Source organism: Colletotrichum jinshuiense, chromosome 11 (genome assembly GCF_051148585.1).
Source record: "Colletotrichum jinshuiense chromosome 11, complete sequence".
NCBI lineage: Eukaryota > Fungi > Ascomycota > Sordariomycetes > Glomerellales > Glomerellaceae > Colletotrichum > Colletotrichum jinshuiense.
The window spans coordinates 345,623-477,858 of NC_139304.1; the positions used below are offsets into that span (position 1 = coordinate 345,623).

The following is a 132,236-nucleotide window of genomic DNA, read 5'->3' on the forward strand; positions in this document are numbered from 1 at the left end:
GTATATATAAATAGATATATATAGCTTAGTATTCTAAGTTAAATTAAGTAATATTTTATATATACTTTAGTTCTTATATCTATATATTCTTATTTATTAAATAAATATATAGCTTAGTATTCTAAGTTAAATTAAGTAATATTTTATATATACTTTAGTTCTTATATCTATATATTCTTATTTATTAAATAAAACTATCTTTTTAAAACTAAAGTAATAAAACTAACTAAATACTATAGATTTACACTAAATAAATTATATAAGATACTAATAATTTAAATCTCCTACTATACTTCTAATATCTATAATATTTAAATGCTGTTTAGTTATTTAGTATAATACTTAGTTACATTTAAATCCTCTATTAACAAGAAGTATATAGAACACTAAATTGTTAGTAAAGAACTTTATTAAAATGTAATTAATTAAATCTTAAAATACTAATTAATCTATGTACTATATTTATATATAGAAATATAAAACTATTGTATTTGCTAAATCTATATAGTAATATAGAGATATAAGATAACTAAACTATAGTTTACTAACCTTATAACTAATTTGGATTTAATAAGAGCTTAAAGGAAAGATTACTATATATAAAAAGTTAAATAGAAGTTCTAATAATAGTGTATTAAAATATATAGTGTTAGATAGAGTATATATTTTTTAGTAAAAGACAGTAATATATACTAAATATAAATACTATACTATATAAATATAAATTTTATTTCCTAACATTAAGACTATATAATATATATATAACTAAAATTATATAGTATAAAGAATAATATTATAGTAATATTGTTTACAGCAATTTAATATTAATATAAATAATAATAACTTAAAATTTTATTAGCATATAATTATTTAGTACTTTATAATATAAATATAAATAAAGTATTTAGTATATGTAATAGACTCTATAAATTTTAAACCTCTTATATAAAAGATTATAATTTATATTAAAAATACTTCTAATAGTATATATAAATCTAAAACATAATATAATAAATATAGCATGAGATTTTAAAATAATTGAATATTTCTTTTAAGAAATTATTTATAAAATATAAAATATAATAGCGTTGTAGCTTTTTACTAACACTATTAATATAATAGATATATTATACTATATAAATCTTCTAGCTTTAATTTTCTATGTATTATTATATTAATATAAAATAAATATAATAATCTTTAGAGAGTTAATTAGAAATATAGTATATTACTAAAATAAATACTTAACGCTCTATATTATATAAAGCTCTATTTAATATATATACTATATTTATAAAAAAATCAGGTAGTATACTAATTTAGTTGATTAGATAATTTTCTTATAATATTAATCTAGTTAAAAAACATTAATAATAAATTTATTAATTTTCTATCCTATAATTAGTAATGTTTAAAAGAGTTTATAACTTATATATATAATCTTAAACTAATTAAAATCTAGATGTAATATATTATTCTAACTTAACTAATAGTCATAAAGTAGAGTAACTAGACTTTATCTATATTTACTATATATATATTTATATTAATAATTATAATTTATATTACTTCCATTTTAAGTATATATAGACTTAATCGAATTTAAAATGCTAGTAGAACTATATTACAAAAAATATATACTTATAATTAATATATTTATATAATAAAGAAAGTAAACAAGTACCATTATAAAGTCTATAGTTACTAGATAAAGTAGCTAAACATAATATACTTATAATTACAGTATAATATATATATAAGATAAACGTATATAGACTATAGAGGTAAAGATATAATTATAAAGCTATTTATAAAAAGGTAAATATATAAAGCTTATAGAGTATATATTTAGTAAATTTAAGATTTTTAAATTTAAAATAATTATAATTTCTAACGTTAATAAATACTATTTTAAACCATTATAGAACTTAAATACTATGTTTTCCTATTGTCTTTCTTACTTATGTTATCTTTAGTATAGAAAAGAAATTCTGGTATTTATATTTAATAAAATTAGTAATTAATATTAAATTATTAAGATTAAACTAGATATAGAATTTATATTTCTTTTCTTCTGATGTATCTAGATACTAGCTTTTAGAACTAATTAAATAAAGATATACCTATTTCAAGATAATTAATAATATTAGTAATAATCTTATAAAATAGAAACCCTTGTTATATATAAGAAATAGTTAAATAATATATTCAGCCTTTATTTATTTATTACTACCTGTAATTAATATAATAGAGTTTATTATTATTTTCAGTTTACTATAAAGATAATTCTTATATTCAACTTAGAAACTTAATAGTAAAGCGTATAAATTAATATTATTTATAATTACTACTAAAATAGACTTTTAGTTATAAAACCATTTGAAAATCTATTCTCTTAATTTGGATTTATAGTAAAATATATTAATTTTACTTCATATTAAATAGTTATAACTATACCTTTTAAACATTTATAAAAGATATACTACTTTAAGAAGATATAAATTTCTATATTAGTTAATATTACCTTAAAATTAATTTAAGATGTATTTAAAAATATTGTTTCAAGTTTACTAAAGTATTTTTAATAAATATTTATATATTTAATGTCTTAACAACTCTATATAGTATATAAACGTATTTAAACTAAAATGCTAGTTTGTTTTTAAAAAGAATTATTTATATATTTTATTTATATATTTATAAATTAGTCTTTTATATTATAATTATTTAAGTTTTAATTATAATAATAAGATTATATATTCTAAAGATGCTATTATAATATAAGAAATAATATTGTTTATTAATATATAGCTATATATATATTTAATATATAGAATTAAGTTTAAGTGCTACAACTTATCTTGCTAGTTAATTATCTTGTTGCTAAATAATGTTGAAGTATATATACTAAATATGTTAATTTTATTTAACTGTTAAAATCTATTTATTTAATATAAATCTAGTTTATATAGCGTACTTAATAAACTAGTAATCAAGAGTAATCAACTTTAGCTTTAAAGATAATAAATATTTTTAATATAATGTTAAACATCTTTAAACTTTCTACCATAAATAAAAATAAATGTTTTTTTATTAATAGAACTAAGATAAACCTATTTATTAGTTAGAAAAGAAAAGACCTAAAACCATTGGTTTTTAATTTATAATCTAATAAAGTTACTATAAGCATTTAGATAGTTTAGAAAGTAGAATTTATTTAATAATAAATAGATAGATAAAAGATAAGCTACATTTCAATAGATTAGTAGAATTTCACTAAATCAATAGTAAAGTTTCTAACTAATTAAGTGGTATATATTATACTGCTAAAGGGTTTTAGAAGTATAGCAAGATAATACACCTCTATATTAATAATTTAAATATACTAAATCTTATTTTGTTATAAATTAGAAAATATATAAAGAGTTCTAAAAGCTTAGCTTTCTCTATTTTATTAAGTATAATAATATTAAAAGGAATCTTTAATGTCAATACAATTCAAACGCCTACTTTAAATTACAACTATTTTAAAAATAGTTTCAAAGTAAGTATAATAGTATAATTTAACTACTTCTTATAATACAACTTTAATAAAGTAACATGCAGCTATATAATATATAAAATTTATTTAATAATGCTATATAAATATCTATATATTATAGCTAAAACATTTTCTATTTCTGTTTATTAAAATTAAATATTATATAAACCTATAATATAAATAAATATTAAAACAGGTCTAGAAAAATATTATATAGTTTATATTTATCTAAATAATATGTAGTGTAACATGTTAAACTAAAGCTATATATTTCACTTTATATATATTCTATTTTAAAACTAAAAATAAAAATTTAAATCTTTCTATCTATTAAAAAGCAATAGTATAAAGATAATATATTAATATATTTAAAACTTAAGAAATAGACTAATGTATTATATATAACAATATATACTCCTAAAATATATATCTTCTATTAATAATATCTATATATATATCTATATATATTTCTTACTATACTAATATTCTTTTAGCTTTTTATTATAAAATAAATAAAGCCACTTTAAATTTAATAACTAACCTAGTAAATCATTATATATATAAATAGTTTTAAAATGTGATTTAATAAAATAAAACATTTATTATATAGAAGCCTTTTATTGTATTCTTTTATATAGAAACCCCTATATTTATTTTACCTACTATTAATTAATAAATAAAGATGTATACTACTTTATTTTATTTTATATAGCTACTATATATTAAACTTTTTAACTATATTATAGCCTCTTTTTAGTATATTATTGTATTAAAGTAACTATATTTAGTTATCTTTTTTAAAAGTATATTTATTTTCGCTAAGCTATAATAAATATAGTTTTATTTAAATTATATTTAAAATTATCACTTAGGTTTAATTTTATAATATATAGAAAGCATTAATTAGATATTTATATTATATTGAAAAATTAATAATTATTGTTTTAATCTATATACTCTATATGAAATTATATACTTACTTTATATTTATTATGTTATATGCTATGTATTATTAAAGGTAAATATAAATAAACATTTACAGGGTGATTAAATTATATTTTATATTAACTATATATTTAAAGTAAAATATTAATATTTCTTTAAATAAAAGCAATAAATATATAGATATAAGAATATACTATATAAATATAAATTATATTTAAGTTTAGCTTTTACTTTAATATAATAAGCTGGAAATATAACTGTTAGTCTATTTAGATTTTACTACTACTTTAAAAATACTTTATTTAAAATAGTAATATAATCTTTTTCTTTATAATATAATACGTTAATTATTTATTAAGATTAATAATGCTTTTTATAATTAATATATATTCTTTATTAGTAGAAGGTCTATATATAAATGTAATATATAACGTTAACTAATAAGCTGGAGCCTATATAATAACTATTTTTATTATAATTATAATAATATATTAAATTTAATTACGTTTCTAGTTCTATTTTAAAAGCGCTGCTATAAGTACCAGTAAACACTAGAAATAAAGATAATTAGGCTTTTAAAACTCTCTTTATAGTATTTCTATAGAGGTTTATAAATATATTATAGCCTTTAGGAATATAAACTTTTAATATTCTAGCTATTATAATATAAGATAAATCTAAAACATATATAAATAAAACTTACTATTTTTAATATTAATCACTTAAAGAAATTATTATATTAATGTCTTACTATAAATAAAGTTTAATACCTTTCTATTCTATTTATTAAATTTAAATAAATATAAAACAGTTTATTAGTTATGTTAAAACTACTAGTAAATTAACCTAAACTTATATAGTTATTAAAGAAAATTAAAAATTAGGATTTAAGTTTTTATACTTATATTAATAAATTTCTTAACAGTAAAAAAGATAAAGCGATTTATTATTCTATTTTAAAATCTTTATATAACCTCTCTCTCTATCATACTCTCCTTTTATTTAAATTAATCTTTAAAACTTATGTTACTTACCTAATTCTTTTGTAATTTATATTATAGATTAATTAATGCTTTAGTATCCTCTTTATTTAACTATTTAAAAGTAAACCTTTTAAATTAGTCTTATATATATTAAGTTTATATAACTAGAGGCTATTTTGTAATTATTTTTTACATTAAACTAGAAATAAAATAAATAGGTATAAATATAATATTACTTAGAAGTATAAATATAGTTATAACACCTATAAAATCAAGCATTTAATTTAAGTTTATAAACTTAAAGCCTTATATTTTTAAAACATATAAAGCTATAAAATAAAAGATTATAAGTCTAACTATTAATAAGTAATTACGCTAAACATTTAAAATAAAGATAAATAGTTTTTATATATTAATAAAACATCTATAATTTTAAGGTATCTTTAAACTACATTATTAGTCTTGTTTAAACTTTATTTTAGTTTAAAATATAATTTTTTTGAAGTTATTTAATATAGTAGTAAATATTATAATAATTATTTTAAAGCTTCTCTTTTTAAAATAGCTAAATAAATATGCTTTATTTTAGCTAATAATATAAATTAGTTTTATTAATAATAAAACGTTTAATAAGTTCTAATTCTTTTTTCTTATTATCTTTTTTCTTATTTACTAACATTTAGTTTATTATGTTATTACTATTATTATTAACAATAATAAATATATAGATTTATATTAAATAACTCTTATATATATTTAAATAAGATATATACTTACTATAGTGACTTTAGTACTATATTAAAAAGCTAAATAGAAATAAATAAACAATACTTTTAATTATAATTTAAGTAATATATATAATAAAAAAGAAGGTAAACTATTTATATAAACTATATTTAAATTTAATTAAATATATTAAATATATATTAATACTATAACATTTAATTTTTAATGTTTTTTAATTATAAAATCTTTTTATTATTATTAAATAAATAATATTAAGTAATCTTAATAAAGACTTTAACAATAAACATTTAATTCTTTAGTATCTTTATATACTATATTTAATTTTTAAATACTTACTAGATTTACTTTTTTTATAAATATTTAAATATTAAAATATACACTAGAGTTAAACAAAGGATAGTTTTAATAATTAGTAGTGTTACTTGTTAATTAACTTAAAGGATTTAAACAAATATATTATTAAAAGTTTATTAAAGTATTTTAAATAGATATCTATAAGTTAATTATTAATAAAAACTTTATTTATTATATAAATACAAATGAAGTTTAGGTTCTAATTATTTAACATAGTCTATATAATATTAAATAGCGAATATAAGGTATTTAAACTATTAAAAAAGTAGCTTTTATTATTATTATTATTATTATTATTTTTTAGATAAAGATTATTACTATATTGTTTTAAAAATAAGATAAAAATAGTTTATACTACTTAAACTTAATACTTTCTACTTTTATAAAATCTACTAAAATACAATTAACTTAATAACATCTAGAATATAGAAATTCCACTTTTACTGTTAATTATATAAAATATCTTCTTATAGGTAATACCACTAGTTTTAGAGTTTAAACTCTCTTATAACTGCTTAAATACAGCTACTTATATTGAATAATTAATAAATAGCTAGTTAGATTAATAGGTGGTATAATAATTAAATATCAAGTAGCTAAAAATAAAATTAGCTACTTAAGACGTAAATAAACATTAATAATAGTTATATTTATATAACAGATAAATAATTTAAACTAGTTTAATTCAAGTTAAACTTTAACATTTTTATAATAATATATATAACCCAGTTTAACACTCTAATTAAAAGATAATAATAAAGTCTTGTTTTATATTTTAAGTATTACTAAGTTGATAAGTTGAGACGGCAGACGACTATAAAACAATAACCTTAAGAGTGGAATTATATATATTAATAAAGATGCCCTTATGTAAAGACTACTTAAAGCAGCCTTTATCTATTCTAGAGTTAATTTATCTATTTCTATAATAAGTATTATATCTATTTTATTATAAACTATAGCTAGGAAGCATTCTTTTAGTTTTTTAGTAGAGTTGCTAAAGGCTTTCTTAATAATACTTTTAAAGTTTAAAGAAAGCTCAATTAGTAAGGGTCTTTAAGATGTTCTAATAGTTTAATAGCGTTTAAGTAATTTAATATTATATTTTAGCTTATAGTTTAAACCTTTTTAGAATCTTTTAGGTGTTAAAGTCTATCTTCTTAATAGTTTAATATCCTTCTATAATTTATTTTTAGCTTACCTATTAACTTCTTTTTCCTTAAGAGATAAATATCTCTTATAAAAGCTAGCTTTTTATATCTCTAGAAGGTGGATAGATATATACTATTTAGTTAACTACTTCTAGAAGACTTTAATTAGTTAATCTAGATATTAGTTAAAAAGGTCTAAATGCTTTTAATATACTTTTTATACTTTAAAGGTAAACTCTAGCTAATCTAAATAAAGTAGAACCCTTTTTAATACCTTTACTTTTTAAGATTAACTTAAGGCTGCTATATTATCTAAATAGTTTTAATAAAGGAATTAGACTTATTAGTTTGTTTTATTCTTTTTAAAACCTTAGTTTTAATTAGGAACCAGTCTCTTATTAAGAGATTTTCCTTTAGTTAAAAGGAAGTTAATATAGTAATAATCTTAAGGTTATACTATTATTTAATAAGCTAGAATAATAGGTAACTATAAAATAGTAATCTTAAGGGTGGAATTATATATATTTATAAAGATGTCTTTCTCTAAAGGCTACTTAAAGCAGCCTTATATATTAAGATACATAAGTAGTTGGCTAAATAAATAGCTACATGATTAGCTAATAGTATAGCTGTAAGGTTAGCTAATAAGATGGCTATATAATTAGCTAATTAGATAGCTAAAAAGATAACTATAAGGTAAGCTAGTTATATACTATTAGGTAGTATATATTTATCTTACGTTATAGTATAGCTAGTCTTTTTAGCTAGCTAACTTGACACCTATTATAAGTAGTAAGGAGGTAGGTTTAAAAGGTGATATTAAGATATATTTATAAATATTTTTAGTTTTAAATTAAAAAAGGATTTAATTCTTTATAATCCTTTAATATAGTTTATAATATATAAAATTTTATTTATATCGCTATATAAAGTAGAGATTTAGTTGCTAAAGATTAAATAAATATGAAGTTAATTTTTAAACCTCTATTTTTCTCTGCCTCTAATTACTATATATATATAGTTATATAAAACTAATATTTAACTTCTTTAAATACTTAATGACTATTAATACTATAAAGTTAAGTTTTACATTACTACAACTACGTCTATTTATATATTAGCATTAAATAATAATAATCTTTACTTTAATTTAAGTAATATCTTAAATTGTTAATATAACTTATTATTATATATTTTACTTACTACTATACTGATTTTTGTATTATTTTTAATGTTAGTTCTATTATATATAACTTAACATTAATTGTTTTTATATTTATACTCTATAAAGTAAATAAAGTAATAAGATAAAGAAATAATATAAATATAAATATATAATTATATTTTAAATGTTTACTAGAACTTTTATATAAAACTGAATATCTTATAGAAATACTTACGGTAGATTAAGTATATATATATATATAAACCTAGTATTATAGATAGTATATATAATATATATATATTATAAATATGTTTTACTAAAGTAAAGATATTTATCTAAGTAGACATATATAATAAAATTCTAGAGTATATAAGTCTTTAATATATATAATTATATCTAAATATATAGCTAAATACTTAGCTTTATTTCTATTATTATAGTATATAATATTACTTTTTATTATATTAATTTATTATTAACTATAACGTGTATAATAAATTGGTAGGCTAGATAATCAAGTAGGGTATACATCTAAAGCCACGTAATAAATATAATAATAAATTGACATTAATAATAGTAAATTAATTAAAACTACTTTTTAATTTAAGCCTCTTTTATTTATTATGTATTTATTTTTATATATTATAATAATTAAGTTATATAAAAGATTTAATTTAGTATATTAAGTTAAAAAATAATATTCGCTTATAATAATAATACATAATAGGATGTTATAGCTAAATAAACTAATAACCTAAATAATTATAACCTATTTATAATTACTAGGTTATAATATTTTTATATTTAACTACCTTTTAGTATTTATTATAATTATTTTCAATATAATTTAGCTTATTATAAAGCTAGTCTTATTAAAGTATTAGATATTTTATTTCTAGATATTATATTTATTATTATATTTTACTTTATTATTATATTCTTTACAAGTATAAACTAGCTATAAATAACATCTAGATCTTTATATTATGCTTTTTTATAGTTATACTTATAAAAGAAATATATCCATAGTTATAGTTGTTATTTAATAAAGTTTAAAGCCTAATACTTCCTAACTAGAGATATATTATAGTTGGAAAACAGTTAATTGGCTATTTCTTTTATACTACTTAGCTGGAAAGGAAATTATTAGGCATCTAGATAGATAATCTAATAAACTAGAGTAATCTCTTCTAATAGCGTTAAATTCTACAACTTTAGTGTAGAATTATAATATAATAGTATACTATAAATTTAATACGTTAATATAATATAAGTAATTTAGTATATTTTTACTACTACCTAGATATTAAGTTTTAGATCTCTTGTATAAGCTTAGATAGCTAGCTGTAATTAAGCCTTATTACTACTTAATTACAACTATCTTTATAGAGGAATAAATAGACGAGTTTAGACGGTTGAGTTAGAATAGTTTTATAGCATACTTGCTTATCTAGCCTACTTACTTACTATATACGTTATTAGTGTTATTATTAATATATTATATTTCGATTAAATTATAACTTTAAAATAGAATAAACACTAATATAGTTTCGTATTCTAACTATAGATCTAAAGTAAATATAACTTTAAGATACTAAATAATTATATATATATTAACTTAAGTTTAAATTTAATTTTATAAATATTTCGTGATTTAAATGCCTTTGTTCTATATTAGAACTAGTTTAAGTAACATAGTAAGTATAAGAAGTTTAAATATTATATTATATAGATGTTTATTAGTTATTTAATTAACTAATAATATTTAAATTATATACTAGTTTATTATATTACCTTTAAAATATATAAATAGATTTATACTATTATTCTAGATCTAAAAAAAAACTTTTAAATATAAGCTTGAATAAATAATATAAACTAAATAAACTAAATAAGCTTCGTATTTATATATAATGTCTATCTAAACTTAAATCTTTAAATAACTTAAGATATTATAATAAAACATTATATAAGTATTTAATTAAATAGAAAATATATTTATTTACCTATAGGTAGTATTATATAATATAAATAATACTTAAGTATTAACTGACTTAAAATTAATTTGTTTATTATATACCTGAAATAAGTAATTAAGTATTAGATGTATATTAATAAGATTTTAATTAAATTTATACTTTAATATAAATTTACTTTCAAGGCAAGTAGAAGGCGAAAGCAGTTTTTTAATATAAAGAAGAAAATATACCTAATAAACATTTATTATATAAACGTATAAAAATATAAAAACATAATTAGATACATAGTTAATTTTATTTTATATTTTATAATAGTAATTGTAATTATCTAGCTGCTTACTTTAAATAAACACTCTTAAATAGCGCTTTATTATAAGTGTATTTAATAATATTACTATAATGCCTTATAGTTTAAATATTAAATTGCTTCTCTAACTAAAGAGAAAATTTAAGTTAAAGCCTTAATAGCGTTACCTTTTAAACCTTTTTTACAACTAAAATAACTATAGTTAACATAGATCTTTTAATATAACTAGTTAAGTAAGTTTTGTTTTATAACACTATTATAAAAACTAAAGAGCAACTTGTCTAGTATAGTAATATAATAGCTAACAGATAAAAAAGACTATTTAAATAGAATTTATAGTACCTAGATTAGTTAGGTTATATAAATCTTAAAGTAATGTAAAACATATATAGTAGGTAGAAAATTAGGTAATTAGAGAATTAGGAAATTATTAAGTAATCTACTTTTATTGTCTCTATATATATATATATATATATTAATTAATATATAGAAAACATTTCTAGTTAATTAATATATAGAAAACATTTCTAGTTAATTAAATCATATTTATATTACACCGCTATACCGATTTAACTACTAGATTATTTCATTATGTCTCTATATTGTTTTAATAATTATAGTATATTTATAAGTAAAGTTTACTTTAACTTAGAATACATTACTGTTGTAAGTATATTAATAACTAGTAAGGGATTAATGTTTTAACTAAGTAATGTATTATTTAAATGTTTTCAAGCCTATAAATTATTTATATATTCCAGACAGTTTAATAGTATTTCTAGTAACATTATATTTCTTAAAGTTTACAATACAGTATGATATATATAAACGTTATATTTAATCTAAATTTTATTTAACTTTAAACTTAATTCTAAATGAATTCATACTAATAACTACTCTAAAGAATAGACTAGAAAGATATTACCTTGTAGATAAAGAGAATATTTAAATTTGTTAATAGGTTGTATAAAAGTAAATTACTTACATATATTAATAGTTTTCTAGATACAGTTAATATTTTAAATATAATACTACTAATGTAATATTTTAAATTAACGTAAATTCTTTAAGAGCTATATTTAGTATTTATCTATTTATAGTTATTAGTTTAATAAACTTTACTATTATAAATTGCTTTATATATTGTTAACTCTTTATTATAGTTTACTTTATCTCTTTTAATTTTATAATATATTCTTTTTAAAGCTACTAGGGTAGAATAGTTGTATTAGTCTTTTTAATATAAAGAATGTAATATTTGATACATGAAATAAAATAAACTATAGAGTAAGCTTTTTAAATAATAGTCTAGTTAATTTAATACTTCAAAACTACATTTCTATTGCTATTACTATTGATATAAACTTTAATAAGATTTTTAGATTTCTTTAAAAAAAGTCTTACTTTATGTTATATATGTTGTTTAACTTAATTGTTAGACTTAAGCTAGAAGTTTAAGTTAGATAGAAAACATAGATGTAGCTAAATTAATATCGTTATAATAAAAGATAACACCTTTAAGATTATAAACCTTATAGGTAAAGATCTTTCTTTTCACTATATATAAGTAAGTAATAAACCTCTCTATGTAACATTACTAGTTATAAATAGTCTATCTATAGTTTAATACTAATATAATATATATAATTAAGAACTAAATAATACATACTATATTAAATATTTTTAGATTATACTTATATATCTATATAATAAAGATTATAATAATAATAATAATGTTAATATTAATATATAGTGCTAGAGAAATTATATTCTTTATATTTACTTGGTAGGTATTTAAAATAATATTTACTATTGTTTTAATATTTATAACAACCCTAGAATAAATAACGAATATCTATAGAGTTACAATATATAGTATACTATATAATATACTATAAGGTATATATTAAGATATTTAAATTAGTTTTCTTTCTATACTCTGATTTAACCTTAACTTGTTCATCTTATTTTTAAATAAACCTTTAATCCTCTAGAAATTTAAAGCATTAAATTTCACTAATCTTTAAAAGTATTAATATTTATATATTTAAGACTTTTATATATACTTCCTTATATAAAGCATATAAAAAAATGTTATTTAGCACTATTGTATTTTAATAATATATTCTCCTATATTTCAGTAGATATAATAAACTAGTATCTAGAATTCTCTTTAATAAATAATAACTATAATATACTTTATATATAAAATAAATATATTCTTTTCAGTTTTAATTAAGGTATCTATAGTAAATTTCTAATTAAATATTTATATATAAGCTGGTAAACATTATAATTTCAATAAACCTAGAAGTATCTTTTACTAATAAATAGTTAAACTCCATTATATATAATTAGGTTAAAGTATACTATAGATATGTATTTTACTTTATAATATTAGAGATGATATAATACTTTTATTATATTTACAATATAAGTAAAGTTTAAAACAAAATAAATAGAGTAGTAAATAGGGTTTATTAATAAATGTTAACTAGTTTAAAATAAACTTTACTTTATATATATAGAAAGTAAATTACTCTGTATATATATTTATATTTATATATAAATATAGAGAATTAGTACTAAAAACGTTTATTTCTTTTATAATGTAAATTAAAGAATAATAAGGTATTACTAAATTGAAATATAAATAGGTATATAATTTTACTAGTTTATATTATATATATACTAGATTAACATCTTTTATATTCGTCTTAATATATATAATTTATAATGTAGGACTTAGCTAATATTTACTATCTTTCACATTATTTTAAAGAACTATTACTAGAAATCGTAATAGTAATTAAAACAATCTCTATAATAAGTATGGTTTTTAATATAATAAATAATAGTTAATATTAGTAATTACATTAACTATAAATAGAAATAAAATATAAATAAAGATAGGTCTCTAAAGACATTAAATTTAATATTATATTTAGAACTTAATAGTATATACTAGTAGTGCCTATAGGTACTCTATATATATACAACAGAATTTACTAATAGTGGTACTTAAGTCGATAATTATAAATAATTTATAACTCTTCTATAGTTTTCAACTAACTATGTAGTATAGTAGAGATATTGATTTATTTATATAATTTATACTTTCTAAAAACTATATAAGTACTATAATAAGTCTTTATATATTTTCATTATATTTTATAGAATATAAAACCTAAACTTTAATAAAAGTATATAAAGTAAATATTATTAATAAAAATACTAACTTGTTTATATATATACTCTTTTAGTTCAAATTATTATAGTAGGTCTATTAAGTAATATTAAAAAAAGGAATATTTAGTATATTTATAAAAGTTTATAATTTATTATATATTATATATTTATTATAAAAGTAAATATAAATATTATTTAATGTTTATTATATTACTATTACCACTATATTTTAGCTTAGTAAGTAAACAGTATACTATAGGTTTAGGTAAAAACTAAGTATAAGAGATTTAATAGTGTTTCTTTACTTTTTACTTATATTAAAAGTAACTTTAGGAAATTACTTATTATAATATTATAACTTTAGTAACTTAACTAGTTATACTTAAACTTTAATTTAAACTATTTACCTAAATATTTTATATACTCTTAATGTTTAAAATCATACTTTTTTAGGTTTTTAGTATATTTTAAAAGCAAATTATAGTTTTATTTTTATATAGATTACATTTTAATTTTAAAATAGCATTATTATATAATACTTTATATTCTTAAGAAGCGTTAAACGCTTATACTATAAACTTAACTATAGTATAGTTACTTAATATACTAAATTAATCTTAAATAATACTTAACAAAATCAACTTATTAATATAGTTGCTAAGTAAATAAATAAACAGTTTATTAACAACAACTAATACTAAGTTATAAATATACTTTATAAAAATGTTTATATTTATTTCTTGATATTTATATACTGCATTATTTTAGTATAAATCTTAATCTTACTGTTGTCTATTTAATTTATACTTTAGTTTTAATTATTTATACTCTATTTACTAATTGATTAGGATTACATTATAGTTTCTCTATTAAACATAAACACTTACTTATAAATTATTTTCATCTATCTATATATAAAAGTGCTATAAAATCTATTACAATATAAAACAATATATTACTAAGTAAATATATTAATGTTATATAGAGTAATAGATATAAAGATATATTAATTCTATGCTATTAACGTTTTAAAAACCTACGTCATTATAATATAAAGAAATTTATTTTCCTAAATTAACACTACCTATTAAAGTAAGTATAAAACATAAGAAATAACTAAAGTATATTTAGAATATTAGAACTATATATATAATATAGTTTATATTATTAATCCTTTTTAGTAGACTTAATAAATTATATTTATAAACTATTATCTTGTTTTAATAAATAGTTTCTTTCTATTTTAAATATCTAGAAATAGTATAATATTATTTTAAATCTTGAAAAAAGTTCTTATTTTTATATAATAATAGGTATAATATAATATAAACTGTCTTTAAATTTCTTTTAAATATCTTAATATTTAAAACTAAATACCCTTTTTATTTAACTTAGGTTACATTTTAAGTATATATAGTATAATTTTAAAATCTAATTACTAATATATTACCTTATTAACTTAATTTAATAGATAGGTAGTACTTAGATATTTCTTTATTATTTACTTAAACTTAAAGCTTAATAAGCTTCTATTTCTAAGAAATTGTTTTTCTAACTTTATTATTATTTAACCTACAATGTAATAGATATTTTAGAAGGTATAAATATACTTTTAATACTACAGCATTAATCTATATTATTTTATTTTAACCTTACTAGTAGTTAAAAAAAGCTTATATTTAATATTAGTTATTTAGATATATAATAATAAGTATATTAACTATAAACACTTAGATTTAAGTTCTACTTCTAAGTATAGTAAGCTTACACTAACTAGTTATAAATTTATTATTTAATTTTAAACATTTAGTATATATATATAGAGTTTATAGATATATTTTAAGTATAGTAAATATATAATGTAAGTATTAACTGTAAGTAAGATAAAGTAATTATATATATAACTTTAGTTTAATATAACTTATTTTAGTTTAAGATTATTTTTATAATTTAATAATAGTTAAACTATATATTTATAGTGATAGTAATATACTATAAAAGTTACATCTATACTATAGAATATAAAACTAATATTATATTATTTCAATAGAATAAAAACATTATTCTAACAGTTACTATTCTATATTTAGATATATTAATTATATTAATTATACTAATATTTAAAAATACTATACTAAAAGTATAAAAAATACAATTTATAGTTAAAGTAACTAAAATCAAATCTAATAATAGATATATAATTAGGTATATACATTTTAGCTTTAATAGTTATTTAACTAGTATATAGAGACTTTTATATATTTAGAGAAATACTCTTAAAGATTAGAAATAAAGTACTATCTTTAAGTATACTTCTTTTTATAAAGCAAGATGCTTTATACATCTAAGTATTAAACGAATTAAATAAATAATATAGAGATTTAGAATATATATAAGTTTATATAAATATAAATTTCTAGTTTTAATATATAATAAGTAATTATATTTAGTATAAAATTTTTGTAATATACTCTAAATATTAAAACACTTTAATAAAGATCAATTTAAATATAATTTAGAATTCTACTATATAGTAAAAATACTACTAATACTATATTGTTAATTCTTATTATATTTAGTTAATTTATATATTTACTAAATAGTATTATCCTGTTTTATACTAGTTAAATATACTACTATTTAAATAATAGAAATATAAAAACAGTATAGTTAAATAGATATTTCTAGTTTTAAAACTCTAAACAGTAGAATATAGTCTTATATGTAAGGTAAATTAGTACTTTATTACTATTTTAAAGGTAGATTAATATTATTTTTAATATTATTTTATTTTTACTCCGTTGTCTTCTTAGTAGAGTATTTAAAATATATATAGTTTATATAACTTACTACTTAAATATAATTAAATAAATAACTTTATACTCTTTAATCTAAATATACTGGTTTTTAATTATATTTAAGTTAATTAAACTTATACTATATTACATCTAGAATAATATATTTATAAAGTTTATTATAGAGATTTAACTATAAAATTCCACTTTCTAGTATTTAGAACTATAGTAGTATTAAATTATGTAGTAATATTATATAATTATATATTATAAGGATTTAAATATTCTATAAGATGAAGTTAAATAATTTAATTATATATCACTATAATATTCCAACATTTTAATCTATTATATTAATATAGTTTAATATAGATAATACTTATTGTTAATAAGTAGGTTTATAGATTTTAAATTAATAAAATTTTAATAGATTACTTTAATAATATATATTACAACTATATATTTTATTAAAGTAATATATATATAATCTTGATTCTATTAAATTATTTAGAAGCTAAAGATAGTTAAAAAAAGGCTAAACCAATCGAAATGTTAAATAGCATATATATAATTGTTCTTAAAATACTATTTAGAAACATATTTATTATTATTTATATTTTATTTAAATATAAAACTTAGTAAAGTCTTTTTAAAAATAGTTCTTTAAACTATCTAGTAATTTCTCTATATTTCTATAGCCTATCGTAAATAAATAAGTAAATATAACATATATTTAGTAAGTTAAATATTTTTCCTAAATACCTACTATTTATACACGTTAATTAATAATTAAAATTCTTTTTAAGTTTATAATACTAGTAATATAAAATATTAATATATTATTAAAATATACTTAATAGGTGTATTAAAATATATTAAGTTAAATAATTTTTAGTATTTATTAAAAGTAGCGTTTCAAGTTTTTTAGTAATTAATTACTAAATATATTATATATACATTATACTAAAAGAACTATAAAACTATTCTTTATTAAAATAACATTATTAAAACATTATACTTTTTACTTACTAGCTTTATAGTATTTAGTTGTATTAAAGTAATAACTAAAAAGAAAAAAAGATGTAAAAAAGTAATAACTTTAATAATACTAGCGTTAAATAGTACAACTTATAAAGACGGTAATTCTAGGTAAATATTAGAAACGAAAATGTTAATTTCTTAAATATAGCTTGCTTAAAAGTAACAATATTATAAAATAATTATAAATAATTAAAAGAAGCAGTAAAACTTATATACTTATTATAATTTACTTTAGCTAAAAAGAAACATATAGAAGTACTATTATAAACTAGCTATTATAAATTTTAAAATAGAGAATAATAGTAAATATATCTATTAAAAAAATTAGTTTCTTAAATAGTTATTATATTTTTAAGTTTAAAAATAAATTTTTAATAGTATATAAATAAAGCTTATTATTTTTATATCTTAAGAATTATTTTAAATTAATAACGATAATACTTTAAGCTAGATAACAAGTAGTATATAAGTTATATTATTATTATATTACTTTATAAAGTATTAATTAACAAACTTAATATAATACTTATAGTAATAAGTTTTATAAAATATTTACTTACTTAATTTAAAGAACATATAAACTTTTTTAAATAGGTTTTAAATTATATAAATATATCTTTAAATTTCATTTTATAACGTAATTACTATTATTAATATAGTAATTATATACTTTATCTATTAGTTAGTATCTTTCTTGTAATTATTTAATAATCTAACGTAAGTAGGTTTCTAAAGATAATATCACTTTAATATAATATAATATTTTAAAGTATTAAAGAATTATTTATTTATTTATATATATAACCTAAACCACTTAAGAAAATCAGTATAAACTATACTTTATATATAACCTTTTAAATTATATAAATATTTTTAAACCTACTATTTAGTTTAAACTATTATAATTATTTAGTTTCTATTTATATATAATAATTAAGGAAAATATTTTTACTAATATGCTTTTATATTATTTAGTTATATACTAGGTGCTAATTTATAAATATACTAAAGAAAACTAAAACCAGTATATATAGTAAAATAATATATTAAAGATTATTTATAGTAATAATATAAGCCTTTTTTAATATACTTCTCTACTAGATTTATATATAATTATATATATATTATTATTATTGTCTTTTTATTCTATTTATTATAATAATTAAGTAGTTAACTAGTTTATTTAAAAAAAGAATAATATCTTTAATATTAAATTGTAAAAAAGGCTAACACTAGTTTAAAAATATTTAGTTAAAAATTAGTTAATTATATTTAAATTAAAATCTTATAGCAATAATGCTTAGAAACTTTAATCTTTAATATTTAAAATAATAATACTTATTTTCTCTATATTTATTCTTTCTAGCTAATTAGAAGTTTATAGGTATACTTTTATAATTATTTTATACTATAAATAATTAATAATCTATCTTTCTACTTCTTTTACTATTATTTTAGTCTTATTAATATTACTTAGTTAACACTTAATATAAACAGTTTATATTAACTAATTAATATATTAATATAGGCTAATATATTTAAAAGTATAAATAAGTAAATAAGTAAATATATTTATAAAGTCAAGTTATATAAAGTATTTAATATATCTAGTTTAAAAAGGTAAAGTCTTTAAAATATTTTAATATTTAAAAGTATAAGTTTTAAGTATAGCTGTTAGTAGTAACTAGTATTATAATTTTAATTTAAAGTATTTAGATTTATTAATACTATAAGACTTAACTTATTTCTATTTACTTATTAATATTTAATACTATGCTAATTAATAGTAACTTAGTAAGCTAACTTCTATTATAAAGTATATTATAAGAAAATAATATTTCTAAGAAAAATAAACTAATATTTTAAAAAATAATTATAATAGTAATTTTTATAATAAAGCTAATTAAATTTTACTATAATTATAAACTAATTACTATATTATAAATTTATTTTTATATTATACTTTTACTTTATTATTATATAAATATATTTAATATATTTTATATATATTATATAAATATAACATAGTTAGAAACTAAATTAACTAGATAAGCCAGTTAATTACTAAACTATAATTATACTATCTTCTTACTTTTAATATATATCTATTAGCTATAAAGAATATTATTATTAGATAAAGAAGCGTAATTAATTCTAGTAGTCTAAGTAATAAAAAACACTTTAAATCTTAGTATTTAAGCTGTAGTATAGATCTATTTAGTACTCTTTACTAAATTATATAACTAACTTAATAGAAAACCTTTATAATATAACATTATACTAAATTATAGAATTTAACGCTACTTAAAGAGGAGAAGCTAGTTAAGTATATTCTTAATCTAGATATATAATTATTTCCTTTCTAGATTAATAGTGTTAGAGAAATAGCTAATTACCTGCTTACTAACTATAGTATATAACTAGTTAGAAAGCACTAGGCGTTAAACTTTATTAAATAATAACTAGAGCTTTAAATATATTTTCTTTATAAGTATAACTCTAAAAAAGCCTAATATAAAGATCTAAAGGCTATTTATTATTAGTTTACTTTTAAAAAGAGTATAACGTATATATATAGTAAGCGACGCATTATAGTAAGCGATACACCCTCTAATACCCTCCCACTATTTATATAAGTTAATTAAGCTATATTATACGAAATTAATTAAAACTACTTATCAACCTCTTCTTTAGAGGTCTCCTAAACTACCTGGCAAGTTTATACGTTATATCTAGTCTTTCTATAATTACTATATTACCGCCTGCTTAATTCCCCTACCTCTATATAAGTACCCCCCTAAGGTATATTTTCACCTTTAGTATTAATAATTCCCTTTTCTACCTAAATCGCCTCTACTTCAGCTATATTAAGTAACCCTCTAAGACGTAGTTGGTTTTTTTTTACCCTCTAGCGCTTACTTAATACCTTATTTACTATATAAAGCCTATAATTCTTAGCTTTAAGAAGAGCTAACCTATATACTAACTTGCTAATACCTTTAGCTTATAAGTTAACTACTTTATATAGAGGTGTTAGTAAGCTACCTTAATGTTAATAAATCCTTTTTTTAAGTAAAGTAGAGCTTTATACAGCCTTACGTATTATAATTAGTATCTTTAGGTTCTAAAAGCTTTAGCTACTTAGCTGTAAGTTAGATGGTGTTAACATCTTTAGCTTAAAATCTAGATAAGAAATAATAATTTTAGAATTAAAAGGTATAAGGCTAGCCTATTAGAAACCTGCTTATACGTTTATTTCGCCTATTAAAGTAAAGAAAGCTGTATTAAATATAAAAAAGAAATTATCTTTAGTAATATATAAAATCTACATCTATATTATCTTTTTAATTTCCTTACTATATAAAGCCTTTAGTAGACTAAAACAACTAACATCAAGAGGTTAAAGCTTATATAATAAATAGAGAGGTATATAGAAAGTAATAATATTTTATTCCTTATAGTAATTATTAAAGTTAGTAGATTTATAGCTATTATAGCTATTAAGAATTAAAAGCTAGAAAACACCTTTTATATAAGACTTTATATACTTATTAAAATACTTTAACTAATCTAGATTAATCTTATTTATAGTTTATCTATTTTCGTTAGGGTGGATATACTATTTAATAGGGAATTAGCTATTTATATACTAAGAGAGGAGGTAGTATTTACCCTTTATAATAATATATAGAGGTAGCACCTAGCTATTTATATATATACTTTAAATAATAGAAACCTATTTATAATTATTAAGCTGCTTTATATAAGGCTTTTTATAGCGGTTAAAGGTTGTAATAACCTTTATATATAATAGTATTTCTATTAAGAATCTAGTCTTATTAAAATTATAGATATTATAATCTTATATTCTATATTTTATAATTATATTTTATATAAGCGTAAACCAGGCCTATATAATTATAAGATCCTTAGCTAATACCTTCTAATAGTTGATTCTATATCAAAAACGCGTTTTTAATTATAGTTAGCGTTATATAAAGTTCTCTACCTATTATAGTCTAATATACGTCGTATTACATTCGTCAAGAAGGTAATCAGCTATATCTTATACGTCGTTAAGTTGTAGTAGAAATCCTTAATTAATTAGGTTGATAATTCGTTTAAGAATTATAGTTTCTTCTATTATAGTCATCTTTATTAATTTTAATTACGTTTCTTGTTGTAGTAGTCATCTAACACGTTAGTAGCAGAGTATCGCTTTAGGGATATTATAAATAGAGGAAGCTTTTCGTATAGATAGTTTTAGGTCTTTTTTAATAGCTTTAATTATAAGGATAATACGACTTTTATTTAAATAAGAATCTATAGTCGTATATAGAGGAAAGATGTTGTAAAGATAAAGAGTATAAAATTAGGTGGATATACGTCGCTTACTATAATACGTTACTTACTATATATATACGTTAATTATAAAGTATTATATCTAAAAGTCTAATATATACAACTTAAATAAGACTAGTTTTATAATAGGCTAGATTATATTTAGAATAGTTATAATAAGTATTAAAAGGTAATTAAATATAAAAATAATATAACCTAGAAATTAGAATTAAGTTATAGTTATTTAAACTATAAGCTTATTAAGCTATAGTATTTTACTATATATTATTATTATAGGCTAATATTACCTTTTAATCTATTATATTAAAGTAAATCTTTTATATAACTAAATAATTATAATACCTAAAATTAAGTATATAATAAATAAAATAAACCTAAATTAGGTTAAATACTTTAATTATTATTTAAAGCTATATATAAGAGGTCTTTATTACCTCTTTATTATTAAAAGATATAAAAGCTACTACTTTATCGGTTTTAAGCTATATTATTAAAAAGGAATACTATTATACTTTATATACTAGCTTATTTATTTTATCTACTTTAGCCTTTAAATATAAAATGTTTAAAACCACTTAAGATAATATATAACTAACAAACTAAAGATAAAATATAATAAAGTATAACTTATATTATAAAGAAAGACTTCTTTCTAGCGTTTTATAAAGCCTTTATATAAATACTTATAGAAAAGAATATCTAAAGAGGTTTTAAAGGCTTTAAGTTTATCTCTTTAAGTATAAAAAGTATATTATTAAAGCTAGACGTTAAGTTATATACTCTAACGCCTCTAGAATTACTTTTAATAATACTACTCCTTTAGGTTTTTAAAACACTAAATAATATAATAAAAGCAACTTTTTAGTTAATATTAATTAAGGATTAAATTACCTATTATTAAAATAGCTTTCTAACACCTATTAATAATAACCTTAACTATATTACTTAAAGGAATACTTAAAATAATATAAAAAAAATATTCTTAAGGGTAGAAAATAAAACTCTTTAAGAGGAAAATAGTATATTAAGCCGTTATTAGAGAGCTAATAAAATACATCTCTAGTAAGAAGTAAGTCTTACTATAGCTAATATAGAGGATATATAGTTGTAGAGGGATGTAATAGTATAGGTTTATAAGGAACTATATTAGAGGAGTAGTTATAAGCTAATAACTAAATTAGGTTAATAACAATATAGTATATATAGAAACACAGGATATAGTATATAAACGTATTAGTTTGATATAGAAACGTCTAAAGAAGAGAATTCTAAGTAGCGTTAATTAATTTAGTGTTGTTAATATTAATATCTTCTTAGAATTATAGTGTAGTTGTAGTTAGGTGATCAACTTTCTTATCTAATTAACTTGCTTATTAACTATATTACTCTATATATATTATATTAATATACTCTATTTATATTATATTTATATTATAATAACGTCTTTTAATCTTTCTTTAGTTTTATTTTATTTATAGAACGTTACTAAAGATTATAAGTTTAATATATAAAGTATTTATTAAAACAGCACTTAGTATAACTATATATAGTAAGGTAGTTAACTATAAGTAATTCAAAATAGGTATTAATATATTAACCTAGTACTTAGTTAATTTCTAGCTGTTAGATTTAAACTACATATAATAATATAGTTAGATTTCTCTATATAGTAAATCTAGCTTAGATATTATAACTTTTTAAACTATATTAATAAGCTAAAATAGTAGATACCTATAAAATAGTAATCTTAGAGGTGAAATTATATATATTAATAAAGATACCCTTCTCTTAAGACCACTAAAGGCAGCCTTATATATTAAGATAGGTAAGTAGTTAGCTAAGTAAATAGCTATAAAATTAGCTAGTAAGATAGCCTTAAGGTTAGCTAATAGGATGGCTATATAATTAGCTTACTAGATAGCTAGTAAGATAGCTATAAGGTTGGCTAATTATATACTATTAGGTGGTATATATTTATTTTATATTATAGTATAGTTAGTCTTTCTAGTTAGCTAGCTTTATATCTATTACCTATTATATTATAACACTTATAGTATATATATATATATATATACTAAAGCCTATTTACAGTATTTAGTAATAAATATTTAGTTTTATACTATTTTTATTATTATTTTTACTAAAATATAATAGAGTTATAATTTATATTTATAAAAAAGCTTTAATAAACTATAAGTAAGTATTCTTTAAATACTTTTATAAGGTTTAAATAGGATTTTATATTTTATTATAAGTATTTTAATTAATTATAATATATTATTAATTAATATAAGTATTAGCTTTTTTATAAAAGCTACTAAGAATTTATAGCTTAGTATTATATTTATTAAACTCTTGTTTATAAAAGGTTTTATTTTAAATTATTACTATATTTAGTTGTAGCTATTTAGCTATATAATTTACTAATTTACACTTTCGTAATTAAATACAGCTTTTAGACTATTTACTTTTAAAATAAATCTAAATACTATTTAATAAATATTATATTAACCTAATTTAATCTTTATATATCTCTATTAGCAATAGACCTCTTTATTTAAACTAGTATAATATATTTATTTTTAATAACTTATTTAGAAACCTAACTTAATAGCATTTATCTATTTAACAACCTATATACTAGCATTTATAACGTCTTTAAAGTAATTAAAATCGCTAGTGTTATTTAAAACATTAAGTATATAAATTTATTTTTCTTTAAATTAGAAATGTAGATAAAGATTAGTTGCCTTGTTTTCGTATTATTATCTTTAGCTAGAAGCTTAGAGCTAAAATAGCAACATTAAGCTTTACAGTTTTTAAATCCCTAAGAAATAATATCTCCTTATTAACCGCTTGAAGTTTAAGACTTTAGTAATTGCGCCTGTTTGTAGTGATCTATATAGGCGGCATATATAGTGTAGTGAATAACCCGCCTTGGGTTGGGAAGGGTGAGGGTGGAACTAGCTTAGTGCTGTTGCCAACTAGATGGAAGCACTAGGAGGTGTAGAACCTATCAACATTTCCAGAAAGATGGGTTGCAGCTGAGCTGAATCGACAAGCAGAATAATATTTTAAGAGGTTCAAGTCCAGCCTCAGCACTTCTTGAGCCCACACTCTACGCACAGATGCACGGATGCAAAGCACAACTGCCCGGCACAGTTTCGCCTGCAGAAGAAGTGCAACTTCAGTGCACACCACCGCAGCCTTTGAGCCTCTTTATACTCTTGCTAGTCTGAGCATGAAATAGTTGGTAAAGTTCAATGTGAAGTCATATAGTCGTCACAAGCTTCTCAGCTACATTAAGACGTTGCCATTATTTTCTTGGCAACTCTAACACGAAGCAGCCAGAGCCAAGCTTCTCTTGCACTTCCCACGCTCAAAGCCCCAAGGCGGACCCAATCTAGATACTCTTTGACAATTTGCCAAGTTCTAGTCTTGAATGAATGGTGGTTTGGCTGGCTAGATGATTGTACTGACAGCCTTGATGATTGTTTCTACCCTGAGTTGATTGGTTGATGTTGCATTTAGTGAGTGTAGCATTTATTGGTTGCACTCGCAAAGACTTTAATGGAGTGCCCACCTACGGGGAGCCCTTGTTAGGCAACTTTACAGGATCATGCAAGCACATACGACCATACCCACTGGAGAACTCGGGATCCCGTCCGCTCTCCCATAGATAAGCCAGTGAGGGCCGGATTAGTAGTTGGGTCGGTGACGACCAGCGAATACCTGGTGTTGTATGTTTTTTATTTTTAGCCGTCTTTGTTTGTTCAAGTCTCAATGCCGGGAATGTCTGTATTCAACAACAAAGGGGACGCGTCGTTGATCGCATCAATCCTTGAGTTCTACAATAGTTTGAACCCTGGCCCCGCAATTAGACTCTCTCGTCTTTCGTCTCGAACTTTTAGACAGATGGGTTTATTTGTAGTGGCACGCAGTGGGTGTTTTCTTGGTATGTTGTCGTCTCCACGAGCAACTAGGACTGAGTTCATGAATCCTAGGTGGTTGCTCACGAATTGATGAGGCCGGAGTGGATGTCCTCCGATTTGGTCAGGTCAGCTGCGTAGTTGGTCGAAGCCTGTGTGACGGCGCTGGAGCCTTTGGGCGCCGTTGAGATGGCTGACGGGGCTCGGCTTCCGGTCTGTAGATTATCCCAGCCAAGGCCTCGCAGCCGAACCAGGAGCTAACCTGCAAACTCGATTTGCCGTACAATCCGGCAACAAAGTGTCGGGCGCAGCCTCCTGAAGTCGCTTCTGCTTCTTCCAGCCTGAACATGGTCCAGAGGGGAGAAGGCGACGGCTCGCGCCGTAATGGCTGAGGAAGGTATCAGCGAGACCAGAGTGTGGAGTCATTCGTGACAGGCATAACATGTATAAAGAAAACGACAACAAGGCAGAGATAATGAGTGTGTGTGTTTTTCCATGTAACGAATAATGTTGGGAGATAGACAGCCGTCTGGCTAATAAAATATCTAGGAACACCGATCGTCGGTAAATGTCGATGACTCCAAAACCAAGTAAGTATAACCCACAAGAGTAGACTGCTGAAGCGGCCAAAACCAAGGCTCGAAAAAGAGCTTCAAAAGCGGCCTGCAAGACACGTCTATAGGAGACTATAGAACAGAGACACTGTTTCTAGTTCTTGACGCACTGGACGAGTGCTCAGTCGGCGAAGATATCGAAACATTCGTTCCGTTGCTCTCCAAGCTTGCAACGTCTCTGACCTACAACTTTAAGGTCTCTATAATTAGCAGGCTGGCGGTGGCTATACGCTATACGCTCAGCTCCATTGAAGGGGGTTTTCAAACCAAGCTCCACTAAATAGAGCTACAAATTGTCTCTAGAGACATTATGATCTCTCTTAAAGACCAATCATTGGTGACTAGGGAGCGATGGAACACCTGGAAATCCAACGATCCCTCCTAGCAACTTGACGTCATATGGCTGGGTAACTTAAGATTGATAGCACTAGCCGATATAGCTGATCGTCTGTTTATTTTTGCGGCCACCACTTGCCGTTTAATTGCTGATCCCCTCTATAATCCAGAAGAGCAACTATCCTGCGTCCTTAAAGCTGTAGTAGAAAGTGGTATCAACGATAGATTAGTTTCAATATATCTTCCGGTTCTATAGTAAATTAAGGCAGGTAGAACTAAACGAGAAGTAGGTGTTTTTACTAGAAAGGTCTTAGCGAGTAGTCGGTACGCTCGTTCTTCTTCAGCAACCATTACCGGCCGCCTCAATAGCGGGCTTAATATCAACTAACGAAATGGATATCGATTAAGTGTTGGATTTTCTCAGCTTGGTAACCGACATTCCCCAGGATAAGATATGTGTAGTAAAGCCTTTTCATCTTTCTTTTCGTGATATTTTACTTGGTCTAGAAGCTGGAGTGTTCTCAATAGACTTTATGTAAACACACCAAAAGATCGCATTTAGCTGCCTAGACTTGCTTCTTATGTCGCCTGGATTACTGCCAACTCGAAAACGCTAAACATACTAGCTTTCTAAAAGGATTTAGACGCTGGGGTACTTCAGGCAAGGCAAGGTTAGATTGACAATCTAGAAGTTCTTTCCTAGGCATCGACCAGCCGTACAAGTCTTAGCTAACCGCGCTGGATGGAGTTAACTGTTGTCCCATCTTCTGCGGCATAACAAACATGTGAGAAGCTCCATAATCGTCCATTTTGCTTCAACACATCAGGATCAACAATCCTGATTTGCCCATCACGAATACCTGACTGGTTGGCCCTTCTCCTGAGACATACTTTTGTGTTGCCATACTCGACGTGATAAATCCCAAATTAAGCAAAATTGTGTGTACTTTCTGCCTTGCTGCCTCTTTCTCAGCCCTCGAGTTTTGCGCCTTGAACAATGCCTCATCAAGTACTATGTAGTTGTGGTCGATCAGCCACATTCACCTCCAACCGCGATTCGCCAATGCCGGCTGCAACACAGAGTGATGGTTTCCAGTCCAGCACCTCCGTAGCATCAAACTGCGTCTCGGAATTGGGTCCTTTATGGCGCTGGTAGACGAGGTGCAGCCTCGTCAGCAGACCCGGAAAATAGGCTCTTGGATCCGAAGTTTCTTCGGCGATTGTAGAAGCCCATTTATTCCCGGATATGTCCATTCGCAACCTCCATTCACTTCCTTGTGTCGTAAGCGTAAGCGTAAGCAAGACCCCCGGGTGCGACCGGCACAAAACCGGGCAGCGGACTCCCGGCCAGCCCCGACCGCCGAATCCTTCAACCTCCGACCCGTCCCGCTCCGGTCCCAGCTTCCTAACACAGCAAGCCCCGTGACACTAAGTCCCGGGACAAGTCGGACAGTCGGAACCGGGCCTAGAATCTACAGCATTTGTCGCCCACGCATGTTCTGCATCTTCCTGCAATCCTTACCCGTTCAAAGCGGTTTAAATCGTGCTCCGAAGCCCCAAAATTTGCACCGTTCAGATCTATCCGTGAACCATCACACCTTCGCAAACTAAATCGTCTTACCCATCATGCCCGAAATGAAAATCCTCGTCCTCGGCCTTCCCCGGACAGGAACCCAATGTACGCATCCCGCAAGTCCTCTTCGTCGCACTCTCCTCTCCATGAACTGATCTCCCCCTCCCTTCCCTCCCAGCCCTCGCCGACGCCTTGGCACACCTCTCCATCGCCCCCGTCTACCACATGCGGGAAGTCTCCAAGAATTTCCACCAAGAGCCTTGGATCTCCGCAATCGCCGATAACATCCCCCACTCCTCGCCCCCCGATCCCTGGTCCCGGGCGCAATGGGACGCCCTGCTGTCCGAGTTCTCCGCCGTCTCCGACTTCCCCGCCTCTCTTTTCCCCACCGCCCTTGCCGAGGCATACCCCGAAAGCCTCATCATCCACACGACCCGCTCTCTTGAGTCCTGGGAGGCGTCGATGAGGGATACTCTCATCCACGCGCATCTGCACCGCGACCCCGAGAGGAAGTCACCCATGGAAGGGCTGGCGAATGCCTACCACGCCGCGTGCTGGGACAACGACTTTGAGAAAAACGGGAAGGCGTATTACGAGCGGTACCATGAGGAGGTGCGCGCTTTGAAGAAGGGCGGAAGGCCATTTTTGGAGCTTCATCCAGGGGACGGGTGGGGGCCGCTGTGCGAGTTTCTTGGAGTCGCGGTGCCGGACATTCCGTTTCCGAGGAGTGACGACTGGGTTGAGTACAAGAAGCAAGCGGAGAGGGAAAGGAACGAAAAGAAGGCACAGGAGGCTGTCGAAAGTATCTAAATAGAAGGAACAGCATGGGCGGCAAAGGAGGAAGCGCGCGAGAAGTCTAGGCTGAGCTCCCTTTTGCGACCTCGATTGATTGTCGACTTGGCCAGATAATGTAACCGACAGTTGAAGTCCGATCAAAAAGATTTCAAACGAGTATGAAGAACACGCATACTACTAAAGCCTGCTCTCCGAGACGCTTCAAACGAACAAAAAAATGGGCGAAGGTTAAGGTGAGGGGCAGTAGTTAATAGACAGGTATCTTCCTCGCAACAATTTCTAACGTCTTGGAGGGCGCATTGACATTCTATCAATAGTTTCAAGCGATCTGCTATCTACTCTCCTAGGTTGTCCTGCTAACCCTGTTTGGGATGTGTCCCTGCTTCTAAGGTGATGTATTTTAAACTTGATACATGGCTTGCGCCCATCATGTCTCCTCTGGTTGTGGGCAAACAGTTCCTGTTGGCGCCCATAAGAATCTCCACGGCTGAGGAGACAGTCTCAGAACTGGAAGAATGTGGCTGACGGACTCAGCACGGCTATCGTCATCCTTGCTTGCGTCGGCGTGGATTAGTCCTACCTCATCCACCCACTGATCGCCGGACCCGTTTATGCCCTTCATCATCACACTGCCCCTCACTCCGGTAACTTCCATGACATTTTCTGGGCCTTTAAATCCAGGCGAAGTGATCTTCGTTGCTGGAATCCCATTGAGACTGCGAGCCTCGCCTAGGTGCGTAAGCAATGCCTCTGTGATTGCTCTTTGACAGTTCTTGTGCGTGGGACCGGCGGTGGCTATTTGCGACGCCGGGTGGAAGGGGGCTGCCGCCTACTCTAGAACGAGGAACTCGAAGAGCATTGAATGTGATGATGTGACCGGGGACGCTGTCGTTTAGAGAACTGGAGGGGGCTGGCGAGGAGTTTGGACAAGCCTCGACCGCTCGACTCGACACAGTTGCGCTAGCGAGTGACCAGAAGCACGTTAGCTTCGTTGAGGAAGTTGAGACAATGGATATCCGAAACGATGCATCGCTCATTAGAAACGATAAGGGTTCTTTTTCGCCTGCCTACAAGAAGGCGCCATCACATAATTAGATCCTATAGGAACACGACGCAGTCAACGCCAGTGATACCAAACAGGCTCGCCTGTTGAGTGAAATGAACATGGCTGACGGCATGTTCATTGCCTCTAGAGCTAGCGTGGAGTCTTTGAGCCGGACCAAGACAGAACTGCATAATCACCACCAAGTCCCGGTCAACCGGCATAGCAAGCGGTTGATAGAGGATATACGATACACCGTCTCATCCTTAACACATCTATTGGGGTCTAATGGAAGTTAGCCTTGAAGCTTAAACTGTTCTATTTTTAAGCTTATAAACCCTTGACGCCAATCTTCAAGTAGTTTGCATCCTCAAGAAGCTTTCGGAACTCTTTAGACTGTAGTTCGTCGACATCCCAAGCAGCCCAGACAAAGCGACCATGTAAAAATCCAGCTTCAGGAGTCGCAGCCCATAGAGCAAACTGTCCACCTAAATCCCCTGTGCGTAATGTTAATTTTTCTCCTTTATATAACACGCCTGTATAAAGCTAATTTTCGATCAAAACGCGAAATAGGTGTGTCTTACCGTCGTACCACTCAATGATATCTTCGCTAAATCCCTGCCTTCTTGCCGACTCGGTGAAAACTTCACCAGGATGAAAGTTTATAACCTGCATTGTCTCCGGCTTTACATCTTTGGCGATCTGTTGGATTAGGAGCGTGCCAGAGTTCTTGGTAAGACCATAGGATGGCCTGGCTCCTTCTGCATCCCAGACGTAGATACCTTGTGTAGAAACATTAACTAGGAACTATAGGGCCCCAATTTGTTAGCCAATTCATTTTTATTCTAGATGGGTATTAACGGCGTCGAAGCAGTCTTATCTGCAAGCATACCTTCTGTTTGTTGTGATTTTCTTGCTTATAGAACCGCTCAGTATGGTCTAGTAGCGCCCTGACGTTTGTAATAAAGCTTGACCAAATCTTGTCCCGACCGCTGTTTAGAATCGGTTCTCCCGGTCCGTAGCATGCAGCGCTCAATACGAGGACGTCGACTGCGATTCCTTCTGTAAAAAGATTCAACCACAAGGTTTCAGTTTCGTCAAGATTGGCGACATCGCAGACACGGGCGTCAATAACCGTCTTCGGACTGATCTCTTTGATCTCCTCCCTCAGTTTGGCCGCTGCGGCTGCGAGAGCATCGGGGCGTATGTCCAAGATAATAATCCTTGAGGCTGAAGCTTGAGCAAAAGCCTTGGCAATGAAGAAACCGACACCCTCTGCCGCGCCTGTAATTAATATAGTCTTGGTGACCTGACTTAGCTCGTTTCGAAAGGGCGAAAGAGCTTGATACGGTTTTTTGTGGACTTTCGATACAACCTTGGGAATAGCAATAAGTCGCTCCAAATCTTGGTTGACCATTTTGATGCGATTCAATAACCTTTCTGACGTGTGAAATACAGATCCAAAGACAACAGTGTATTGTAGAGATAGTGACTTCTTTGAATTTTAAACTTGGAGAGGAAGAGACCTTTTATAATGATGCTTAGTAGCTGTTCTGGCAGTATGATCACCTGTTTGTCCACAAAATATAAGTCCGAGATTTTGAAAGTCCGCCCTTAGAGTTTTGCCCCTTGCTTACATGGTTACCTCTATCGGAGTTTGTATATGTAGAAAACACTGTGCGTAAGCTCTCTGTCTAAGTGGGGTAGGCTGCGTTGACAAAACCGAGGCATGCGGCAATTGAAAATAAGGTCCGCCGCACTTGTAAGAACACTTTTATCTGTACCTCCGCCCCAAACTATCACACCTTTCGCATATTAGAGCGACTTATCTAACTGCACACAAACTAGATAGTAGCTTTTAAACAAAGTTAAAAGCAGGGCTAAGCGTAGGTAATAAATTTTGGGATGTATTTCTCAACCTATTCTGCTAACAGGGTGCAAGACTAGGCCGACATACGCAAGGCAGTTTGCCTGGGTTAATTTACCGAATCATCCTCAAAATCTTGAGGAGGCGGTCTTACACGGTGCCTTGTCTGCGGACCTGCGCATTCCGGTGGGCGCGCATAAAATAGGACGTCAGCAAAATACATATTGCAAGACGTCCGAACTCCGAACAACGCGGAATTTCATTAGGATTACTGTATAGTGCATGCCGCCCGGTTAATTGCGGAGTTATAGGCCCCGCCCCGAACCCCGAGAAACTCGGATACAGTCCGTGCGGTTTAGTGTGCGTCTGACACATGTCGGGCCTTTAAAGGTACTAGATGTCGAGTGCCGAAGCCCGACAACAGTCTGACGTATCATTATTTACACTGTATCCTTGAGTGGCTGGGCCTTGTTTTTGTCTAAATGAAGATCTTGTACTATAGTGGTATCTAATGAGATGTATTAAAGACACCCTAGAGTGGGACGAATGTCAACACGATAGGTGTAAAAAGCACTACATTCTTAAGGCAGCCGCTTGGCGGTAGTTTAAGATATCCGCAGAATACATCTCGGTGTTTTGGTTGCCAACTTAGTGAGTGTGGAGGCCGCTTATTGGTGGTGAATGCATGCACGGTACGATCCTTGAGGCACTGTGCCTGAAATTATGTAATCACCAGCAGGCCGTTCCAAGAAAAGGATGAGGGGCGGAGGCCGGAGGAAGGAGGTGTCACGCGCAGTGTGGCGTGCTGTACGTACTGAACATCAGAGCAGTAGTATCTGGAGATGCTGACAAGGGAAGGGGTTTCTCCGTGCTAGCCCGAGCAGCGCAGCGCAGCCAAGGTAGGTAGGTACGGCAGAGGCCGAGGTAGCTGACCTGAACATGACGGTGACTAAGGAACCTCAGGGGCTTCGTTCTACGCACAGTAATCACTACTACACTGCTGTCCTTTTACCACGACAGCGGGAACAATCAAATGCAAAATGCTGGCCCCGATTCTGCACGCGTGTGGTGGTCGCAAACACGATCCCATCCCATCCCATCCCATCGAATCGAATGAATCGATCCAACCGGCCCGCCCAAACCACCCGCCTCAGCGCATGCCGCCAAGACGCTCCAGCTCCATGTATGCCTTCTGCTGACTGATGCGGAATTGCAGGCCCATCATCTCAGTCTCCAGCTCGAATGCCCGAGCTACGTACGGCATGGCCCTCTGAAACTCATCGTGCAGCTCGCCGAACCTCTTCATATCTTTCTGCAGCTGCGCTCTGGCTTGGGAGACCCAGCTCGACTCAGCATCATCACCGCCACCGCTACCTCCACCGCCACCATCTCCTCCCCCCTCGGCATTTGCTTGTTGCCGCTGTTTCCTCGCCGTCAGTCGCGATCCGGCTCGTCTTGTTCGCCCCGCCTGGCCCGTCTCTGCCGCAACAATCCTTGTCGGAGACGCTGGCAGTGAACGCGGCTGCTTGGTGGGTGGCCGAGGAACCGAATGCGGCAACGGCAAGCCTCCCCATGACAAGCCCGTTGCAGTGGACGGGATGTCTTCGTTGCCCCCGTCTCCACCTCCATCGTACTGGAACGCTGTATGCATCGGCGGTTGCCGTCTTCCCGAAGTGTCTGGGGGAGGCGGGAACGAGCAGAGGGTTCCGGCCTGTTGATGGCCCTGGGAGAGAGCCGTCAAACTTGGGTTAGCCCATCTGGTTCTTAAGTGGTCGAGATACGAGACTCACCCTCGATGTCGAGACACCACCTGCTGCCGCGTCGGAGGACCTCCCTTCATTCACCGCCGTGTTTCCTAGCCGAGGCTGGTGCTGCTGCTGTGCCTCTTGTTCCACTCCAAACGGAACCGACGCCGCCTGCTTGCCTTTTGGCTGTCGGCCGTGCTGCCCCGCTGGCGGCTGCTGCGTCAATAGCCGAGCCTGCAGCAGAAAGTCTCGCCGCAACGTGTTGGCGATCCGTACGCCGTCTTGCCCGTCGCCGATCCTCCCAGGGTCCGTCGGAAGACTCAGCTCGCTCACGGCTGTCCTCGCCGTCGTCGTCAACCCCGCAACTAGCTCGGGAATCTCGTGCTGCGCAACGCAGAACCACGCTTCCTCGTCAAATGAGAGGCTGCTGCCGCCGGCGGTGCCGATTTTGTCAAGAATGTCGATGGCGTAAGCCTGCTTCCGCGCGCGGGCGTCGTGTTACGTCTTCGATGACGACAACGCTGCGGCCCCGGCTGCCGAGGGTATCTCAAAGGCCTGGGGGAGCATGGCGCGGATCTGGTTGAGCCATGAGTACTCTTCGGGGGAGATGTGTTTGTCCTCGTGGAGGTCGCGGAGAAGCTCCCCCGCGCGCTTGAGAACGCTGCGCGTTTCTTCGGGGAGCATGGCCTTTGGGGTTTGCTAGCAATTGATGGCGATGCCGGGTGGTATTGGAAATTGCGGCAAAGAAGAGGAAAAAGCTTGAAGTTAGTCCGACAACAAAGAACACGCGTCGTATGTGGATGTGCAATGGCGATAGATACGGCCATGTCTTGGGGTAGTCATCAATGTGTGTTGTCGAGCGACAGCGACGCAGGGGACTGACTGACTGCTCGCTCGCCCGCCCGCTCCTCAGACACCCTTTGCCGCCTCATCTCATGTCATGTCAGCTCCGCACACCGCTCATCATCAACTCCAGCAAATACTGGATGCTCTCTGGCCGACCGCTAGTTGCGCTCGGGCGTTCGATTTGTTGCCATGCGAAGACAACTGACTAGGCTCCTTGCAGGGTCTCACTTACGTGTTCCGTTTATGCGCAGAGACCATGGCCAGCGTGGAGCTGTCATACAAAGCCAGATATCCCGCAAGCTTGCATCGTGTTCATGCAGGCCGGCGAACAGCATGAACTGCGACAGCTGTACCGCGGCACCAGGCAGAAATCTCGTCCCCCCGTTGTTCTTCGTCTTCTGCCAGCAAAGGCATGAAGCGGAGATGGTTCGCAGATATACCAACCCGTCCCCGCCGGCCATGCCCTGGTTTACTTCCCCCAACTACATCCACCTGTGATTCTCGTCTCCGTCAACACCAGGGACGGACATTTGTGATTTTGTGATACAGGCCGTCAATTCCATCTGAGCCGAACAGCCTAGTGACGCCCAGCCACCCAACCACGCGGAGCAACTGACTGCCGGGGACGTTGTCATGCGCCATCGCACAGCCATCACCTTGGACTTGATCTCAAACTCTCCAGGAGACCTGCCGAGTAACATACAAACACACACACACACACACACACACACACATACACACTTGCCTTGAAAAAGCTAGTTAATCTTCATGAGCAAGTTTTCACGCGTTAGTTGCCATTGATTGGGTTCGCACAACCTTAAATTATGACGCCTGCTAACGGATCATTGCAGTTCATGAAATGGTCATGAGGCATTGCAAGCCACGCCGTTTGGGTGCATGTCCTCCCGCATTTCGTCAATAATCCTGACACGAGGCAATCTCTACTTGTCTCCGACCTCCTACACCCCCACCAATGACCAACCTATTCCATTGAACCCATGCCTTGCCTCGTCTGCCAAGGAGACTCTGGTCACGAGCGGAAGGGAACATGGGGAACTCGAGGACTGGGGACGGAAGGGACGTCATGGCAACGGCGGATGGGGTTGGGCACCCATTTCGCTTGCGTCATGTACGGATTCTCCCTCACCACTTCTCACGGGTTTCCCGTGGCTCCTCTTTCCTTGGTCGTCGATCGGACGTTTCCGTCGGGAAGGGCATGTGCATGGGTGTGTGGATGGGTTTGTGGTCGGGCGGCATGTGTAAAATTGCAGGATGCCTCAGTCGGCTTGTTTGTCAAACAATAAGACATGAGAGGTTGTCAAACCGCCAACAAACAATATCACACGATTGAGAAGGGAAAGAAGGGAGGGGAAAAAAAATGGAGAAAACAGAGATGATTGAGCAGCCAAGCTTGGGAACCAAATAACCAAAAAAGAACCTAGCAAAGCCCTCATCCTCCTCTCTTTCCATTTTCTGGATTTTGCTCTGCGGCTGGCCCGGTCGCATTGAGCAGCTCCGTGAAGAAGAAAGAGTGGAGAAGGACGGACGCACGGTCGGTCGGTTGGTTGGTAATGGCTTGCGTCGCTCTCGTTTCTAGCATTTTGTATGCAGCTGCTGCCGCAAGTTTGATAGACGTGTCTCCGGCCTTAAAGTATGGACGTGAGCAGCTCAAGCTAGGCGTGTGCAAGATTCGGGCTTGTCGCTCTGCAGCTTGAATGAATCTCATCTTGGCTATTGTTTGTTAGAAGTGTCGTTTCGGGGGCGGGGGGCGACGGGTTCGGCTCGGGGTCGGTGCAAGTGGCGCATCCACAATCCCCACGGCACGTATCTACCTACCTTACCGGTACCTCGGCGGGGTGCAAGGAGTGAGTGGGACCCGGGGCATGGACCATGCCATGCCATGCCATACCGCACTGTCTGTCATACCATGGCATAGCAATGCGAGAGAAAATGGCACAAAGTACCTTGTATTTAATCAGCCAAGAGATAGCACATGGGAAGATGCGCCTCATCCCAAGGGAAGGGTGGATCGGTTGCTGGTACCAACATCTTCCCGTTCCGGGCCTGGGCTCCGTACCTACCGATCCTTGTTGATTACCTAAGCAGATATGAACGGCATGGTACGACCCAATCCGTATCCTACCCGTATCCTACCCGTGTCCGTACCCTACTGTGCTGTATCTAGACATCAATGGCTTCCCTACCCTCCTATTTGTTCTTCTTGTTGTTTGTTCACCAACTCAACTCGTCAATGTCAACGTCAATGTCAATCGTAACCCTTTCCCTCCTAAAAATAAAGAAGAGCAAACAAAAACATGCTCCCCAAACCCCTTCGCTAAATGCTAAGAAGGATCCTCTACGCCACTGATGCTCGTCGTCCATCATAGCACCGTCTTCCGTCACCTCGCCCACCTTCTCGCCTTCACCATGCCCTTGTCCACTCTCAGCGGCCGCTACAACCGCCTTGCTTTTGCCGTCGTCTTACATCCCCTCACGCAAAAAGTGCTCCAACAAGATGCCGATGCAGAGCCTCGTACGGACTCGGATGACATCAAAAAATTCAGCAGCCTCGACGACATCAACCTCTCCAATACCGAAGTCAATTATGGCCCCCAAGACGCTCGCTTCGACAGCCTGCGGCAGGCAATTGTGCTGTACTTCCATGCCGGTTTCCGCCCACGTCAGTCTCCGCTACATATACACGTCTCTGAATGCCAAGCCCACCTCTCATGGACGCCTCCTGATGTCGAGGACGACCCGCGTCCTCCGTATTTTGCCCTCTACAACACTGATCCTATCCCCTTCTTCCCACACCGTCTCATGCCTAGAGAGAAGACAAGAGCAGCATCGACGGCAACGCAAACCACAGCCACCCCGAAGCTGCGGCGGCACTTCGTCCGCTACCGTCGCCTCGTCTTCTGCCTAATAACCATCGTCATCCATGCTCTGGTCGCCTGTCTTGGACTTTACAACCTGAGTCTCGACCGGAGCTGCCCGGATGACGTCTCCCAGTGGCCACCCCCCGATATTCTTCTCTACTTTGCGCCGCTCTCTCTTCCCAGAGAAATCACTCGCGTCATTGCCCTCCACGCCGCTGCCCCGTTTCACTTTGTCACACAAGTTCCCCAAGCTCTTGCCTCGTACCAAAAACAGCACTCCCAAACACAGCAAGGCGACGAGCTCAAAGAACGGCGGGCCCACGAGGGGTGGGAGAAAGAGCCGGAGCCGGAAGATGGCACACAATCTCTCCATTTCACCATCGTCCTCGCACGTATTCACAGCTTGTACCTGTGTAACCAACTAGAAACCATCGGCGCACGGATCCAACAAACTCCCGACACGGCCGTCCGCGATGTCTGTCGCGACGTCGACGACGCCCTCGATAACCTCTCCAACGCATGGACTACCGCCTACGCGTACATGGCCGTAACATGGCCCGATAGTTCCCTCCGAATCTTCCTCTTCCTCAGCATACACCTCCGCGAGCTTGCTGTGACTGACCCTCGAGCCCCCCCTTTTCCACATGCCGCTACGGTAATGCAATCGCCGCCGCCTGCCTTTCACAACAAGACGACCGTTGCCTTCTTCGACATTCTTCGGCCACATATCGTTCCCGACTCGGAAACCTCGCTGCTCAACCACATCTACACCGGCCACGCCCACATCCACACGTTGCTCGCCGAGTTTCGCAACCTTCTGATCCATGCTGAAGCCCTTTTCGCCCTCGCCAAGAACGTGGGTGTTGTCAGGTCGTCCTCAGTCCCGTTGTCATACTGGCAGCGATCGGCGTCCCCGTTGCGCCGGCTCTGGTTTATGGTGTCGAAAGACGGCGAAGATGACGAACGTGGTGACGACAACGATGGCCAGACTATGCAACACACCAGGGCACAGCAACATCTGGATCGCCTTGCCCATTTGATCAACATGATGCAAGACGCGCAGCCGCCCATCGCCGACGCGCAGCGCGTCGTCCATAAAACACTCTCTAGCGTACATCAGCTGGGCAATCTCACTGCTGCGCTGGCGTCGGTCCCTCTCGCTGATACGGTCATGGAGGGTTCCGATGCTGATGAGGCAGGTGGCGAGTGGCGCTGGCCAACCTGGCCCCGGAAGCGGCAGCCGGACAAGGAACGCCCTGACTGGTGGCGAGGGTCGCCCTGGGTCAGCGAGGAGAACCTCATCGGTACCGGCGGCCTCGGCGGCCTCGACCTGCCCGGGGGCATAGGAAGAGCGGTACGGAGGACCATGTACTACCTACCCGACCTGCGAGGCATAGCGAGCAATATTGAGGTGCAGTTGAGAGTGTACCTGAGCCAGAGCAAGGAATTGCATGCTGCCTACTCGGCTTCTCGAGTCAAGGATACGCAGCTGATCCAGGAACTTTTTGCTTCTTCTTCATCATCTCATAGCCACGACACATGACGAATAAATCTCTATGAGTATTTGCCTGGGAAACGGCGCGTGCATCGCATCAGCATTGACGACCTTTGGGGCTGCCAAACATCTATCTAGCTAGCTTTGCTCTGGTTTTGGTTTGCCATAGGGCCTTCTGTCTTCACACCGCCCGAACATTCAGCTTCGTTTGCCAATGCAGCTCGCCCCAGCTCTTTTGGCTATAACTGCCCTTTTACCACTTGTCAGCAACCCCAACCAAAACGTTCTCTTCAAAGTGTTTGTCTTTAGTTCATGTCGGCTGCACGGTCTCCATAAGCGCCAGCAGCAATCCCCTCGCGCCCACAACTTCGCCCAACATGGTGCGAGCGGGCAGAACAGATGAGCATGTGGGTTCTCCCCCCCCTTCCTGTCCGTTTGGCTTTGACCCTGGCCTATATCACAACAAGCTGACAGCTCTCCTGCCCGAAGTACTTCAACGGCCTCCGCCTTGGCCCCAAGATGTCAAAAATGAGATACTCCACGCGAGACCGTGTCCTCGTTGACCGGCACATTGTACGCCATGGCATCGTACCGCAGCTGGCCCATATCAACGTCGACGAGCTGCTGAAGGACATGGGTTGTGTAGGACCGCTGCACGAGAAATATACCAGCCGCAAGATCGAAGACTACGTTAGGCGCCGCGCCGCCGAGTTCGGCCAGCCGCCATACGCCCCGCGGTTTCTCCCCGATGCTGCTCCAGCCGGGGGCATAGGAACGAACGAGCAAGACCAAGTCATCTGGCGGTAAGTCGTCCCCCCGCCTTTATTTAGCCCACGTGAACTGGAAAAACAATGCGGGAAAGAAAGGCGTGTGGCACCTGCTATTTCGGAATCAACAATCCAACATTTACATTCTCCATAGATACCCCGACTGGATGCAGGCGTGGCTCCAGCCCGGCTGGTTTGGCGACGACAGACCTCCCGCAGATACCGGCGTTTGTAGCGTTGGATTCGACGACGCTGATAGGAACGACTTAGTCCAAGAAGACAGCCCTAGAAGCACAGTCACTCACCATTACGAAGGTGGTTCCGGAAACGACGTCACCGTGAACCCGCGAGAACCCAAAGTCATAACCAGAGACCCATTGCCAGACCGGCCTGCTCTGCAACGAGCCGAAAGCCAGCAGCAACAGCAACAACGACTATCCGAGCCAACCACACCTGGAAAAGACACCCCGAGGGTTATAGGCTAACAAGTGGAGATGTCTTCTCCCCAGCATCGTACACTGCAAAGTCCGGTTGACCTACATCTCGGACCAACGCTGCGAGCCATGACACCATCCCGTCCGCTGACGAGGACTATGGGGGGCCCGCCAACCGCCTCGATATTGGAAGACGATCCAGTGGGTTTGTTGCGGAAGCTGGCAACACAGCGTACCGAGGTAGTCCACCTCCGCTTTCAGTTTGGCAGCCTCAGGGCCGCCGCAATGAGGGGAGACGACTCCGAGTCGGAGAAGGAGGCAGTCTGCGCAAGATACGACCAGATGCGCCGAGACCTAAGAAAGACGGAGGAAGAGGTCAAGGGAATGCTGGTGACAACGTTTCCTCCAGAGCAGCGCATCAAAGGGGCGACGGGAACATCGCTCATGCTCTCAATGTTTCTACAACGGCGCCTGGTGTTTTGATTGGACAACATTGGCACACAATATTGACAGTCCGGGCGGTCTTCCAAGCCCGGGGGTACAAGAAAACAAATGAAGATAATTGAATCTGGCGAATTTGCCCTATTGCTTTCCATTGCCGTCGCTTTCAAACCTTAAGCAGAAAAAGTTTGTCGAAGAAATCCCTCTACTTCATCGTAAATCCGCACCAGCTTGGCGTCAATCTCGTCAATGACAACCTCCAGGCTTTGTTGGGTCTTCGGAACCACTTCGTCATCGAGAAGCGCCTCAAGACCGTGCGTCCGCTTGAGCCAGTCGCCCAGACGCTCCTTGTATTTCCGCAGCCTCCTCTTCCTCTCATCAAATCGGGCAGCCGTGTCCCCCTTGAGCAGCGCACAGAGGTAATCAGCCTCGTTTTGAGAGCTCTGCACGCATTGCAGGGCGATGCGCGCCGTACGACGCTCCTCATCGCTGAGAACAGCACCGGCACCGCCCTCGTCCCCGTCTCCGTCCCAAAAAGCCGACGGGGCATCGGCGGCGGCGGAAGCGTCAGCCTCGGGACGACCAGTGGCGGGCAGTGAGACGAACCTCTTGAACAGCGCCGCGATGGGTCGGAACCGTGATGCCCACTGGCATACATCCCGGGCCATCTCGCCTTCCAACGGCCCAGACGTCAAAGCGGCCGTGACCCTGACGATATCCTGCCGCGCCGCGTCGAGCACTGAGCCAGCGGCGGCCACCCGGGCCCGGGAACGCAGTATCCCCAGGTGGCGAGGCGCGCGACGCCGGAGCACCCGGTCCAGCGCGTTTCGCGGCAGGCACGCCAGAAAGGCCACGGCGCCCGAGCGGGACCACAAGGCGGGAGGCAAGAAGAGCTTTGTCGGGAAGGTCTTGAGCTCGTCGGCGTGGGTGGCGACCTGTCTCAGTGTCGAGGATAGCGAGGTCAAGAAGTATGAGTTAGCCATCAGCTCCAGGTCGACAATGGCGTCGTAGATGGCACCGTCGGAGAAGAAGTCGACGTCGGCCAACGAGAGGCCCGCGAGAGTGACGGGGCCCAGGTCGTGGTCGGCGAAGCCCCTGAGCCACTCGCCTGTCGACAACAGATCCCCCATGACACTCTTGACCGCGTCGGCGCTGAGGAACGTCAGTTCAGGCATGAAAGACGTCGGCGTCGACCCGTCGCCGGCCGTGGACGCGACCGCGGAGCCACGTGGAGGGCTTGGGCTTTCGAAAAAGGTAGGGAACATGCCGACGAGGGAGAGCAGCGCGAGGCCAGCGGTAAAAGGCCGAGAGATGGCCGTTACCAATCTCGTCACCCAGGGCCAGGCGTTGGCCATCCACGAAACAAAGACGGCGAAAGCGACACATAAGAGTGTAAGTCTGGCGCCAAGGGACCAGAGAACGGACCAGGCCAGAGAGGCGAGCAGGCAGCAAGCGGCCGTGACGGCTGAGCATGTCGATTCGATGAGATGCCGAGCCCAAGAAGAGCGTTGGACGATGGAAGGACTAGAACACATGTCGGAGGGGGGATGATGATGTCCGCTGTGGTGGGGCCTGGCGGCGTCGGCCAGGCCATGGGCATTGTTGGTGATGTTGATGGTTGTGTCGTTGTTTGTCTGGTTAACCTGGATCGGTGCGTGATATGTCTGGCGATTCGACGGCCGGTTCAGGGGAGCCACCGTTCCGTATGTTTCTGCTGCTCCCGTTGCAGCGCCAGCGGCGACAACAGCAGCTCGCCTGGACCCTCCGAGGACTGAGTCTGAGCCTGTCTGTGGGCCATGAAGAGGTCGTTGGTTCTGGGCTTGGATCGGCTGCTGCGATGTCGACACAGAGGCTGCTGTCCGTATCTCTGCCAGGCGTTGCCTAATTATCTTCTGCGATATGCGCGTGATATCAACATCGTTGTCCTTCTGACGGCGGCGGTGCTGGTGGTGCCGATCGTGGCTGTTACTTGTGTCGGCGCCTGCGGTCTTCGCCGTGTTGTTGTTGTTGTTGTTGTTGTTATTGTTCATGTCTGTTTTCGTTCTTGCCTGCGATCGAGATTTGTATGTATGTGTGTGTGTGTGTGTGTGTGTGTGTAAATCCAGAGCTCTGCAGAACCTGATGCGTGAACTTCCTATTTAAACTGAACCTAGGGGTGTTATTAGTCACTTATTCCTCTTCCCACTCCATCAAAAGCCGCTCTTATTGTTGACAGTAGGCAGGTTTGTATTCCACCAGGCGAGGCCTCTTCTTCTTTCAGTTTTTACGTCTACATCCATCCATGGAAAGGAGGACGGTATATTACCAAGCCATAGTTGCCTTTGACGAGGCGGGGAAGCAGTCTCGTCGGTGCGGGCCAAGTCCATGGGTGTCACATCTCGAGGCGATACCTTCAAACACCAGGATTTAGACAAAAGATAGGCCCAAGCCCAGGCCCAGGGATGGTAGTTGATCTTTGGTTGTCAGGTTTCCACAGATGGGTTACTAGGTTGGCTGGCCGGCGACCCGGCCACGCAATGGCCCTAATGTGATTGATGCTTTCGCTCATGTCGACTGCTCTCCTTGTTCCACCTTCCCCCCTGGACCATGTAGAGCGAAACCAGCCTCTTGAATCCAGCTTTGACGGAACGCAATGACATACATGATTTAGTGGCGTATGGTATGGCGGTATATCAACCCGTCTATCCACCCACCTATGACACCTATCAACCATTCCCGGTCCTCAATAACTCTGCCCAAGCCTGCTAGACGGAGTGTGTCTTCCAATCCGACAGCTCGGCATGTTAACAACCCAGCTTCGATATCAAAAAGATGCCGCACCGAAGGAGAAGCCCGAGCGCGACATGTCAGCATCATCAGCCACCTCGGGTTATCGATACGGGGCGCGTCACACCGTCTTCAGGCGACTCAGGAATGAACACCGATGGGACTCTGTCCAGACTGCTCTTGGGGTTGATCGGAGGTGGGCTGAACCCGGCTCTTTTCGCAGCGGGAACCTTGGCGGTGCTCGTATTCATAGCAGTCTTCTTCTCTCTCAGCATCACCAAAGATGGTCACCCTCAATACCAAACCAGGCCCCTCGGTGGCGGCGGGGGTGGCAAACAACCCGCAGCGGCGTCATCACGAGATCAGACTAGGGAGGATATATGCCTCCTCGAGCATCGCATCTACGACCATAACACGCATGGCGGCGCCGTGGACCTCTTCTCCTTCCTAGGCCTGGACCCGAGCGTGGCGCCCCTCGGCATCTGGTTGAGTAGCGACGGCGGCGGCGGGGGACAATTGCATCGAGACAAGCTGGTCCGGGACGCCGTACGCGACGCGACGACACGGTTCATTGACGAAATTTCCGCCTCGGAACGACCAAAAGGCGACCCCGAGAGGGCCAGGCTTTTGGGGAGCCTCGGGCAGACGCTTGAGGGCGGCAATGAAGCCGAGCGGGCAGGCGGGCTGGATGTTGCTGTTGACGAGAACATGGCTATGAGGAGGCTTGCCATCGATGTCGGAATGTTTCTTGCAGACGCCGGAATGCGCGCGAGGTACGTGGCGGAGGTGATGCCGGCGATAAGGGGCCGCAAGAGCGCGCCTCAGAGGACGAAGTGGATGAGCAAGTTTTGCGGCGAGTTATGGGCGGGTTGAGGTTTGAGGCCCGGATGCGCCCTTTTTTTGTTCATGTTTGTTGCTAATGTTGAAGCCTGTGCCCTTGCTCAATATTTGAACCATGTGCTGCATTTGCTTCCGTATACCGCGTTGGCAGTGTTGTCTGTCGTGCCCTGTCTCGCGCCAGTTTTAGTCAAATCCACTCACCTGCGGCCTCTCAGCCTGGTCGCATAAACGTCAATGTGATGCATCATCCCTTTGCCAGGATAAAATGATAAACGTAAATGTCCAGTGATCTGTGCAGCTACCCGAGACAGTGAAATTTCGAACATCAGTTGCGACTCGTCATGTTCCTTTACCGTGAAAGTTCCAGCAGGTTCTGATCCAACCATTAAGATCGAACCACCATCAGGGAGGGCATTGGCTCCAAAGGTTACACGAATGGTTGGCTGAGACAAAATATCAACAAGAGAGCTGGGGGAACAATCTGTTGGCTGCAGATAATCAACTCATCAGATGGCCAAGGTTTACTTGATGCCAACCACTCGGTCCGCAACCTCGCCTTGCCAACCTTCTCCCCTCTCAACTCAACGCCACCCAGCAGCAGGTTCGACCAGCTCAGCCGCAAACAGCACAACGGCGCCTGCGGCTCGCCTTACGCTCCTGGACGTTGCAGAGCAAGACCGTAGCTCTCCCAATGAAGACGAGAGGCAATTTCTTCAGGAACCTCGAACGCTCGGTAGGTCTCGTCAGTCCGGGAGAAGCCACCTCTCAGGCTTTGCAGAGGACCACTGAAGAAAGCCTGATCAAAGCACAGCTCCCGGCCATCATGTCAAGGAAAGACAAGGCAAAGCTGGACAACTGGGCGTTGAGATCGCGACAGGTCCTCCGATTCCGGGACTACTTGGAGGAAAACGAACCGGATAGTGCGAAGCTTGGGCTCTTGACGAAAGACCTCTTGCGCAAGGCCACCAAGCTCGCTAGCTTGACCGAGGCCGTGGACGACGAAGAAGACTTCTGCCCAGGTTGGGCTACCAACAACAGAGACTTCGCTTCGTGGTTCAACCGCAACTTTATCAACTGGGATGTAAGCGACGCTGCACGCATAAAAGGCGCGACCCAACGGGAGACGCAGGGCGACCAAGCCATCGCCGCCGGCCAGTCTCCCGAACCGGCGGCAACGACAGCCCCGCCCGAATGCATCGTCTCGACGCCGCCTCCACTGTTGGTGACTGCCGATGATGTGGAACGGCTTGCACCACCCGCCGGGGTCGGCACTGTCGGGGCCGGCGAGAGGGAGGAGCAGGCGTCGAGTGCCGCGGCACAAAAGCCAACGGGCCATCCACCGCAGTCGTCGGACGAAGTCTACAACGACATAATGAAGGTCCTTGATGGCTGTGTCGTTGAAAACGACGTGGCCAAAGCGCTCAGCGCGATGCAGCCATTCTCAACCAAATTCAGGAAGCCGGCACTGCCCGCACACTGCGGCGCAGCGTCAGCATTTCGGTCTGAGCGATGCAACCCCCCGACGAGAAGCGAGGAATACGAGTCGGCACGGCAGACACCGACAAACGTGCCGGCCACGATGGCGCAGAGAACAGCGGCAGCGGCAGCATCGGTGACGGACGAGGAACAGCGATTGCCATGCAGCCCCACAGTCGGTGCCGTCTCCGCCCTCGGGGTCCCGCCCGAGTACTACTCCTTCGCGCTAGCGCGGAGCCGGAGGGGCCGGGCCGCCAGGGAGGTGGAGGCAGCGCAGAGAGACCTTGACAGGGCGCTGGGGGAGGTGTCTCATGCAGCGTCGGCCGGGGCCGATTCGAATCTGGCTAGGCTTCAGAAGAGGCTCTGGATTGCCGAGGGGGCCATGAACGACGCCGAGGTGGCAGTTCTCAAGGGGCACGAGGCCTTTGCCGAACATGTAGACGAGGCGCGGCGGCGGGGTAAGTAGTAGTGTGCGTAGATGGGTCAGACAGAGTGCGCAGTACCTAGGAGGCCCGCTGAAACCATAAACTTGTCGAGATCGACGAGATTTGGAGCGACATAGGCGAAGGTGATGCGAGATATGCCAGCACTTGTCTTCATTAAGACATGCTAAATAAGCAAAGGTGGACGGATGTGTTGCCTGAGTTGTAAGTGTTACGACTTCGATACGCCCCAAGAGACAAGGGAACAAGCAGCTACGTCAGAAAATGTCACAACAACGACGCCGTTAATTGCGGGCGATGTTGGAAAATAATTAGGATGGTTGCGAGCCCAAGAATGGGTGCCAAATAGTGTATTGGGTGTAGTTGTCGTTGGGAGAATTAAAACGGCAGTCAGCCCCATTCGGGTCCAATCATTGGGCCCCAATTGATCACGTAATCCACACACATGCGGTTGGTACCTACCGGTAGTAGGTTTCTAGGTACCGGTACCGGTAGGTCTGTGTGAGATAAGCGAGTCGATAAGATTTGCCTTAGCGCCAGAATGCCCAAGCAGCCAGGGTACGTACCTATCCCACGAGGTACAGCGGGTGCTTAGGGACCTAACTTCCACCTCTTCCTTCTATTTCTCCTTTTCTCGCCAACTTCTTGAACTTGATCCTTCGTTCACACTTGCACGTCTCTGCAGGTTGTGACTCGGAAATCAATAGTGGCTAAATTCTTTTCCCAGACTATTCAATCATCGCATATTTTTTCTGCTTGCATTTGAAGCTCAGACTGCGGCGGTTGTAGTAGTGGTTGATCTTGGCCGGGGCGGATATTCACTGTGACGGACGATGTGTGGCTGTTAGTAGGGGAGACGGACGAACGTTTGTGATGTAATAAAAATGCTAAAGATGGCAGATGCGGTCCGTGGGTGGACTGGACGTCGAGACGCGCGGCTACCGTGTTGCTTGTCGGTACTGATGCTCACCACCGTATTAACGTAGGGTTGTTGTAGAAGTTTGCTTTGGATGAGTGTGCAACTGACTGTAACTGCCGCCAAATGATTGGCCAAGTGTATCGCCTCGGGTCGGCTTGGATAAGACGCCATGCCCAAAGTGCCCAGAACCCCTGCGGACTTCCTGCTCTGTGTCTTTTGTAATTACACACTCCACCTCCCTCATCTGCAAGGTAAGGAGGTACTTGGGAAATGACTCCGGCGAACCCCCGCAGAGCCATCACGCCTAATGCTGCTGGCGGCCCACTGCCTCCCTCAGCACACTTACACGGGAGAGAGGGCGAAGATGGATGGCGATGGCCCATCTCCCGTCGTCAAACACCGCAGTGAGTGGTTGGCAGAACATCACAAGAGGTGGGGATTCCTTTCTTAGCATATTGAATGGGCGAGGACATCGGAGAGCCAGTGTAGATGTTGTAGCGAAAATCTGCCAGTCGGCCCGCCCAAGCTTTGCCCGCCCCAAATCTTGCCCGCCTGAATCTAACCCGCCCGGAATTTTGCCCGCCCCGAATCTAGCACGCCCAAACTTAGCCCTCCCAAACTTAGCCCTCCCAAACTTAGCCCGCCCAAACTTAGCCCGCCCAATGCCGCCAGTCCTGCGCCCCTCAATCCTCGCATGCATCCAAGCCCCCAGTTCTTTCCTGCTTAACAATGGACATCGACGCACGAAAAGACATCCAGCCCAGGATTAGAAAGGAATTGAAAGCATACGTGCCTGTAAAGATTGCATCTTCGCAATACCTCCGAGGTATGCATCTGTACTCTCCACTGAAGCGATCCCAACATCACGTACCCCTCCTAAACCAAGCCACGCTCGTTTCCCGCCGCTTTCACCAGCGAGGCCAGTTTTCAGAAAGATGAGCGAGTCATTTTGAGGACCTCCAGCTCTAAGCAACTTGGCCGGTCAATTGTAAAGCAACAAATCAGCAAAGCAATGGCGCCCAGCAGCACTGAAGAAAAGCGATGCCAGCGACCTGATGCATCTTTACATAACTTCGCCCACCCGCCATAATTCACCCGCTTGCCGAACCCAAATACCCGTAGCTAGCTAGGTGTGAATCTGTCAGTACCAGCAGGTGGCAGTTATTGTAAGGAAGAAGAGTACGTTGAGTCTGAGCTGCGTCGGGAATCTCTCTAGTGAAGGAGTTAAAGGGAAAAGGAGGCTCTGCTCTGCTTTTCTGGGGAAGGGGAGGAGCTTGGCTAGACTTATCACTACCTACCCAGCTTATCTCAGCATCTGACTTTATCTGCCTAAGGTAGCACGAAACTTGAAGATCCAGCCTCGGTTGCATCACCAGCCGACAGCTGGTTGGATGCATTCTTCAGTGTCAGTTGGGGCAGGCACCTCCTAAACGCACAGTTCCTTCCTACGCACCGCACCACACCTTGAGTTTTCCGCTTTTTTTCAATTCTTTTTTTCAAACCTTCTTTCCTCCGATTACCATTCAACTCGACTTACAAAAACAAGCTCCGTGAGCTTTTCAATTACTAGACAGATGTAGGTCATCTTTTGTTTCCCTTGTGTATCCCAGCTCAAAAAGAAAAATGTAAACGGAATTTCGCTAATTATTGTGCCATCGCTCTTTTCAGATACCTACGCGACAAGTTACCAACCCCGTCCCCATCTGCCACGTCGAAACCAATCGAGCCTGTACGTCATCTCCCCTCCGCAGGAGACCGGTTGAGTGTACATCGACGTGTCTCGGCGCACCCATTTCCGTTTCCTCGCCCTCCCCCGTCGCGGACACAGCCAAGTCAGCCTGCCTGCAACGTCGGCCTATGAACCAGCATCTCCGAGACATTCCTTCCGGACTGCCGAGTCAAACTACAAACGACCGTCCAGCTCTCGAGACCGCTGAGGCGCCTCCACGGAATAGCTTCATCACATCAGGATCCGCGTGCGCCCGCCTCGGCAACTCTCTGGCGATGACCTGCCACCAACCACTAGTACCACGCCTTCAGATTCTCGACCTGGGCGCACATGTCTCCGTCCCGGCCTTGTTCTCCCCCGTCCTCCCACCCGCTTCCTACTCCTCCTTGCTGGCTGCGCGACACCTCTTCAACCTCATGCTCCTCGTCAAAGGTACATGGAATAGTCGCTACACGTATGCGTGGGAGTAACACCAAGGCTGGAGGGGCTGGTGGTGATGCTGGCGGTGCTGACGCTGATAGCTGTGATGCTCCTCCAATTACCACGTCATACAGATGCGCCACAATGTTTCGTGCTAAGCGACTTGCCTGAATAGGATGGCTTTAGGGATGTGATTTGCTGGCTGCTGGCGCCATGACTCGCGCGGGTTTCTTTTTTCTTTTTTCTTTCCCCCCCACCCCAGTTTGACGAGGTTTAATATTCCTGCAGCCAATTGGCACGGCTCAATTTTGAATCTACTAGTTATACATTCCTCGACCTTACCCTTTTCAATGGTTTGCATTCAAGACATGATGAGTACTTCCTTGACACATACTCTGTACACGCAATGGCACTTCGGTCGGCTCTTGGGAAGAGGCCATGGGAAAGGTACGTGCTCAAGCTCACATGCTGGCCGGCTCGGACAGGCTTCTAGAGGGTCCCTTCCGGGATGCCCATGAAGCCGGAGGATCATGTTCGTTAGAAGAGCCTCGCCCCAACATCATCTTGGAACCCTCGACCGCATTTGTATGGAACTGGGATACGACGTGGGCTTTCCAACCAAACCCCCCGCTCGGCTCGTCGCAATGGGTGCTGCCAACTCTGCACCGCCAGTCACGTCCAGCCAGTCACGTCCAGCACCGTCAGGCAGCGCAACGTCTATCCCAAGTTGTAGCAAGGCAGCAGAAAACATGTGCGACTAGTCGATGCCGGAAGAACTGGCAGAAGCGTCTCGGGATTTACCGTCGTCTCCCTCCCACAGTGTCGAGACCCTCACGAACCACGTGCCCGATACGGGTGAGCAAGCCACATCCGCCTTGAATCATCATCAGCAGGTTGGTCACACTCACTTCACTACCTAGAAGCCACCAAAAACTTCATCACAAGCAGCCACAAGCAGCCACTAGTCTCGTCCAAGTCGTTGACGTTGAGTAAACCTTTTCGCGAATTACATAGCCCCATACTCTAGTAACAGTCCACTGTGGACCAAGAATACCTATAAAAACGTGGCATGCCCCAGTCCCTCTCTGTAAACACGAGCTTCACGTACCTTCGGTGATGTGTGGTAATCGACATGGGCCTTATACGAGACCCTGCTCGATCGTCTTGAACTCCTCTTCCACCGCACGAAAGCCCAGCTCTGTCCGCGCACGCTCGTCTTGCTTGGAAGCGAGCCAGGACCTCCGTTGCTCCAAGACTTTCCTCAGCTCTGCATCAGCCGTAGGAGACACCGCCATGACCAAAACCTTCTTCAGGGACGCGATCTCCTCGATATCGTGGGGCACCTTCTTTGCCCAGAGACTGGCCAGCACCTCGCCAACCTCCGCCTTGGCTGTCCGCGTCATGTCATGTTTCTCACGGGCGTTTTCTTCCGTGGACGTAATGAACCTCTGAAGGTCTCCCAAAAACTTTGTGAGACTGCCGGCGAGGCTTTTTGCGTTTTCCAGAGTGATGGAGCCAGGCCTGAAAACGAGAGCGCCCCCTGTCGCCACTGAGGGCGAAGAACACCGTAGCGCCTCTGGTGGGGTTCTGTGCGGCTACTTCCAGAGTTGGCGGCGGCTTGACACCGGCAGAATTTGAGTTTTCAGGAGACGGAGAAAACAGCTCGTTGCTTTGATCTGAGAACGAGCTGAGTCTCAAAAGATGCAGTTTACTGGCACCCTCCGGGGTCGCCGTGTTGTCTGGCGAACGCGGCCATATGTCCTGCAGATTGCGGCTGGCTGGACTAAAATCCTCAGGGTGCCAGGATACAATTTCAAGTCTTGGGTTTAAGAAAGTGTCATTTATCGAAAGTCGCGTCGACCTGGAAACTTCCGGGATAGGCGTGTCGTGTCGTGGATGTCGCCTCCTGTAGTTTAAACTGCCGTCACCATCACAGCGTGGTGAGAGTGTTTCAATCACCTTGCGCTTCTTGCTGGCGCCTGTCTCTGCTCTTGTCGCCACGGGCAGGCGATAATTCCCGACTGTCATGTGACCCTCGGCAACGAACCCGGGGTCGTGGATATTGGAGAGAGCCTTGTCGTCGCTGCTATCGATAATAGGCAAGCCTTCCACGCTAGCATGAGACGGACTGGAGGGCGATGTGGTAAGAACAGACTGCTTATGGAGTGCCGTTTTGTCCTCTTCTTCGAGAATGTATAGATTCGACCTTTTAACGTTGGCAGTCGCGCGTTGCAGGCGATGTCTGTCTCATTCGGGTCGTCTGAATCGACAAAGCCAGAAAGATGGTCTGACACTGTGTTGAGAACCTCCGGACCTGCCAAGAACGGACTCTTTAGGGAGGCTGTGATTTCGTGCCAGGGGTACCCAACGAGGATTTAGCTTTGGTGTTTGGAAATTTCATGTCATGACTGTCTTGGAGGTCGTTGTTGGAGAGGGACAGGTGATGGGGCTGTCTGAAGACGCCGTCTTTGGTGGATCGCTGAGAGTGTACTCCGTTGCCAGATATTCGTGTTTTGTCGGCAGCAGCTGTTGAATCAACCGTCTGATTGACCTCTTCCTCGTGAGGAGAATTTATCGACAGAATTGTGGTTTTGAGGAGGTTGGTGTTCGGCCTGTTCGTCAAAGGACTCATCGCTCAAGGATCTCTCGCGGTGCTCCCTTTGTGGAGGTTCTGTTTGCGTGTTTGTTCTTCTTCGATGGCCGTATGGACCAGGCGCCCTCACAGACTCGGCCCTAGACACAGATGTCGGCGTCCAGGTTAGACTCGTCGGTTCGGGCAGACGAGATACCAGCGGCATGCAACGAGAACGGCATTGACTTACGGGATCCAACGGCCTCTTTGAGGCGGTCTACCGGCTTCTTGGGTTTGGATGCGGTCGCTCCACGCGTGACCGTTTCGAGAGGGGCATGCTGGAAGGACTGGCAAAGAACGATAATGTCGAGATCCGGGCGCCGTAGATGAAGGATTTTGAGGGCGTCTAGGGGATTGTGGCTGGCTGCAACATCGGTTCCAAAGAGGAAAACGAAGACGCTACGCGACACAGACAAGCGGTCCACAGCGACGTGGAAGCGGTACCGCCTTTCCGGGGCCAAGCTTCCTTCGATACGTAGAATGCAAGACGGTCATGTCGTCCGGACAAAGTCTCTATACCTTCTGATGACGGGCGCCAGCAGCGACACGCAACGGGATTCCCGTGGCGCACACTATTCCAAACAGGCCCTTGCCACCCAGCTTGCCGCGCTTATAGGTTAAAAGCAGGACATGAAGAGGCGAGTTTGCAGAGATATTAAGGAACACAGGGACCCTAGGTGAGGGTGTCGAATGCGAGTGGGAAGCCTACTTTTTGGAAGAGTTCCAAGAAAGTCACAAATTCAAACGCCTACCCTATGCTGGATCCCGACAACCTTAGTTTGAGAAGGCCCATCGTTGCAACAAATTCCTCTGACAGGGTGGTCAACACACACGAACGGGCAAGCACAAGACGGCGGGCGAGGCTTTGATGGGGTGCGCAACATGTCAAAGCCCTGGTCATTGGGGAGGCGGCTTGGTCTTTTATTTTGTCCAGATGCCTGGCTGACCAGCGCAGCAGCTGTTGCATGCGTGTAAAGAGTACCAAAACACCCCGGGAAACAATCCTTGTAGGAACGCCGACACAAGAAAAGAGAAATACCCTCGTTCCGCGAGAGTAATGAAAAAAGTGCCTCTTGGCTAACCGATACTCGTAATGTTTACAAAACCAATTCCCCCGGCACGCCATCCAGGCCATCTCAGCAGCTTTCCAGGACCAGTCGACACAACACCCCGGCACCACACTCCAATTAAACCTCAAAAGCTTGTTGCGTGACCGCCACGATGCCAGAAACGTTGCGCATGATCTGTAGGCGATCTGTTGCGTCCCTGAAGTCGAACCAACGTGTGTGTTGGACATTGATGAACTCTTGGAAGGGGGCTTTCTCGTGAATGTGTTTCTTGAGACTGTTGAGGTATTGGTCCGAAATTTCAATCTCGAGAAACCGTACAAAGTAACGTGCGGCAACAATGACAATGATACTGAACAGTCGAGGAGTTAGCGAGATGATAGGCGATGCGCCGTCGACAGCGGTCAGCTGCCGACTTACCTTTCCTTTGGCCCTAACCATAGATCTTTCCCCAGTCGCACGGCCAAAGACTCCCCGACAACCTGCGCCAGCAGCGCGTCGGAGAAGTCAGGCTTGCCGTTGACAATGCGAGTGATGAATCGCTTCGTCTCGAGGATAGCCACGCGGGCGCGCGACACCTTCGACAGGGGCTTGATCCATAGGCCCCCGTCGTCCACGGACGTAAAGACGACCCGAGAAGAGATGACGGAGCGGAGAGGAAGTTTGAGGGCGTCAAAGTCGAGTGGCGCAGTGTCGCCTTCTTCTGGTTTGTACGCGTGTTGGGGCGGCACGTGGAGCAGCAGGTGACGGAGAACGGCAGCAATGAAGTCAAATGTTAGATCCTCAGCGCTGCTGCGGCCGGAGGTGGCTTCGTAATCAGGTGTAAAGGCGGAGTGCGGTGAGGACGTGGCGGGCGCTGTTCCAGGGCTGGTGTCAGCCATCGCGACCATACCGGGGTAGGCCGGGGGCGCCCTGCGGGTCCTCTTCGAGGGCGGTAGGTTCGGCGTGGGAGGGGTGGCCGGGGCGTTATTCTGTTCGCCGTGGCTCGGACTGCTGTTGTCACCGCTGTCGTCACTGTCGTCATGGTTGTGGTCATTAGCAGCGTGGTTGCCGCTAAAGTGCGTAATGGAGTACTCGTCGACATCCGGCGCGACCAGGCTGCCCAATGGTGCTTCAAGACGGTTCAAGGCCGCCCAGATTCGGCCGAGAGATGGATCCTCACCGTTTTTGGAGAGTTCGTATTCGCTCAAGGTGCTCTGGTCGCCGATTCTGTCCCGGCCCCGAAGCCTGTCGCTCAGCGCCGTTCTCGTTGCTGGATATTGACTCCAAAAAGGGCTTACATCGGTCGACATGGTGGAGGTCAGGATGGCGATGCAGCCCATGGCCGTGGCGTTGGCGGAAATGAGAGGCAGTAACATATTGTCCCTCTTGCCTCTCACCAGCACGTGAAGTGCGACGAGGTGGGAGCGGTCCCATTTGCTTGCGCTTGTCTTGTCCAGGATTTCAGACACACTTTTGTCGTCGTCTACAGAATGGGCTTCACGCCGGTAGGCAGTAGGGGTGGAGATTGAGTCAAAATATGACTTGTCGGGGGCCATGGTTGGTGTGTTTCTGCTTTTTCTGCTGCCGGTAGTGGCAGCAGTATCTGGTTTGATAAGGCCATATTTTGAGAGAAGAGGATTGAGAGGACGAGAGGAAGAAGTGGGTAGATGAGAGCGCGAGTGAGTGATCGGAGCATGGGTCTGAGAGTCGGCAGTCGCGATGGTGGGGGCGGGGTGGGTGGACACTTATCTAATCATATTCTTATCTAATCATATCTAATCAGTAAAACGCAGTGACATATTGCTTGTCACGTGCCACGCATCGCGCGTTGCAAAGGAAGGCAGCGCGACAAAGGGCGTTAGCTGCTGCTGCCGGCAGTCAACGGCACCCGTGTTTTTTTGTTGTACCGCGCTGTCGCTGTCGCTGCTGGACAACCGCCGACTTTCCATTCAACCCAGAACATCCCCTCATCCGCCATGCGCTCGTTTTTGCCAATAGTCACGACACCCGATCCAAACCTTTCACGGCTCTCGGTGCATCAGACACTCTTGCAGTACCCTCTTGTTCAGCTGCAGGTGCACCCTTTGCGACTGTCATCTGCCCATCTCCGTCTCCTCGGCTGCGCCTTTGTTGATACCTCCCCTCCTGACCGAAAGCTCCATCACACGCCACCTCAAGCACCGCCAGCACCGCCAGCGACGGAGGCCACGGAAGTGCCTCAAAGCCCCTCTCCAGTGGCCATACCGAGTCCCAGAGAGCCGTCTTCTCCCACTGCTTCAACCGAAAGTGGCGGCGACCATGCGGACAACAACACCAGCGCGGGGACGTGCACCCCGTCGCTGGGCTTCCTGCTGATGGCCAAGCCTCCTGCGCGGGAAAGGTGGGCTAGGAGAATTGCCTTGTGCGAGGTGCTTGCCGGCAAGCAGGCTGCCATGATGAGTCTGTTGGAGGCAAGCCCCCTGGCAGCAAAACAAAGCAGGTGCGCCACCCCCTCCACCTCTCCTCCACCGCGCTTGATCCGTAAAGGCCAGGATGGCTGACATGATCTGCTGCAACAGGACGGCCGTCCCCTTCCGCTACAGAAATTTCAAAGAACAAGTCCTCGGCATTGCCTTCGAAACGCCCTCCGGATACTCCACGGTCCCCGGCCCCTCCATCATCTACCTTGACGCCAGTGCCATTAAGGCGTCCCGCGACGAACATCTTCGAAACCTCTACCTGCAATACTTTAGCCAGGAGAAGAAGCGTCTCTACCAACACCATATTGCCCAACTGGCTTCCGATATTGCTCCTCGTCGAGATCCTTATGTGGCAGTCATGCTCATTGCATTGGCCCAGACCCAGCGCAGGTCCGTCCAGTCTCGAGACCGTTCGCCGCCACCCACCGAACAAGCCTTTTGCGTACGTCTTGCTCGACTCTCTTCCTTGTTTCCCAGTGGGCGATGCTGACCAACGTCTAGGCCCATGCTCTCATCAGCTGCGTTGAGGATAAGTCTTGTCTGGGAGTCTATACAACCGAAATATCAGACGCCTTCCTCGACAAGCTCGCATATCCCCGATTACCTCCTCTACGAGACACCTCGTTTCAGATTTACCATACCGCCATCCCCTACGAGCCATACTCCTCATTCCAGCATCGCCTTACACATGCCATGTCCACGCGTGACAAGAAGCGGGCAATGGGTTATGACGAAGACGAGAACACATTGCACGAGGGAGCAAGATGCCAGACAGGGAAGCCGGAGGGCTGCGAAGGGCCGTACGGCCACAAGCGACTCCGAGCAGGTTGATGCAGTGTACCATGACTTTTGGTGTTGTGCTTTCTCACCAATTGCTTGATGTTGATAATGATTTGTTTTTTGTGTGGCGTTTGGTCATGGTCAGGCAGGATGATAGATACCCATTTTCATAGCAATCAATGCTTTTTTCAAGATAATTCATGGATGGCGGACATGGACTGACTGTCCACTGATGGTCCTCGTCGGCTACCCGACTGCGTTCCGGCGAAGTGAGTATGTTGTCTCCCATCACTGCCCCCTGAGCAACACGGCGGCCCGGGCTGCCTTGGTTTACCTCACACGTCTCCTCTCGTTCGCAACCGGCCGAGACTCCAATCTCTTTTATCCTTGCGCCCATCGCTTCATATTACCGTATTCCCTCCACATCTCAAGCGATCATACTGAACCTGCTGCGCGCTCCCACCCGCATCCATTCCTTCAAGCGTGCCGCAGCAAACACCTCTATCTATCCAGGCTGGATCCTAAACGACTGTCTGGTGAAGCATAGCTGCCACAATAGCAACTTTGAGCGCCAAGATACCGGCCAACGACGCACGTTGTCGTTTGGCTGATGATGCCGAGCCGTCACGGCGCCTCATCCCTGGCTCCGTGATTCCATACTTTGGCTGAAAGAGGCAGTGTGCACAAACCAGAGCCAGCCAATTTCTGTCGCAAAAGTTTCTCAGAGACAGACGCATTCCGCAAGCTTGGCCTTCGAATCGCAGCCAAGGCATTTGCTTAGAGGTTTCCACGCTATATGCTCCTCCGCCTTGTCCTCTCGGAGGCGAAATCAAGTAGTGGCTACCGGGTGGGCGATAACTTAATGAGAAGCCGAAAGTAGAACTTCAAACTTCAATGCTTGAAGTTGATGCTATGTCGAAGAAAGAACGCTAGCGTTAGGGTTAGTATCTCAAGCTGTCATTATTGTCTTCAGTGCTGAATAACCTGATTCCGAGTCCCTTGACCCGAGAACTAGGTTTTCTAGACAAGCACCCGCAGCCCTCGGTGCTCTCATCAAGGCCATGTCCAATCATGTCGCCAACTACACCTCACTGCACCTCACTGCACCCAAGAACTTCCTCTTTTCCTGCCCCTCTATTGCGTGGGTATGTGGTGGCTTGACTTAGATACCTGTGCTGTTTGGGCGATCCGGTCTGACCGGGCGGCTTGGGCAGGGTGGGTCCCAGTCTCGGTCCGGTCCTGACGACTTGGTTCAGACTGGACGGGCGACAAATGGGCGAACTTCATCTTACTCACCCGTCCAGAACGATATCTTGCGACGTGATGCGTTACCAATTTGAACGTTGAGGGAATTGGTCCATGCGACCAAACTTGATAGTTTTTCACTTTTATAGAAAACGAGTAGGCATGTGGGCGCCATTCGATTTTCTTCTGAATGGGATATGTGCGGCCACCTCTTATTCGCCGTGAAATTTACTTGGAAACATGCCAGTACCTTTCAACTTCTCACCGGCTTCTATGTTGCCCTGCGTCTGGAAGCAGATGCTGTCGTTCCCACGCCCCGACAGCGAGATACACCAGTCTAAAGAAAATCGGGCGGATAGATAGTATCGAGAGGAGGCTGAGTCATATTGCTAATGGATTGCGCTGGAACGAAGCACATTTGTGGCGGGGAATGTCGACACCCGCCACCACGAACCCAATATTCAACCGCCCGAACCGCCACAACTCCGCTTGCGGGCCTACGCATGCTGACACAGCGCTGGGAGCCCCACGAGCCACTGTTTTTCAATGTTAGTGGCTAGTTATCATTAGACATTAGGCATCTCCAGACTGCTGCGTCACGTCAAGGTCCGCAAAGACGCGGCAAAATTATATGTGGGGCAGGTCTATTGCTTGCCGTTGTATTGAGTACGGAGGTTAGGGTTAGGGTTGGTTTTTGAGCGAGCAAGTTCCAATCACAATCATCCCCGATCCACCGAAATACTTGTTATGGGGTGATGCATTCTTATTCTTACCAAGCTCAACGAGAGATGACACCCGCAGGTTCAGCAGCTGAAAACCCATCGTGCCTATACTCTAGCTTGCCCTACAAGTCATAATCTCCCTACCGTTCCTCCCCTGATCTCTTGACTGCTGATACGGTCAGGAGCTTGGTGAGACTGGAGCTTAATGGGCTTTGAAAGGTGGTTTAGAGCAACCACAAAAGAAGACGCCAGCAATTTAGCCCGTACGTCAGGCTACTTCTCCAGAAACCTCAGATACCCGTTGTTTCATTTCTATGTCCAGAGTACTGGAATATCAACGTTCACCGGCCATCAATGCAGGCAGCCACTTACTAACGGGTAATCTCTACATGTCCCGGACACGGATGGGGAATCCTGATCCTAACATGGCAATGAATCTATCAAGAGCCATCACAAGCGCAGTGATCCCTTCCTTCTTAGTACAACGTAGCCAGCGTGAAAGATCGTGCAATAATCTCAAATCCAAGTCCAAAGTTATTAAACTGACTACTATTAATACGACTAGCGCAAATTTCAAACCCACGTTCATCCAGTCAGCCCCTCTCAGCGGCCACTTCAAAGTTGGGCATTCTAAGACCAACCAAAATCACCCTCAAGGTGGATGGCTTAATCAACAACATAGCCAAACTGGCATTTCAACATACGAACAGCTGGGTTTGCATTGTCGATATTTAACAAAGCAGGAGTCTCTGACTCACGGTAAAGAATCGCGCGGACGAAGACACCGCACAGGTCAGGATGCAGGCCTTCATGCCACAGACTGGACAGCGGGAGTTGCGGCTGGTGCCGGAGCCAGAGTCTGGTTGCCACCACTGACTGCTTCAAAACGTCTCTGCTAATGCTTTGTGTCCGCTGGTATCGCCATTTACAGGGTAGCCAGTCGTTGTCACCCCATGTACTGGTTGGGAAGTTCTCGAGGTGGTCGCTGGTAGGGTTTTCGGTATTGATGTCGTACGATGCTTCTATTGGAGCGTGGATAGCGACTTGAGGCTGGTCTTGAACCAAGACTGTGTCCAACCAAGATGACATGGAGCTTGAAGATGGAGATAGCTTATAGAAAATATCCCTACAGCAGCGGAGAGGACGTCTTAGATTTAATAGTACTTGCATGTGTAGTTTTGGTATTATGAGAGGTAGGAAAAAAGTATTAGTGTTTAGTTCCAAGAATTTAGGATTATCGCTTTAGAAGTTGGTGTTCTTATATCTACTTACTAGCCCCCTTACTATTAACGTCTGTCAGGTCATCAACTAGTCGACTACAGTGCAGGTTTAGAGCCTCCGATCCAATGTCTCACGTGTATCTCTGAAAGAGAAAAGAGAGACTGACGTAGCTAAAGACGTGGACCTGTCTTTCTCTCCCTTGCCAACCTCGCCGGCTTTTGAGGCCTAGAGTGGAGGTAGGCTTTGATGATGAAACCATTTCATCGCTTCCTTGCATCCTCAAGTTCCAAAGGTGAGATTTTCTACCCGTACTTCTTTTATAACTGGGGAGACATTCCACGATGTCCTCTAAATTTTATGTAAGCAGAGTAGAACTAAAAGGCGAAAAGGAGACACGCAGAGGCAGGTCAACGCGTATTTTTCCTTCTTCCTCAACTGAAATAGGCAAACATTGCGAGACGGATTATTAATCACTATCGTCAATTATGCTACGTCCTTCTACCAGTGGTAGGAAGTTGTCTGACTATTAATCTCGGCGCGCTCACCCAGATGTTGAGAGGAATCAAGCGGGGTAACACAGCATAACACAAGTCCGCAGATGATGTCTCGCCTTGTTCCGTCGCCAAGTCTAGAGCGTGAGGACTTCCCGGGAATGCCTGAAAACAGGTGCGAAAACAAATTTCAAACCCCTTGTCTCGTTTGAGACCATTCGCCCGGAGGGTGCCGCATTTCATGTTAATCAAGTGCTAGCGATATCGTTGTCCCTTACAGAAAGCTACTCCCTTGGACTTAGACCTGTGTAACTCCGGCAAAGAATTCGCCTCCTTGCCATATTCAACGATTCGCGCTCATTAGTCTTCGTTTGAATGCTAAGAAGTTCAGGTGTACTTCAGCTTGCACATGCCCGCCAGTGACTACCGTAACATACCAGGCAAATAAAATTAGAGTCAAGGAGAGCCGTTAACGTCGTTGGAGTTTTCAATCCGGAGCAAAAAGAAGTTCCCATCATGTTTTTGGGGGGCTGCTCTTGCTGCCACTTTCATTTGTCATCCCTAGTCAAGTTTGATATCTGCTTCGTTCTGGGAACAGACTAACGCTCACATTTGGCTAGTGCACCTTCTTCACCCAATATGCCATAGTGAAAAAGTTAGGCCTAGGCTAGAGTAAAGAATTCAATTTCAGTGGAGTGAAAGAGCAGCATGTTTTGCCTCGGCGACGTAGCTTTATACCTTTATTTCAACTACCGTCCACGGAACTAGCAATAATAGGGGCGTTAAAGAATTTATACCACAGGATTTCACAGCGTAGAATGGAGATTCTAGAGGAAAAAGGAGCTTGTGTTCTCCTAACTTTAATGTGGAGGAAGAGCTCGCATGGTCTGGCTTTTGGCAGCTAGTAATGTGCTACTGCCAGGGACGAGCCCAACGCCTAGAGCTCCGAGCTCACAAAGAGCTCACTGAATGAAGCTCTCGCAACAATATAGTAACTAACCAACGATGACAGAAGTTGTGAGGAAGACATGCCTGTTTTTCGTATGCATAAGGAAGCAGAAGATACCATCTAGACGCTTCACCTTGGCTATTCCGACCCCCTGTTACCCAGCGGCGGAGAAGTGGAGGACAGAGTAAAAGGAAGCAAGACCGTGCATTGTAACACTCGAGGGAGATGACACCGACAGCTGGCTTTGTTACCCCAGACTCAACCTCCACTACGGTCGTTCCACGACTCCTCGGAAGCCCCAAAGAGTCTCGATATTGGTGAAAAGAACTAGCCAAGTGGATTCTGACACTTGCCGGCGGCATACCAATACTTCTTAGATAGTTTCGTCCTTGTGTGGTGGGCTTGGAATGCGGGACCGGGTTGCATGGAAACAACGAGGTAGTTACTCGTGAGTTCGCGTGTCTCCCCATCATCTGCCGGAACGAGCGCGCCAAGTCGACCCGGTACCTCGTCGAGATCGATCATGTGGCGCCAACCACTGATGTTGAATTTCGTGCCCATGAGTCGGAAACTGTACCTCTGCATCGCCCTCCTCATCCCGTCCGACGTCCACTTGGCCCCTACGCTCCTTGTGCCTTCTTTCGCTGCAGCCTGTTTGCCTCCTCGCTGGTTGCCGAACCTACCTATACCATCGTATTCTTCGTGGCTGTCGCCGCTGTCGCCGTGGTCTGTCTCGTCGTCGGTGTCTTCGCATGCCCTGGACGGCCCCAGTACGCTCGCGTCCTCCTTTGACGTGCTTACGATGTCGTCCGCCCATAAGTATGGGCTGAAATGGTGGGATGCTCGCTTGTATACGTCAAGCGCGCTGTTCCGGAATCGCACACTCTCACCCCTAACCTCTGCGATTCATGGCCACGCCAGTGCGGTGCCCGGCTGGCTGATGCGATCCACGAGCCACCGGACCGGTCGCCGTTGACCGCCCCACCAGCCGACCCGGTCCTCGCTAGCACGTCCCACTCGATGCTGGGGAAAGTCCTCAGTGGGCTTCAGTGGACTCTGCTCTTCCAGCCTTAAGGGGGGTGGGCTGGCAGTGCTGTAATCAAGATGTGGGCCGTACTTTTCAGGGCCAAACCATGACATGCACCTTCAATACAGTGGATCCTAAGGTTAAGGTCATGGTTTTGACCCTAAAAAGTATGACCTTGACCTTCATCACAGGGACCTGCCCCGCTGAGTGATGGCGGACCATGGCCGTGGCCATCTTCAACCCCGTCATCGCACCTCGCCTTGCCCATCACTTTTTGCATCGCACATGACACAAAGTTCGCGTAGTCGAGTCGCAATTCCCCGCGCTCCGCGGTGGTGCCTAAAACGGTGCCATACTCACAAGGGAAGCATGTCGATCTCTGCGGAAGTGATCGAACAGCACAGCTCAAATTCACATGAGATGAACGATCTGAGCAGCCCACGCGTCATGTGCTTTTTCCAGCTGGACGAGGACATGAGGAACTTCTGGGCCAGACTGAACGCAACGACGTTGACAGACAACCACCGGCCCTAGTCAAGGCCATGTTCCTCGTTCATATTTCCTTCGCCCTGTCAACAGGTCCTCTATCTCGCTTCATTTTTGTGCAACTATTTTGACAGCCCTGTTTTGTAGCGAGGGGAAGCGAGGGGCATCTTGTTTAAGTGTTTGTATGTGGCTTAAATCTCGCAACGGACGATGCTCTCCCCGCCTTCTGGGCAAGATTCGGTGCTCCCTGTTGCTGCTTGTTACGCCCCATGCTCTATCCTACTGGTAGCCTGTTTGCAGAATTGCTAAACCTTCCTTATAAAGGTCAAAATGTCGGTTCGCTTTTGTCAGCCTCGCCCGCCATGCCGACTGACTGACAGCTTCTTCTTAATCCGCCTGCTGCCTAGTAACTTCCAGCTGCAAACGGTATAAACGAGCGGCTCATCTTATTCGCCCGAGCATCGATTGACGACCGGCTAGGACTATGGCTTCTGCTGTTCGACAGTCCTGCTAGCCAACTACAACACCTCATTTTCCCTAAAAAAGATCTACAGACCTAATATTGCTCCATCTTTTATGAGCTTCGTATGCGCGCGTATCTCCGCCTACACCCACCAACCAACGAACAACCCTTTTTAGTTACCCACCTTGAGTTGAAAGTCCCGCCAACCGATTCGCATAGAGGGAAGAAAGAGGTCTAGCCTTACATCTAGGTTTTAGGGTGTCAACATTAGGGTTGCTGCATAGCGCGGTTGTCAATGCGAACAGATTTGTCAGCAGAGACGGACGCTGCGCTGTCTTGAAGATGGCAAGGCGTGCAATTCTCTCTTTGAGACCTTGGGGTGAACCTGGCATGTAAGACGTGCCATGATGATCCGCGAGGATGGGGGTTGGGAGAAGGCAGAGGGGTTTACCGGGGCGTACTCGGCCATCGTCACAGTGGCGCGGATGATGGTCATACAGCAATTGTTTCTCAAGAGGGAGGAGCAGTTGGCCGAGCTGTACAAGCAGGGTGAAGTGGACAGGGAGACGGCATATTCGACATAATCCGGCCCAATATGTGGAGGTTCATTCCTAGATGAGGACGCTGCTGATGGTGAACGAGGACGAGAACGATGCCGGCCATGGCGCGGCAGGGGGGGGGTCAGAGTTCGCGGCATCTATAGGGTCAAATACCGTCTCTGTCCCCTTGTCGCTACGCCGCCATTTGCCCTCTCACCATCACACTCACCAACCATCGCACTCGCCATTACATTCACTATCACACTCACCATCACGCTCACGCTCACCTTCAAACTCACACCCACACTTACACTCATCCTCGCCCTCACTACAACTCTTACCAACACCCACGCCTACCACCCTCTCCTCCCACTACCGCTGCTTCACATCCACAATCGCCTTTGAGCCGCGCTTAGCAACCAACCCGGCATAGGTAGATCCACTCCCGGCTCCGGCCGCCGCCTCCTTTAGTACATGCAACTGCCTAAGCAGGCTGGCTCCACTTGCAGTTCTCTTTTGGCTGCTAATGTAAGAAAAATCCACTTGTGCAGAAGATCCGCTGTAATGCACATAATGCAGGGGGTTATGATTCATAGATACTGGTCTGGAAAGGGTGGGACCTAGCTAAGCACTGATATATTACGGCTCTACTGTACTGTAGCAACTATGAGGAATAGTCTGAAGCGGGTCTACGTCCCCTTCAAGTGTCCCGTCAATCTCTTCCATCTAGCTTTCAGTCCTCGTCCTGGCTTCTCTACGCTAGGCGAAATATCCACCTCTTGTGTACAAGGCTGTAATAAGCTGATTTTGTCAGATATACATGGGTACCGCTTGTTTTGGGGCCCTAATACGGATAAAAAGCCGTTCTGTGCCCGTTGGTAGAACGAGATAGCTTTACTATTCTCGCCAAGCTTCTTAAATAACGAGCCGAGGTTCTCAAGCGTGTTCAAGGCGGGAATGTATGTCTTTATGGCGTCTGGTCCCAGTGCCTTCTCCTTGCCTTGAAGAGCCTGCTGGTACATCGCTTCGGCCTCCTTGAGTCGGCCCTGGTCCTTGTAGATGTTGCCTAGATTGTTGACCGTGTCGAGTGTTGACGTGTGGTCTGGTCCCCATGCCTTCTCGTAGCCTTGAAGAGCCCGCTCGTACATCGCCTCGGCCTCCTTGAGTCGGCCTTGGTCCGAGTAGAGGAGGCCTAGATTGTTGACCGTGTTGAGTGTTGACGTGTGGTCTGGTCCCTATGCCTTCTCCTTGCCTTGAAGAGCCCGCTGGTACATCGCCTCGGCCTCCTTGAGTCGGCCCTGGTCTGCGTAGAGGTTGCCTAGATTGTTGACCGTGTCGAGTGTTGACGTGTGGTCTGGTCCTAGTGCCTTCTCGTAGCCTTGAAGAGCCTGCTTGCACATCGCCTCGGCTTCCTTAAGTCGGCCCTGTTTGTAGTAGAGAATACCTAGATTATCGACCGTGTCGAGTGTTGACGTGTGGTCTGGTCCCCATGCCTTCTCGTAGCCTTAAAGAGCCCGCTTGTATATCGCCTCGGCCTCCTTAAGTCGGCCTTGGTCCAAGTAGAGGAGGCCTAGATTGTTGACCGTGTTGAGTGTTGACGTGTGGTCTGGTCCCCATGCCTTCTCGTAGCCTTAAAGAGCCCGCTCGTACATCGCCTCGGCCTCCTTAAGTCGGCCCTAGTCCTTGTAGATGTTGCCTAGATTGTTGACCGTGTCGAGTGTTGACGTGTGGTCTGGTCCCTATGCCTTCTCGTAGCCTTGAAGAGCCTGCTTGCACATCGCCTCGGCCTCCTTAAGTCGGCTATGGTATACGTAGAGGAGGCCTAGCTTGTGAAACATCCATGCATCTTCTTCCTCTGCTGCATCTGTCGCTGTCCTTGTGATGCATCGGTCTGCATGTTGTAAAAGTCGTCTTTACACCGTCCAATACTCTTGCTCCTCATTGCTTGGGACATGCGATGCTACGCATCTCATCGCTATTAAAGACATCTCCTCATCGACTCCTGTGTTCAGTACGTGTATCATCCACGCATGAACACATCCATACACACTATATCCTAGTGACTCTCCCCCAGTCTTATTTATAGTAAGGTCCGCCTCTACTAGTCCATGTTCGCAAAGAAGTCTTATTGTTGCGTTGAAGCTGAGCGTGTCTTCCGTTATGTCTTGTAGCCAAACCGGCCCCTTAGACCCCCCCTCCTGCAGCAGTTCGTACCATAGGTCCTCGTTGTCGAGATATGCCCAAAGTCGAAGGAGCATAGCTGCACCTCTGCTTTGCTGCTGAACATGGTTAAATGAGACTTCCCACGTCGAGTATAACGCCTGGTCGTATTCTAGTAGCTGCGGACTCTCTCTCTGTAATCGCAGCCATGATTCGTCGTACAGCCGGAGATACTCGGCGCAAGTCGTCGATACTTGGTTGAGGTACGCTCCGGCCGTTGAGAGGGCAAGCGGAAGGCCGTCAAGTCGCTGCGCAAGCGTATAAGCATCGGGATCTATTTTAATGAATCAGCCCCACCCACACTGCTCGTTCGAACCACTTACTCTGGCTTAGATGAGCACGATTGGATGTTGACTCCAGTATAGCTAAGCTGTCTTTAACGTCGCCTAGCTTACTCAGCCGGATCAACTGCCCTAGTTTCACTGTTGAGGATCGGGTTGTAATGACGATGGCGCCGTGGTCGGTTTCGGGGAAGTATCGACGGATGTCGTACGCCTTTAAGTCTGCTGCCTCAGTTTAACTTGTCTTGCTAGAGACAGCCCCACTCTCCTCCGCAATACGTAGGGCACTTTGATCCGCACCACCGTGGCCATCAAATTTGACATCATCGTAGTTATCGTAGACAAGAAGCCAGCGGTCGTTTCTCGCTTCATCTAGCCATCGCTTCACGGCTTCCATCGTCTCGTCGAGGTCCTGATTAACCATGGCATTCTGTACATACGCCACAGTCGGGTGCTCCCGTAAGATTCGCCGGGCCGCTAGTTGGAAGCTTTGCCTGAGTGATGTCTCATCTCTTGCGTTGAGCCAAAGCATGGCCGAGTAGTCGCCGCGATGCCGCTTCATGTACTCTATCGATAACTGAGTCTTTCCCATGCCGCCTAGACCCTGCAGCACGGCGGTGCGGCGCTCGCCCGTCCATTTCAGCGCCTCATGCAGACGTCTGAGTTCGTCGCCTCTACCAACAAAGCGACTCGTCCCTACAACGCCTGATAGAACAGGGGCAAGCGTAAACATAGTAGGAGTGGGGTCGGCTGAATTGACATCAGCCATCGTTTGTTAGCAGCAGTTGAGGGCTTAGGTTTAGTCACATACAGCTTGTCCTGGGAGTCCTGCAAACATAGCGCTCCATAAGCGCCTTTGTCGCTGAGGCCGCCATTGCAGCGGCGAAGTCCTGCCACAACTTGTTTTTATGACTGTCGGCGTAGTCACACACCCCTTTAACAATAATGCATGGGATCTCTTCCCACACACCCGCCCCCTCCATCTCAAAGGCGATAATGTCATGTTCTTGAGCAACCCTATCCCGATGTTCGCCTGATTTCATCACTGTATCACCCGACCCAATGCGCCCAACATGTGTTTGCAACTCAAACCTCTTATACTCCAGTCGTTTCCTCAACACTTGATGTGTGACATCGCATTTAAGCTCCTCGCACGACGCTTTGATGGCTCCGTCACACATAGTGGATTCACTACAGCTACAGCCTGGCTGATCTCGGTGTCTGTGAAGATAGGTCGGCTCGAAAAGCGAGTCCTCTTCGACTGCAGGGCGATCGTAGCAGCTTCGGTTATATGCATCGATGGTCATCTGTTGGATTTGCTCAAGGACCTTGGTGATCCGGCGCTGTAATTCGTCCCGGCCATGTTGCGTCTCGTAGGTGGCGAGAAAAGAACGGACATCTTTGTTGAGTCGGCCCAGGCTGTCTTCAACACCGTCTTTCCTGCGAAACTTGCCAGGGTATTGTCGGCCCAGGTCATACTGCACAATGCTTTTGCCGATCACCACATCCCCAAGCAGCACCTCATGATCGGTCCCCGGGCTAGGCACTCCCCCACAGATCCCAGTTAAGAAGGCTATCTCCACCCCAACATAGATGGACCGGAGCCGAACTACCTCGTTGGCTGCGCTGACCTTTCCCATGTTGGGGAGAAGGACCAAAACAACATTATGAACTCCAATCCGCCCCAGCGTGTGATTGTTGTGTTGCCTGGGCGCAGGCCCGCGCCCATCTCCATCATCGTTCCATATCTCGTCGAAAGCCAGGATGACGGCATCGTATTCGCGGGCCAGTGCGCATATTACGGCAATACGGAAGTCCTCGAAACGGCGTGGTTGAGGGTAGCTGGTCATCGCAAGTTGTTGAATGCAAGTGAATGTCGCGCCTCGTCGGGGTCGGGGTGCACCATATCATGTCGTCGTCAAATCTTGTTTTGTGTTGCGACAACGTGTTCATGCTCTGCTGTCGAGAGCTGGAAGTTGTAAGGCCGGAGATCGTCGTTCTCCTTGCTGGCGGAGAGGAGGAGTCGGCATCCTAATCGACAGCCTTGTGCGGCGCAGCACCACGGCGTGTCGCTGACAAATCAACCCCATAACTTGTGACTGCCAAGTGTGCAGAAGACTTCATCGCGTGTAATGAGCTTAAGCAACAACAATACTCAGAAAGCGGCATTGGTTTGCATCCTTTCCTCGGTGGTTCTATAGACTTGAATTGCAGCAGTGATAAGAAAAAAATCCCCTAATTGTTGCGCTTGTGATGCGCGGCTGCTGCTAGTTGAGGCCATGAGAGTGCATCCTCTAATTGCGGATTTGGATTGCGGATTGCGGGTTACGGATTGCGGCGGGGCGGGACGAGGACATGAGTGTTTGGATACTTTTAAGAAAAAAAAACCCCCAGATTCAGGTTCCTCAGCGTCCCAAAGTCACAGCGGGTCGAGGAGGAGAGAGTTCGTACTTTTGGCCCACCGTGACTTCGCTGTATTGAAGATTAAGGTCATACATATTAGGGCCAAAACCATGACATTCATCCTTATTGCAGTGGGCCTCCCTCACCTGCATGGTTTACAGTGGGTTGCAGTGGTTCGCCCACACTCTCAGGCTAGAGGTGCGGGCATGACCCACTACAACTGCTGTGATGAAGATCAAGGTCATACATTTTAGGGCCGAAACCATGACCTGCGATACGGTCGGTGTCTTGGGTGTGCTTCCCCATCAGCGGACCTGTTTTGCGGGAGCAACACTTGACTACCTTGGACCATCCACGGCCAGCCACGGCCCTCTTTGGCCCGTCATCGCACCCTCTCCCGTCCCTCTTCTTGCACATTACACAAATCACAACCAACACGACGCAACATAGTGTAATGCAACGGCAATCGGTAATCACTGTACTTTAGTTCGCAGCTATCGAAGGGTATTCCCTGCACTATGTACTCTGCATCCTGCATCCTGCGACACCAAAAGAAGAGAGGAAATCTTTTTGTTGGCCTGACGCCTCCATGCCCTGGCGTGTGTGTCCTGGACCAATTGAAACCAATGCATCGTGATGAAGTCGACGGCAATAGATACACATCCGGGTCTGCCTCGCCGGGACTTTAGCCGTCCAGCATCTCGAGCTCCTGCTCAATGTCCTCGCCCGAGCCCGCAAGCCGCCCGTCGAGTGATACAACCCCCTCCAATGCCGCCGTCATTCGGGCGCGTGTCCGCTGGACCTTTTCAAGTGTGTTGGATAGTTTGGCACTCAGCTGGCTCGCATGTGCCTCGCCAACCAACCCTTCCAGATCGGTCGCTTTCTCAACCTCCTTAGCCAACCTCGATTCTTCACCTTCCGCCCTCTGTAGCAGCACCTTAAAGACCGCAACGGCGAAGGCGACATTGGAAATTAGTCCATCTGAGGCCCTTGCATCCTCCTCCAGCTGCTGTCGCAGCCGCTGTCTCGTCTCTTGCTGCCACTTGCCCAACGTTTGTGACATCTTGTGGAACCGCTTGAGCGTGCTCTGCTCAGCGATCGCGTCGGGAAGTGTATTGATGTCGGGAGGGTCTAATGATTGCTTCTGGCGCCGAGGGATCAGCGTCTCCCAGTCCGCCACCCCGTGGCTGAGACAAGTGGCCATTACGCGCCGCCAGAGGTCGCCGCGTAGCTCCCGGGGCATTGGTCGACGCGCCAGCATGGCGAGCCCAGAGGCAAATGTGAAGACGCCGCAGTCGTAGTGATTGGGCTGGATTGGGCTCGCGTATTGGACGGCTCTGCGGCGTTGGATCGGGGTCTTTGGGAGATAGTTGCGCACAAAGGCGTCGGCTAGACGCCGGGCTTCTTTGATTGTGTTCCTTGCCGGGAGCGAGTCGCACAGGTCAACAGCAGTGGCCATCCCGCCGCTGTGATGAACGGCGACGAGCACCCAGTGATTCTCGTTGATGTTAAGCGGGAGCAGCCCCATCTCCCCTTCGATGACCTGCTTGGCGACGCGGCGGGATGGGACGTAGCTATCCTGCAGCATCTTTGGCGTCTCCAAAGTGTCGATGCAATAGACGCTCGGTCCTTGGCTCTCGCAGACGGTGCCCATTGCCTCGTTTAACCATCCTCCCTTCACCCATGCGGTTGGGTCCAGAAGCTCGCCGACTTCATCGGGCGAGATGAGCATGAAGAGCTGTGAGTCGCGACGTGGCCTCTTGCGTTCCGGCGAATGGGACATGCCTTTTGGTTGCGATCTCGATATGGCAACTAGTTTTGGGAAGGGTGCTTCTGAGGGCGCTGGTGTCGACCTGCTGGAACTGCCAGGGGTGAAAACGGGGAAGAGTCCTTTGAAGGACGGTTCAACTGGCGTGGAGGGTGATTCTCGGCGATGGCACGTCTCTAGCGTTTCGGAGTATTCACAGTGGCCCTCTGAGGATGGCCAAATACAGTACTCTTGGTCGGGGGAAGGCAGTGACGGAGGAGTTGGAGTTACGGGAGGCGGCGTAGCGGGAAGCGGCAAATCTTCGCCCTTAGGTGAGGAGGCCCCGAACACGTTGGACCTTGGTTGTTCAGGCTGTTTGTGAGTTGTGTTTTCCTGCCCAACACCGTCTTGGGGGTTGTCGTCGTCTTGGGGGTTGTCGTCGTCTTGGGGGTTGTCGTCGTCTTGGGGGTTGTCGTCGTCTTGGGGGTTGTCGCCGTCTTGGGGGTTGTCGCCGTCTTGGGGGTCGTTGCTATCTTGCTCGACTGCTGCGTCAGGTAGTCTGGAGATGGCGGTGCCGACGTCGATCAGGCTGATGCCCGGCTGCCTTTTTTGGCCGCGACGAGGGATGTAGGCGGCGCGGCGTTCCGAGGCGCAGAGGTGGAGGAGGTCGAGGGAGCGCGCCCAGTCTGGCGATTGCTTGGCCAAGTCGTGCAGGGCCGTGAAGAACTTCTGTCCTTGGTTGCAGTGGTCGTAGGCGACCGAGAAGAGGATTTGCCTCGGCTCAACACGCCAGATTTCGGCCGCCTTCTTCAGCTTCGGGGCAATCAGACGGCTCGGCACGGCGAAGGAGTCAGGCGGCAACGCGGGCAGCAGGGCGATGACGGTGTGGTTGGGCAGAAGACGACGCAGCTGGCTTGGGTCGATGCAGTGCGGCGGGTGTCGGGAGGCGAGCTCGGTCTCGATCTGCCGCAGGCGGGGGTAGATCCTTGCCTGTGAAAGGGCAGGCTGGGTGATGGCAGCGACAAGCTCGGCAATGTAAGGCCGTAGGGACGCGTCGAGGTTGGGGTCGAGATGGCGAGTGGCAGCAGGGGTTGCCATGGACTCTGGGGAACAAAGACTGACACTGAGAGTGGATTGAGTGTCGGGATAGGATGAAGATGCGATTTATACCAGGTGCGGCGACGAAATCAATGGAGCCGGGAAGTAAGCCAAAGAACAGACGGGCACAAAAGTGAGGATTAGCGACGGTTCATTCCATGGATTGTGTGTGTGTGTGTGTGTGTGAACTGTCGCGATGTTGACTGACTGTCTATGTTGGGTGGTTGCGGAGAGCCGGGACTGGGGGAAGAATGGAGGCAGGAGGGACGAAGAAGGGGGGGGGTTGTTGTGTTATGCACCACGTTGCTGGGAGACTCGGTGCGGTTATCATCATGGCGAGAGAGGAAGGAGGTATAAAGAAGAGAAGAGAAGCCGGGTGAAAGGCAGGCACGGCGGACTGGACTGGATGGGATGTCTTATTGCAACCTTCCGGTTCGTGCGATGCTCCAAGAGAAGCGGAAGGGGCAGCGCTCGCTCTAACTGCCCGCCTTGCCTTGTACCCGAGTCCGGATGCACCTCGGCCCCGAATGCTCCGGGTTGAGGCAGGAAAAAGGTGTAAGTATCGGTATGCCGTGCGGTTGCCCCAAGGCCTGGGGGTGTGTCACAAAATTAGTGGGTAAGACACTGCACCGTTGCAACGGCCCGGGCCGCCGCGCTAGAGAAGAGACCCAACCCGGACAAGTGAACGAGTGCACAAGTGTGAAGCACAACACTCTGTACGTATTAGTACCGGTATTAGTAAGAAGGGGGGAGGCCGTCTTGGCCATACTGCACAAGTCCCAGCTCTGCGTTCCACCAAAATCGGTGCCATGGTATCAGTGCGATTCTGGCTGCTGGCAGAGATTTAAACGCCTTACAGTCGGCTCGGTTCAAAGTGAGCAACGTGGCTAATTTCGTGTCCCGTGCTTCGAGGTCCGGTGAGCGTGGCTTCATTAGTTGCGGTGGGTAGACTGACTCGGTGTAGCATGGGTGGCGTAGGTATGTGGCTGGCTGTGCCTTACTTAGTAAGTAGTGTTGTGGCTGGAGGTTGTGTTGTGGCGAGGTTGGGCGAAGGATGGATTGCTTCGTGGCTTGAAAGAGGGCGGAGAGGGATATTGCGTTATGTGTATTTTGTTGCCATTCGGGTTGCCGCCCACAGCATCTAGCACAAGTTCATAGGAATGCATCGGACCTAATAATTCAGACTGATATGTACTTGATGATGAAGTATACATGCCAAGTGCCTTACAATAAAGCTCTAGGTCTTGAAGCCCTTTGACAAGCCGGAGGTGGCCATCATTATATCCGACGACTTCACCATTCTTGGACACGTCATCCTCAAATGTAGTTTCTTAGCCACACGTCCGCTTCAATTCCATTTATCCCGTTCTCCTGTACCTGTTATAGCTATATAGATCCGTGCAACCACCCTATTTTATATGTCTGCGCCACGGATGCAACAATATTCCAATCCGCGGTCTGATACCATGCTCAGCCACATCTTGGGAGCTCTTTCTTGCTGCCGCCACAGCACACGGCGACAAAGAACACCGACCTTACTTCGTGGCACATTCCCTTGATGCCGTTGTGGGCACCTGAAACTGATAAGATTTCTTTTCCGCCCAGTGTCACGAATCCAGAGGCCGGGTAGCAAGCGTGGCATGACGTTGAGGAAGTAGGAATGTTCTGGCTCTGAGCGACCACATTTATTAACGCATACAAGACTTGTCACTTGAGACATGAACTACAGGAGGGTGACAACCATGTTTCCAGTGGGTAGGGCAGTCACAAACCATGCTGCCGGAGTTTTGCGAAATAGATAGTCTTGTACAGATAGGACAGAAACGTCTAGAAGGTGCTAAAGTCGTACTAGTGAACTCTGAACAACCGACTCCTCTTGCGCCCTACCCATGGCACGCTATAGTGAAGGAAAAAAGGATCAGTTGTTAGAGCAGAAGAAAAACTCGAGAAGAAAGAACGAAATTTTTTTGAGAGAGTGAGAGATTCCTAAACACCTAGCTCGTTCTGTGAGAACCGCAAAATCAATAATTGGCCTGAAGCACAGCCAATGGCAACTGTAGACCCTACTACAGTCGATACCGCCTGCCGGTACTCTGGCGGCAGCCACAGGAGGTTCACAGAGTCCCGCGTAATCCACACTCCGTTAGGACTAATTGCGTAGCCGTGAAAATGAGGCGTTTCTATTGCATTTGTCGGCAGTGGTGGCCCTGTTGTACTTATAGTAGATGTCCTTTCCAGGTCGATAGCACCTATTTTCGTATAGAGCTGCAAGCCGTCTTTTGAAAAAGAGATATAATCGAGCGATCGACCTATATCAATAGTCTGGAGACACTGGCCTGTGGCCCCATTCCAGACATTAACAATGCCGTCGTACGACGCTGATGCCAGCCGCATGCAATCGCCTGAGAAGGCTACCGGGATGATACCAACGCGGTGCTTAAGAGTCTGGATACACTGGCCAGATGCATCGTCCCAGATCTTGACGGTGCAGTCCTGCGATGATGAGGCCAGCTGCATGCCATCGCCCGAGAAGGCCACTGAGTAAACAATACCGCTATGGCCACTGAGAGTATGGAGACACTGGCCTGTAGTGCAGTCCCAGATCTTGACGGTGCCGTCATTCGATGTTGATGCCAGCTGCGTCCTATTGTTAGAGAAGGCCACTGAGGTGATAATCATATTATGGCCCTTAAGCGTCCACAGACATTGGCCCCCCACAGCGTCCCAGACCTTGAAAGTGTAGTCCTCTGACGCTGAGGCCAGCTGAGTGCCATCACTTGAATAGGCTACTAAGGTAACGCCATCGCTATGACCCTCAAGAGTATAAAGACACTGGCCTGTAGCGCTGTCCCAGATCTTGACAGTGCGGTCCCACGATGCTGATGCCAGCTGCATGCCATCCCCTGTAAAGGCTACTGACATAACAGTATCGCTATGGCCCTCAAGTGTTTGTAGACACTGGCCTGTTGCTATGTCCCAAACCTTAGTACAATAGCCTGATGCTGATGCCAGCTGCATGCCATCATTTGAGAAGGTCACCAAGCGTATGCTGTCGCCATGGCTCTTAGTAGTCTGGAGGCTCTGGACTGTAGCCCTGTCCCAGATCTTAACGGTGCAGTCATATGATGCTGACGCTAGCTGCATGCCATCGCCTGAGAAGGCTACCGACTTGACCCAGCTGCTATGGCCCTTAAGCGTCTGTTGACACTGGCCTGTATCCCTGTTCCAAACCTTGACGGTGCAGTCGCCTGATGCTGATGCTAGCTGCGTGTTATCATCTGAGAAGGCTACCGACCAGACATTATCGCTATGGCCTTCTAGCGTCCACAGACACCAGCCTGTAGCCCTGTCCCAGACCTTAACAGTGTAGTCAGCTGATGCTGATGCTAGCTGCATATTATCGTTTGAAAAGGCTACTGACCAGACAATATTGCTGTGGCCTTTCAGCGTCCACAGACACAAGCCTTTGGCGCTGTCCCAGATCTTAACGGTGTGGTCCCGCGACGCTGATGCTAGCTGGGTGCTGTCGCCTGAGAAGGCCACTAAGGTGACTTCATCACTATGGCCCTCTAGCGTCTGGAGACAATGGCCTGTAACCCTATCCCAGACCTTGACACATTTGCCTGATGCCGACGCCAGCTGCGCGTTATCGCCTGAGAAGGCCACCGAGTCGACCCAGATTCTATGGCCCTCAAACGTCTGCTGACACTGGCCTGTGGCAGTGTCCCAGATCTTAATAGTGCGGTCCTGCGACGCTGATGCCAGCTGCGTGCTGTCGCCTGAGAAGGCCACTGAGGTGACTTCAGCACTATGGCCCTCCAGGGTCTGGAGACAATGGCCTGTAGCCTTGTCCCAGACCTTGACGGTGCAGTCGCCTGATGCTGACGCTAGCTGCATACTATCGCCTGAGAATGCCACTGAGCTGACCCAGTCGCTATGGCCCTCAAACGTCTGTAGGCATGCGTTCCACTCATCTTCCATACAAGGCTTCATGACTATCCAGGAAGGCTCTTGCTGATGAAATAGCTCTCTTATAATGCTACGCATTGGGCTAAACATGAGTGCTGAAGCATACGTCTGAAGTGGACTGCTCTCTATACTCGTTCTATGCGTCCGAATGAACCGTAGTCCATCACAAGCTAGCTTCGTCAGCTTAGAGGTTTCCATAGACACCTATACAATGTTAGTACTAATATACAGCCTGGAATATATCGACTGAGACGAACCTGAGCTAGATGTACTAACTTAGACATTTGGAGAATACCTTCTGACATGCTCTGTACAAGGCTCAGCGCCTCCAGCCAGTGAAGGTAGTGCTGTTTCAAGAATCTATAAACCGATCCGCCGTCCTGAAGGTCTTGGTTGTGCAGTTCTTGTCCCGCAGGATTCCCGTCCGCCAGATGGTTGACCCAGTACACGCAGGAATACCGGGCCGGTGCGAGTGGGTTGGGTTCGGGCGGCCTGACTTGGTTAATAGGAAATCCCGGCGCGCGCAGGTTATATACGTCGCGTCGGAGTGTTCTCGACATGACCTGGATCGATTTCGAGGCGATGGTGTTGTGTCTTGCTGCCAAGCCAGATGGAAAAAGATAGCTATCCAGCATTAAAAAGTCCTTAGCTGACTGGTGAACAAGGTAAACAACACTGTCTCGTACTGTAAGAAATGGCCCGCATAAAGCCACTATTTTGACGACGTGCTGTCGCATGTTAGATATGTTTAGCGGCAAGTCGGCAAGGGCCCGCAACTCATCCAGGTGAAGTGGGCGATACGCGGTGGTGATTGTTGAAAGAAGGCTGTGGCAGAATACAGAATTATTCCGCCGTAGCTGTTGTATTTGGCGCACCATCCGTCTGTATAGCTCATCCAACCCGGCTGGGACGTCATCTAAAATATCTAGAACCTCCCAGCTCTGCGCCTGACGAAGCTCTTGAACGACTAGGGCTACCCAAAGGAAAGTCCCATCGGCCTTTACCTGCATTTTTTGTCGGACTTGATCTTGGAGTAATATATCTCCTTGTAATTGCGAAAGCTCTGAAACACGCTGGGTGATGTATACATTTACAGCCCAGGATACATGCCGTGCGTTTTCCTTTAGTTCTAAGACTAGTCGTGTCTGGGTCTCAGTTGGCCATATATTGTCCTCAATGTCGTGTCTGTTGCGGCTGGAGACGATCAGTTTTGCGCGGGATGATGAGGATATGTGGACAATAAGGTGAAGAAGCAGGTCGAGATTCGTCTCGCACTCGTCGAGCGCATCAATGACTAGATAGGTGTTCTGCAAGCTTGGCTCCTCTAAGATGTCCAAGAGCATCTTGGACAGGGCGTCCCAGCTGTTGGCATCCTCAAATAGCTTCTTGCCTGTATGGTCGTATTTCTTTCGCACACGCCTAATAAGGGTGGGCTCTTGATCAAGGAGCCGATAAATAAGGCCGCGAAGCACGGCTGTTACGTTGTTCAGGCGTATGTCGGTAGCTTGGCAAAAGAAGTAGGACAGCGTAGGAGGACCTCCAGGCAGCTTCTCCAGCTCATCAACAATACCACAGAGCAGCATTGTTTTGCCCTTGCCGGGATCGCCCTTGATCCAAAGCAGCCGGCTCTGCTCGTCGTCGCGCCATCGCTGGAAGTCGTCATGGTCGAGGATCCAGCGGTATGAATCTCGCAGCAGGCCGCCCTTTGTGCGCTCGATGCGCGTCTTATCGTCGCGGGGATCGGTTACATGCAGGTCCTTAAGAAAGTCGCTGTCGCCGTCGGATGTTGCTCCTTCATTGATGGTCAGTCAGGTCGGATAACGCCTAGAAAAGGAAAAGAGGGCCTACCAAAGTAGATATCGCGAGCACTGAAACTACCGGAGCCCGAGTGTTGAATGCCGGCGCCATGCAACTCCGACCGGGTGCTCGGCTCCATCGCTCTATGAAATGCCCCGCTGCCGTCATTTCGAGGCACTACGTCTGGTGCGGCCTGCCGCTTTCTTGGTCTGTCATCCAGATCAGAGAACTGTTGAGGTCGCGGCCTTTTGAGATTGCCCCCCATTGCATAGGCTGTCTGGACTGTGTAGAATGGCAAGAGCTGGGGCGGCCGTTTTCGTTGAAGTTGCGCTCGTCTGACCAGGCGGAGCGAACGACGGCTGACAGTTGAGAGGATTTCGCCAACGTGCGCCTGCGTCATTGGCTGGATTACGGACCCCCCTGAGCTATTAACGTACGGCGCAGTAATCAAGTGACGATTAGGCAATCGGAACGCGCAGCTTGGTTTGCCGTATTCGAATCCGGGTAAAATCAGTTGAGATAAGGATAATCGGGCGACAACAGCCCTTGGCCATGTTTATCCCATCAAGTATAGCATGGCTACAGTACATCGACATGAGAGGGCCTAAGCAAAGAGGCTGATTTATGCTTGTGTTCCCTATGAATAGTACTGGACTGTTAACTGAATTCCATACTTTGGTAGCTGGGTGCTTGATGCCTGACGTACCCTCACCTTCGTGGCCTCGCCTTAGCCACACCAGGTACCTATTTAGATAGATCCAGCCAGGCGTGGCATTGAGGATAGATTTCTTCCTCCAAGGTCAATCCATCACGACCGTTGCCCTTGACCTGTCCCACACTTATCGCAACCTGAAAGGAGGGGAGAAGCACATTCTAAATGAAGCATTATTATGTACTACGATTGTGACGGGGCAAGTGGACGCGATAAGAGGCGGATGCCTGTCAAAACGGTACCACAATGTACAAAACGGCGTACAAGAGATAAGGTCGCACCTAATCGGGGTCCCGCAACATGTGCCACTTTGACAATGTCGCACACGATGGGATACCAGTGCTGCTGATAGTAGGGGGAGAACAGGTGCTTGGGCATAGGGTCATGGTCAGGAAGAGGGGAGGGGGGATTGAACGCGGGGTCAAAGGAGGGGCAGAAGAGGCGGGACGCTACTTAGAAGCAAAGTAGTAAAAGAGAGAAATCAAGCAGTAGGCGAAGGAGCTTCAAGTTGAAATGATGCATGTGGCGCGTACTCAGCCAATGGCTAGATCGCAACATGTTCAACTCTAGGGTTTAATTTTGGTTCACCAGGCGTCTAAATGCTATCTGCAGGTCCAATGCATCGTCTAGAAAACCCAGTGAACTGACTGTCAAGATGGTGAGGAATATTAAAGCACTTGGGCCAATGAATCAGGGGAGCGTCGCACAGTGGTATACTAGCGTAGTCGCCAGAAGAGGACTCGTAGGAAGCATAGATAACCCACAGAACCACAAACCATCCCAAGTTCGGACCCTGCGTGAAGTCATCGTAAAAATCAGAGACCCTACCACTATCGCTGGCATCCGAGCCATGAACCCTCGTAACCTCAAGGCGCACATATACCGCGCCATTCAACAGAGCAACAATGAACATAGACCATGTTCGAAAACCAACTGAAGAGCGGAGACCTGCGACGCAGGTGGTGGAGGTGGAGGAAGACGTCGTCAAGGATGAGAAAGCCGGCTTCGAGAAGGAGATTCAAGATCGATAGGATGACGGAGTGGAGATGGAAGAAGGACACTGACCGGGCCGGGGGCGAGGTGGAAATCGAAGGGGCAGGCGGTGTGCGCACGGGCAATCATGGGGATAGACGGAAAATGGCCGGTGGGTGATCGGGGTGCTTAGGGGCGAGCAAGAGCATACTATTCGTGCTGACATCATGTGGTTTATGATGTCAAGATTTGAACTTATTCGATAGGTCTAGATTCTTGTCCGGCAGGTAAACTCAAGTTTGGTAGTACCCTCGATTTCTCGTCTAGTTCGTCGTTGGAAAGGCCATGAGATGTCTTGGCTCGCGACAGATCAGGGTTCATGTTGAGGGTGGCGTGGGGTATTCGCTGGTGCCTTTTCTACCGACCTTCATGTTCCAGCTGCCTGGTGCTGATGCCAGAGAGGCTTGAGAGGGTAAGACGCAACCAATGTGTCAGGATATATGAGATGTTTCTTTGCCGCCGTCTGGATCTCACAAGTAGCTACTGACGAACAGACGCAGAAAGAGCTGAAGGCAAGAAGAGAAAGTCCTCGATCAGATTGCACGGCGTTGTAGCTATGGAATCAAACATTGCTTCCACATCTGCTACACCTCATTACCACAACCATCAGCGTCACTGCTGTCTTATTCTTGGTCATTGACATACGATCTTTAAGTCTATCTCAAGGTATTTTCAGCGAGCGCTGGCTACCCCGGGCGCTCGCTGGTTTTGGCCCGCGCGGCTACTGCCGCCACGTTGAAGGGCTCCGGAAACCCGTTTTCTTCTGCAAGATTCTAGGGCCTTTAGTCACGTTTGTGCGGCAGGTTTGGGCACAGGTATCAAGTGCTTCATGATAATAAGTTTATGCTGCTTGTGAGAAGCAGCATTAGTTGCGTCATGAGAAAATGCTTGCCCGTGGCCGCGTTTCTTTCAGATTTCCTTCGCCTGAAATGCTGACCCCAGCTCCTTCCTGATCTAGGGTGTCCAAACCAGGCCCGCAACAACAGCGATTCAGCTGGAGATATCAGCCGGAGATATGCAATTGTTTGTTGGAAGCTGGTCAATTGAGCAAGTTGAATGTGGGCAGCTGGGCTGGTTTTGTGGTTGTAGATGTGTTGCACATGTGTTGCACATGTGTTGCACATGTGTTGTGGATGTGTTGTGGTTGTGCTGTGGTTGCAGATGTGGCTGCAGATGCGGCATCAAACACGCTTTTACATCACTATCTCTTCCCGCTCTGTCAATACCGCAATCCATCTCTGAGCCGCGCAATCCAAGTCCTTTTCCGAAACAGCTAATGTTTTCTTCAAGAATTCCAAAATCCCTCGCATCTCCCACTGGTCCACTGCGAGCGAACGAACGTCAACCCGCCGTCGTTTAATTTTAGTGGCGTTGTATTGGTGCTGCTCTCCTCGTTTGCCTGCTCTTCGGATGCATATCTCATTAGGAAATGGTACTCCTCAGAGATGCAGCGAAGCGATTGCGACGATTTAAGGGCCTGCAGCTACGTCCCCATGGCAGAGCGCTGAGCCCCTCTTGACCCCTAATTCCGCATCGCATGGGGGTAACTAGTGCTTGATGTGTGATCGCGCCGAGCCGTCTGGGTTGGGCTGTCGAATGTTTATATCGGGTGTAATATGACTTGTAACTTGATAGTTGGGCCTAACATTGGCTTTGAAATAAAGACGCCGGCATCGTAAAGACACGGGAGAGGTTTGTGGACTAAGAGTTTAATGTGAGAGTCCGGCTGGGTGATGTAGAAGACGCCCAGCCGTAATCCTCGAGAAGAACAAGTGAGGGCGGCTAGAGTCTCATGCACCTCTCTTTAGACGCACTCTTCCTGCATGATAATACAATCCTCGCCCGGTCCCTATGCTATTGCGCCACCACGTCCCATCTTTGTATGCGTGAGACCCGTAGGGCTTGATTGATTTGTGGAATCGGTGCCATGACGCCTGTGCGGCCTACGGCAGCAATTCCCTATACGACTACTTCCCTTTCTTCCTAATGTTTTTCTTTCCATGTCAATAACCGCAAGCATGGCATGCAACTAGCTCGGCCATGTCTACATTATCGGCGACTTGGCGCATAGCGAGGAGCAACCATTGGGGTCAAGACCACGGGGGCTTTTCTGGGAGTAGGGCATATGATACCCCTGCGTTTGAGGGACAACAAGTATGGAGGGGTTTCTCAGAAGTGAGTTGCAGACTAGGCCATGTAACTGTACTCACAGAAGTTCAATAAGAACGAAAGAATGTTTGGAAAATTCATTGATGGATTTTAACTTGTTCCAAGAACTTTTTAGACACTAAATGAGCAGCGACTTGTGGCTTGCAGTCCGTTCCAGCCACAGGTGGCCAACCCACAGCTATCAGATCGGCGGAAAGACTCCCCACCCATTGGTTGTGGTGGAGCCCCACACACATACATACACAGCAGAGGTCACGTGAGGGTGTAGACGAGTGCGGGACGGATGGCCGGTGCGCCACAGCTGCCGTTACTCCGCGCAACGCGCTCTGTGGCGCGACAAACAACACAACAGAACCCTTTTCCATTTCACCTGCAACGCGAACCGATGACGCCACAGGTTGGCTGACTTTCAGCACGTTAGGAACATGTGCGCAATTCGCATTCAACCCACCCACCTGACAGCGTCCAGATGAGAGAGGACGCTGCGCCGATACCGAAACGAATGCTGCTGCTCCACAAGCATGACTATGCCAACGCTTGAAGCAACAATCTATTCATGGCTACACAATCTTGACGACCAGCCGTCTGATGCCGTCGCCGCCGTTGCCTCGACAAAACCTATCCCCGAACAGCGCCAGAGCTCCCAAAGTCGCAAGCGCCGCTGGCCTCTGACCCCGGTCTCGATTTCCGATATGGAGGCACCGTCGGAAAGACGACGAGCGGATCCCGCCTCCTCGGCTACTTCGGCCTCTGCCTCTGCCTCCGCCTCCGCCTCCGCCTCCGCCTCCGCCTCCGCTTCGGTCTCGGGCTCCGAAATGGACATCGAAGCGAGCTCGTCCAGAAGATCTACAAAACCTGATTTCCTCGGAGTGTAATCCGATGATCGTCATTTTTAATCCTTTGTGAACGCTCATAGTTTCTTTTCTTGAGGGATTACAAGTCCTTCTCTTACATACTACCCCCAGCACCTCTCGATCAAAAGGAGCGGTTGGTAGACACGTCTATTTTAGTCCCCTACATGCAAGTTGAGTCTATAGGCCGTTCGAATCAAGAGTTATTGATTAATCCCCAACTTCGGCCGGACATGTAGTTTGACTTCGGAATCAACGCCAAGCCAGAGCAAATCAGGACGACTATAGTGACCGCACAGGTCGACAAAGCTCTTTGCCCTGAGAATATCTTCCAAATCAATGTCTGCGTATAGAATCCCCTCATCTGTTTCGTCTAGATCTTCAGTCAGTTGAACGCCGTCAGGCCCATAGATGGCCGAACTGCCTCCCCCAGGCATTGCGAAAAGCACCCCGTCAGCAGTTCGCATCTGACTAATACCCTTGTCAGTGAGAACGGAGGTGGCATGGATGACAAATGCCTGAGCCTCCATCGCGTATGTTCTCGAAAGAGTACGACCGCCTAGACATGAGCTTGTTAGCAATATAGCCATGCAGGGTAAATAGTAAACGGTGTGTAGCGCGAGGACATATGGAAAACCCAGCCCTGTGTTTGTGAGGAGAATAGGTAGCTCAAACTTACCATCTTTGCTCAAGGACCACAACTCGTGGCCGCGGTGAGCATGTAGCGGTGGCCAAGCCGCGACGTGGATCTGTTCTCGTTGGCTGTACATATGGTATTTAAGGAGAGGTTGAATGTGTTCCCAGCAAGATAGGGCACCGACTCGGCCTGCAGATGTGTCCACAATGCCGTTCAAGGTCTCGCCTGAGGCGTCTCCAAATATCGTTCTCTCCATATGAGTTGGCTTGATTTTCCGGCGGAGAGATAAGATGCGGCCCTGCTGCTGTCCATCGATTACGGCCTGCGAAATATAGAGGGAGTCACCATCTCTCTCCGAAAATCCGAGCACCACGACAACTCCGTGTTGTGCTGCTGAATTGCAAATTTGAGTCATCTCTGGCGAGTCAACACGAAGCGAATTCTTGAGATAGTCTTTGGCCATTTCGACATCCATAGATCGTGCCCTGTATCGCCACAAACAGATTAGACATGATATTGGGGAAACTTGAGATTCTTGCTCAAAAGTACAAGTTGAGGAGCATGATGAAATTGGCCAAGCATTTACCAGATCCATCCCGGATACCCTGTGATCCAGCATTCGGGGAATGCTAATATGCATGCTCCTTGCTCAGCAGCCTTCGCTATTAGGGAGCATGTTTTGTCGACAGATGCCTGCAGATTCAGCCAGGCTGGCTCGTATTGGGTGACAGCGACTCGAATCCGGGCCGGTTGCTGAATAGATGTCGGCGCAGGACTGGTCTCCGCGCCGCCACCCACTGGAGGGGTTTCGGGAGAAATATCAATCGTCATTTTGACAGGTCGATATTTGACTAAAAGGAAGTACACGGAATATCAACAAGTCGAAGTGGTTTGTAAACGGTTTAGACTGATCTGTCCCTGTTATGATGAAGGCTGTCAACCATCCTATATACTCTTGAACAACTAGGGAGCAAAGTCGACCCCTGACACATGATTACGAGCTATTATAAATCAGACCTTGAGCAGAATTCTTTCCCTCAAATGATACACATATCGGATTCCACCTGCAGTAGAAGCAGATGAGATACCTGGTAGGTCAACACGGATACTGACCACAGGTACGAGCACGGTTAGATCTGATGCCTATCTTGGCGGCGACTCTAACATCCGCCGCCTATCAGCAAAAAAATGGGTCCCCGGTGACAGCAAAGGCGGGCCCGGGGTCCATAAGCTTATCTAAACGATGGGGTTGTTATCCAACACATCTTATCAAGGCGGCTTTTCACTTCCGCGCTGTCGTTATCGTTATCGCAGATGCTCGATCAAATGCCGGTTGCTAGCATGTCGATAAGTCCAATGCTTCATGCCTGAGAACACACCCGAAAAGCAGGATATCGCATGTCTGTAGGTGGTTTTTACAATGATAACAGAAATGGGTGAAAATGATATTAAATTCACGTTTCCTCACATCAAGTTTGCAGGTGCTTTTAGTTTTCTCGTCTATTAAGCCAGGTTTGTGGTAACACCCAACGTCCAACACCAAAACACAAATAGATCGACGAGTCGTAACTTTCTGTTTGCCACTTCAATCGACTGTAGAACATGACTTTCGGTATCCTAGAGGCCATCAGAGCCGATGGATCTCTTGTTCCCGGAACTGTTCTCCTCCGACATGATGCTCAGAATGCTTCCGACAGCGGCGGGGCTACCATATCAGCTCCGAGGCAATTCGACTCCACTACATCTCCTCTCACACTATCAACGGCACGCAAAGAGATGTACTTTTTCACTCTCGTCTTTGGTGCTTGTGTTACTGGCGCTACTGGGCCCCTCATCGTACCGGCTTTCTCCTTGGTTGCAGCTGAATTCGACACCACGCTGCAGCATGTGACAATGCTCAACGGCGTACTCGTCATGGCCTTGGGCGTCAGCTCTTACGTCCTTGCGGCGTTTGCAGAAATCATTGGTCGCCGCTTGGTCTTCCTAGGCACGTCCGCCCTCCTTGTCATCGCGTGTACCTGGGCGGCGGTTTCCAATTCTTATGGCGCATTGCTCGGAGCACGTGTGTTACAGGGCCTTGCCATGGCCTCTTTCTTCGCCCTGGGCGGCACGATGTCCATCAACGACGTTTTTCCCATCCATGAACGCGGTCGTAGGGCGGGGTTGTGGAATTTTGCCGTCATGTTCGCCAACAACATCACGCCAATCATCAGCGGCTATTTAATTGTGGCACTGAGTTGGCGTTGGGCGTTTTGGATCCTTGCCATCAGCTCCGGCGCCTGCTTTGTGCTCGTATGGCTTTTCTATCCAGAAACAAAGGTTGACCCCTCCTACAATTACGGAGGACAAAATGGGATTAGGCAAGGGGGGTCAACTAGCGACATAGAGACGCCAGTGACAAAACCGAAAGACGGCAGGCCGGTCGAAGGAAATCTTAACACTCTCCAAGGCGCGTCGGACAAAGAGGTGAATCACAACCCAGTCGAGACGCAGTCAACGTGGACAACGGAAAAGGTGCCGCCTTTCTGGAAGAAGGTCATGCGCGTCGAGAACCTATGCTTTGGGAGTTTTAGCGACCTCGGCCCAGGCCTCTTCGGGTCACTTGCTCTCTTAGGGCATCCGGCCGTTATCTGGAGCTGCGTCATGTGGTCAATCATCTTCACTTGGGTCATTGTCCTCGGTGCAGTAGCCGATCAGATCTTCGCCGCACCTCCATATAATCTGAGTCCTTCCGACGTGGGTATCCTAATCGGCGTCTATCCTCTAGTCGGCTCGGTAGTCGGGACTATATTTGCCGGCTGGGCAGCTGACCTGGCTGCAACATTCTTGTCTAGTAGAAATTACGGGCTCTACGAGCCCGAGTTCCGACTTCTGGTCATGTTGCCATCCGTCATTGGCTTCGCTGTCGGTGCTTTTGGGTTGGGTATTGCCATCCGTGATGGCCTTTCTACTGCTATTTGCGGAGCGTTCCTGGCTTTCATCAGCTTCGGAGTCGGTACTGGCTGTACTTGTATCGTCTCATACACCAACGACGTGTGCATGGAGAAATCCGGCAACGTTTTCGGCCTGGCTATGGTAAGTAATCCCGAAACGAAATCTGTTCCTGATACCACTCAAACCCCCGCAACCTCCCTTATTGTTACCAGGTTGTATCTTATATTCCAGTCCATAGGGAAATCAAGCTAACGCCGTGGGAAAGCTAACGAAGAGTGCCTTTGCGTTTGGTCTTACTTTCATGCTTAACAACTACTATGCGTCGAATGGGCCTGTTATTTTCTTCAGTACGTGGGGAGGGTTGTCAGTCGCCGGGTGCGTGGCTACGATACCCATGTATGTTTTTGGAAAGCGCATACGTGCTTTTTGGGGTCGTATGTAGATAAGCAGCTAGTCTATCTCCACGCTGAAATTGCATTGAACGATATCGTGCGCAACTTTCAATTATATGCTCAAGACAGATAACGTAAGAGGACGCTACCCGGGATCTCCACATGAGAATTAGTTGTATGCAACAATCAGTCCGCTAAACGGCTGATGGATGGTTCAGACGGCGACTTCAGCGGGACATCCTCGATACCAACATGGCAGCTGTAGTCCCAAGGCGTCCAGGCGGCATTTTGATCAGATAGGTCTATACCCACATCTAGATCTGAAAAGAATTCCAAGTTAAGAAATTCGCTTGTCCAATCCACGGGAATTTGACCTCTAGTGCCCATAGTATAGTCTGTCGATGACAGCAGTGGGCTCATGACTCCGGTCCTCTCTTCCTCCCAAGCCAATGGTTCAATCTTACTCACTTCTCGACGTAGCTGTGCAGTGTCGCATGTTTCGCTGACGCTTGTGCCCTCCGCATTGAGCGGGAAGCTATGTCGCATAGGAAGTGCCGCCACTATGTTCCACCGATACGCAAGCTGCCGCAAGAGAACCAAGGCTCGTCTCGCTCTCAGCCACCTCGGCCCCATGGCATCCAGAGCGGCGACACAGGCACGAAACTTGCTAACGGACTGGTTTCGGGTTCCTTGACCAGTGGTTGGGGACGTGGCGTTCAGAAGCATACTGATGGCGGCAGTGAGGACGCAGTGGATGACGAGAAATGGGGCCTTGTCCCAACTTGCTTCTTGCCCAGGTGGTTGGTCGCCATGCAATAATGCGGAATGAGAGATACTGGCTTTGGGGTATCTCTTGACCAACATAATGAGCATACTAGCAGCTACCTCATTGGTCTTATATGCAAGACGGCGTGCGACGCTGGCTGATGCCTCTTTGAGATATGGTCGATGTATACTAAGGCAGGACATGTGATAAATCATGTGCAGGACCATGACGTTCTGGTTATTTGTTTGTCGTTTTAAGGAGGCCTCCGGTGGCAGCGTGCGGTAGAAGACCTGCAGCTCGTCCCTCGCATTTAAAAGCAGCTGAAGGCGTTGCGAAGGCTCGATTTTGCTGAACTCAAAAGAGTATCTACCAAAAAGAACCACGTGAGCCCAGTCTTGTGTGAAAACGCTAAAAAGAATTGGAGTGAAGACGGAGGTGCCAAGGATTTCAGAGCAACGGTACTTACATTTTGTCCATCCAGCGGTCGTGCAGGAGCCAAAGTCGGCATTGGCAGTGAAACACTATTTCATCAGTAGAGGGCTGAGAACCGAAACTTTCAATCACCGGAATTACACAGACTCTGGACAATGGGATTATACAATTTCGCCCTAAGAGAGAAGTGGCCATCCTTCATTACAAAAAGAACGATGGCAAGGGTTAGTCTCAACAACATCTTGGCTCGTCATAGCTTTTCAGATCTCGACAACGACAAGCCAAACTTGGCATGTCCGTAAGGAAAACACAAAGAAGCTATCGGTTCTTGTCCCAAACCCCCACGGATCGTCAGCAAAGGAGTACTTACCTGTCCATGGCGAAACTGGCCCAGAAAGCTCGATTTCCATAATGAAGTTGGTCAAGCTGCGGTGCGCCGGCTTCTTGGCCGGACCTTTGGCCAGAGCTGCGTCCTTCGTGGACGCTCTCAAGTGCGCTGATGTGTAGTCCGAGGTGAACGCACAGGCTTCCACACATAGCTGGATATCATGAAATAAATACGTCAGTCAGGGTTAGAGAGAATTGAAGCAGAGAGCGATTTTGAATGGTTTGAATAGCCGCGCACCGTTATAAAGCCACGCTTCGTTCTCATGCTCTAGACCAAGCTCCCTCCAGCACAGAATAGCCAGCCCTTGAACAACTTCAGGGCTGGGAAATTTCTGGCAGCAACGTAATGCTGCAGTTTCAGCAGCCGCCGCATAGATAGAACCTCCTTGTTCTCTAATATGCGCATCATCCGAATACAGCGCGGCAGCGGCAAGGACAGAATTTCGAAGGAGTGCCATGCCAGGGTCTGGTTGCATGGGACTCTTTAAGGCCAAGATGGTGTCGTCATCGAGAAAGCGGTGGACAGAATTGATATACGTAGAGAAGAAAGCTAGGAGTGCTGTAATTGACGCCGGGTTCTCTTGCAATGACAGGGGTTGTGGGTTGATGATATGGGAATCTGATCCGGTAGGGTTTGGTTGAGCATTGAGATCGGCGGACGTGGGAATATTTAAAATCAGCTGACTTGCCGTGGGGGTGCTGTTTATTTGATGCTTGGGATTGTGGTTGTAGATAGACGTGGGTAAATAACCAGGCTTCTCGAAGGGAAAGCAGAAGTTCCCCGAGGGGCCAATAAAGGAAGATTTACCGTCGTCGCTAATGCTCATATTCCAGATGATAGAGCTCACGTCGTCGATGGCAGCCTGCTGCTCCATCGTCCCCGTCTTGTCGGCTTCGGCGAGTTCTGAGGCTTGATGACCACTCTCTTCATCAGTCCCGATATGTTGGTCCTGGAGAAGATCTGATATGTGTTCCGGACGAGAAGTGGCACCTACAATGGCCTCGAGTCGACGAACGTAGTCATTCAGCAGGGCATTCTGTTCCTCCAATCCAGCAACATAATTGTGGTCTATTCTCCTCCTGTATATAGATGAGTATCACGTGCCGTTCAAAATGTGATAAAGAAATGAATCACGTACTTTCTGTATCTTTCTGTAACAAACACACATTCAACATGATTCTTGGAGCACCATACGCATGGAAAGCATCCGTCACACTACAGGTGGGCGAGGCGTCCGACACATCAGCACAGAACACCGCTACAATGTAGGATAAAGGTGCACTTACCTTTCGTTTCCTTTTGCGGCAAGTCTCGCAGGCCATTGAAGCCCTTTCACTTTTCTGACCGGTAGCAGTCAACTCCATGGATGGTGAGGCGATGACAGTATCGGTTACGCGCATGCCTAGACAAGTTCAGGACGATAATAAGCACTTCTCCATTCCGTCAACAGTTCCAGGATTATGTAAGCATCTACATACCCTAGACTCGTGACTAGTAGCGAAACTACACACACACACACAAACACACATATAGAGGTTACTACCTCCCTAGTAAGCTATAAAGGGGCTCTTGTATCTATCTTATATAGATTCCTTGTTAAGGGCGTTACTGGACCCACAATCGGGATTTGGTCGTTATCTAAGAACTGAGCTACAGGCCGTCTCCCAATAAGTGCGGGGAGGCCCCAGTTCCGTCAGGACCAAAAAAATACCCCATCTTTACTCTAAAAATGCCGATATCCAAACTTTTAATTGGGTAAATATTCCAAGGCACTTGTTGACAATACATCTAATTGGCTCTAACCCGCGTGGTAAAAATAGGGCCTTCCCACACCCACCCAATAGGATTTGTTAGATAACAGGAGGGGAATTAGAGATAAGAGTAGCTTTTAGAGATAAGAGCCCACGTCAGTAAGTAGCTGATGCGTAATGCACCTCAACAGGCGTCAGGCGTCGCTCTTGCGAGTGCGCCGCCTATCGATAATTAGAACCACAACGCGACTCCAGTCGGTTGGTACGCCAAACCCACGCGTTCCAACGAAATAACCGTCCGACGCTCGCTCGCTCACGTTTGGTTTTACACCTGCAAGTAATGTTGGTATATAAACAGAGAACTGCCGGGTTGAACAACATGGTGGCGGAAAAGAACTGTCGTAGGTAAGTAATTAGCGGGAGACAGTTAAAGGTGCCAAGCGGCAGCATGAAAACCGGCTGTAGCCACACTTGCAAAGACATCGAACCCGCTGTACTCAAGACTGCATCATGGTCGCCGCGCCTGAAGCCACGCCCTTAGAGGAGACGGAAGCGCGCGCCCACCCTTCCCTTCTGTTGGATTACGTGACCAGAATACAGGCAGGCGGTCAGCAGCCAAGCTGCCGGCCGCCGGCCGCGGCAGCGGCCGCAGTAGCGGAGCCCGGAGATTACGTCTCCGGGCTGCCAACAGCTATATCTACACTTCCGCTGCTGCCGCTGCCAACCTTCTACTTTCCCTTCTACATACCGATTTACAGCTTCCGAATATACCATATTGATATTCGGCGAGCTCCAGCCCATACGGGCAGTCCTGTTGTATACAACAGATACCCTGTGATTCCAACACCTTCACAGGCATGAACGGCGGCCGTCCTCCATCCCATGACTGTAAAGGGTTGCCCCCCCCTTTTTAACAGTTAGGCCCCTTTACAGCATGAATCCTGGATTTTTATTATTCTAGAATCCGCCAGTAAACACAAGTGAAGGCGGGAGGAGGCACCTATATAAAGCAACTAACATTGATAATAAGATAGCAACTATTCATTCTGTGTGAAAATAATAACGCGACAAAGAAAAACCACCCTTATTAGATGGAAAGCTTTATTTCAGTCGTCCTGGGGGCCAAATTTGAGTTTATCCCCCTTTTCCACAAGTAAATTGACAAACTCTTTTGCCCTTGAATGCTCAGCCAGATGACGTGATATACAATCAGTCCTTTTGATCACATATTCCGGTATAACGACATCTCCCTTTTTCCACACATAAACGTGTTTCTTTGCATTCTTTTTCGATCTTATGAAGCCATTCAGAGCCTCCGGACGGTATGTTTTATGCTCAGCCTGCCGATAGGCAACGGAAGGGTGAATGTGTTCGTTTGTTTTACCCACTCCTTCCTTGGCATTCAGCGGTTTATATTCGCCTGGAGTTCTGTAACTACGCAGAAAAGGTATATGTTTCAAGAAGAGCACAAATAGGTGAAGGATGGGGATTACGCTGAGAATTTCGAAGATCTCCAAGATTCTCCCTGTAGCCCAGGCATCATCTGTCTCGTCGAAGTGTGTCGTGGCCGGAGCATTATAGAAGCCAGTTTTATCTAGTAGCCGCCAAAGAAACCGTAGGGGCCAGAATAAGCCGAAGTTTTTGGCTTGTCTTGTCCTGTAAATTAGATTCTGGCGTAACTCGATCTCGCGATTGGCGAGAGTTGAAAACACAAAAGGCTCGCCGGCTATTTGTATTCTTTCTCTGTTGTCAAGTTGAATATAAGGCTTGATTTGGTCACACATCCATGTGAAGGAGATGAGAGCAATTTCTGTCACAATCAGCAGTCTTCCCATCATCTTTGCGGGTTACTTACGTTCAAAATCAAAAGAGAAACCACTTAGAATGGCCGGGTTGCCACCTCCGATGTTGACGTGGCCGCCGGGGAACCAGACCTGTTGCAGATCTGGGTTGAAGCCTTTTAATTGCTTCTTCATGCCGACCTCAATCAATTCCCTCCAAGCCTTCGAGAGTTCCGCTTCCGTTGCCTTACTTCCATTTCTAAGCAGTTTTCTAAACTCTGCGTCTAGGTGTTTCAAATCTTTTTCACATCCTTGGGGACGTTGTTCGTGGTCTTGTGGCAAGTGCCAGAGTGTTGGTGTAAATGGTTTTATATGCTCATCAAGAGCTAACGCGTGGAATGCATGCTTGATATCTAAAGATAAAATAGAACCCAATATTAGTAGACGCGATAACAATTGAGATCTTTTACTAGAACGCTATAGACTTACATCTACTCATTGAAGTGTTGTGAAATCCTTGATAATCAATACCAAGAAATGGGACGCGCCGAGCGACGTAGTTGATAATCTTTTGGACAGGTCGAAAGCCTGGGATCCCCAAGGCGCCAACGGTGTCGAAGACCCCAACCACTTCAACAACTCTACTCGATTCTGGAGGAAGGGTATGAGGTAGTTGAATCCATTGGTCTTCCATTCTGCCAGTATGCACATTCTGGTATCCTTCTCTACGGATGCCTGTGATCCACTGTCTATACTCCTTAGACTGGCGGAAATTGAAGCTGTCGTCGTGAGCATGATTCCGGTAGAGGCTATAAAGCTCTGGAAAGTCGTCCATTTCCCGAGGTTTAATTATTCCGATGTCTGTGATAAGACCTGCTACTGCGCGTGCAGTATATGCTCCTCGGGAAAAGCCAAAGCAGAAAATTTCGTCGCCTTTAGAGTAATTCATAACGATGAAGTTGTACGCTTTAATTACTTCGGCGACGAGACCATCGCCGAAGGCAGCTTGACGTGCATTCTCGATTATACTTACACCGCCGTTAGTGCCAATGCCTGAGCTATAGTACACTACCTGTCGACAAAGACTGTTACAGTCATCTTTGTTTTTTGTGGTTCTTCCAGTTGGAGCAATGGAACGTGCAAGGCGTGTGATATTCGAGGGAATATTCTTCAGGCCAGTCACAGACGACTGCCAGGTGCCGTCACAGCATATAATGATCCGCTTGAGAGCAGCTTGTCGATGTTGATGACTTTCGGGAGTCGGAGCTGCTTGGTCGTCCTCATTTGAGGAATAGTCTTCTGCTTTTTGGTGAGGTGGGGCTGCCGCTTGTCCGAAAGGTATACCTTCTGGTATTTCAGAAGACGTGACTCCAGCTGTTTCTAAAGGTATAGCAGACAGGGTATCAAGGTGCGTGGACCTGAAGTTTGGGGAGTAAGATTTAGAAGGCCCTTGCACATAAGATCGCCAACTGCCTGACGAGTTGGGGCTTGAAAATGGCATCTTGTTAAATGAATAAAAAAGTAAATATTTCGATGGTAGTACGAGAAAATGAGAATATCTTGATGGCTGCAGCTTTATTTTAGGGGTTTACAGGTGACGATTATTTATTCTAACCTCTTCGCCTGAGGAACTGAATACTGGCTTATGCTTCAATTTCTGAGTCAATACTGGTTCTGTAATATTCAGCTGAGGCTGAGACTGTGGCCGAGCGGTGGAAATGCTCTTAGCCAACAACACCGCATGCGACATACCTCCTGGAATGCAGGCATAACACCTAGTCCTGCGACCGGAGAAAAATATTTACCGGGCATTGATGCTTACAGCTGAATCTCTAGGCGTGAGGGTTGAAGCATGTGATACAGAATGGTCCATGCCTAAGCTGAGAAAACCCTAAGAACTGAGACATGGAGCAAGAGAAGGAGAGACAAGACCAAAGCGGTCATTGATATTGTCAAAGAAACCACCAACTAGCTAACCAACTTGAGTTAAAACCTCTTGTGTAAAAATTTATCTGTTCCACTTAGACACGTGAGGAAATGATGTTGATTTATTATTTCTAGTTAAGGGTCAATACCCATCAAACAAAACGTGAAACCTTTCGCTTATTTTTATTCTTTTAGGATAAATGTCCATTTAGAAGGACGAATTTCGTTTAGACGGAACCAAATATATTGGCGAAGAATTGTCTCACAAGGCACACCTTTCTTAGGCTAAGTCTTTAGTTACCTAGACCATCCAAGTGATATCAGCCGATATGGCGGTTTCAGAAGTGGGTGCAACGCTAGAAACTTGGAGATGGGCTTGTATGTCAACATGCACCTGTCTTTTCACGTGAAGTTGATGAGCTTGGTGGTCGGTTGATGTGCATGCGGGCGAAGCTGTTCTTGTCTGTTGAAAGCATTCTGAGCTTTAATGAATGCCTGGAGACTTTCATGTAGAAGCGATAAGCTTCAGTCGGTTTTTTTCTTATTATGGTGGAACATGGTGACTGTATTAACCCTAGGTTAGCCTTGCTTTTGGCGAGAGAGTGATGGGTTTTCTACGTTGTGGGGCGAAGCCGGGATGTTGTAGGCACCAATGGAACTCTCTAAAGTAAACCTAGTAGATTTAGAAGTGTTTTCTAAAGAGAAGTGTCACGATAGCTTCATTCTGCCAAGCCTTATTCTTTGGCTGCAGCACTTGGCGGCGCACATGTCCCGTGCGCCTGCACAGGACCAGCTCACAGCATTCCTACTTATACGAGCTCTTTGTCTTTCTTTCACATACAGAGAATACAAGACACTTTCCCCTACAAACCTCTTATGCCCGCTGTGAGCTCTCTCGTCACAAGAAGTTAAACTTTGCTGGTATAGAATCGGGCGCTTTGGCGTCGGAAAGGGGGCGTCATCCAGTTCTAACACGATCTCCGCCTCTATTGGTTCCGCCATGACGGGAGGCTAAGATACCTCTATCCCTACAGGTGCTGATGGACCTCATTTTTGTCAAGACCCAAAATCTCCATTATTTACACTTTATTACCCTGCATTCAAAGGGGTACTCTGACGATACGCCATTTACCACTGTGCTCTTTTACCTATTATCACCACTGTTACTAGCATTTTGATTAATGCTACAATGTCTTCTAGTGATTTTGATACCTCTATTGCTTCTCATACATCTATTACTTCTAATACTTCCGTTACTTCTGTACTTATACTATAGTAGTTGAGGTCTACCTAGAAGACCTAGCTACTGCCTGTAATACAGCTTGAACGCTAGAGCGCTATGACGAAGCCACAGTCCGGCCCTATGAACCTCCAGCTACCGGGCATAGCCCTCCAGGCTACTTCCGGCCCTTTGACGTGCCAGCCCGGGCCCAAAAGGTATGGGGGCTGCCGGCAAGCCCGCGGGAACTATTTCTCGAATACGTTCTGTAGAGCCTCGTAGAGCAGTAGGCCCAGTAGACGAATACAGTACCGCCGTCATCTAAAGAGGGCCCCTAGCCTAGAATGTCTAGAGTGTATAAGTAGCAGGAGACCTCAGTAGAAGAGATTTACCTCTTCCTAGGGATCTTACTATATAGGGATCTATAGGGAATCTAGATTATCAACCTACTGGTCAACCCAGCAGTAGAGGGAAGATCCCGTCCACCTATTCATACAGTTTATACCCCGGGACCGTTTCCAACTACTACTCTGGCGACTGCGGATATTTAACACTGCGGAATTCCAGCCCAGCCAGCCCGGCCAGCCCAGCCAGCACGGGGGCCGGGCCCGGGGCTGAATGCCCGATGTATACCGAAAGGTTAACCAGTGGTAAGCCTATATCCAAATGATTAGGGATTCCTTTTATGCAACTGGTTTAGATCTTACAGTTGATGAGGCTATAGTCCAATTTGAGGGTCGGTCTCTTGAGACAACGGCGATCAACACGAAACCCATCCCAACTGGGTATAAGATCTAGATCCTTGCCCAGTCTGGCTACTGTGTACGGTGGCTCTGGCACGTACACGGAAAAGGCCCATACGCATTGATCCCCCAGGTACAGCCAGCCTAGCCCAGCCAGCCCGACCGGCTAGCCCGTTCAATCCAGCCAGCCCGGACCGCCCGGTCGCCCGGGCCAGCCGGGCAAGACAGGCTAGCTGCTGGAAAGCTGGCCTAGTTGACACCAACAAAACAGGTAGCAACTACCCTTATTTCCCTACTTCCAGCTACAACCTACTACATCTTCTTAGATAATCTCTTCTCCTCTATACATCTCTTTAGTACCCTATAGAAACAACAGGTTGGTGCTTCTAGGACCTACTGGAAGGATAGTAGGATAGATGAGATCCTAGTTAATGAGAAAGAGACTGAAGGACGGGGTATCCCTTGGGGCAAAATACACTGTATCCCTACGTTAGATGGGGAGGTTAGCTGCTAGCCGGCCCAGCCCAGCCCAGCCCAGTATATCCAACCCAGCCTAGCTAACTAGTGAATAGGTCAACCAGTTCACCTGGAAGGATAATACCCTTATACTCTTCCTGTCAACTGTCTTCTAGGGCAGCCAGGAGGTTATTTGTAGCCGCTGCCACCTAACTAGGGATACTACTACTAAAAAGGCTGCCCGGCAAGTGCTTAGCCTAGACGTCTGTAAGGACCTTCTAATCTTTAGGGCAATCAATAAATACAACCACAAGATGAATAGGGTTGATATAAGTAACCAGATAAGGTCCTATTATCAATATAGTAACCTTATTCAGCAAGGGGGCTAGCAGTCTCTAGCCTGAAATTTCCTACTAGAAGTAGTACTTATGAATAGCTTCTTATTATAGCTCTAGGGCAGCCTTAGGTGGTAAAAGGTGGAATCCAATTATTAATGGCGGCAGTTGCTAGCAGCCCAGCTTGTTTAACGGTTTAGACTATTAGCAGGCGGCTGTAGACTATTACGACCTAGACGGGCTACAGACAAGAGGAATACCTCTATTCTATAGGAACATCATAAAAAGGGTTAAAAAAGGGTTGTTCGCCTTGTTCTTATTGTAGCAGTAGGAGGGTATTACAACAGCCTATAGGCGAGGTATTTAGGAATAACCTCACTTCGCAGCGGCAGCAAGCAGCAGCGTAGAAAAACTCGGAAGGGCTACTTAACCTGTAATGTACCGCTATGTATTGATAGAAAGTGCTGGTACCTCTAGCATACGCAGAATCTATATGCAATAGAGGTACTGTAATCCTATTGGTTAATTCAATGGATTGAAGTTTAGTCATCTCCTTCTTTATAAGCCTTCCCCAATTTACATGTAAAGTAAGCTAACCGCTCTAGCTTTATAGGACGGCGGTAGGTTTAACTCTAACCCTAACCTTATTAACCAACCTGGGCTTCCAGACGGCTTAATGACATACCCAGTCTTTCCATACGAAATTCGATAATTGTCATAGACTGCTATCCTCTCCCTTTTCATTCATTATTGCCCAAAGTCGACGACGAGTTTATCCTTCGTTGTTCGACAATCTTTCAATTCAATTAACATGGCACTCTCTGAAAATCCGATTGGAGCGGCCCTCGCAGCCTTTTTCGTCATTCTTGGGGTTCAGGCTCAGACAACCGCTGTCCAGATCGTGCCTTCCACATGCACAACTGTTGACCAGCTTAATCCCATTTCCAAGCAGTACCCGAGCAACGTTACCGGTCTCCTGAACGTTACCATGGCCATAATTCCTATACCTCTAACGACAGCGCGCCAGATCATCCTACCGCAATACGGCATTCTTGAAAATGCATACAAAAGTCTCATACCAAACTTCTCCCCTAGCATGTATCCTGTGCTCGTCCAGGCTGTGTATGACCACGATATCCAATTTCGAGACTTCAAGTTTCCAGACTTTAGCGTAAGTTCATCTGCGGAACACATGTACTCGATACATCGATTAACACTTTAACTGCAGAGAGCTGGCTTCGAGTTCCCCTTTCTGGATCTTTTAGGTGACGCCGTGTCCCCCTTTCGATGGGCTCCTGAGCAAATAATCTCCGCTACCAACCTTGCAGTCATCAACGGCTCCCAAGCGTACGGAAGGGTGGTCCACGCTGCAGCTTTGAGCCAGAGTGCAACGCTTACGCTCCTACTAATCACAGCGCTACCTACTTCAATGGCTCGGCCGGCGCCGAATTTATGTCACTAGAGATCAAAAGAACATGCGAAAGCCAAACATTCCCATATTCGTTTGCCATGTTCGATTCCGTTGTCAACCAGCCAATCTTTGCCAACGGCTCCACTTGCGATCAGCAAATCTGCCTTTTTAACACTACCGTGACAAAAAGAGCGTTTGAGCCGATCCCTGTGCGCGTCAGCATTAAATCCAACTTGGGGCTACTCAAGACCGACATCTCCTTCTCAGATGTGGCAGGCTTTCAGGCCGCTACAGCCTTCATTGAGAACAATTATCTTCCTTGCGAAATCTTTAGAGAATAACTAGAACACGGTCGGTACAGTCCCATACATGAAAGGGCTCCCTCGCAACCAAGTAGAGGTCTCAAGCCTTCTTAGCATCGCTATGTTGTTGTAGAAGCGTCGAGCCGTCAGACACTAGTCGAGGTCATCATATATTCAATTATTGACATAACTGGGATTAACTATCGTAAAATAAAAGCACATGCTATCAAGGCAGAAATAAGAAAATAAAGTTACGCAGTAGAGTCATAGTGATGTATTCGGGTAGGTCTACGTATATAAATCCTGCTAACCTAATTGGTTGATCCCGCTACTTCACGTAACGTACTGACAGTCAAGTGTGTTTCTCGACAATCTGCGCCCTTACTGTCTCCCTACTGAACTAAGCTGAGACATTATAGCTACGTCGCTTAAGTACAGGTGCCGGTAGCGCTAGAGTCGTTGGGCCAAACGCAGGAACCTCCTTTCCCGGTTTGGTAGTTACAACAGTCGGAAGTCGAAATGCAAGCTTCTATCCCAGGGTGCATGCATAAGTATATTTTCTATCAAGTGAATGGGGAGGGGAATTGGAAGACTTACGCCCGGCGCCAAAGCAGCCAGTGTTTTGCCTCTCAGCGACTTGAGGAGCAGCGAGGGCCGTCGCGGCGAGGACAAGCAAAGTAGCGAAAGCACGCATGATGTAATTTGTTGATATTTTGTTTGTTCGATTGTTTGGTGGAACTTTTTTAGCAGCTGGAAGGTTTTTAGCAGGAGACGGACTCTCCTTTTATGCTCTGTCCTTCCCTCTAAGTGCTCAAAGATAAGCCAGGAATTATTTCCAAGTTTAGGCAAAATATTTAACCGATTCGCTGCAAAGCAAATGCGATATAGATATGAAAAATGAAGTCACGATCAACTTGGACATACAGATTCTGATCCCGGTTAGTGGGGTATTAAGACAGGCTACTAAGGAGGGGCAGGAACCCCTACAGAAGAGCGCTCTGACTAGATACATTTATTGAATCAGTACAACTACTGTAATGCCTCAAGGGACAAATACTAGATAGGCAGTAGATTATGACAATCAACTTAGGAGCGATACAGAACAAGCTAGCATTCGGGATTCGCCGAAGCTTAGGATAAGGCCTAGCTTAAGCACATGACTTATATTCGAGCTTGTTTGAATGTAGTGGCACTGATTTCGGTGGGGAAATATTAAAGCCAATATGGGTAGACGGGGGTAACTAATGGGATCATCCTAGGTGCACGTAATATGGAAAGTCACCTGAGCTCACCACTTCAGGTGGATAGATTTTTCCTGCTATGTGCCCATAATTCAAAGGGATTGTACGCACTCTAGCTAGCAGACTGGTACACATATCTTCATCTGAATGAAAGCATACAAAGAGGAAAATGCTTCAAACATGTGCTGAGCTGGTTTAGGCCAGCGCGCTTCCAGTAAAGCCAGAGCTTATCCTTAGCCCGTGATATTCAATAGTCTTCGCAGTCACATCCAGATAGCCCAGGTTATTAGTATTAGCTTCAGCTTTGATAAGAAAGCTTGGAATAGATTAAACAGAAAATTAGTAATCATTCGGGATGGAATAGTAATCAAGTCGCTTGTCAACTATCCTAACCCTGAATATGTTTCAAGGCATGGCGATCTAGCTCCTTTTGGAAAGAGGCAATAATAGACAGACCAGAGACGCATGACAATCCTTTACTTGTCCTGGTATTAACCCTGTATCTACATTTAACTTAGATACTTAGATCCCAGCTACCATCTAGAGTGGCTGTGTGCTCTTTTTGAAATTGACGATTTTGTATTACAGCTTAGTGACGCTTGATCAATCAGATTGATGAGAACAGGAGGGTTCCAGTTCTTTTTCGTGGGGCGTCTCGAAAGTTCTTATTTGAGTACATGCGTATGCCGAAGAAAAAAACCCCCAAAACAAAAGAAATTGTGGGAACATGCACAAAGAGGGCCCTTTCACATGTACATGTTATGGTGGCGATGGACTATCAAGGGGGTCCGATCTGATCCCACTATAATGAAATGAGCAGGCCCCGATGTGACTCAAACCCTTGCCCGTAGGCGACCTATATCCTGTTGTAGCAAACCATGTGACGTACACAACTCAGCAGTTCTACAATTTAAGAGGACCCATTGATTATTGTGTACGCAATTACTTCTTAGTCAGTGGATATGAATAATCACAATCGTCTAGATTGCTACTTTGGTAGAGGAGTGTTCTTTCTAGCGTACTATGGTGGTATGGGCAGGTTCAGCATCTCTAACAGGTTGTGCGGGGACACCACCCACCTGAATAGTGACTCTCAATGGCTAGAACTGTGCCCAAGGCGCATCAGAACCTCAAAGTATCGCTGTTGAGATGATTGTGGCAGCACGGCCACATCTACCTGACAGGGGGGTTTTATCTTGGCCCAGTACCACAGTACATACAAATAATTTGGCGCTTTTCCGGACAAAATGAGCAGGGTTTTTATGGCGATAGATGTACAGTACATATTCTGTTTTCGAATGGGTAGGCCTAGAGTCTCACTGGCTGCTAGGCCACTCTTAGCAAAACTGGCGTCTAACCGCACTGAAGGGGATAGCTTACTGTTCATTTTGAAGGTTTGGGGGAAGCACAGCGAAAGCAAGCCCATTGTGGCGTTTTTCCTTGCCAGCCGTGCAAGATGATCAACTAATGATCGCTGCGATCTTGTAATTTTTTTCTCGGGACTATTGCCGCAGCTCTCTCCATTATCAGTTTAGAACTAAGCTATAATTATGATGGCTTCGCAAGGATCTAACTCCTCGTATGAAATCCCAACTTCTCCGGAGTGCCTACATCAATCCCGAACCTTTCCTCAGCCAGAGGAGTAATCATCAGACTGTCGATGCTCTGAGAGTCTGCCTCAGTCGCACTGAAACTCCACCATCCCAAAGCAAACAGGTACCCTTGAAACAACCGGTCGAGCTCTCGCTTGCCCATCCACTCAGCGCCATATGGAATGATGTTGCTGCACATCTCGCTCCCCGCGAACAACGCCATGACGCTCGCTATTGAATGAGGATTCCGTGGAAGGGTGCCTTTGAGGTCTACGAGAATGAAAGCCGCCAGTCCGAAAACCACCATAGCGGCCAGCAAGATTTGGAGGATGAGCTTGGGCGTGTAGTTCATCAACAGGCGAGTTTCTTCTCTCGAGACCGTACCAGAGGCAAAAGTTGACTGGTCTTGCTTATCTATTTGACGAGAATTAAGTAATGGCTTCCGGAAGATGTCTGAATCGATGACTTGGACCATGAAGTCGCTGTATAGCTTGCTGACGGCGGCAATGAGCAACTCGGGGTTACTGGCGAGTTCACTAGTTGTGATGCCTGCGGTACTAGAAATTATGTACCTAAAGAATGGATCGGATGGGTCGTTCGCTACGGTAGTTGTAAAATTCGTATCGAAATGTGATTGTATGCGGTAGTTGAAGGCTTCTAGGCCGGTGCTGCCGCCTGTCAAGTTGGTAGCTGTTGACTCGATTGGGGTTGGCGCCGACAGAAAGCTGCTTCTCCTCAACACCAGTTCGTCGTTCGGCCCGATGGAAGGTTTGAACTTCAGCTGGACCTGAACTTGCTGGACAATCTGCGAGCACACGAGGCCGGTGAAATTGTCTTCGCGTCCTCCGAACAAGATACCAATGGACGGGCAACCCATAGGATTCTCCGACCGCGTTAAGTTGGGGTACGTGGTGCATGGGGAGCACTTCTTGCTTGCTGTATTGGACCCCTCTTCTTGTTTACTCACAGACGCAGAATTAGCGTCAGGAGTCAAGGCTCCCATATAAAGGTCAAAAAGGAGTCCCGTCCAACCATCCGATTCACGCCCCAAGCCAACGAAGGAGACGGTTCTGTCCTTGCCCTCCTTTCCTGGGGTGCATCCTGGGGGGAGAGGAAAGGTAGCTTTTACATTCCTATTCCATGAACTCCCACTGCCCTCAAGTCCCAATTCTGGGTTACCGGTTACTTGGCAAAAAAGCCTTGGTCGTAAAGATGGCACCTCAATGCTGAAGTTCAACCCTCGGCTAAGGGCATCCGGAGCGGATATAGATTGAAGGTCACCAGGCAGTGAAACCGCACCAAAGGATGGAAATACAATATCATTCCACACTGCGGAGTCTGGTTTTGGGGCATGATTTTGTCGGATGTCGTTCAAGAGGGTCGTCGCGCCTCCATCGTTTGTGGGACTATCGGCCCAGTCCAGGTCCCACGTCGTTGCGACTGGGATGCTGATCTCGGTTTCCGTAATAACTCCTTTTTGAACCCACAAGTTTGAGACAATTATGGTGAGGACACTCCCTATCATTGCTGCCAGATTCGAAGAGAACAAGCCAAAGTGGCCGCGTCGCACTGCCTCGAACAGCGCGACAGGGGTGATATCTCGCATCGGGTTACTTGTTAGTCCCCCAGACGAGGGCACAGCCCGCGACCCCATAAAACTGAACGTTGAGAATGTCATGACTGTGAAGTCCAGGCTGCTGAAAAGACTGGCGATCGCCAGCATGATGAGAGCTGAGCCATACTGAGTCCCGTACAACGTCAAAATTCTGTTTTGGACTGCGAATCCCCCCTCGTCGACAGCTTTCCGGTACAATATTTCTAGAGCGGCAATTGCAAACAGCGGTAACGCAAAGGTTATTGCGACCATGTAGACGCGAGCAGGCATGGGAATCCAGCTTCCTCGCTTGTGTTTGGGGGGCTTGGCCAAGGGCCCAGTCTCGTTGGAAGAGGTTTCACCGACTTGTACCTTGAACGAACTGTCGACGACAGTGTCAAACATCCGTTCTGCAAGTGTGTAGGAGATCTGGCTGGTTCGCAATCCCCCAAGGGGAGTCAAAAGCGAGTTCAGCTCTGGACTCTGAGCGAGAATAGCGGCCTGGGAAGCGAGAAGGCTAGGGTCCTGTGGGACCGCCGGAGAGAATGTGAGTATGACGCTCAGCGATAACAGACCCAGTATAACAAAGCTTGCGATCATAAGCCATAAAGAAAGCTCTCTGAAACGGAGTCTGTCTTGGATGTATGTGGCAGCAGCGGAAGCCGTCGCGTTTTGTGGGACGACGAAGGTCTCGTGTATAAATAAGACGGCGAGCTGGTTGAGAATGGACGTGGCAGATGCGACCATGGTTTCTCCGTCAAAGAACATCTCGTATCCCTTTGTCTGACCACGAATCGTATGAATCATCAACCCAAACATGGCGGTAGAGCCGGAGGTGTCGTTGCCTGGGGTGTAATTTCTCATGTCCTGGCCGATTTCCCGCACTGGCCCGTCCAGCTCCTTGTCTGCCGCAACGAGTACAGAGTATAACAACTCGGTCAGTCTCCGATCGGTCAATTCGCCAATCCTTTCACCGTTGCCAGGCACCTTTGGGAAAGTGATCTGGTTCTCACCCTTCTCAAGATCCATGGTGAAATCGCCCTTCACCACGTTGTATGTGACTTTGCACGATACCGCGGTGATGTCCGACAGCTTTGTGGTGTAGTCAAAGTCCCAATGGCTGCTACCGGGCTTTGCCTTCTGTGTGATATTACTCGCCACGAAGAGCAGGCGAGCTTCTGTTTGAGGACCCTCGGAAACGCCCGAGTCGGAACAATATACTCGGTAAATGTTGTACGTCGCCAACAGGTAAATGCATGATTCAGAGTTATCGGCGCATTGGCTGAGCCAGATTTCCGGGGTTCCGCAAGAGGGCACGTCGAGCCTCACCGCGCCGCTGAACTGCGTAATGTTCCCATCTCGCTCGTTGACAACCGTGATATTTAATTGCTCGCAATTGACGTCGGGGACAAAAGTATCTGTGACCAAGGCGGCAGTATTGATTTTTTCGATGTCTGGGGTCTGTAGGATGGAAATCTCTTGAAATGCGATGCCTCCATGTGTTCCGACAGGTTCAGAAATCTGACCTTGGAGCAGTTCCGAGAACGTGACGGCCGAGGCTGCAGATATGTTGTTGAAGAAATAACCTGCACGCACAGAGGTGTATCCGGATATGGTTCTCCTCGACTCATTTATGAACGAACAGCTCGTCGTGCTCCAGAAGCTCGAGTCGTCAAAGGTTGAAACAACCCCGACTGGGACCGGACCGGCAATTCTGGTACTAACCGGCACCATCAATGCAGTCGACAACACGGTTACCAGTTTCAGTACGGCAGAGCCGGTGATTGTGGCAGCCACAGTCCAGTGGCTATTCCTGACGGCTTTGAGGAGCCCCGTCGGAAGCATGGGGGAGACATAGTCGAGCAGCACGGTGTTGGACGCCAGACTTGGTCCTTTCGCCATTTGTTGCCACGGTTGATGTATTTTACTATGATAATCGACCTGCCTCCAGAGACCCGTAATAACAACCAAGATGGCTGTAGGGCTGTATGTCCAGGAAAATGGACTTGTTGTAACAGATATCACAAATCCGGAGTTGGAGACATCATACCTCCAGAGGACGATCAGCGTAGCCCAGAGAACGGTGAACAGGCAGGCGAAACCGAACAAACAAGTCTTTTGAAGCCAAGGAGAAGTCCACAAGGCTTGGTGCGATGGTGGCTGGATCGATGTTTCTTTCGAATACTCTACGCTGCCTGATTGATTGTCGGGCTCGTGAGACATCCATCTTGCTTCTTCTTGGTTGTTGAAGGTGTTAGGGATAAGCGGCTGGATATCTGTCGGGTCGCTGTCTTGTGCCATGCTCCGGGTCTCGTCTCCAGACCGATCCGCGGGGACCGTAGCCGGGCTGTTAAAAGATCGAGGCTGTGGCTGCCGCCGAAAACCATAGGCAGGATCTTGTCTGAGCTCCTCAGAGAGACCTGGCGGATGATGTTTGACGGCAGTGGCTTCAGAGCAGTCGTTCGCTGCGGCGTAGGAATCCATGTTCTCTAGGTCTTCGGTGAGTTCTGTATCGTCATGCCCACCACTTATTGAAGAACCGTGCTCGGGTTGCGCGGGGGAGAGACCCGGTCGCGGTTCACTGTCTGGGGGAATGGTGTGCATGTTGGTCCCCATTGCTGGAACCGAGCGTTTGGTGACTGCGAAACCCAGATAAAGTAGGACTGTATCGGGGCCAAGGAGAAAATGGTAGTTTTGGGATAAAAGGCGAAGAAAAGAGGAGAGACTGCTGGGGAGTGCAAGAGATGCTATGCAGACTGTATGCAGCCTGCTTTTGAAAACAATGTACCAGGCTGTATCACAAGAGTCGGATTTATAAACCGACGATTCAGTCAAGCTTGAAAATTTGCCTTTTGAAAGGCTGTGTACAAGCTGATGTTGGGTCACTGGCACTGGTGTTGGTATATTTACTACTGCTAGGCCCAGTTAATCTTCTCAGCTTTGCTCCTCGCTGTTCGTCGGCCACAGCCACCATCAACTTCAACAATCTCAAGAGCACAGTAAATGCTGCATGCGATTCGGCATATCTTGCATTCAGCCTGCTCATGGTGGCTGATGACTGCTGCAGCGGGCTGTCGCCTGTGTCGTATTTGGCCCAAGGTACTTGAGAAGGATGGCCCGCCGTGGGGCACATGTCTATGACGGAGATCCTGCTAGGGCCAAAATGCACTACTGCTCTGCAGCTCTGCGGCTTTATGTCCTAGATGTAGGCCGAAGACAAGGGCACCAACGGAAAAGGGCCGAATGTGTAGTGGGGGCCAACTCGGAAGCCTCACTGGGGTGGCAAGACATCATTGACCATAACTCGAAGACCATGAGCAGTCCAGTTGCACAATAAGAAATCCTAGGAGCGACTTCACATGTAGGCTGAGCTTGCAGAAATATCTACCCGGCCATTTAGTGTGCCAGTATTATTGCATGATGGTTTGCCATGCTTTCTCGGCCTTAGAGGTGGCTTGGAGAAGGGCCCAGAAAGGGACTCACAGCCTCTTTTGAGAGCTTCCTCACGAGGTAAGGCGTTTAGATCAACAATAACAGGCCTATAGATTATGCATATTGGGGACTCTCAATTGGTTTGTGTGTTCGTTTGGGAAGCCGTTAGACCCACCCATCATGCAGTAAGATTTTAGGCGTTTTTTCCTTTTCTTCTCTTGGTAGTAGATGTTAAACAGTTAGGGGAGTGCAAAGCATCACGAGATAACTAATCAGTCTACCAGAATCTAAAAGGTGATATGTAGTCCGTAGCAATGCATGCGGGTTGTAGAAAACACCAGCGACTTTCTAGTAGGCAGAAATTACACATTGTACTAATTATGGCGCGTGTCAGCAACGTGGCAGAACACTTTTTTCGGATAATAGCCCAAGGCTGCAGCAGACGTTTGCGACAGCTGAGGGTCCTTTGATCCCTGTCATCCGCACTTGTAGGATCGAGGAGGCATTCATCGCCTCAATTATGGATTCATCATCGAGAGCCATGAACCCGCAAGGCAGCCGCAGAACCGCGAAAGAGTGCCATTGATCAGAGGGCATCTAAAACATTCAGCCTACTGCAGTAGGCTTCAGCCACCATCACACCCTCAATCGTTTTGCACCGCATCCCACTCCAAAGTATACCGTCACCCTAGCCGCAGAGCCGCACGTCACACTGATTTCCTTTACCTCGTCAGGCAACGCCTCAAGCAGTGCCACTGGCCCCAGCCCAGCCAAGACAACAGCACAATTCCGCAATACCAGTATGGTGGTTGGTGCATTTCTGCAGGGCTATCGGTCCAATAGCACAGGCCGAAAGTGCGGCACCAGCCCCTATACCAAAGCGTCCTCGACAAATCGGATCACCACCACATCAGGAGGAGGACAAGATGCCAAGAAACAAGCAGTCGCGCAGCATCCGGGGAAAGCAAGACTTGACGGGATGGGTCACAACCTCCCCTGGATCTTGGATTTATGATTGGTCATCCTCATTTTATAGCTCAAGTCCTTGCAATTTGAACTGGAGCTCGCCCGACTACCGTAGATAGCCAAAGCAGCACTAACCCGTCAATTCCTGAACCAGGATTTCTCTTCAGCCTCCAGCCAGGCTTTGCTTCTACCGTCAGAAATCTACATACCAAATGCTCTCTTGCCTGGGTAGAGTCACCTCTCATGGAAAAAGCAACACAAAAAAAAACACTTTGTTGTACAATCGTTTATCGGGAACGACGGCTTACAGCCGTTGCCGCAACCTCCTCCATGATCAGACATCATATTCCGCGCCGATCCTCATATTTCCTCAAACACGGGCGTCAAACTCACTCAGGGTAGAGAGACATCTCACCACGCCGTTGTCGCGATGATGTCGATGCCTGCGCTAACGGCACTCCACCCAAGACAGCTGTTATCCATCCTCTGTATCATCCCCGCACTCGATCTCGTCCTCTTCTTCACACGGCGCGAATCTGGGTATACAGTCACCGCAAGCGCCCCCATGACGGCATTGCCTCTGATGACACGCCGCCTCCAGTTCCTGAAACCACGAACCCACAACCGGTCCGAAGCCGAAATACAAACCCCAGCTGATGTAGACCCCTCCATCCATTAAAGATCCCTTCCCTCTCCTTTTGCTTTAAAGCCTGCTGCTGGTACCATTATAGAACATGCTAAAGGAGCCTAATATATACTATAAAAATAGCTTAACTGTCGCTCCATTATTGCCTAATTTCTAGCTGCAATCTACTTCGTCTTTCTAGATAGCCTTTTTGCTTCCGTTTAGTTTTTCTAGGTCCACTAGAAGCAACAAGTTAGAGCTTCTAGCACTTACCAAATGGACAGTAGAATAGATAAGATCCTAGTTACTAAGAAGAAGGCCAGAGGCTAGGGTATTCCTTAGGGTAAGATACATTATATTACTACTCTAGACAGGGAAGTATAACGTTACAAATGACCAATTCTCACCAGTTATCGATTTTGTAAAGTTCCTCGTAATCATCCCCGGAGATCTGCATCCTCGTGTCGTCGAAGAGATCGAGCGTATTTCCATCAGTAAGCATCGCAAGACTCTCTCCAGCAATACCAGAAGCCTTCTGCAGGTCTTCCAGGCAGAACCTGTCCAATGCCCGCAAGAAGTCATTGCTAGTCGAACCCGGGAACTTTGTGCACTCGTTATTTGTGATAACGCGGTTGATATCCTTTTGTAGACCCTGCAGCTCATTGACGCCGGTCCTGATCTCTTTGTTCCTATCTCTCATGTGATCCTCTTTTTTATTGTCCGAGAACAGCTTGATGTTCGGGGTATCGCGAAAATGCGCCATCAGTTGGCTATTCTCTGATTTATTAAAGCCGTCCATAGCGTCATTCAACTTCCCGCGGATCCCGGTGTTGTCAAGCTCTAGTTTGTACAGGATCTTTTTCCCATCAATTAGCTGTTTTTTGGTCCGTGTTGCCTCTCTACTGCGGTCTTTCATAATATGAGTATTGATAGGCGGCGTGTAGGGAATCTGCTCTGGCGGTTCGACAACCTGGCCTTGCCCGACGTTCTGCTGTTGCGGAATGTTTTGTTGCTGCTGGCCATGGGTGAAAGGAAGGTTTCTCAGCACTTTCTGATTGTATGGTGACGTTTTCAAGTTGTCTTCTGGCTTTTTCTTCATCGTGCCAGCTGGATCGGTATAGTTGACCGGGTCATTGCCACAGTAGCAAAACAGATTCAGGCCGTCAATCGTCCCGATTGGATCTGGGGATATCCACCGTGCGAGCCACGGCGCATAGTACCTGGCATTGCAGTAGTAGAGTCCCGTTTCTTTGTCCCTTTCGTACGCCGCGAATCTGTATTTACGAGCAGCTTCTCGTTGTGAGCGCCGGAGAGAAAAAGCGCTTGATCCGAAGGGGTGGTATTCCTCGTAATGGACGATGAGTCCCGAATCGTCCAACTCCAGCTTGTCAGATGCTTGGTACCTGAACAACAGATGGTTTTCTCCCGGTTTGGTCATGTCTTCTTCTGCAATGCCCACGACTTTCTGATCAACACCGTGGATGAGGTGATAGCGCCTGGCCTTGTGGTAGTTGGACTGGTCGTCCTTGCAGGTGTAAATGTGTAGGTCGGTCAGGTACAGGGTGTCTTTGAGCTTCCTCGGGACTTCTGACCCCGAAGAAGCTCGCTCTGTTACTTTTCGCACCCTCTTCCCGTCTCTGTTGTACACATACCAGGTAGTCTCTGGCACTCCCTTTTTCTTCACCTGCCTTGAGCACGACTTCAGATGGTTGAACGGATCCCAGGCCATCGAGTGCATCCCTCCAATAGCTGTGGCTTGCCCTTGCCTAGCAGACCCGACCTTGTCTTCATCGCCATAGCTCCAGTGCTCTGTCTTGCCGCTCTGGGTAGCTGAGCCTGTTACTGCCCTCATTCTCCCTGGCCAGGCTCTTCTCCTCATACTCGTACTTGCGTGTCCAATGCTGCCCCATTGGCCCCGCGTGGTGTGTCACTTGACGGATATTGTCAGCTTCGTCGTAGCTATACTCTTCCAAGTATCTGCAAACTCTCGCCTTGGAATTAGGAATTCCAAAGCTGCCCTTGCCAGCACCATCTGCATCGGCGTTCTCACGGCCCTCCGCGGCTACAAGGCGACCAATAGAGTCGTATGTAAACGAGCTTGTTGCGTTAACGACAGTGTTGTTGAAGTAGAGAGTTCTTTGGGCGGCATCGTTGGAACGGATGACTCGCAGCATAATGTCGTACGAGTAGCTTGTATCCTCCAGCACTCTCTGGTCGGCTCGACGCACAAGCTTCTTCCGAATCAAGGCCCTGCTGAGGGCATCGTACTCGAAGGTAGCCAAGACACCATTGCCATAGAGTATCTGTTTGGTCCGCCCGTCTGCCTCGTATATCACGTTGGACATGTAGTCAACCCAGTTTGTGCCTTCGTGTCCATTGGATCTTTTCCAAGCCACTTTCTGGAGTTGACCGGAGATGCCGTAGTAGCGTCTCGTGAGCCCGCCATCTTCGTTCTCGGAAAGCACGAGCCTGTCCGATGCGTCAAAGGTCTCACGTCTTGTATGAACTGCTGATTCCAAGCCTGGATCCTTGTTCCAGTCAAGGATCCCCTTGAAGTCAGCCGCGAATTGGGTTCTGTGAGCCAGACAGTTCCCTTTGAAATCGAAACTCTTGTTCTCACGGACTCCAGACTGATCACAAATCGTCACGACTTCCCCACGCAGGTTCAGACGCTCCGCATCTTCCAACTTGTCTCCATACCTGATGGACTGAGCCAGAATCTCGGTCCCACCATCCTGCGAGAGCAGAAGGTCTGTCTCTCTGCCTATGCAGTCATACGTTGTCCGCCGCCTCCAGTTGCGGGTATCGACTGCGAGAACAGGTCGATTCATACAGTCGAAGAATGAGAATGCTGCTCCTGTGTCCATGCCCACGCGGAACAGTACCCGACCCAATAGATCAGTCGTAAGTGCCTCTACAAGACGGCCTTTGCTGTCAAGTGTCTCTGCCAAGTGTCCCGCTACATTGTACACAAGTCGTGTCTTGGATTTGGCCGCAAGGCGATCTTTGATCTGAAGAACTGGTCGTTGCTCAGCATCGTAGTGTGTCTCGTCTGCTGTTTCATAGTACATTTCCGACTTCGTGGCTACAGTCTTGGTTTGAGTATCATTACTCAGTAGAGCTGATGTTTGCCAGCTGGGGAAATAATCCTCTCTCGGGAGGGGGGCAATATATCGTCCAATGTCCTCATCTTCCGATGGGTCTGCCACTAGCACATTGTCTCCTCTGTCGTAGAAAGTGTCTTTGTATCCTTCAAATTTTACTTTTGAGAATGCACGATCCGCGTAGATAGTGCCGATTAGTCGAGACAGGGGATCATAAAGAAGGGTCTCGGCCCCCACGTGTTTGTTAGACGAGGGGGGAACAAACTCGTGGGAATTTGCTAGAGATGGTTGGAAGATCCTGACTGGCAAGCCTCTACTATTCTTCAAGGACCATCGGCCCATGTTCCACATCAGCTTACTGGAAGCTGTGTCTGTCAGAGAAGCTGTCTGCATTTCGATGAGGTTGCCATCGAGATAGGTAATATCGATGGATAGATCGGCAGCTGTGGCACCATCCACGTAATGAACCCTTCGTGTGATGTCAAAGAATTCCAGCTGGTGACAAGTTGTAGAGGTATCGGAGGTAGCTCTAGCTGGAACGTCACGATAAAAGCGATAGGCGGTGGCACCTCCTATCAACTGTAGAGCATTCTCTTGGGTTGGGGATGAGAAGAATGCCTCTTTCTGGGATTCCGAGGGTGTAGTGACGGTGGTTACCAGGTTGTCACCAAGGTCCTCCTCCCGTTTCCTTGATCGTGCTGATGCTACCAGCCTGCTCAAGGCATCGTGTGCGTAGAAGACCCGGTTGCCATTTGCGTCGACTACGCGGGATAGTGACATGCACCAATAGTCCATGTAAACCTCGACAGTGTTTCCCATGGCGTCAGTAGAACGTCGTATAAGGATGTTATAATCATCCATCTGGACCGTTGTGCGGTTCAAGAAAGGGTCTTGGGAAATGGTGGGTGTATAGAAGGACTTCCGGGCAGATATGAGCTCCTGGCTTTGATCAGGACTGAAGAAGGTTTGTCCACTGGGTCGCCACCATGATCCAGCAACTTCATTGCTATGACTCTTGATGTATCCGTAATCCCTCATCATAGTCTCAAAGCTCGAGCCCCTGGGAATGGTGCCCTTGGTCACGGCTGCCTCCAGCCACTCATTACTACCAACAAGTTCATGGGTACTATGAATGACCGAATAGGGCTGACATTGTCCGAGTGGAAGTGGCTCCTCTTGAGCCAGTCCCTGATCTCTGTAGTAGGTCTTTGTCTCTTCGGTCTTGATCCGAGATGCTGGGAGAGTTGAAGGCAATAACAATTGCCCGGTGTAAGGGATCTCTGGGAGATCCTGTAGCGTCTCGCAGGTATTTCTTGAAAACTTTGCAAATGCCATCGGAATATCTTGGGATGTGCAAGAGATACCAATGATCCGGTAGTTGCGCGAAATGCAAGGCATAGGTTTCCGAAAACAACCCCCCGACTCATCATTGATCGGTTCGGATAGCATGTGCTCGGAGTATGTCAGTAACGCGTCCGCTGGCTCAGCATGAGACACATTCTGCGAAGTGCTGGCTCTCCCGTAGGAGATAGTCATAGACTTGAGAGTGTCATTGTAAGAGTTTGTCTCGAGGATAAGCTGGTGGCTGTATATCGGTATCGAAGCTGGCTGTCGGTCGCTCTGGGCGGAGAGAACCTCTCGAATTACGCAGCGGTATGTCCCTGGATGAAGATCGTCTGTTCTTGGTGACAGTTGAAAGACTTGATGCGCCGTGTCCGTGACTATAAAGGGTTTCGCGGCCACAGGGCTATCATCGTCGTCCAGGATTTCCCGTCGGAGCTCTACCCCCTTGAGTGATCGGCAGAACTCATGAGTGCTGGCTATATCTGTCGGATCGACGGATGCATACGACTCGAACAGGGCGGCAGAGCTGGCCCGAGGCAGAGCCCTGTCAATAGGGGACATTGCTCCTGTATGGTACCACGTCTTGGTGAGGGTTCCTGGCTGCGAGAACTGGGCTGGGGTGCCGACATTGAACGTGTCAGACTCGAGGACCTCGACCATGCCGAACCCTCGAAACTCCTTATCAGCAGCATCATAGTATCCATCATGATATGTCAGAGTCCTAGTCGTCACCCGCTCGACCACGTCATCCGAGATCGTGACCTGTCTGACGCACTGCACCGGGAACCCAATCTTGGTGGCCCAGGGCACGTTGGATTTCTGATCGCGGAGGTAAAACCAGTTGGACGACTTGTAAGAGACTTCCACACGTGAGCCAGCCCCATTCTGATAGCTGGCGAGGCAATTCGGCTTTGGTCCAGGGGCCAGGTCTACGTAGTAGAGCGTCTGTAAGGAAACTGACCCTGGCACCTTACCAGTCCAACACAAGCATGACGTGCCTTTGCCGAACAGATCCAGTGTCGACACACTGCTAAGCTGATCAACGCTCGGGAATTCATGCAGGATCTGCTTCTTGCTCCAGCCATTGCCTGCTTGGAGGGAAAAAGGTACTTCATACCCCGCCAAGGTCCGGCTTCTCAGTAAATCGCTAAGCTCTCCGAGTTCTCCTTCGGGAACAACACTGCTAGCACTACCGACAGAATGAATGGTCTCGGAAGCCTTCAATACCACCCAACGCTACTTCATTTCCCGACGGCTTCGGCCACTACAGGTTTACCAACCTACCTCATAGAAGGCCTCCCACCCAGTTTCAGCGGCTCTGAATTCAAACCTCTACAAAACTACAGGCAACTTGAGTCAAATGCAACTGAGCACCACTCAGCAAATAGCCGCAAGCCAAAGCACAGGCCGTATCATATCGAATAAAACTACAGGCAACGTCTTCAACACCCGTGCCCTGCTGACGGGACACGGTCTCTTCTTTCTGCCGGATGCACTTTAAAGCACCGCGGATATGAAGCGCCTTTGTCAAAGGTAACAAACTCACTTTCGACGCAAGTCGAGGGGCACAAAGCTAAAGAAACTAGGGTCCGGTGATATACGTACTGCTCCGTCGTTGGGGACTCTTCTACATCTTCTGCATTACTGAGTTTTGTAGAGCAGCGATAGGCAAACTTGGGCTTGGTTGGCTCCTTTCCCGAAGCCGCACTAGCTTCTAGTCTTAACATGTCTTGGCCGAGTGGTTCGGGGAAGCCGGTTTCTCTACGTTGGTTCTTCAATTCGAGTCCCCGGGTAAATACCCTCTTGGAGATCATTTCCCAATTGAGTTTAAATGTCATTATCACAATTAAGGATACAGGGTCGTGAACGCCTATTGCTCTCAACCCAGGACAGCAGGAGAACTGCATAATATACACGCCGGTCCCCGGCCATAGCTCTGTTGCGCCAATCCAAGCAACATTCTAGCAATATTTGCAAAGCTCTCTTCAGTCGCCTCTGGTATCTCTTCAAACTCCGTTAATGGCCAATAGCTTTCCCGTATAAGTGTCGGGGAGGTCACGAAACAAAGGGGTGAGCGACCCTTGCTATCTCTTGAGTTCAATTCAATAGAAGCTCCCATCCCAAGCAGTAGGCGGACGCCATCATCGTTTCCTAAATGCACGGCGTGCAGTAGAGTTGTCTGTCCAAGACCGTCTACTAAGTCAACCCTTGCTCCTCTTTCGATTAAAAACTCAACGGTAGCCATGTTGCTCTTTCGCCCCAAAGCCAGCCACAACGGTATCCAGCCATCTAAGCATTGGACCTTGACATCGCGTTCTCTCATCTTAAATAGACCTGAGATTCCCCTTTGGCTCCGACAACCTCCTAGAAAAGACGGGGTTAATCCTGAGTAGTCTTTAACCTCCAGATTGCCTCCCGCTTCCAGTAGCAACTGGCAAACAACTTGATGCCCCCAGAGCGAGGCGGAATGTAGCGGCGTTCGTCCATTCTCATCTTGAGCCTCGATATTGGCTCCCCATTCGATGAGTACCTTGCAGATAGCAGTATTTCCAGTCTTGCAAACTGCATGTAAAGGTGAGACGCCCCATCTGTCTCTCAGGTCGACGTTGGCGCCTGCCATAAGCAATAGTTTTACAATTCTCTCATGGCCAAATTCAGATGCAATGCATAGTGGCGTCCGGTCCCAATAGTCTCTGCCGCAGTCCAGTTCCGCCCCTCCTTCAATCAGGACACGAACAAGATTCTCATGGCCTTTGCATGATGCAATGAGCAGTGGGGTAGAAATAAAGTCTCCCTCTGAGTTGGGACTCCGTCCATTTTTAATCAGCGCTTCTGTAACCACTTGAAGATAAAAAAATACGGCAACTTGCATTGCTGTCCATTTTGGGGGGGTTGTTGGCTCATAGGTATCAAACGTTTTTGGGGGAAACTCAAGTACCGCGCTTGATGCACTCACGTTTGCATCTTTGGCCAAGAATTTCAAAATGGCCGGGCTTACCACTGCCGCTATGCGGGCGTGATGTCCCAATGTACCGGCAGCATATTGAAACAGGTGGAAATATTCCATATAGTTTCGAAAGAATTTTCTGTATGACTGCGTGTTTTTAAGATCCTAGAGTTCTTCGAGCGCGAGATAAGAAACGCATGCATCCGAGATATACGAATGTGCATCTGGGAAGTACTTTGCTCGCGTACAGTCGGCTTTGAAGTATTCTTGTGTTGTGAAGTGAATCAGCCGGACTATATCGCTCTCTTAGTCGACGGTGATTAACCCTGCACAAACTGACAGGATTACCTCAATTTTTCGCAGGTTATCTTCATTAAACTCGATATCATTCTCTTTGATAGGGGCGTGTTGAAGCTCCAATGTAGAAAGAGGCCTCTCTGCATGAACGATCCATGTTAGAGTTCTCAGGCCGAGATCACGGAAGCCGGGCGACAGATCTATAATCCTTGTCATTACTCCATCATATGCCTGATGTAATGTGTGTTCTATTTCGGCTCCTTCGAGTTGATTATCGTGCAGTCGATTAAATGCGTCCATAGCGGCTCGTAATTCCGTTGCTGAAGTTTTATCTTCGAGCGATTCCAGATAGAGATGCGCCAAAAGAAACCTGAAGGTTGCAAAGCAAGTGTAAAGTTCGACCCGTTTCTACTTGAATGATACTAACATTCCATCTACTAGCCTCTTGATTCTGTCTTGAATTTGTTCCCGCAAACCGGGAGTTTGAGAAATACTACTAATTCCGCTACTTGTATAGCTGAGAAGAAGTCCTCTAGGCTTCTCCTTAGATACAGAGCTACAGGGGAACAGCTGCAAGGTAGCAGGGTGCAAGTAACTATATCCCAAGGGTTAACAGCGCTAGGTCTTAAGGACAGGACCTATAGAGAGGGGGATTATATTAGAGTTACAAAACTAGGACGGGGCTGTTAGGGGGGCACCAGGGGGAACTAGCGCCCTACTAGCGCCAACGTAGAAGACGGAGTATAGTTAGTCTGGGGTGTAGGGCAAAAGGAGCGCCTGCAGGGCACTAGAGGATGAAAGGAGACAGATTCAAATGACAGTCACCACTAGACTCTATGTAATCAATCGACCTCTTCACTTAGTACGCAAGAGCCCTAACATAAAGGGTTGATGTAAGGTCTGTCAATCTGATTATATTTGTCTGATAATGCATCCTTCTGCCTTGTCTCAAATTGCCGTAATCAGGCCAAAAATATAAGCCCTGCTTACTAGTATCAGGTTGGTTGGTGTAGATAGGGTTAAAGTTGCCTTACTGTTTACATGCTACAGGATGGTAATGAACTTTAATAGCTTAGTTGCTTATCATCTACACTGCCTCTATATACAGTTGTCACGAGGCGAAATCTGGGCAGGTTGGCACACTGCTGTATTGACCTATTTGCGAAGACTTGAAGGTGAAGAAGGGAAAATTCTCTACAGCGGAGCTGGGCTGGCTGTCCGTCCCTTTGTGGGCGGCAACAAACGGTCTCAAGTCACGTGTCTCGTCACGTGACCTCAAAGTCAGCCTCATCCAGTGGACCCCTGTCAGACATCAGGTATAACCCAAAGTACCACACATACAAGTGTGGAGATCTTCACTTTTGTGTGTACATGGTACAGCGGAATATCTTTGACAACCCCCCCGTGCGTTCCACCAGCGCCGTGACACAATATTAAGCACATGAGACCTTGCCCCACTCAGCTTGAGGGCTGGGCCTGCATTCGGTATTGCCATTAGAGTCTCGAGATACAACTGTAACGTCTCTTCTAACCGGGTAGAAGTTGCTTTCAGAGAAGGAACACTATTGACAAATGAGAATATTAAAAACTCTCGATGGTTTGAAAACTTACGCAATAGGTATGCAGGCCGTTCGCCTCGCAGCCCCCATTACCTCCCCAACCATAATTGCAATAATTCCTCGTCTCTGCATAAGCAAGAGCAAAGAAAATAGGAGTAATCCCAAGGAGTTTCATTGTAAGAGAAGTGTGTCTTAGGACTTGTGAGTAGTATTTTAGGTAGCTAATAGCCAGTTTTTAAGAAAGAGGGCAGAGGAAGATATATATAGTTATGTATTCTATCTAACTAAGAATTACCATGTGTATTACAGAATACGAACCGGAACGCCCGGATATTCCAATTTATTTTAATTCTAATATAGTAACACTACGTTAATTTAACTAAACATCCCCCAGGCTTGACCTAATTAGCTTAAATCTAACAGAAGGCGTACAAACAATAGCTAAGGCACCACTTAGAGGTCACAACAGCCCCAGTCACAATAGTAACTAAAGCAATTTTTCTTTAGGTGTACCTGAGAGTTCCGCAACATCCGAGGTCCTTAGTATATGCAGCCTCTTAAAGCTTGCCCTTATTAACCTTCATTTATATTAAAAGGATTATATAAGTATTATTAGCCCTGCTATATTGCCTGTGTTCCATCTGGGGATATACCTTAATTACCACCTCTGTGCAGTTCTGAAAGTGATAACCCTGGCCATCCCACTAACCTAGCAATAGGGGTAAAGCAGGACAAGTCTCGCCTATTAACAAATCCAGCTTGAAGTTTCCCATTATTAGGTAAGTTGTACTCTACCAAGTAGGCCATTTCTATGACCTTATCACTAAGCAGTATGTAGGTCATTTAAATACACCGTCTGTAAAATCCGAGACTCCGCGTGACTTGAGATCTTGAGGCTTGCTTTTACTACCTGTAATCAAATTTGTCAAGAATTATGTTTGATCCCTGTCAAACTTAATATTAGACTTTTATTCTAGTATATGTTGTGGATTTTCGGTTTATATTCTCTTCACTTCGTTCGGGGCGCCGCGGGAACCGCAGCTTAAACCGACCCGGATGGCTACCTTATACGCTCTCCGCGGAGCCCCGTCGCATAACGATGGTAATCGCACGTTTTTTCGGCGATCCATAGGGGTTGGGCCGAACGGATAGTTTCCATCAGTTCGCTTCTGCTCACCCTTATTTTGAAATTTAGCCTTGCTTAATAAATACAACTCTTGGAGTCCAAGTCAAGACATAGCGGACCGGTATAATTAGACCTGATGCGAAGTTAGTCATCCTTTCAACCAAAAAAATTGCAACCATAGCCACAAGCGTTGCAACATAAAAGGCCCCCTCAGAACTTGTCTGTCTCGGGAAGGCAGAGCAAAACAGTATCCGGAATGAAACCAAACGATCAATCCTCTAATACAACAGAGAAATTCTTCAGCTAGAGAGACGAAGCGCGCAAATGCGATTAGTTTATAGGATGCAGGAATGGAAAATGCGCCGTTGCTAGCAATGGCAGACAAATTCAGGACTATTGCTACACTGCAGCTGTTAGATTGTACGGGTAACCAGTGAAGCGCAGTTGTAGGCAGGAGAACTGTTGAATATTAGAGGCACGAAGTGTCCTCGACACTTGGCATGCGGCACAAAGTGCCCGCTGTCGGAGATAGATCCACATACATTGCTGTAAACAGCACACCATTTGACCCATGCAGGGGTAGGCCTAATATCCTGCCTACTTGCAATGAGTCAATGTGACCACGCTTAGATAGATGCGTATTTAGCTGGCCGAGACAGTGGCCACATTGCTCCTTTTACCTCCTGAGTAGTACGAATATACTCAATTCCAATTAATAGTCACACGCCCTGCTGACCGCCACCCTGTTGTCGTTGACAGTTAGCTGAACGCTCTAAGGTGGGGGATGGATATACTCCAACGACTCTTAGCAAGCGAGGCGGATGTCGTATCATTCTAAATAAGCGGTTGATAAGTAAGGGCGATTAGCAGTTGAGGTCGGTTCCAGGGCGCAAGAGAAGACGGAACAAGGTATAGACACAGAGTGCGCCTCAAATCGAAAACAGAGTTGTTCACCACAGAGAAATATACAGTCAGCACCTATAGCACAGCACGGCACGGCCATTCTGGCATATAGAAGATGCACCTTGTTCTTTAGATGCAAATCACTTATAGCTCTGTGAATTGTTATCTGAGGACACATTGGTTGTGGTTTGATTAGATCATTAAGACCTTCGCTAGGACCATACAAATTATCGCTGGCTTTTGCCCGACTTTCGTTCATAGGCTATGACTATAGGGCAGTGAGAGCGTTGACCTGATTGGCAGAAAATGACTATATAAATAATAATGTGAGCGAGATTTGCTGGATTTTTGAAAAAGAAGTCTCCAAGGTGGAATTGAAAGGAACACAGAATGTCTCAGTATATTTAATAAGCTGGTGGTTTCATTACATATGCAGAAGCGGAAGTTTGAAAAGGTGGGAATAGTGCAGCGGTGAAGATGTCGCCAGCAGGTCTTAGCGGTAGGTGTTACGACCCGATCGGATACGTGACTACATGATGCAGAACAGAGGATAATGATGAAGGCGCATCATTACTGAAGCTTTTGCTTTGTGTCGCAGTTGGTTGTCCTGACCTGCTCGCGACAGCGGGTTCCGCGGCACCCCGGCTAGTCGCCCACTCATTTCGGGCGAAAATATTCCAACAGTAATATTCTGTCAAATCTTCTTAGATACACTCTGCCACCTCGGCACTCCGCGGGAGCCTGGGCCCCTTAAAGCAATCAACTAGGACAATTTAATTTATTGACTAGTCATTTTTCCAATCCATGATTATCCGCGTATACCACCACAGCCGAAACCGAAGCGAATTCGGTATTTACAATTCTTGAAGACGGCTGTAACAGCTTAAAATGTAGCCTTGTAGCAACTAACCACAAGTGGTGGTTGTGTCTGTGTGTGTTTATGCGCACCGCACCGCACTGTACTGCACCTCACCGCTAAAGTCCTGGTCACTCTACACACTTTCAGTAGCAAATACATTACCTGGCAAATATTGGCCTCCCTCACACCCGGCAAGCTTTGCTAGACAGATAAGCTGTGTAGGTCCCTTGAGACTAATCCCAACTCTTTTGCTATCTTCCATCGAGGAGCGCCGCAACCTCACTATGGCAGCATTTATGCTCCGGTATACTCTGTTATTGTAGCGAAAGATACAATACTAGGCCAAAATTCCAGTCTTCTTCAATAGGACGCAGCACTGTCAAGCAGAGAATCAATCGGAAGTGCATTTTGAGTCACAGCCACGACGCACCACTATCTTTCCAAAGTAATTCGCACAGCCACTGCACAGGCAGCAGAAGGGAGATAAGGATCAATCAAAGCACTCATGTAACCGCAAGATCATGACGAGTACGCATAGTTGACATCAATTCCTCCAGGGGCATTCCCAGAATGAATTTGTTAAACCGGCCGCTAATTAACTCTATTACAGTCGGATGCTCGTTATATATAAAATCATTGTGAGTCCATCAGCTTGAAGAATGCTCCACGTCAATGATAAATTAACTAAGTCAATGGCACGTGTTCCAAATACTTGTTCAGTACAAGGCATCCACTTTTCAATCGAAGGCCCATAACTTAAGATGCGTGTTTGCAGTCAATATTGAAAGTGTGTTTGGCCAGCCAAGAATATAAATACTAGATGCCGCATTGTGCAATTTATTTCTTTGGTGCCAGCAGGCTATCGCTATTCTGATCATTTTTCTTATTATCCGCCCTGTGGTCCGCCTAGGTCCTGCAAGCACGCTCGCTATCCTTCCTCACCAGCTGCTTTACTTAAGACCATCAACGCGGAAAGTGAAGCTTGCATTTGTTAAGTACATAACTGAAGTTCGTATCTTTACTGAACCAAGTATCTTGTCTTTTTCTTCAAAGTCCTAACTACGTTTCATAATTAGGACCTCTTCACAATGAAGCTTCATCTCGTATTTCTATTGTTATCACCAACTGTCTGGGCGCAGTATTGTAAACCACCTCCAGGCGACTGCCGCGAGCTTAAGGTCAGCCTTTTTAATCTGGCTCCCGTTATAGCTACTAAGACAAACCAGTGTTCAGATTGGTATCCACTGGGTCCGCACGGCCTATGTAAATACGATAACGGACGTGACAAATGCCCTGGCAGTACTCGGCTTAAATGCTGCCAGTCGCAATTAGACGCCGCTCCTTACTGTTACTAGCCTTTCACGTAATAGGGGTTTTACACACACCAGGGCCTGGGTTTATTCCTGGAAAGGTTCCCAGCAGCCTGGTCTTACTTGGTCAATGTATCGAGAAACTGTATGTATTGGGTGAGCTTGGTCGCAAGACCTATTTCCGTAGCCTAATACACTACACCCACTATATAAGCTTATAGCAAGCCTTTTCTTAGTCCTTTTACTTCAATGAAAGATGAACCCGCCCCAGTTGTATCCTTGTTGTTTGATAGAGGGAACAAGCCAGAATGGGTTCTACGTTTACGTGGATGCATGCATTACCTGTGCTGTGGTTAGTGGTGCATGCGATCATGAAGAATGAAAAGGAACTGCGCTTTTGCTTAGCTGCACTCGATCACTACGTGACGTTGGAATAGGCTTTGCCTGTTTCTTATCTGCTCTTTTTTGCCTGCTTCTCAGGCTGGCAGCGGCCGGTCTCCTGGTGGGTCCCTCGTCGGTCGGATGTTCGCTAGCCGGCGTGCATCGCACGGTTGTGGTGGTGCGGCCGGCTCCGGCGGTGTCGGTAGCAGCTGACCTACAGCGGGCGGAGGGCTGAGTTCGTAAGGTCGGTCGTTGGTTTCGGGTCGGGGCGGGCGGGCGCTACGGCGTGGGGCGTTCGTTGGCTACGCGGTCGGTCCCGGTTAGTAGGTTAGTTGCCTTTTTTTCTTTCTTTCTTTCTTTCTTTCTTTCTTTCTCTGTCTTCTTTCTCTTTCTTTTCCTTCCTTCCTTCCATCCAACCCATCAATCCTTGCATTCGTTTCACGTAGTGACGCAACTCGGTCGATAGGTTCATCCATCGTTTGCTACATCACGGCATCAATTAATCACAGTCACGTAGTCGGTCAGTCGCCGCCCTCGTCGGTTTTGGCGTCGTGTTACAGGACAAGTTTAGACAATTGGCGACTGTCGCGGAGCGCAGCCTGGGTGCTCATTACAAGCAATGTTGACAGACAGCAGCCCAGGTATGTTTGCCTGCACTGACGGGTCTTTTGATTTATTACCACAGTCAGTCTCTACCTAGTCGCTATTGCAATATTTGATTCCAGTGTTGGGGTTTAGGCTAATCCCAGCCTACAAAAGACTGTAATATTGGTTTAGCGCTTAAATTAAATCTGTCCTTAGCCTTTCTTGGCTCTACATTAAACCTGCACTTGGTTAGTCTTATCTCTATTCTTGTCACCTTGGTTGGAAGGACCCTAGCAAGCTGAAAAGCAGGCTTGCCTTTACTCTTGCCTTCCGTTAGGAAAGGTTAACTTCTCCATCCGTAAGGGAAAAAAAAAGCCTTATACCTTAATCCCCCCTATAAGTAAAAATTGATGCTTTTTAGCTGTAGCTTGCCTCTAGCTAATCAGCGTCTTATATTATAATTTCAGCTAATTAGTATTTAGTGGTAGTTAATATTCTAGCCCCCTATAAGCGGTCTAGTATAGTTTACCCTCTATAGAAGCAAACTATAGTATATATTACCCTATAATATAGCATCTCTAGCCTATACTAAATCTTAATAGTTTAATTTAGTTGAAAACAGTTAATAATATAGAAATTTCTTTAATACTATTAATTTAAAAAGAAAATATTTAGGTATTTAAGTTAAAAATATATTTAACTAGCTTCTCCTCTTTTAGTAGTATTAAATTCTATAAGTTTAATATAATATTATATTATAATTATATTTCCTTTAGTTAATAAATTAGTATATTATATCTAACTAAGTAGATTTTAGCTGCTATTTATATATTTAGTTTTTAGTAGAATAGGGCGGGGTTTAACCCACACAGCCTATATAGATATATAGACAGCAGGGCCACTTTACCCCTAACTACATCACCATCCTGTCTTTTCCTTAGTCATCAGCAGGTATTTAGACCTAATTAGAGCAGATGGAGCCTGATTAGATATTAGTATATACCATTATATAAATACTCCTTTCTTTACGTAATCTAGAAATCTTCTATAAATTCACTTATACGTATATACAACTGTAGTAGAGGTAACCACTAAGCAACAAGGCAAACTCTTAACCCTCCCTATACAGCCTAGAAAGTATAATTATCTATTTAAAATAGGCCTAATTAGGCCTATCTCTAATAGATAATTAATACTTCTATTGCTTTATAGACAGGAAGTTACTTTATAGTAGGCGGAACCTAAAGTATATAGTAGTTACTAGGTGTATTATAGTGTTTTACATCTATTTATCCCTACTATTCTACTTTAATAGTGCCTTATAGTAGAATTAAACTGCTAATCTTCTTATTATAAGTAAGAGGTTAATAACCTCTTATACTATAATAATAAAACGAATTCTTTAACAATAAGATAAATCTAATCTAATTAAAGGAAAACTGATATATATAACTACTTTAGGAGAAGATATTTAACCTTAAAACGATACTAATTAATTAACTAATTAATTTAGTTAACTAACTTTTCTTTAGCCCCTATTAATCTATATATTAAAGTAAGGTTATAAGAAAGTTAAGTTAACTACTAAATAAAAATAATTAATATACTAATATTATTTAGCCTTTTAGATATTATAGGATATAAGCTAAACCGTATTAGTTTTATAGGGGACGGCTAAATTATATTTAGACTTTAGATTTAAATAAATATTAGCTTAATTAAAGGTAAGATATTAATATTAAGTAAAAATATAAGAAGGCGGAGTAAGGTAGTAATAATTAAGTATTAATAGACTATAGTAAAGTTAGGTTTTAGACTTATCTATATTCCCTAGTATTAAAATATTATAACCGCCTTACTTTAATTAACTTTAAAATAGGTAGAAAACATTAAAATAAGCCTAATTAGGTTAATTCTAATAGAGGTAACCGTCTTTATAAAAACTATAAAAGGAATTATTAAAACTACTATCTAAAAAAGAGGAAACTATTTAAAATATTATAAATAGTAATAATAATAAGATTACTTTATATAATACTAGGATTACCTTTATAGCTAAAAGATAGGTAATAACGTATTACTTATTTTTAATTAGGCTATAGTAGTAATAACGGCTTCTTTAAGCGTAGCGCCTACTAAACTAGGCAGCTTATACTTATTTACTAGTTAAAAGAAACCTAAGCCTTAAATTCCTAATAAAGGAAGCAACAACCTAGATGAAATACTAAAAACTCTACTACTTATAAAACCTATAATAATACTAGTAATAGTATTAACACCTATTAGGTTTAATTAGGCTGGAATAGCTATAATAATAGCTTAATTTATCTAGATACTTAAAGATACTATTAAGAGGGGAGGTAGAAGGTCTACCTCTAGTATTAAAATACCAGCCTTTAGAACTACTAAAGCACCTATATTTAATAGCTATAATATATTAGAATTTATAAAAAAGTTTAAAGTACTTACTAGACTATCCTATTACTTTAATAAAGATATAGCTACTATATTCCCTTAGTATTTACTAGAAGAATATAAAGCAACTATAAAGAACGTAGTTGTAACTAGCAATTAAGAGGTAGTTAAGACTTTTATAATTAATATATATAGACTACTTAATAAAGAACTTATCCTTAAGCCTAACAAACAGCTTAAAGACCTAATTAGAGGACCTTTAATTCTAAATAATAATCTAATAACAGCTGTAACGCTATTCTAAAAGATTAATAGTATTAAGACTAAAGTAAAAGCAAGAGGTAAGTCTATAATCTCTAACCTTAAGCTTATTAAGTTGGTTGCTAAGAGGTTTATAGAGAATACCTTTATATAAGTAGCCTAGCAACTAGGTATAAAGCCTAGAGACCTATTTAAAGAAGGATAGTTAAGCTCCTTTAAGCTGGTGATACTTTTCTAGATTAGTAGAAAGGCTAGATATAAAGGTGTATTTAGTAATACTTAAGAGGAAACAGCCGCCCTACCCACCTTAACGACAACTAGGAAAACGGTATCTAGGCCTAATTAAGGTAAGATTAGCCTGAAAACGGTATTAAAATAAAACAACGTTACTCTACTAGAGAATCTATCCCTTAATCACCTAGTAGCTTAGATATAAGCTCTAACTTTAGCTCTCTAAATATTAGGTCTTCTACTAGTTAAAGTATATACTACTAGTATTACAACGTATAGTAAAGCTAACTATAAGGGATTTTAAGGAGATGCTAGTCTAAATAGTTTTAGAAAGCCTAGATTTATATCCAGCCACCTAGATAAATACTAGTATAATAGGTGTAACTTCTAAACTTTCTAGAGGTACCTATAGCTCCTTAAGGATAAAAGTATTAGTCTAATTATTTATTAGGATAACTATTATAAATATAGCCTAATTAGATTATTATCTCTAAATATAATAGAAGTCTTTAATTCTATAATTTAAAATATAAGATATAGCTTCCAACTAGACCGCCTTGTTATACTAGCCTATATTACTAATAATATAAGATACTTAAGATTATTAACTATAGTAAGAACTATCTTAAATAATAACGTTAAGCAACTAATATCTATTACTATAAAATCTATAGCCTTTAAGTTGCCTACTATTAGTATCTAAGTAGTTAAGGTATACCTTTAGCCTTTATAAATATATACTAGCATACTTACAACTTTATATACTAAAATTAATATAGTAATAAGGTCTTAAGTATAATAGAATAAGCCTAATTAAACTAGAATCCTGAAATCCCCTTTAGTAGGGAGAGTTAAAAAGTTAAAATAGATACTAAAGTAAAACAGTAACACCAACCGGTTATATAAGTATATACTAAGTAGGCCTAATTCTCTAGAAGTTAAAATAATCTTATAGCCTACTTATAAAACATCTATAGAAATAATAAACCTTCTAAATATAAGGTAGTCTAATTAGGTTAGACTTAATAAGAATTTAGCTGTTATACTTACTATTACCTAGAAATTAACAGGATTAGTAACTATACTCTTTAAAGTTGCTTTTTCTATATAGCCGGCTTTTAAGTAATATATACTAGCCTCTATTAGGTAGTTACTTAACGATAATAGATATTAGGATATCTTCCTAAAGGCGCTAGATAGGCTTTTAAGTATAGTAAAACCGTCTAATAAAAAGGCTGCTAAAGCTATTATATATAAGTATAAGGAAGAACGTTATATATTTAACTAAAATACTATATAGGTTAAAGTAATATATACTATTAACTTTAAACTAATTAATAAACTTTCGCTAAACTTTATAATACTATATCTAGTCCTTAAGGTTTCTATAGAAGGAGATATACTTAATTAGAATATAAAGATTTAGGCTATTCTAGATATAGGAGTAGAAGCTAACATCCTTAGCCGATTATATACTACTAAGTATAACCTATTAACAACGCCTATAATAATAGGAATATAGACGTTTACTCCTACTACTACTAGGAGATCTAACTTTAATAGTATAATATATAGATAGGTTTAGGTTAGTAAATATAAGATCTCTATAACGCTTTTTATTACTAATAATTAAGTAACTATTAATCTATTACTTCTAGGTAGCCTCTTTTAGGTATATTCTCATCTTAATTTCAAGTATAATAAAGACCTAATTAGTATTATCCTAACCTCTAGAACTATAAGGCTATATATTCTAGTAGGTTTTATTAACCTTAGAAGTATAAGAGATTTTAGTTCCTACTTCCCGTAATAAGACAAGTATATAGAGGATTTTGCTACCGCCTCTACTCCTCCGCTCAGCTAGAGAAACTAGAACCTAGCAGTAATACCAGGATGTATGCTGGAAGAAAGGAATACCTTAAGCTGGAATAAGAGGAAGGTTTTAAATAAAATAATTATATAGACCGGCTTTAATGCGAGGAGGAATATAGAGTACAGCAGGAGCAGCCTACTAGCCGGTATTCTCTATACTAACGTTAAATTGGGTCTAATTAGATATAGCAGGATTAGTTTCTTTAGTTATTTAGTAATTGTTTTAGGCGTTTAGGAAAACAAATTAGGGGACGATTAAAATAAGGTGGGGTTTAACCTATACAGCCTATATAGATATATAGACAGCAGGGCTACTTTACCTCTAACTATATCACCATCCTGTCTTTTCCTTAGTTATTAGTAGGTATTTAGACCTAATTAGAGTAGATGGAGCCTAATTAGATATTAGTATATACTATTATATAAATACTCCTTTCTTTACGTAATCTGGAAATCATCTATAAATTCACTTATACGTATATACAACTATAGTAGAGGTGACTACTAAGCAACAAGGTAAACTCTCAACCCTCCCTATATAGTCTAGAAAGTATAATTATCTGTTTAGAATAAGCCTAATTAGGCCTATCTCTAATAGATAATTAATACTTCTGTTGCTCTACAGACGGGAAGTTACTCTATAGTAGGTGGAACCTAGAGTATATAGTAGTTGCTAGGTGTGTTGTAGTGTTTTACATCCATCTATCCCTACTATTCCACTTTATTAGTTATTTTAAATAGCCTAAAAGGTAAACTAAATATTATATCTATTAATTTAATATATTATAGTTTATTATAGATATTTTTTCTTTAATTTTAAACCTTTATTTCCTTCTTTTTTTAATAAACTCTACCTTTTATCTTTAAGGTCTCTACTTTAATTTAGCTAGTTGTTTTAATAAACTCTACTATAGTTTATTATTAACGTTATATTAAGCTAGATTATATTTAAAATAGTTATAATAAATATTAAAAGGTAATTAAATATAAAGATAATATAGCTTAATAATTAAAAATAGGTTATAGTTATTTTAGCTATAAGTTTATTAAGCTATAATATCTTATTATATATTATTATTATAAGCTAATATTATCTTTTAATTTAATATACTAAATTAAATCTTTTATATAACTAAGTAATTATAATATTTAAAAATAAATAAATAATAAATAAAATAAGCTTAAATTAGGTTAAATACTTTAATTATTATTTAAAGCTATATATAAAAGGTCTTTATTACCTCTTTATTATTAATAAGTATAAAAGCTATTACTTTATAGGTTTTAAGCTATATTATTAAGAAAGTAATATTATTATACTTTATATACTACCTTATTTATTTTATCTACTTTAGCCTTTAGATATAAAATATTTTAAGTCTTTTAAAATAATATATAGTTAATAAATTAAAGATAAAATATAATAAAGTATAACTTATATTATAAAAAAGACTTCTTTCTAGTGTTTTATAAGGCCTTTATATAAATACTTATAGAAAAAAATATCTAAAGAGGTTTTAAAGGCTTTAGATTTATCTCTTTAAATATAAAAAGTATATTATTAAAGCTAGACGTTAAGTTATATACTTTAACACCTCTAGAATTACTTTTAATAATACTACTACTTTAGGTTTTTAAGATGTTAAAGAACCTAATAGAAGCAACTTTTTAGTTAATACTAATTAAAGATTAAATTACCTATTATTAGAATAGCTTTCTAATACTTATTAATAATAATATTAACTATATTTTTAAAAAAATACTAGAAATAATATATAAGAATATATTTTTAAAGGTAGAAAATAAAAATCTTTAAAAAGAAAATAATATATTAAGCTAACGTTAGAAAGCTAAAAAAATATATTTTAAGTAAGAAGGATGTCTTACTATAGCTAATATAAAGAATATATAGCTATAAAAGGATGTAATAGTATAGGTTTATAAGAAAACGTATTAAAGTAGTAGTTATAAGCTAAAGACTAAATCAGGTTAATAACGGTATAATATATATAAAAGTATAGAATATAATATATAAATATATTAGTTTAATATAGAAACAACTAAAGAAGAGGATTCTAAGTAGCGTTAATATTAATATCTTTTTAGGTTTATAATATAATTATAGTTAGGTAATCAACTTACTTATCTAATTGACTTATTTATTAGCTATATTATAGCTATTTTAACGTTTTAGTAATATCTTTTTAACCTCTTTTATATCTAATACTAAAACTTACCTATATTAATATCTAGTTATTAAAGAGATCAGCTTTAAGTAGTAACTAAAGTAAGCTGTTATAATAGAATATATTTTTATAAAGAATATTATATACCTAAAGACCTAAATAGTATACTAATTAATAAGGTAATACTAAAGTCTTAATACTTAATATTAATCTAGACTATAGGTGCTTTTACATGTTTTTAGTTTTAACTATTACTATACCTACTTATTATTAGTTTATTAAACTTTAGTTTTAATATAAATCTAACTTTTTTACCTATTAGAGGTTGTTATACACCTTTATACTATTATCTATAATGATTTTACTAGAAGTACTTTAGATAAGCTATAAAACTTATATAATACACTTTACTATATTCCTTTAGGTATATTTTTAAGCCTAGCTGTCATACTTTAGATTCATTCTTTAGCGTATATAGAAAAACAGAAGATAGATAGGTAAAAGGAGTAGTTAAGTTGATCTATTAAAAGACCTTAATACAAGAATTACTTCTACCTGTTGCCTTTTTGTTTTAATTAGAAAATAACTTGTTAAACTACTTTTGTCGCTAAAACGCATGATAAGCCTAAGTAAGTTGCCTGCTGCAGCTCGCTTAATTGCGGAGCAACATAACAAGCAAAATAGGTAGCAAAGATGCATCCATAGGCAAGGAAGGCACCGACAACGGTGTACAGACAGATAATTATTATCCCTTCGTCACCCCACGTTACCGTATACGGTGTATCGAATCCCCTGTGCTTCCAACAGATAGTGATGCCGGTTTAGATAGGACTACGGCACCGAGTGAAAAAGTGCCCTGGTAAACATGAAGAGTAGAACCAATCACGTCTTGATCGACTCTTCTCCTGACTATACGCGAATTGATGTGATCGAACACAGCGCGAGGCGAAACCTAACCTCTGCGGCAAAGACGGCAGGGCGACTATATACCCTATGGTATCGTCGGCCGAGGCGCAACTGACAGCTAACCAACCATGTCTTGTTGAGACTCGCGATCCCTGTATGCGACCGAGTTGAGTTCCCACTATCCTGCGACTGAAGCGCGCCAGGGCCGAATACCGAACAGTGCCTACGGAAAAGCGGCCTTTGGATAAGCACGACGCTCGGATCAACATGTCACATCAGATCCTGCTCCCTTGGTCATCCCTGCCACACTTCGGCTGCCACCGACGATGAGGATATCAGGATTTCCTCTTTGGGCACCCCCCAAACATCGCGTATGGTATCAAGGTCCCCTTCTGACTCTAAACCCATAATACCCCCCTTCCCCCCCAATCAACGATGCATATGGTTTCATGAAGAGTCCACTCGTCTCAACTAACCGCTAGCGCGTCCCAACTGCGCCCTGTCTAGGGTCCTGCGGACCATGATTACGGATCATCTAGCAATCTTTCGGTCACTTTGTGGGCGGAGACTCGTTGGCGATTTCGCAAACCACTAGTACATTACGTGGTGTCTCACAAAAGCTTCTTAGGTCGACAAACTCCCCAAGGACGCCAGTGGAGTAGGCATGAGAACGCTGGATGTTCGGCAAGCTTATCTCGAGGCTACAAAGCTTGTTCGTCTCCCCCTCCCCCCATATATAAGTCGCCGTAGGGCGCCGCCAAGGGCCTACGATTGTATTCTGATCTTTATATTGATCAATTGTTTCTAATTCATTCGTTTCATTCATTATTTAGTCAGATTGCTGTGCAAGCTGTGTTCAACACGTAGTCTATTTGAAAAAAAAGACGCCCATAGTATCCAGTTCCCAGCAGTATCCCTGCTTCGTTATCAAGATGCTCTATCCGTTCATTATCACCGCGATCCTCTCGGCCACCTTCGCTCATGGCGTTGCCCTGCCCGGTTCTTCCTCTTTCGTTCACTCCGGGTTGGGAATTCTAGCCAGGCAACAATCAAAGTCGACGTGCCTCCAGTCAAACCTCATCCAGAGCGCCAGCGCCCTCACCGGTCAGGAAGCTGGGACCAGCGGGATCAAGGCAGGACAAGCCAAATCAGAGACGTATGTAACATTCCTACTCCCGTCCTCTCCCCCCCTAAAAAGAAAAAAGAAAGAAAAAGAAAGAAAAAAAGAGGACGGCGTACACAGTCGCCAAACAGTTGTCTAACACACAAACCATGCCAGTGACAAGAGCAACTTCATCAACTTCTGCGAGGGCCAGACTATCACCAATGGCCAGCAAATAACAGACGGGTCCTGCAACCCCATCCCCATGGGCAAGATCCCGGCCCAGAAGAACATGATCTCCGCCATCATCACCAACCCGCAGCCGGGCACCAAGCTGCAGGCCAGCACCACCTTCAATGTCTCGGTGCAGACCACCCACTTGAAAGCCGGCGTCTTCGTCAACCCGACGACCAACTACTACACCGCGCCGCAGGACCTCGACAGCGCGGGCGACATCATTGGTCACTGCCACGTGACGATCCAGGAGATCGGCTCCATGAGCTCAACGACCCCGCCAGACCCGAGCAAGTTCGCCTTCTTCAAGGGCATCGACGACGCCGGCAACGGCAAGGGCCTGCTGCAGGCAAAGGTCGAAGGCGGGCTGCCGGCGGGGACTTACCGCGTGTGCACCATGATCGCGGCGGCCAACCACCAGCCTGTCACGATGCCCGTCGCGCAGCGCGGCGCGCAGGACGACTGCACAAAGTTCGAAGTTGGGGGCGGGGCCGCCACTCCCACCCCCTCGGGCGCCGCCGGGGGCACGAAGAAGGGGACCGGCGGTTCAACCGCCGCGAAGCCGAAGAACAGCGGTGCCAGCAAGGGCGGAAAGAAGGAAAAGAGCGGCAAATGAGGCTCTCACTCGGGACTCTTATTTTCGGGGATCGGGTCTCGCGGCATTTGCTGCAGGCCTGAGAGGGCGGGTCCGGGAAGGGGTGAGAGGAATTACATCGTGCTCTTGCCGGGCCGGGTGCTGGGAGCCGGGTCGCTGCCAGCCCTGAGACGCCTTCTGACATTTGATGATAAGACACTCATTTCACGGCGGCAGTAACCGATGCGATCTTGAGTGGCACGTGACACATGACGCCGATAGGTCTTTTTGTCGATGAGATGCCTCAGCCCAACCCTAGGTCTTATAGAGAAGAGAGAAAAAGAGGATGGAGATGGGGCACCGACGGCTTTTACAGCCGTGAAGGACCGCTCTTTACCGGTTGCAGGCGCGGGCGTGCGTCGGTCCCCCTTTCACGGTTGTGGGAGGGGGGGAGGGAAAAGTGGGACCGGGCCACGGGTGGGGCGGGGCGCCGCGGGCTCCCGTCTCATCACACACAAGCCCCTGCCTAATAAAGAGAGCTTGCATTGAAGAGCTATCTATCTATGAGTCTCCTGCTAGTTGAGTGACAATTAAGGGCCGGTTGTGTCGGGAATTTGACAGTAGAGTTTAATGAGTCGCATTTCGCTGCCCGCAAAAAAGATTAAACCACACACAACCATCACTGACTCAAGAAGCAGCGTTAGCATTGGATTTGAGTTCCCCTAAAACCTGCTCATTTCCAACAGGGTCATTACAGCAGCATCTTGTTGAGAAAAGTAGAACAGATTATTGTACGGAGTAATTAAACTTTAGACTCCATGGCATTTATCCGGGTATTACGGATACAGAGTACAGCAGAC

The 132,236-nt window shown here is 43.4% G+C and overlaps 18 protein-coding genes across 18 annotated transcripts; 7 read left to right on the top strand and 11 right to left on the bottom strand.

The window, feature by feature from the left end:
- Window positions 1–29,064: 29,064 nt before the first annotated feature.
- EsH8_XI_000065 (sulfotransferase family protein) lies at window positions 29,065–29,821 on the top strand (the record flags this gene model as incomplete). Its single annotated transcript, XM_083273973.1, has 2 exons — window positions 29,065–29,116; window positions 29,190–29,821. The coding sequence occupies 2 exons, from the start codon at window positions 29,065–29,067 to the stop codon at window positions 29,819–29,821; spliced, it is 684 nt and encodes a 227-aa protein (XP_083120309.1).
- Window positions 29,822–33,865: 4,044 nt separating this feature from the next.
- On the bottom strand, window positions 33,866–35,144 carry EsH8_XI_000066 (uncharacterized protein; the record flags this gene model as incomplete). The annotated part of the gene is made up of 3 exons (XM_083273974.1): window positions 33,866–34,135; window positions 34,506–34,887; window positions 34,981–35,144. The coding sequence occupies 3 exons, from the start codon at window positions 35,142–35,144 to the stop codon at window positions 33,866–33,868; spliced, it is 816 nt and encodes a 271-aa protein (XP_083120310.1).
- Window positions 35,145–37,733: 2,589 nt separating this feature from the next.
- EsH8_XI_000067 (uncharacterized protein) lies at window positions 37,734–40,932 on the top strand (the record flags this gene model as incomplete). The annotated part of the gene is made up of 3 exons (XM_083273975.1): window positions 37,734–39,539; window positions 40,155–40,483; window positions 40,602–40,932. The coding sequence occupies 3 exons, from the start codon at window positions 37,734–37,736 to the stop codon at window positions 40,930–40,932; spliced, it is 2,466 nt and encodes an 821-aa protein (XP_083120311.1).
- A 563-nt stretch (window positions 40,933–41,495) lies between these two features.
- Window positions 41,496–43,352, bottom strand: EsH8_XI_000068 (uncharacterized protein; the record flags this gene model as incomplete). Its single annotated transcript, XM_083273976.1, has 1 exon — window positions 41,496–43,352. The coding sequence occupies one exon, from the start codon at window positions 43,350–43,352 to the stop codon at window positions 41,496–41,498; it is 1,857 nt and encodes a 618-aa protein (XP_083120312.1).
- An 883-nt stretch (window positions 43,353–44,235) lies between these two features.
- On the top strand, window positions 44,236–46,870 carry EsH8_XI_000069 (uncharacterized protein; the record flags this gene model as incomplete). Its single annotated transcript, XM_083273977.1, has 2 exons — window positions 44,236–44,861; window positions 45,676–46,870. 2 exons carry the CDS (start codon window positions 44,236–44,238, stop codon window positions 46,868–46,870), a joined length of 1,821 nt encoding a protein of 606 aa, XP_083120313.1.
- A 4,184-nt stretch (window positions 46,871–51,054) lies between these two features.
- Window positions 51,055–55,152, bottom strand: EsH8_XI_000070 (uncharacterized protein; the record flags this gene model as incomplete). Its single annotated transcript, XM_083273978.1, has 5 exons — window positions 51,055–51,363; window positions 51,875–52,020; window positions 52,738–52,834; window positions 53,741–53,966; window positions 54,035–55,152. The coding sequence occupies 5 exons, from the start codon at window positions 55,150–55,152 to the stop codon at window positions 51,055–51,057; spliced, it is 1,896 nt and encodes a 631-aa protein (XP_083120314.1).
- Window positions 55,153–55,572: 420 nt separating this feature from the next.
- Window positions 55,573–56,886, top strand: EsH8_XI_000071 (uncharacterized protein; the record flags this gene model as incomplete). The annotated part of the gene is made up of 3 exons (XM_083273979.1): window positions 55,573–56,075; window positions 56,155–56,497; window positions 56,557–56,886. The coding sequence occupies 3 exons, from the start codon at window positions 55,573–55,575 to the stop codon at window positions 56,884–56,886; spliced, it is 1,176 nt and encodes a 391-aa protein (XP_083120315.1).
- A 7,164-nt stretch (window positions 56,887–64,050) lies between these two features.
- Window positions 64,051–65,126, bottom strand: EsH8_XI_000072 (tetratricopeptide repeat protein; the record flags this gene model as incomplete). Its single annotated transcript, XM_083273980.1, has 2 exons — window positions 64,051–64,136; window positions 64,877–65,126. 2 exons carry the CDS (start codon window positions 65,124–65,126, stop codon window positions 64,051–64,053), a joined length of 336 nt encoding a protein of 111 aa, XP_083120316.1.
- An 87-nt stretch (window positions 65,127–65,213) lies between these two features.
- On the bottom strand, window positions 65,214–68,329 carry EsH8_XI_000073 (uncharacterized protein; the record flags this gene model as incomplete). The annotated part of the gene is made up of 4 exons (XM_083273981.1): window positions 65,214–65,482; window positions 66,594–66,693; window positions 66,736–67,229; window positions 67,291–68,329. The coding sequence occupies 4 exons, from the start codon at window positions 68,327–68,329 to the stop codon at window positions 65,214–65,216; spliced, it is 1,902 nt and encodes a 633-aa protein (XP_083120317.1).
- Window positions 68,330–69,567: 1,238 nt separating this feature from the next.
- Window positions 69,568–71,727, bottom strand: EsH8_XI_000074 (uncharacterized protein; the record flags this gene model as incomplete). The annotated part of the gene is made up of 1 exon (XM_083273982.1): window positions 69,568–71,727. One exon carries the CDS (start codon window positions 71,725–71,727, stop codon window positions 69,568–69,570), a length of 2,160 nt encoding a protein of 719 aa, XP_083120318.1.
- A 1,986-nt stretch (window positions 71,728–73,713) lies between these two features.
- EsH8_XI_000075 (uncharacterized protein) lies at window positions 73,714–77,758 on the bottom strand (the record flags this gene model as incomplete). Its single annotated transcript, XM_083273983.1, has 3 exons — window positions 73,714–75,900; window positions 75,954–77,488; window positions 77,545–77,758. 3 exons carry the CDS (start codon window positions 77,756–77,758, stop codon window positions 73,714–73,716), a joined length of 3,936 nt encoding a protein of 1,311 aa, XP_083120319.1.
- Window positions 77,759–81,956: 4,198 nt separating this feature from the next.
- EsH8_XI_000076 (uncharacterized protein) lies at window positions 81,957–83,357 on the bottom strand (the record flags this gene model as incomplete). Its single annotated transcript, XM_083273984.1, has 3 exons — window positions 81,957–82,252; window positions 82,550–82,816; window positions 82,937–83,357. 3 exons carry the CDS (start codon window positions 83,355–83,357, stop codon window positions 81,957–81,959), a joined length of 984 nt encoding a protein of 327 aa, XP_083120320.1.
- Window positions 83,358–84,496: 1,139 nt separating this feature from the next.
- Window positions 84,497–86,270, top strand: EsH8_XI_000077 (major facilitator superfamily domain-containing protein; the record flags this gene model as incomplete). The annotated part of the gene is made up of 2 exons (XM_083273985.1): window positions 84,497–85,969; window positions 86,067–86,270. 2 exons carry the CDS (start codon window positions 84,497–84,499, stop codon window positions 86,268–86,270), a joined length of 1,677 nt encoding a protein of 558 aa, XP_083120321.1.
- Window positions 86,271–86,406: 136 nt separating this feature from the next.
- On the bottom strand, window positions 86,407–89,206 carry EsH8_XI_000078 (Zn(II)2Cys6 transcription factor; the record flags this gene model as incomplete). Its single annotated transcript, XM_083273986.1, has 6 exons — window positions 86,407–87,352; window positions 87,453–87,614; window positions 87,789–87,957; window positions 88,044–88,885; window positions 88,945–89,021; window positions 89,093–89,206. 6 exons carry the CDS (start codon window positions 89,204–89,206, stop codon window positions 86,407–86,409), a joined length of 2,310 nt encoding a protein of 769 aa, XP_083120322.1.
- A 7,622-nt stretch (window positions 89,207–96,828) lies between these two features.
- EsH8_XI_000079 (uncharacterized protein) lies at window positions 96,829–97,479 on the top strand (the record flags this gene model as incomplete). The annotated part of the gene is made up of 2 exons (XM_083273987.1): window positions 96,829–97,188; window positions 97,246–97,479. 2 exons carry the CDS (start codon window positions 96,829–96,831, stop codon window positions 97,477–97,479), a joined length of 594 nt encoding a protein of 197 aa, XP_083120323.1.
- A 3,061-nt stretch (window positions 97,480–100,540) lies between these two features.
- EsH8_XI_000080 (DUF3433 domain-containing protein) lies at window positions 100,541–104,761 on the bottom strand (the record flags this gene model as incomplete). The annotated part of the gene is made up of 1 exon (XM_083273988.1): window positions 100,541–104,761. One exon carries the CDS (start codon window positions 104,759–104,761, stop codon window positions 100,541–100,543), a length of 4,221 nt encoding a protein of 1,406 aa, XP_083120324.1.
- A 2,822-nt stretch (window positions 104,762–107,583) lies between these two features.
- On the bottom strand, window positions 107,584–113,355 carry EsH8_XI_000081 (RHS repeat-associated core domain-containing protein; the record flags this gene model as incomplete). The annotated part of the gene is made up of 6 exons (XM_083273989.1): window positions 107,584–108,868; window positions 109,062–110,235; window positions 110,644–111,344; window positions 112,134–112,597; window positions 112,913–112,946; window positions 113,234–113,355. 6 exons carry the CDS (start codon window positions 113,353–113,355, stop codon window positions 107,584–107,586), a joined length of 3,780 nt encoding a protein of 1,259 aa, XP_083120325.1.
- Window positions 113,356–130,398: 17,043 nt separating this feature from the next.
- On the top strand, window positions 130,399–131,418 carry EsH8_XI_000082 (uncharacterized protein; the record flags this gene model as incomplete). The annotated part of the gene is made up of 2 exons (XM_083273990.1): window positions 130,399–130,622; window positions 130,746–131,418. The coding sequence occupies 2 exons, from the start codon at window positions 130,399–130,401 to the stop codon at window positions 131,416–131,418; spliced, it is 897 nt and encodes a 298-aa protein (XP_083120326.1).
- Between the last annotated feature and the right edge of the window lie 818 nt (window positions 131,419–132,236).